The sequence below is a fragment of the Dendrobates tinctorius genome, unplaced genomic scaffold (genome assembly GCF_039654945.1).
Source record: "Dendrobates tinctorius isolate UK_male_01 unplaced genomic scaffold, ASM3965494v1 ptg000028l, whole genome shotgun sequence".
Taxonomy (NCBI): Eukaryota; Metazoa; Chordata; class Amphibia; order Anura; family Dendrobatidae; genus Dendrobates; species Dendrobates tinctorius.
This window is the reverse complement of record NW_027361696.1, coordinates 71114154-71258332: the sequence shown is the minus strand read 5'-3', so window position 1 is coordinate 71258332 and position 144179 is coordinate 71114154. Positions and strand designations below refer to the sequence as shown.

The 144179-nt window shown below is 45.6% G+C and overlaps 1 protein-coding gene across 4 annotated transcripts; it reads right to left on the bottom strand.

Annotated features, from left to right (window-relative positions):
- Positions 1-25175: 25175 nt before the first annotated feature.
- On the bottom strand, positions 25176-86504 carry KIF18B (kinesin family member 18B). 4 transcript variants are annotated; one of them, XM_073570959.1, is made up of 16 exons: positions 86281-86504; positions 81074-81417; positions 79157-79314; positions 75948-76052; positions 75059-75169; positions 74041-74238; positions 62725-62901; positions 62102-62176; positions 61904-62013; positions 42522-42648; positions 33215-33297; positions 31888-32120; positions 29591-30188; positions 29125-29223; positions 28840-28943; positions 25176-27611 (listed from the first exon to the last, which is right to left on the bottom strand). In XM_073570959.1, the coding sequence occupies exons 2-16, from the start codon at positions 81381-81383 to the stop codon at positions 27484-27486; spliced, it is 2616 nt and encodes an 871-aa protein (XP_073427060.1). In that variant the 5' UTR covers positions 81384-81417; positions 86281-86504; the 3' UTR covers positions 25176-27483. The 4 variants fall into 4 exon arrangements, with proteins under 4 accessions (XP_073427060.1, XP_073427059.1, XP_073427062.1 ...); XM_073570958.1 differs by lacking the exon at positions 86281-86504 and adding an exon at positions 83983-84140; XM_073570961.1 differs by lacking the exon at positions 86281-86504 and adding an exon at positions 83983-84140 and having other exon boundaries at positions 31915-32120.
- Between the last annotated feature and the right edge of the window lie 57675 nt (positions 86505-144179).

Genomic DNA, 144179 nt, shown 5'->3' with positions numbered 1-144179 from the left:
CCTAAGCTGATGTTATATCCTGTACTACTCTCCCCTGCCATCTTTTGGTCATTTCACGGTACTGCACTCCCTTTTCTGTCTTTCCCTGCTGTTACCTTTCTAACCTGTCAATCTCTGTCACTAGTGCACAAACCGTCCCCTCCTTCTACCAGTCACGTCTGTCCATCAGGTCACCTTCCCCACACTCCTCCACCCTTTGTCCTTTGTCGTCCCGACAATCGCACTCCCTACCTATGTCGTTCTGAAGCTTGTCCACAGTCTGTTGTCGGACCGGTCGTTGGGCCACACCCGCCATGGGGACCGAACTAAACCGGGAGCACTATGCTCCGAGCAGCCTACTGCTACCCGCCAGCGCGCACGCCACGTGACAGCTTCTTTCAGGTTGGCGAGGTCCACCTGGACTACTCTACGGCGTGTACCTCCCACTGCTCTCCCCTTCCACTACCTTCAACCATTTCTTCCTTTTTGGGGTGTCTGTGGTGTCGGGGTTCTGACTTGGGACCACTGTCTGGTTCGATATCTCTCATCTCCTCGTCCTTCATTAAAAGAGTCATGGTCGGCGTCTTCGTCACAACTACCTCGTACCCGGAACCTGTTACATACATTTTTTGTTAAACACACTACTTATTAAATCAACTTTAACATACCGTATATATGATTACCACTATTCTAATAACAATAGGAGTTACTCAACCGGAGTACCCCTTTTTCTCTTTCTCTCTTTTTTTCTTTAACTCCTTCGTTAAACACATTATTTTCAAACATAAAATGGAACTACTCCCCCTCCCTTTAACATTAGCATTTTTTCCCACATCCCCGCTGTATCAGGAGAAAACAATAAACCTTTTCCTCAACTTTGGATGCATAACTGTCCTCTATAGGCCTGCACAATGGTGCAACGAAATCCCAACAGTCCGGGCCATCTCCTGACGGCGGATGTTGCGCCAGTCCAGCAAGGGAACCCCACAGCCGTGAGGTTCTCGGGATGTCTCGACTGTTCCCGAGCCCTGAGTGTTCTTTTTGCCCAGGGCTCAGGGGTCATCTCCCTCCTGAGAGATGAGTCAAAAGGGATAGAAGGGGCCGAAAGTGGTTCCACGGCGCACGTTCCATGCCAGTTCTCTGCCTGGGAACCAGCAGTCCACCACCGGTGGCGGCGTGGACACACTCATCTCTGTCGATGTGGTGGCTTTGCTCCGTCCGGCCCCCAGCTCCTGCAGCTCCAACAGCAGGTGAGGGACCGGGGTCGTGGACCGATGAGAAGCGGAGCGGCGAAGCTGGGGCCTGCTAGCGTGATTAGCAGACGGCTCCGCAGAGGCGGCAGAGCCCGATGACCCGGCCGAAGCCGCAATCTGGAACAGGGCCGGAGCAGCCACGGACCTCGATGGGTAGGCCACAGCCGCGGTATGGCGCGTGGCAGAGGCGGTCGCGGACATCAGTGAGCAGGCCCCTGCTGGAACCATGAGCGAGGCAGAAGCGGCTGCGGGTGCTGCTGGGTAGGCCGCGGCCGGTGCCACAATCGAACCAGGGACGGCCGCGGAGCAGGCCGCAACCGGAGTTGCATATGGGGCCGGAGTAGCGGCCGGCTTCATGGACGGGGCCGCTGCTGAAAGAGGGAACGCAGCAGCCTCGGCCGCGGGCTGGCTCCGCACTGGCGACGCGGGCTGATGCGCCGCCAGGCGGGGTGGTTCGGGGACGTGGCAGTTCCGCACCAGCGACACCGGACATGGCACTGCCGGACAGGGTGGTTCGGGGACGTGAGCAGGGGCATCGATCAGCCCGGCGGAGGCCGCTGAGTCCTCCGCGGCCGAGCCTCCAGGAGCACAGGAGGCTGCGCGGTGCGGCCGGGTGGTGGGGGCCGCATGTGGAGCCGCCGGCAGAGCCGGGGAACTCTCACCTTCCCCAGCGCTGTGGCCTCCGACACGTCATCCCACGGCTCCTCCCGCAGCCTCCGTTCTTCACCCCGCTGTCCGGCGGGGCTAGCCTCCAGGCTGGGGGATCCCGCGGGGAGGCTCCCTGGCGATGTCTTCAGCGGCCGCTCCCGCGGCCCCGCAGTCGCTCCTCTTCTCCGCCCGTTGTCTGGCTTTCGTACTACCCCAGACCCTCCGATGACAAGCAAGGATCCGGAACACAGTCTCCAAATTATAAGCCACAGGTCAGCGATTTGTAATCCACAGGTGTTTGTAATCCACAGGCACTTGTAATCCACAGAGGAACAGTCCAAGTCCTTCTAGGTTTCTTCAAACGCAGGCCTGCCGCGGAAGGTGTCGTATTAGCGGCGGCGATCCTGCCGACTACGCCAAATGTAGTAGGGGGCCGGGCTAGGGGCGTGGGCCACTGATTACCAGACGAGGCAAAGATGAGACGGAGACAGCTTCCACTTGTAACAGTTCCGGATTTATTTGTCGTCCTCCTGACGACCACCAAACACGCACCGCAGCTTCTTTACACCACTGTATCGCCAGGCCCGGGTACCTATTCTTCAGCTCCAGTCGCAGTAACGCACCTCGTGGATCTTTCACTGGGGGCTGTCCTAGACCAATCTACCCCCAGCGCTTCACCTGCCCGAGGTCGTCTTCCAATCGGTACCCCCGGGGCCTTGTCTGTCTTGCGGTACGTCGAGTCAGGGTCTCCCCCCGGCTGCCTCTTCTCCTTGCCTGTCCTGCAGTCCATCGGGTCAGGGCCACCCCCCTGACTGTCTCTCCTTGGTCCATCCCCCCGGCCGTGCTCTTCTCACTTTCTCCGTCTTCTTCTGAGCTCCTCCCGGGACTAAAACTCTCCTGGAGCCCCGCCTTCTTCTATTTATCCCCTCTCTCACAGGGGAATTTCCCACCCGGGCTCCTATCTCCCCATGACTAAGCGGATTCCTAAGCCCTAAGCTGATGTTATGTCCTGTACTACTCTCCCCTGCCATCTTGTGGTCATTTCACGGTACTGCACTCCCTTTTCTGTCTTTCCCTGCTGTTACCTTTCTAACCTGTCAATCTCTGTCACTAGTGCACAAACCTTCCCCTCCTTCTACCAGTCACGTCTGTCCATCAAGTCACCTTCCCCACACCTGCATGGAGCTAGCACAGTATGGTAGTCAGAGCACAGGGTAGTAGATGCTCAGCAGGAACACCGGTTACAAGAGACTCAGAGTCACTGGGTGCGAGGCTCCAAACACAGAGGCATTCCAGAAACATAACAGCAGACACATTTCAGACATAGTCAGGTACGGGATAGGTACAGGATCAAGGATTCAAGCCTGGATACACTGCCTCCAGGCCAGGGTGAATTTAGACGGGGTCAGGTACAGGACAGGTACAGGATCAAGGATTCAGGCCCGGATATACCGCCTCCGGGGCAGGGCAAGGGAACAGGATAAAGCAGGAATCAAGGCAGGGACTTTGGTACCAAAACAGACAGACGAGGTCCAGGAACACAGACACGAGACACACATGGCAAGGTTCAGGAGGTTTGTGAGCTGTGAGTAGCTCTGGCCCCGCCCATAGGGCAGGGTAAGTTTATAAAGAAGCTGCCCCTCAGCAATTGGCTGGGGACAGCATTTCAAGTACACACTAACCCTGATAAAAGCAGGGGAGGTGTGGCCGCGCACACCCTAAGCACACACAGAAACCATTGCAGCACAATCAGTGCAGGAACTGCAGCTTAGGGCACCTGGCATCGTCTGCAAGCCTAGACACACGTGGAAAGTCATGCACCAGCTGCAAATGACCTCACAACCCACGGTCAGCTTCCACAGCAGCGACCAGGGACCGCATATGCGAATGGTCAAGCAGCAGAGCAAAGACCTAACACCACATGTGCAGCTACGCAGCAGAGCAGGGAACTGAGCAGGCTCCATACAGGTAACAGCCAGCAGTATCCCAGCTCAATTAGGGGGAAAGGAGGAAGGGGTTAAAGCAGACACATGCATTGTCACGTGACAAGCAGATACAGACAGAGCGGCGTGACACTGTCCCCTCCTAAAGCCCCCTCTTCTGAAGTCCCACCCCAAAAAAAATACACATAACTTTTTCTTGGGATGGACGGTAAGTCCCAGTTCACAAGCAGCAGAGTTAATTGCTCCAGAAATCCAAACTGCTTACCAAGCGAAGGGTTGAGCAATCTAGTCCACTCCCAGCTGGGATCCGAGCCATCTCATCCGCTGGCCAAGCGGGGCTCAGAAAAAGTCCTACCGTCCATATATGCTCAGCTGAGTCCAAGGCCAGAGCTTCTGTCAGGACTGCGACCGCAGACGCGGCCCAGCAGGCGCCTCCATGCCGACGGCGAATGGGCGGGCGTCCCCCGGGGACGCAATATGGACCCTCTATACCACAGAGGGGGACCCGGGCCTACCCGAACTAGGGAAGGGCAGCGACCGGGATACTGTGGCAGCTGAGCATGTGGACAAGGACACGTAGGACTTGATCACACCGCACAACTTCGCAGCAGAGCTGGGAAGTGAGCAGGCTCCATACAGGTAACAGCCAGCAGTATCCCAGCTCAATTAGGGGGAAAGGAGTAAGGGGTTAAAGCAGACACATGCATTGTCACGCCGACAAGCAGATACAGACAAAATGGCGTGACAGAGATGTTTTGCCTCTATAGGAGTGGAATATGAGTTTTTTTGTCAGCATTTGCCAGTTGATGGACCGCAGAGGGCTTATCTGTGGAGAGGAGGATGTCGCAAAGATGAAGAAGATACTAGACGAGGGGCTTTGGTGCAGTAATGTCAGTAAATTTAGAGACAATGCACCAAACTGATGACTAGAATTCAGCCGATTCCCCAAAAATGTGTAGGATGGTGCTTTGTTCTTTTTCGCATCTCTATAACAATGTGCAGGTGTTGGGTATGTCACCACGGAACAAACGGATCAACAGTTAAAGGGGGGGTTTATTTACAGGGATTAACACTGGCAATATAACAGTGCGAGTATTGGTAATTTGAAAACAAGTTCTAAAACAGGCAAACAGCATAAACAGTATTAAAAAGTATTTCCTGGAATGAACTTAACAGTCTGAAGAGGACTTGCTTGTGGGGTCAACCTTCTCCCACATAGGCACCGAACACAGCGGCACTTGTGGTCTCTAGACTCTGTGATTTTAAACAGTCCCCAGCCGGGGTCTCAGGGGTTACTGTTGGAGTCAGAGGGGACACGAGGCAAGCGGGGTCCCCTCTGCTCTAAGTCCTTCGCTGAAACACTACAGTCTCTCCTGCAGAAGCAAAGCTCTGTATACAATTGCGTCCCTTCGCCAGAATCAGGGGTTCTGCACTAACACTGCGGGATAGGGGCTTCGCACGGGGGTCACTGTCTCTGTACGGGTCACTGTCTCTGCACGAGGCACAGTCTCAACATGGGCCACAGTCTCTGCACGGGCCACAGTCTCTACACGGGCCTCAGAACACACCTTTACTGCAGACTCCAGCTCCATGTAGTTATGAGATGCAGTCATTCTGTGCAGTCCCCCGGTATTTGCCCTCAGAACGGGAGTTCTCTTTTCTCCCCGGTGCCCGGCTGCGTCTTGTCCTGACCACTGCCTTGGCTGCTCTGAAGACTGTGCGTGCACTTTTCCCGCTCTCTGCCCGGCTTCCTTCCTGTGCCAGGCCTTTTGTCTGTCCCCCAGGGAACCTGCTGTGCTGCTCAACGGTTCCAGGCACGGAGCAGAGGAGGTAACCACCCCGGCTCTTCCTGAGTTTCACCCCCTTACATTTTCCCTCTCTTTTAGCTCGCCATTCCACGGGCGAGAGTTTCTGGTGCTCCTGTTGGCAATCTTCCAGTCCTTGCACAATCTGTTGCCAGATGAACTCGTCCTGGTTATAGCGGATAGGGGGTACACCAGCCGTTGAACATTCAAAGCGTCTCAAATCAGCAGGGGCTGTGGTGTCAATCATTGAAGGAGGAGTGGGGGTCCAGGCCCCCTCTGATACGTCAGTAGTTTTAGGCACCAGCGGTTGAATGGTCCGTAACCGACGATGGTGTTATTGAACCCAGGAGTACACTCCCCATCCGTGGGTAGTCCTCCTCAGGCTCTAGCTCTGCCATCCCCTTCCCGGGTCGGTCGAAGAACAGCGAGTAGGGTGTGAATCCGGTTGTGCTGTGTTTACGGTTGTTGTATGCCCACATCAATTCAGGGATGGACTCAGTCCATCGTGCTTTCTGGTCCTCTTCCAGTGTCCTCAGCATTTGAATCAGGGTGCCGTGAAATCTTTCACAAGCCCCGTTTCCCTGTGGATGATAAGGGGTGGTCCGGGACTAATCGATTTTCTACAGCTGATGCAACTCCTCCATCACCTTCCTGAGGACACAGGCTCTTTGATTGGAATGGATGCATTTGGGACACCCATACACCTGGATGAAGTGTTTACAGATTGCATATGCCGCAGACTCGGCAGTCTGGTCCCACGTGGGCATCACTACGGCAAATTTAGTAAAGTGGTCTATCATCACTAGACAATTCTCGTAGCCTTGGTGCGCTGGTCCAATTGTCAAGTAGTCTATGGCCAGTAGGTCCATTGGGCCAGAAGATCTCACCATCTCTGTGGGAGCTCGCTGTACCGGCGACTTGACCAGCTCACAATTGTGGCACTGTTGACACACTTTCTCCACGATGTTTCTTAAGTGGAGGTGATAAAATAGGCGCTGCAACCACTGAAAAGTTTTTTCCGGCCCGAAGTGACCTCCTTTCTCATGTGCCTCCTTAGCCACCTGATCTACAAAGGACAAGGGGATAACCGTCTGCCAAACAAGATTAAGTTCGGATTGTAGGTACACCTTCCGATACAGGATACCATTCCGCAACTGGAGCCTTTCCCACTGATGTAACATCTTCAACACCTCAGGTGGTTTGGATCCCCTCTCGTGACGGTTGGGCATTTGTTCTGACGCGACCCACCGTCTCAGCGGAGCTAACTCCGGATCCTCCTGCTGCATTCGGACCCACTCATCACGAGCCTGCTCCAACAAATGCACACACGCCTCTTCTTTTTCAGTCTCCCGCGTAGCTGCCACCGTCCTGGCATTCTCTCCAAAACCAGGAACTTCTACATCCTCCCGTTCTTCATCCTGATTGGACGCTGGTTTGCGATAATTTACTCGAGAGAGGGCGTCCGCATGGACATTTTCAGCCCCTCTTTTGTATGAGATTCTGTACCGGAACTTGGCCATTCGGGCTACCCAGCGTTGTTCCAGGGCTCCTAACTTGGCGGTCTTGAGATGAGCCAACGGGTTGTTATCGGTGCGTACATGAACTTCTGAGCCTGCCACATATTCCGCAAACTTCTCTGTCATAGCCCATACCAGAGCCAACAGTTCCAGCTTGAATGAACTGTAGTTTTCTTGATTCTTTTCTGAATCATGCAAGGATCGACTGGCATATGCTATGACGCGTTCTTTCCTGTCCTGCATCTGCGAGAGTACTGCCCTGAGCCCCTGTAGGCTTACATCAGTGTGCAAGATGAACGGCTGTGTGAAGTCTGTGTAGGCCAGCACAGGGGCCTTCGTCAAAGCCTTCTTCAGCGCTAGGAATGCTTCTTCTTGATGCTTCCCTCACTGTATGCTCCTGTTTTTTTGTGCAGGAAGTGGATTTGCCAAGCGGGTAAAGTCTTTTACGAAGCGTCTGAAGTATCCTGTGAGTCCCAGGAATGCACGCACATATTTTACAGTTTTTGGAGTCGGCCACTCTTGTACTGCAGCGATCTTCTCCTGGGAAGGCCTCACCCCCTCGGCGGAGACAACGTGTCCCAAATATTCAATCTCAGTCCGGAAGAGGTGACACTTCTGGGGTTTTACCTTCAGGCCATACTTCTGTAGTCAACTCAGAACTTGCTCCAGTCTCTCTAGATGTTCCTCAAAGGTGAGGGCAAAGACGATAATATTGTCCAAATAGATCAAAGTGGCCTCAAAGTTCAGGTTGCCCAGACACCTTTCCATCAGTCGCTGAAACGTTCCTGGGGCATTTACTAGGCCAAAGGCATCCGGTAGAATTCGTACAGTCCCATTGGGAGGATTAAAGCAGTCTTGGCTCGATCTTGCTCGGACATGGGCACCTGCCAATAACCACTGGCCAAGTCTAACGTGGAGAAGAACCTGGCATTTCTAAGTGCCGATAGGGACTTTTCTATCCTGGGCAGTGGGTACTAGTCCCGCACGGTGCAAGCGTTGAGCCTGCGATAGTCCACACAGAACCGCAAGGACCCATCCTTCTTCCTCACCAAGACTATGGGAGCAGCCCATGGGCTCTGACTTTCATGAATAACTCCCTTCTTCAACATGTGTGACAGCATTCCCTTCACCTCCTGGTACATCTGTGGAGGTATCTGATGGTACCGTTCCCGGTTCGGCGCCGCATCTCCAGTGGGTTTCTCGTGGGTTATGGCCATGGTGCGTCCAAAGTCATCTTCATCTTTGGCGAACATCTCCTGATATTTCCCCAGTAAGGCTTCCACCTGAGGGACTTGCAGTGGGTTAAGTTCTGAGAATTCTGCCCGCATGCATCCCAATATCCGGTGCCCTTCCTGCAGTAACCTGGGATCCGGTGCTGCCTCCGCTTTTATGGTCATCAGCCAAGGGTCTTCTGGCCTTGCGATCAGCTGCACTGTCTTGGTTTGAACCAGCTCATCCGGGAGGCCCAGGACTTGAGTGACTTCGCTCCTAGGGGGTAAGATGGCATCTGTCTCCCCACATTTATGCAGCGCACAAGGACAGTTCCGTCCCGCACGGTGGCCAGGGACCGCGCGACCAATATTCCTGACGGCAGCTGGTCGGCTCTGCTAGGCTCAATTTGAACTTCCACCCCTTTGAGTGAGATACCAGTTCGTATAGACAGGGGAAGTACCTGGATCACCCCCAGGGCAAGTGGGGTAATAGTTCTCTCACTTACTCGGTACCGGGCCGATGTCTTAAAGGGGAAGTGTCGCTGTGGTGGTTACGTGGTCCATGGCCCTGGGCGTCCATGTAAAATAGGTGGAGTGAGGCTGAATAAAGTTTATATGTATATAGTTTGTGATGACACCTGTGGTATCTGGTCAGAAGGGGACCAGTGCTGCAGTGCAGATCCTCTGGGACAGATGGTGTGGTGCAGCAAAGATGTAATAGCTCTCCACAGGCAGAGCTGTAGTCCCAGGGCAGCGAGAGTAGATGTTGAGGTAGATGGTGTAGTGTTAGGCACAGAGATGTAGCAGTGCTGAGTAGGTTGGCGCAGGAAGAAGGCAATGACACAGCTGAATGCAGTCCCGATACTTTACTCATGTTTCTGGCACAGATAGGTGCCCGCTTCAGTGCCGTGCTCTCCAGGTCAAGGACTAAGCCAACTCCCAGGCAGATGGAATACACCCTTCAAGCACTCCCTTCGTGTGCTTTTTCTGATCGTCTGCTTTCTAGAGCTAATCTGAAGTACTTGTAGTTCTGAATTACACTCAAGTTCCTCGTTCTTGATGTTACTTATAACTCCACTCGCATGACAGGCAGCTGTAGCCTGCTTCGGGGACTCCATACAATCATGTCCCGGCTCACACACGTTGCTGCTGTGTCTTCGAGTCTTAGGTGGGAATAAATTGGTCACAACTTCTATTCCTCCCTCCAGTTTCTGGTGTAGGATCATTAGTATCACACATAGCCTCGGATACCGACGCCCGGCCTTGGCGCATTAAACTTAGGAATGGGCTCTAATCTAGCCCTAGTCCCCAGTCTCTTTCCTCCTCACGTTCCGTTCTTATCTATCTTGCTTCTGAACAACTGATCCTTCTTTCTTTCTCTTTCCTTGCTAGCAGCTCCAGCTCACAGGAGGCTGCTGCAAACACGTCCTTTCCCTCCTTCCCCCAGTGGGGAACTGTCTTTCTCCCCGTCTATGGGGATTCCATCTGCAGAGAGGTCCTATCTCTGCTTCCCCCTGTGGGAACTGACCTAACTTCTTGTCAGCTTTCCCCTCTAATGTTTCTAAGCTCCACCCACCACCCAGCACCCTTCATGAACCAAAGCAGCTGCAATAAAGGGTGCTCTGCTGTTCTAAGGTGTCTGTGCTGGATGTAGGTGCTGGAGTCTGGTCAGGTGTTAGCATCTTACCTGGGGAGTGGGATACTACACCTCAGGAGGAGGTGCAGTACCTCTGTGGCTACTGAACCTTCAGGGGCGCCACATACCGTCTGTCCAGGGGGCAACACTCGATTGACAGAGGCAGGTGCGATGACTTTGCCGAGTTCCTTTCCGTCACCACATGTCTCCCGGACCTGGGCCGTCCGTATCAATTGCTGAAAGACTCTTCTCTGGGGGGTGTAGGCTGTGTGCACACGCTGCGGATTATGTGCGGATTCATCCGCGCGGATTTTGTAAAATCTGCAGGTGAAACCGCAGGTCAAAAGACCTGCGGTTTTACCTGCGGATTGCTCTGCGGTTTTGCCCTGCGGTTTTTCATCTCCTCAATGGAGGAGATGGCAAACCGCAGGAGAATCCGCAGAAAGAATTGACATGTCAATTCTTTCTGCGGATTGAAAACCGCAGATAATCCGCGTGGAAAATTCCGCACCGTCTGCACTGCGGTTTTTGATTCCCATAGGGAATCATGGTACTGTACACCGCAGCAAAAACTGCTGCGGGTCCACAGCGGCCAAAACCGCTGCGGAACCGCAGCAAAATCCGCAGCGTGTGCACACAGCCTTAGTCTCTCCATTGTTGTAAGAATTATTCCGGGGACTCGTTGAAAATAAGGCTCCCGAGGTCTTTTAACACATTCATGCCCAGAGTCACGGTATGGTCTTTAGCGGCCTCTCCATCCACCAGTACTACTCCTTTTCTCCTGACATCTTTACCGCACACCTCGATGTTCATCCATACCACTCCTGCGACCGGGATGAGCAAGTGATTGGCCGCCATAAGTTTGATTACTGGGCCCCACTAGGGCCGTAGCGCCTCCGCAAAGTGTCGGCGGAAATACCCCTCCGGCATGGTGGTCACTTTTGAGCCGGTGTCTACCCAACACCGCACTGCTCTTCCACTGATTTCTGCCCAGACCAGGGGGCATGTGGGAACAAGGCTGGTGGGACTTTTACTACTCCTCCTCTGCTCTTCACGCTCCGGGCGGTGTCCCTCGTGCTCAGAGCCACCTAGTTTAACGGTGGGCATGGGGATGGTCGGCTCCGCCGGGGACACCACTGGACAATGTGGCCGGGTTCTCCACAGGTATAGCACGTAAGAGAGCTTCTCCTCCGGGTAACTTCAACTTCTCTTCGGGGGACAGCTCCTCTGTCTCGCACCAGAGAACCAGGCCACTCTGCCTGAGTTCTCCTTGAAGCCACCATTTCTTCACGGCACTGCCTGATCGCCATTCTCAGGTCCTCTGCCCATCGAGGGATATTGTCTGTGGTGGTGGTTGCCTCCCCACTCCGCATCTTCCCCACTGGCCCTGTCACGTCCTGCTCTTGCTCTCACGCCTCACTGCCAACTTCAGAGAAAGTCATATCTGGCTTTAACCGCAGGCGTTGTCGCATGGCCTGCTTCATCATCCCATTACGCAGCACCATCACCAGCTGATCCATGAGCACCACGTCAACTGACACTACGCCTACACCGACCTTCCGTCTAATAGCAGTATGGAGCTCTTGCAGGGCGTTCATGAACTGGGTCACGGTCTCCCCCTCGCTTTGCACCCGGTGAAACAGTCGCATGCGGAGTTCCCCTACGTCAGTGGGGTCCCCATGTGTCTCAAGTATGCGCAGCACCTTGTACAGGGTATCTCTCTCCCGGGGAGACCTATGCATAACAGAATCCCGTGCCTCCCCCTCTAAGGCCATCAATACAATCTCTGCCTCAGTCCCCGGATTCTCTCCATCCAGCTCCACAACATCACATTGTTCCCAGTAAACCTCAGCAAATTATTCAACATGGCTCCCAGTGAAATGCTAGTCCTGGGGCCTTCCCTAACTGCTTGGTCCGCCCCTTTCGTGCTACCGTGTGACATCCTGCTGACTACGCCAAATGTAACAATGTGTAGGTGTTGGATATGTCACCACAGAACAAACAGACCAACAGTTAAAGGGGGGGGGGGTTTATACAGGGATTAACACTGGCAATATGCGAGTATTGGTAATGTGAAAACAAGTTCTAAAACTGGCAAACAGCATAAACAGTAATAAACAGTATTTCCTGGAATGAACTTAACAGTCTGAAGAGGACTTGCTTGTAGGGTCAACCTTCTCCCACGTAGGCACCGAACAACAGAGGCACTTGTCGTCTCTAGTTTCTGTGAACTCTGTGATCCTTAACGGTCCCCAGCCGTGGTCTCAGGGATTACTGTGGGAGTCAGAGGGGACACGAGGCAAAGGGGTCCCCTCTGCTCTGAGTCCTTCGCTCCAACACTACAGTCTCTTCTGCAGAAGCAAAGCTCTGTATACAATTGCACCCTTTGATAGAATCAGGGGCCCTGCACTAACACTGTGGGTACCGGGGCTTCGCACGGGGGTCAATGTCTCTGTATGGGTCACTGTCTCTGCATGGGGCACAGTCTCAACATGGGCCACAGTCTCTGTTCGGGGCATTGTCTCTGCACGGGCCTCAGGACACACCTTTACTGTCACTGCAGACTCCGGCTCCATGTAGTCACGAGATGCGGTCTTTCTGTGCAGTCCCCCCGAATTTGCCCTCAGAACGGGAGTTCTCTTTCCTCCCTGCTGCACGGCTGTGTCTTGTCGTGACCGCTATCCTGGATGCTGAGGACTGCACGCGCACTTTTCCCGCTCTCTGCCCGGCTTCCTTCCTGTCCCAGGCCTTTTATCTGTCCCCCGGGGAACCTACTATGCTGCTCAATGGTTCCAGGCACGGAGTAGAGGCGGCAACCCCCCCCCCCCCCCCCCCGACTCTTCCTGTGTTTCACCTCCTTACATCTCCAACCCATCGGGAAGAGAGGACAACCAAATTATGATGAAGACAATGACACAAGTGTCTCCCTAATTCCCCATCACATACGAATTAGTATGAAAAGTAATTACGGCATTCCGTGACTTTTCAAGGGAAGATGGAAAATCTATGTACACATTCCTGAGCAAACGCTTGCTGAAATAGGGGAAAAATAAAAATAAAAAAATCTACTGGCAGCTAAGTAGTACTCTGTAAATAACACTTTGCAGGTAATCCCCTCGCTGCTGGAGGGGTTTATTACACATTGCTTAGCAAGTAGAAGCAAATTTGAGCTTAAGAGAGTGTGAGGTCTGCAGGGCAGTAATTTAATTCAATTAGTCCTCACCTTTCGAGAAAATCACACCCAGTATTCAGGAACACCTTGGCGCTCAAGCATGAGATCAGGCGATGGCAGAAAATGTCAAAATTTGAAAAAAGCACAATTTGCAACTCTTTGCGTAATCCTAACATTTTACACAAGCTGTTTAAGCGAATGTTGGCCCTTTTGTGACATTTTCATGTACATAAATGTGCAATTGGCAAAGGTTTCAATTCCCGTACCCCACTTATATCACCGTGATACATCAGAAGTGTTTTGAGGCAACTGTTCTACTTAAAAAAAATTACAAAGCACCTCCAAAAGAATTCAGCTTCCTCAGCACCTGCTCTGCTCAGCACATAAACAATGCCATCGAGTGTATATTATGCCAACGTTTTAGCTAGGTGAGAAAAAAATGCTTCAAAGTAAGAATGCTTTAAAACAGAGAAGTGATAATAGTCTATTTATCAGTTGAGAAAATGCAAAGTGAATGAACGAAAGAAAATCTAAATTACATCAATATATTTGGTGACCGTCCTTTGCATTCAAAACAACATCTATTCCTCTCGGTACTTGCACAGTTTTTTGTAGAGAGCTGGCAGTGAGGTTGTTCCAAACATCTTGGAGAACTAACCCCAGATCTTCTCTGGATTACTTGTGAAAATCCTTCTGTCTCTTCATGTGATCACAGACAGACTGGATGATGTGAGATCAGGGCTCTGTGGGGGCCGGATCATCACTTCCAAGACTCCTTGATCTTCTTTATGCCGAAAACAGTTCCTTATGTCATTGGCTCCAAATTTTTTCAGCACTAGGACAACGACCCCAAACATACGACACCTCCTTAATAGTATTGATTGAGGGATAAGTGTCTGCCTGTATTTTCAGCACTGATGACACATTAAAGAGTTTGTCCACTACTTTTTCATTGATGACTTATCCTTAGGATTGTCAATCAATGTCTGATCAGCTGGGGTGCAACACTTGGCACCCCTGCCAATCAGCTCATATCGGTGTTGGTGGCAGCGGTTGCCTTCTGGAAGTATTCACTTGCGGAGATGGCTGTCTACTGGTAGTGGCCACCACAGGGTACTATTCAAATCAACAGGAGACGGATGTGCAGTACCCTACGGCGGCCACTACCAGAAGATAGCCAGCTCCGCAAGTGAGTACCTCTGGCCCGCGACCACCGCCAACACTGATAACCGGCGGGGATGCCGGGTGTCAGACCCCCGGCCAATCAGACATTGATGACCTATCCTAGGGATAGGTCATCAATTATAAAGTAGTGGAAATCCTGAACAAATCTTCAACTCCATTTGCTAAAATGCAGCCCCAAACCTGCAAGGACCCTCCACTATGCTTCACTGTTTCTGCAGGCCCTCATTATTGTGCTGCTTTCAAGAGTTTTGATGATTAAACTGTCTCCTATTACAGCCAAATATTTTATAATTTGGCTGATCAGTTCCAGACACATGTTGCAATTTTTGTACACCCCAGTTCCTATGCTTTTATGTATAGATAAGTCGACTGGCCTTTTTTCCCTGTTGAAGGTCTAGTTTTTTGGCAGCAACCCTTCCATGAAGACCACTTCTTGCCAGACTTCTTCAAACAGTAGGTGGGTGTAGCTGAGACCCACTGGTTATTGATGGGTCTGAACTGATGGCACTGCTGGGCATCTTCCTATTTTTAAAGGAAGTAACATGATATGTTTTTCATCTGCTGCACTAAGTTTCCATGACTGACCAACTGTGTCTGCGGTCCTTAATGTTGCCCAATTCTTGGGGTTTCTTCAAAAGATCTTGAACAGAAACCCTTGAAACCCAAATGTTCTCTGAAATCTTTACCTGGGAGAGACCTTGCTGATTCAGTATAACTACCTTGAATTTTGTTGCAATGTTCAGTGTTGCCATGATGATGTGATCTGTGATCTTTCACAACCTCACCTTTGTGGCAGTTTCACTGTTCCTCACCCAGCCTCCTACACAACTGTTTTCATTTCAGTTAATGGCTGTGTTTCATCCTACATATGAAAATAATTATCACCTGTTTGGTACACTGTTAGTATGTGTTGCAAGACAAATACCCAGTGTGCAGTCAGTCACTGGGATTCTCAAACAAAGCGTCATCAAAAACTAAGCTGCACAAAAAAAGAAAAGGCAGTTCATGTAGTTAGGGAAGGATAAAGATATTTAAAGTAAATTAGAATATAAATTATGGCATTAAATAGATAGGGATTTAGGATGAAAACTAAGTTGCATTTTGGACCACCCGTTTACGGTATTTAGGCAGGGAAAAGTAAGCTCACCTATTAGAAGTGCACGGAAATCGTGGCTTTTAATATTTGATAATAAAAGTTTTTTTTTAAGAAGAGGACCTTGATGCTGAACTCACATTTTTCTTTATTCTCTTTAAGGAGCGACATACAATCAATATGGTGTGTACTAAAGATATGGAGCAAATTACGACATTTTAAAAAAAACGTGGACATTTTCTGTCTCATTCTTTAAATCTTATCCTTGAAGGAAACCTATAAAAAGAAAAAAAAATCTAGTACAGAAATGAGTGATAAGGAAAAGTCTTAAACAAGGGCCGTATAATTCGGGTAACGCTACATATGCTAGATTCTGACTTTTGAATTCAGGCAGAACATTCCCCAATAAAGGTAATAAGCGAGCGACAGGAATAAAGATACCGTACAAACAAGACCTGAAAAACCTCCAAACAATTTGATTTTGTTTTAAAACATTTTATAGCAAAAAAATAAAAAAAAATCATTCACATCTGTTTCGTGTAAGGGAGGAAGGAGCTAGATTTACGGATAAAGTACAGCAACACGTGCCGTCGTTTAACAGCCCCACACATGCCAGGTCCTTTCAGCATGGCTTTGATAAAGCAGAACTCACACTTGGGTTATGAATGGGTGGAAGTTCACAAGGTAGAAATTTGGTAGTCTCGGCGGCCCAGATGGCATCAGTTTTATGAGTGTGGCCATCATCGCACCCCTTGCGGCTGCAGAACCGAAGCACATGTGCGACTAATACTCTCCACCGCAGTCTCCTGATATCTGCAGTCAGAAAATCACATTTTCCAGCCCGAACATTAGCCTTAAATACAGGGAAATAAGTTTCATGTTCTCCCCTAACATCTAAAGGATTTCTACTCCATTATCTCCCGATTAATATCAGCATGCCCTATAATTAGCATAACACAAAACACAGACAAATTGGGATAGCATGAACAAATATGATAAAAATTATACGTTTCCTCTGTGCGCCAGGAGGCCTCATGTACCAAAACCATATTTACCGTACAAAATAATAATTGCAGGAAAAATATAAGGATGAATGCTAAATATGAGGTTTTTTTTTTTTTTTTTTTTAAAAAAAAGCATAATCTTTACCCCTCTCAAAGAGGATCTGTCACTTGCTCAAAAGTATCATTTTGCTCTTATTTTATTCCCACTGCTCCCTTGAGTATTTTTTTTTTCTAATATCAGCTATGCGGCTCCAGAGATATGGGTCTTTTTATTTATAGCTAATTTTTATGGTTTTTACCAATTAGAGTGACTCACAGGATCCTCGGGGGAGTGTCTTTATGATGCTCTCCATAAATACTCTGTGAGCCTTTTGCAAAGACCACAAAAATTAGCCTTAAATAAAAAAGGCCCATATTTCTGGAACCATATTGTGGACTTAAAAAAAAAAAAATTGACTAATCAAAGGAATAGCGGCAATAAAATAGGAGGAACGGCGACAGGGTCTCTTTTTAAATTCTCTGACCACATCCCCTCATAAAAAATGACTAGTTTAGAAAGTCGGAGAATGTAATACATGGTTTTCAGGACTCAAAATAGGAAATTTGTCCATCAGCAGGAGTGTATGATTACTTGCTACACTCGACTTTTTTTTGACTCAATTAAGCTAGTTTCACACTAGCATTCAGCAGGGCTGCGGATGGCAGCCACTTCCGTTCTTCCTCCGTGAAGCTCCAGCCTACGCTCGGCGACTTGATGTGTGCGGCGACCGCACGGAAAAGCAAAATTTTGCGTTTCCGTGCAGTCGCCGCACACATCAAGTCGCCACATGTGGACGCATCCACATACGAGTGTCTCTGCGTACCCAGTGTTAAAGATAGGTACGCAGGGAAATGCTGGACACATGCGGCAGTAGGCGGAGCTTCACGTAGGAATGAAGGAAGTAAGCTGCCATCCGCAGCCCTCCTGAACGCTACTGTGAAACTAGCCTTAATCAGAGGTTGTCGCCAACGAGCCAGTTCATGGAAAATCATACAAGGAATTGTGTGGGATACATGGCTATTCCCATCTCTGTCTTTAAAGAGGATGTGTCAGCATTAGAGTTGAGCGACTTTGGTCGGATTGGGTTTCGTGAAACCCGAATGAAACAAAATAAGTTTCAGATGAAACTCGTCCGACTAGAGCAAAAAAAGTCGGAGTTTCGTCCGACTTTTATTTCCCATTGACTTGCATTGGGGTCGGGTTTCGGACGAAACTCCGACTTTGTTTTGCTCTAGTCGGACGAGTTTCATCTGAAACTTATTTTGTTTCATTCGGGTTTCACGAAACCCGATCCGACCAAAGTCGCTCAACTCTAGTCAGCATGTTTTTGCTATGTAATCTGAGAGCAGCATAATGTAGGGGCAGAGACTCTGATTCCGATGCTGTGTTACTTACTGGGCTGATTGGTGCAGTTTTGATAGAATCTATTTTCTCTGCTGTTCTAGATGGAACAGTGATCAGAAGGCTGAGTGGTGTAAAACCGTGCCAACACCCCTGATTGGCAGCTTCCTGTATACATTGTCAAGAAGCTATCAGTCGAGGCGGGGTTATACAGATAAACCTGATTGGGCTGCATCTGAGACCTAGTCCTGCAGTGATACTCTCCTGCTGATAAATCACTGATTGTATTGAAACCAGAGCAAAAAACCTAATAAGAGACACATCCTTGTAATCAGGCTTCCTTGCCTTCTATTAAACTGCCCTCAGATTAAATAGCAAAAATAAGCTGATAGAATCCCTTGAATGGCTGAAATGGGACTTTTAGGTCCTGGCCAACAGAGGAGAAGTCCCAAAAACAGCCGCCCTATGATGGTTGAGTAACTCCCATAAAAATGAATTTGAGTTTCATAGTGTCACAAATTGAGCTATGCTGTTGGCATCACTCCAATTAGTGTCTGAGTTACACAAACAGCGTAAAGAGGCTACTCCCATATCTTAGCTGGAGAAAATTCCTAAGGTGAGTGCATAAGTATTCAGCGCATGCGCAAAGATAGGATGTCTACTGGCACTGATTTAATCTTCGCACTGCGCATGCGTCGTATATTGCTGGACTCTTACAGAGGATTCTATTATACTTTCTTTTTAGAGAAAATTTCATTTTGTGTCTTTGTGAACATTGGTGCACATTTGTGAGCATCAATCTCATAGACCAGTGATGTATATTAGAATTAAGGGGTTAATGTCTTCAGGCCTACCAAATTTCACCTGGAATGGTAGTTTACACAAGAGCATGTTGCAACAAAATTGTTCAGCTGGGTAGATTCAAGGAAGGTCTTACTGGTTTTGCAGTAAAGTTATGTACAAAACACCTCTATTTATGAAGGGTATAAAAGAAACAAACACTCTGGAAAATCCGGGAGATTATTCGAAATCCCAAGCTTGGTTATGTTTTCACAGGCTGTGAGCACAATCCTAGAAACATCTAAGCTGGAGTTAGGGGTTGTAGTAACATTCATTACTGCCATTATCCCTGTGATCTGTGGTCAGACTTCCAGCAATCATACATGTGATTCCTAATCCCAAAATACAACAATATCTACATCCGAAGATGTAGCAGTGACACGTTGGATGTGATATCTGAAGAGGTCAAAAGGCCATTCTAACACATAAGACTACATGGTAATTGGGGGTCCTGTTGGAAAGTGGCAGTGGAATCCAGGAGCTTCAGATTATGCTTCTCTATACATCCACCCCTGGAATAGTGTGTGTAGGATGTAGGGACATCATTGTATTTGGCGATTCTCCATGAAACTGCAATGGACAGGTATCAGGATGGGAAAAGTCAGCTCCAGAATCTCAGTTTCTTGGGCTGAGTAATTACTGTTCAGCACAAAATGTAATTTAAAAAAAAGCCTTCGACTTTGTTGATCACCAGAAACTTTGGAATATCTTGAAGGATGTGTGTGTGCCGAACCATCTGATCAGTCTCATTAGGGAACCTTTACATCGACCAAGAAGCAACACGGCATGGTTCACAGTAGAGGGAGCCGTCAGACAAGGCTGCACCCGGTCACCATTTTCATGAAGGCTGGACTTGCCAAAAAAGATTCAAGGAATCAAAGTTACTGAACAAATCACCAACAATCTTAAATACGAAGATGACACAACATTGATAGCAACAAGTGGAGATGGAATGAAGGACTTATTACAGAGCGTCCAGATAGAAAGCTCGAATGTGGGATTGCTACTCAACACAAAGAATTAAAAGATATTGACTGCTGCCAGATTTGAACGGGACACATTGGAGATGGACTGCGACAAACTGGAAGTTGTACAGGACTTCAACCTACTCGAATCAAGGATCACTGAAGATGCAGCAAAGTCAATAGAATAGCTTTGGGCAAATCAACAATGAAGTCACTGGACAAGGTCTTCAATTTGAGAAACATTTCAATGGCGGCTTGCAGAAAGTCTGGTTTTTACTGTGGTGACATATGGATGCGAAACCTGGACGAAAAAATAAACAAGACAGAAATAGAATTGATGCCTTTGAAATGTGGTGCTGGAGAAGGATGTTATCAATACCAAGGATGGCAAAAAGAGCAAACAAATCAATTTTGGAACAAATCAAGCCAGACATGTCACTCAAAACAAGGATCACCAAGCTAAGACTTGTCTACTTTGCTCTCTTCCCATGATGAGTCTAATCACTGAATGACATCATTGTCGGAAGAATAGAAGAAACAAGGTGAAGAGGAAGACCAGAATCCTTATGGCTTGATACAATCAAGTTAACAGTGGGAAGACCCTGGTGGAGATAGTGAGGAAAATAAGTATTTGATACACTGCCGTTTTTGCAGGTTTTCCCAACTATAAAGAATGGAGAGGTCTGTAATTTTTATCGTAAGTACACTTCAACCATGAGACAATCTAAAAATAAAAAAACTGAAAATCACATTGTATGATTTTTACATAATTAATTTGCATTTTATTGCATGAAATAAGTATTTGATCACCTACCAACCAGCAAGAATTCTGGCTCTCACAGACCTGTCAGTTTTTCTTTAAGAAGCTTCCTACTCTGCACTCATTACCTGAATTGAACTTGTTACCTATATAAAATACACCTGTCCACACACTCAATCAATCACATTCCAACCTCTCCACCACGGCCAAGACCAAAGAGCTTATCTAAGGACTCAAGTGACAAAATTTTAGATCTTCACAAGGCTGGGATCGGCTACAGGACAATAGGCAAGCAGCTTGGTGAGAAGGCAACATCTCTTGGCATAATAATTATAAAATGGAAGAAACACAAGATGACTGTCAGTCTTCCTCAGTCTGGGTGTTAGGAACGGCGGAACGCACTAAATAAAATTGATAATAAAGTGCGTTCGCCGCTCGGGGCCCACCGTGCAGTAGGTGTTACAACCGCTGCCGAGTGATGACAGGAGCAATATGGTGGTATAATGCGCATGGGTTCAACTTCACCCGTAGTGCGCAGAGTGGGCTCTGTTCACACACAGAGACGCCGCAACACAAAACACAAAGAACACTGAACCTGTTAGTGTCACAGAGTTCAGTCAAAATGCACACACGGTATATGGTCACAGGAGGAGGCCCTAAGACAGAGGAGCTGCGTCCTTCTAGCCCTACCGTGTGCGGCGTCGCTACTGCGAGCGCCAAGGGGGGCTGCAACTGCAGCGCGGCGTAGGACACTGCCGCTCGACAACAAGGCTGGAAGGCAAGCGCGATGTCGGAAGCTAGCGTAGCGGTGAGCACAGTGGCTTAAGGCTTGCCACTGACTGGCGCTGACTACTAAACTAATTCCCTATCACCATGCGTAATATCAGAGGGAAGGGGTTTCAAATGTGTCAGTCACCAGAGTCACACATCCGTCACCATTCACACATAGCAAGTATAGTCTATACTAGCGCATGGCGGAACGGCCATGCGCGCTTTTTATAGCCGTGTGGGACCTTCCAGATCTCCGAGATGGACCAATGAGATCTGGAACAGGACCTGGGCACATGACTCCCGATCTCCAATGGGAGATCGTCTCGTGAGCATGCCCAATAGGAGCACAGAGGGACTTAGTCTCTGGAGCGGTCAGCTGCAAAGTAATCTCCTCTGTAGTAGAAAGACAGCAGGAGACCGCAGAATGTGAGGCTCTAGATTCCTGCAGAGCAGACGCAGAAACCTGACGCCTAACACTGGGGCTCCATGCAAGATTTCACCTAGTGGGATAAGGATCATTCTGAGAAATGTCAGGAATCAGCCCAAAACTACATAGGAGGACCCGGTCAATGATCTGAAGGGAGCTGGGACCACAGTCTCCAACATTACAATTTGTAACACACTATGATGTAATGGATTAAAATCCTGCAGGGCACACAAGGTCCTCCTGCTCATCCTAGCACATGTCCAAGGCCTGTTTGAAGCTCACCAATGACCATCTGGATGATCCAGAGGAAGCATGGGAGAAGGTCATATGGTCAGATGAGACCAAAATAGAACTTTTAGGTATCAACTCCACTTGACGTGTTTGAAGAGTACAACTCCAAGAACACCGTCACAACCGTGAAGCATAATGTGGAGACATCATACTTTGGGTTTGCTTTTCTTCAAAGAGGACAGAACAACTACTCCGCATTGATGGGAGAATGGATGGGGTCATGTATTGCGAGATTTTGGATTACAACATCCTTCCCTCAGTAAGATGGGTCGTGGCTGGGTCTTCCAACATGACAATGACCTGAAACACACAGCCAGGCCAACAAAGGAGTGCATCCATGTGAGGAGCTGGCCTAGTTCTTAAGACCACTGGACGTAGAACAGAATCCATGACTAAGGGATGCTGACTTTTTCCAGCACTGAGCATCGGTTATGTCAAACTTATTGTTGTTTTCATTAGAGATTTGCTTGCTCATCAGTTTACTTGCACTAATTTCACCTGGAAAATGTTCAGCCTCTGGAATCAATGCTTCCATTCTGTGTCAGTAAGCAGAGTAAGACAAGCTGGTTGGATCTTATATATACATAAGATAAAAGTTAAAAGCAATTATTCCATTACTCTTGATAGTGCCTCAGAGGCCTCAATTGATCCAATGATAATATGAGACTACTGTATATTGACTTGTATATTAATTTGTAAATGCATCCTGATTACGCATTGCATCAGCCCATTGCAGTTTACTAACCTGCACAACTTAGGATAAATATGCAGATTATTTGAACAATAAAGGATCGCCTCTTCCTACCTTCCTCCAATCCTGTGGAAATGTCCTGAATGGGAGCTGTGGATATAAAAAGTCTCTGACACCCTCTGAAAAGAGACTATCTTCAACAACAGCCCAAGGAACCATGGCTCCATCTGGTGGAATTCAGATCTGCTCTTCTGCCCATCACTGAACCCACAAAGACGTTTGGAGAAGCCTGTTTGGGATTGTACTATATGTGGTTGTTGGCTGGAGCTTGATACATGTGCTACGGTCGTGATATTTATCGTCTGGATGTGAGGAACTATCTTAATTACCGTTATTGCTGGCTGGAGTGGGAGACATGTGCTATGGTCATGGTATGGTGCATGGACTTTGACTATAGTCTATACTGGCAGGAGATAAAACAGCTTTGGGCTAATTAAAAGCTAGGAGACTGTGGGTGTCACCTGGTGAGGGGCAGTGGATCTATCGGCCCCAGGATGGGACCTTGTGGACTAGAGACATTGCATTGTGACCATGTACCCGAAACTGCTGTAAGACTATAGCTGTAACGAATAAAAAAATAGTTGGATTGATAACTTGCCTAGGTGATTATTACAACCCGCAACATCAGATTTTTTCAATCCGTAAGAAGCATTTCAAGGTCCTATAGCCAGTCCCCAGACCTGAACTCAATAGAAGACCTTTGGAGGGATCTGAAACTCATTATCCAGCAGCCGCCCCAAAACCTGAAAGATCTGGAGAAGATCTGTATGGAGGAGGGGGTCAAAATCCCTGCCGCAGTGTGTGTAAACCTGGTCAAGAACGACAGGAAACGTCTGACCTCTGTAATTGCAAACAAAGTTTTCTGGACCAAATATTAAGTTCTGTTTTTCTAATGTATCACATACTTATTCCATGCAATAAAATGCAAATTAATTATGTAAAAACCATACAATGTGATTTTCTGGATTTTTTTTTTAACCCCTTTCCTACATTAGACGTACAATTCCATCCATGTGACCTGGGACCTAAGTCCCAAGGACGGAATAGTACGTCTAGCGCGATCAGCTGCGCTCACGGGGAGAGCGCAGCTGATCGCGGCCGGGTGTCAGCTGGTTATCACAGCTGACACCCGGCACTATGTGTCAGGGGCGGTCACGGACCGCCCCCCGACACATTAACCCCGGGCACACTGCGATCAAACACGATCGCAGTGTACCGGGGGTTTAAGGAAGCATCGGGAGGGGGCTCCCTCCGTGCTTCCCTGAGACCCCCACAGCAGCGCGATGTGCAGCGCTGCTGCGGGGGTCTCCTTCCCTGCAGGTCCCCGAATCCAAAATGGCGGCAGGACCTTCGGAGGCCTGCAGGGAGGCAGCTTCCACATGCCATCAAAGCGCCGGCATGAGGAAGCCTGCAGCACTGCCTATGACAGATCGCTGATCTGTCACAGCGATCTGTGATGTGACAGATCAGTGATCTGTCACATGACAGTTATGTCCCCCCTGGGACAATGTAATAAAGTTAAAAAAAAAAAAAAAAATTCTCTAATAAATTCATTTTTTGAAAAAACAAAACAATAAAAATACACATATTTGGTATCGCCGCGTCCGTAACGACCCGCCCTATAAAACTGTCCCACGGAACCCCTTAAAAAATAAAAAACGAAGCAAAAAATAAAGCTTTATCATCATACCGCCAAACAAAAAGTGCAATAACGCATGATCAAAAAGACGGATATAAATAACCATGGTACTGCTGAAAACGTCATCTTGTCCCGCAAAAACCGAGCCGCCACACAGCGTCATCAGCGAAAAAATAAAGTTATAGCTCGCAGAATAGAGTGATGCAAAATAATTATTTTTTATATAAAATTATAAAAAGACGCTCCTTCCCTTCCGAGCTCTGCCATGCGCCCAAACAGTGGTTCCCCCCAACATATCAGGTATCGGCGTACTCAGGAAAAATTGCACAATAACTTTTCCAGTCCAATTTCTCCTGTTACCCTTGGTAAAATAAAACCCTGAAGTAATTTTTTTGTGAAAAAAAGTTAAATGTTCATTTTTAAACATTCAAAAAATTCCTGTGAAGCACCTGAAGGGTTAATAAACTTCTTGAATGTGGATTTGAGCACCTTGAGGGTTGCAGTTTTTAGAATGGTGTCACTTTTGGGTATTTTCTATCATATAGACCCCTTAAAGTGACTTCAAATGTGATGTGGTCCGTAAAAATAAAATGGTGTTGTAAAAATGAGAAATCGCTGGTCAACTTTTAACCCTTATAACTTCCTAACAAAAAAAAATTTTGGTTCCCAAATTGTGCTGATGTAAAGTAAACATGTGGGAAATGTTACTTATTAAGTTTTTTGTGTGCCATATCGCTGTGATTTAAGGGCATAAAAATTCAAAGTTGGAAAATTGCAACATTTTCAAAGTTTTCAGAATTGTAAAAATTGGCCCGGTCATTACCATGTAAACCACCCTTGGGAGTAAAGGGGTTAAATATTCTGTCTCTATAAAAATAATCAAAAAGACAAAAAACACAGTAAATATTGTAAAATATGCATAAGATTTATCCAAGCAAATACTTGAAACATATGCACAAAACAGCGGTCAGATATACATGGAAAGCAACATTTGTAAACTGGCCATGAGGGATTTACAGTAAAATATTTACAAAACACAGGAAAAATTAAAAAGTTTACAAAAATTAGACGGATTACAAAATGGATTTAGAGGAAGCGAAACACGTGACTAATGCCCAGATAATATACACAGACATCTCTCCATGTCAGTCATGGAACAGCACACACCACAGACCGAGGACGTCCAGCGGAGTGGTTACACATGTAAACCTTTATTTATTTACTTTTTTTTGGTCGGGCCGTTGATGAGATACGGTTATAACATCTTACAAGACTCAAATTTCAGAATATTTATTAAAAAAAAATGTTATCCGCTGTATAAATCTGGAATTTCATTATGGTTACTTTGCCAATTTCTCAGTTTAGATCTTTATAGCTGCCAACTATACAGCAGTATAATGTCACAAGTGTGGCCGCCTGCAGCCACCATCAGGGGGAGCTCACCGTGTGCAATGTATACTTTGAACTCCATTATAAGACATACAGTGAGCTCCCTCTAGTGGTGGCTGCAGGCAGCCAGAAAAGTTATCACATGAAGAACAGCTTAGTATAAAGAAAACTGAGAATTAAAAAATTAAACTGCAAATGTTGGTCTTAAAAAAAAAAAAAAATCCTAAAGACATTAAATATAAATTATGTATTACGTGAACGGTTTCTTACTTACTATATATATAGGTTTAAAATGTAAAGGCATTAAAAAAAAAAAAAAAGAAAATATATGGAGAGTCCACTTTAAGATGCTGAGCAACGACAATAGCGGTCATATTAACAAACCTAGAAGTCCCCCTATGAATGTCGATAGTAGGAAAGCACCTATGGGATATAAGAATATCAATACCTATCATGATAAATATCAATTAATTAGTATTAAAATATAACTGAAAGGCAATCTGACACTCGGATTACGTCCTAATCTGAGGGCAGAGTCCCTGATTCCAGCGATGTGTCACTTACTCGGCTTTTTGTTTTAGTTTTGATAAAATCACTCTTCTCTGCTGCAGATCTGCTAGTCCTCTCAGTTCTGTATAACCCTGTTGCAACACTGATTGATAGCTTTCTGCACTGTGCATAGCTAGAAAAGTTGTCAAATCAGTGGTGAGAAATAGCAGGCACTCATGAATGTGGAGGACAACATAGCAGGAGTGGATCAAGGAGAAGACTAGCAGAGCTGCAGATATTAATTTCCTCTTTTGCACCAGTTTATACTTGGAAGAGCTCAGAAAGAGACTTCCATCATTGTGGACCCTGTTCGGATATGGTTGATTTTTGGAATGACTGTATAGGGCATCGTGTCTGATAGACATTATCATTTGCCCAGCGCTGATCTATGACCCTAAGAATTAAACAAATTCCCCTATGGATGCATCCCAGGACAAAGGGATGGGAATGGATCTCGAGCACTGCTTCCCCGCAGTGGAGATGAGTGGTCGATACATCATAATGTCCAATCAATACACATGAATTAAGAATTGAGGTTAGCAATCCGATTTTTTGCCGCCTTGGTCCGCTCTTTTGTGGTAGCAGATAGTCAGTTTTGTGGGTGTCATGACATAGTAAACAGCAGAGAATCCCAGACGCAGAAGTGTCAACGGGCAGCCATGAAGAACCAGACAGACTGCAATCGAATTGCTCATCTCTAGATGGGAGCAGATCTAGTTTTCCATTAGTTGTATAATGAAAAGTTCCCGATCACTGCACATGTGTATACATGGCAGTCACCGGCTGATCGCGTCGACAGCACATCTTCCCCTATAAGCAGTGACGCGCCACCGACAATCATATGGAGACGAACGATCCTGGTAACGATCATTGGTCCTCATACAGTTTGCACTTTCACAAGGATAGGATGCATAAAAACGAGCACTGGCTTCCACTAAACTGTGCAGTTTGCAGCAAAAAAAAAAAAAAAAAAAAAGTTTTCAAAAAGTTTACATTTTTTCTACAAATAAAGCTAAAATTGAACCTAGCCATGTATGACTGTAGAATTCAGGAATATATACATACAGAGTGCTGCCAACAATCTAAAAAGTATGGCGGCAGACATCTACCAAGAACATTTGGTGGCGGGGATTCCAAGTGAGGCATTGCTCCTGTTAAACCCGTTTAAGTGCAAGAAAGTCGGTATTGTAGAATAAAAGCGGAGAGGAGGCAAAGACGAGTGGCGAGACATCTGAGGTATGGGGGCTGGCGAGTATTCGGACAGCAAGAAATCTTCATGTCCTGGTTGCTGTCAGATGCATTAATCGAGTCATCGGGGCGCCTCCTAATGATCGGCCAAAGGCCACAGTCCCTTTTCCTGTCTTCTTGGTATTTTGCCTCCTGGGGCTGCAGGATATTTTCTCTGGGAGGAGAAGTTACAATTAGAAATATTGCAAAAACGAGAATCACAGTAAGAATACGAAATGCAAAAAAATGCATTAAAGTAGTCTGACGGAACCGTAAAAAGTGCAGCCCATCGGCGCCTGTTAATAGTTTATGTCACGTTAGTGCTGCAGCCCATCGGCGCCTGTTAATAGTTTATGTCACGTTAGTGCAGCAGCCCATCGGTGCCTGTTAGTAGTTTATGTTACGTTAGTGCTGCAGCCCATCGGCGCCTGTTAATAGTTTATGTCACGTTAGTGCAGCAGCCCATCGGTGCCTGTTAGTAGTTTATGTTACGTTAGTGCTGCAGCCCATCGGCGCCTGTTAATAGTTTATGTCACGTTAGTGCAGCAGCCCATCGGTGCCTGTTAGTAGTTTATGTTACGTTAGTGCTGCAGCCCATTGGCGCCTGTTAATAGTTTATGACACGTTAGTGCAGCAGCCCATCGGCACCTGTTAATAGTTTATGTTACGCTAGTGCTGCAGCCCATCGGCACCTGTTAATAGTTTATGTCACGTTAGTGCAGCAGCCCATCGGTGCCTGTTAATAGTTTATGTCATGTTAGTGCAGCAGCCCATCGGTGCCTGTTGATAGTTTATGTTACGTTAGCTCTGCAGCCCCATCGGCGCCTGTTAATAGTTTATGTTACGTTAGTGCTGCAGCACATCAGCGCCTTTTGATAGTTTGTTACGTTAGTGCTGCAGCCTATCGGCAACTGCTGATGGGCTGCAGCACGCACTGTTCGGTCAGGCAGCTGCAGTGATCACATGACATAAACAAGATTTTTTTTTATCTAGTACACTAAGGGCATTATCCAGTAGCGGCTAACATTAACCTGAAGGCCGCGGGAGTAAGAAGTGCCTGTGCCTTGCTGCGCACATTAAATAAAATCCAATCCACGCGGTAAATTATTGCAAATTTTTTTAGAGATTGTGTTCACTGTTTAGAAGAGTGAAATGAGCGACTGAAAAATAATAAAAAAAAAGTTGCCAACTGTGTACAAAAATGACGTGCAACATAATCTCACAAGAAGCAATGGAAGTGTTCTACGCTTACTGGGCGGGATGACATCCACAATTGGATGGTTTAATGTTGGCGCGTTTCCCTCTTCAGCGTACCACGCGGCAGAGCAATCACCAGTTCCGCTGCGAGGATTGTAGTCAGGAACAATATGTTGGCTTTAAAATCAGAAAACAAACCCACTCACCTGCAATGGTCGGCGGCCGTTGTAGCGGCTTTGTTGTGCTCAGCTGCAACCTGGCAATACGACTTTGGCTGATCGTCCCGCTGCCCACGCGGGCGGAAGAGGCGCTGGAGGAGAACAGACATTTGTGAGGCACGTGAGGAAGTGGACGACACATCGGAGAGTATTTGTGGTCTGGATCATTACTGAATACACCGGATCAGGTAGATGTTGAAAGTCAAAGTGAAAACACCCAAATACATTAGTGGCAGGCCCATGTAACGGGTTACTTACTCACTGAGCACTCACCTCATAGATCGCCTCCTTCTCTGAGAGTACGTCTTCATACTTGAAGCACATGAAGAAGACGACGTGGGGCCCTTTGTGCTAAACACAGGAATCTCCGAGCTGTAATTAACAGGAGACTTTCATTATTACCTCCCTTCTGTTCTCCAAAATGGAGGAATTTTTACATTTTATTGTGTACTGCTTGTTCCGGCCACCTCTGCAGTATATCAGCAGTGGCAAGTCTGCTGGGCAAGAAGCCAGCAATTACAAGCATTGTAGAACCGCAGTTCGGGCTAGCAAGCTTGACCATGTCGCTGATCTAACCTGTCAATCATTAGTAGCATACCGCCCCTAGCAAGGCAGGGAGACGGGAGCGGTGTACTCCTGAAGAAGGAAGATGGCCTAATTTTTTTTTTTTTTACCAAACATGACACCCAAAAGATTTTCTTTTATCCAGTATAAAATTAATTTCTGATTAATTACCAACCTTTTTACAAACGTGCAGTCAATCTGTGATAATCCAACGTTTTCCCAGTCAGGGAAATCAGAGGGTCCAGAAGTGACAGGTTTGCCCCTCTTGGATGTCATCCAGGCGTCTTCAGACAAGTCGAATGTGGTGTTCATGTCCCTGACATTGAGAGCTGCTGCAGGCAGCATGGCGCTGTTCTGGAGGGTAGACGTTCCCAGCGGTACTCGGCCCTTTGTGAGTGGCTGAGAGAGCACGCTCGGGGTGGTTTGAGAGAGCTGCTTTGGAGTGCAGAAGGACAGCTTAGACTGACTGGAGCCAGGGACGTCAGGGGCTTTATTGGAAAGCAGCTGGGCACTAGATCTCAGGTTTGGACGGCTGGGGATGGAGGATTTTCTTAGTATTTTGGCCTGAACCTCTGGGGTGCTGGGGAGGACTGGGCTGGATTTAGATGGGGTGTGGGTATCTTGTCTTCTCCTTTTCATTGGCACCACAGGGCTGCGAAGCGTGGGGCTGGTGTCTGGAAGAAGTGCCTGGCGGCTGCGTTTCGCTGGCTGCCTTTTTCTAGTAGCAGGTGCTTGGACAACTGGTTCCTCAATCTTAATATCTGGAAAAATATCTAAAATACAACGAAAAACAAAGTATATGTTAGGATTCTATTTAATGTGGGATTCATCTCCATTCCTGACATATCAGAAACATCTGATGACGTGCTCTTCTAGTCACCCGACCGCTGCAGTCAATCAGCGGTCCTGTGACTTCCAGTTGGAGACACACCGCTTCCATAGTCGGCGCAGAATCCACTTGATTATGTCCTTTTTTGTTTTTTTAAAAGCGTCCATGCCTAAAATACAAATTTCTGTCTTGCACAACAACTATAGAATAAAGTCCGAAGATAAACGTCCTAAAATATAACATGCAAGGCCCATAAAAAGTATAATAAACAAAGATAGAGCACTAATGTGCCTAGAGAAATAAACTCAGGATAATTTAAAAAAAAAAAAAAAAAAAAAGGAAAACTATATTAATCAATCAAATGTCCAAAGAAGAAAGCGAGTGGATATTCAAAATGAATACTTTAATGCCAAATGGACTAAATAGTGAAATAGAATTATTTGCTTTTAATGGTCAATATTCCTCTGTATGTGGGGCAGGTTTTTAAGCGCTATCTCTGAGACAAAGTCCATCCCTGACGAAGGAAGCTGTAGTCTTCTGAAACGCGTAGGAAATTTGGTCCTTCCAGCGCTCCTTAGCTGATCACGTGACCTATCACGTGATTGTGACGTCATGCAAGGTCCTGTTCCTTGCCGGCTTTCAGCTCCTACACAGCACTTCTGTCGCTGTGCAGCGGTGTGATTTTGCTAACAAGGTGGGCGATTGTCACCGGCCGGGGCATCGTCCTTTACCTGCCATCACATTAGGGGCACTTCATCATTTAACCCTCGATACTGATTTTGGATATATTTTTTACTTGGATTACAACGGGACATTTCTTCAGCACAAGGACCTTTGGCTCCCAGTGGAAGCAGCTACTCTGCGCATTTAGCCTTGCATTGGGACTACAGAGCACCGTCTGAACATGGCCCTATCCTGGTGTTGAAAGGTACTTGTCTGGTTAATATAATTGTGTACTCCTTTTTTTTTTTTTTTTTAAATTATCCTGAGTTTATTTCTCTAGGCACATTAGTGCTCTATCTTTATTATATTTTTTATGGGCCTTGCATGTTAAATTTTAGGACGTTTATCTTCGGACTTTAGGACACATTTTTTAGCGCAAATATTTATAATTATTATTTTATTGTTTAGACAAAGAGGTGGTATTGTCTTTTTATTTGCTGCTTGCAGCGCCCCAAGCTAAGTTATCAACTATAGAATAAAGCAGCAGAATATGAATATAAATAATCCTCATTTTCTTGTCAGATTCCCTCTGCTTCGGCTTGTGGCATGTTAATCTGCCGTAATAAATAATAATTCTACATGACCTAAAAGTCTCGGCTCATCTACACCCGGACTTATACGGGCCAGAGAGTTTGGTTTTGCTCCAGTGGGAAGGGAACATTTTATGGCTTTGCAGCCATCATTGCAAATGGAGCATTATAAATGAAAAGCAAATCCGAAAATAAAAGTGTCATCAGAAGCGAAGACAAACAACAAATACAAAAGTGAGCGCACGCAGAGCCGTGATCTATAGCTGCCGCGGGAACAGCTGCCACCAGCTTTGCAGAGCCCGGCAGAATCAGAGGTGACTTCCCCTCAGTTATCCTGGTGCATATGCATTTATTGCATTTCCCAGAATCCGCTTCCAACGCCAAGCTCACCCTTCATTGGTGGCATCCAACACTCGCCTTCTTTGAGGTTTTTACTGCTGTATTCTTCATACACATCTGCTTTTTGCTCTCTCTCTGTGGGTGTTGTATCTGTGACCCCTCGATCCCCCGCGATTAACAGCTCCAGTGCTTGCAGCTCTGCATCCATTTCCGTGGTCTGCAGGTTGGCATGTTTCAGGATGGTATGCTGCCTGCGCGCAACATTCAGGAGGGCAGTGACCAGTCTGGGAACAGATAAGAACTTTAAGGTTGCGATCACACCTTATGGTAAACATGCTTTTTAAACTGCACAAAATACATGGGAGTTAATTGGTTGCACATTATGCTCAATGTTGGAAAAAGTGCTGTAAATACAAACTTTTTTTTGTACTGCAACATAAATACATCCTAAATGCAAGTGCTGATTTTAGTGCATCTCCAACGTCAGGATGTAAACATGAATGTTTCTATTTGCTGACAGCAAGCGGAGGAAAAGTGAGGAAATCAAACACAAATATTCAAAAAATGGCAGAAGACTATATTATATGATTATTAAAGGAGCTCCAGTGTCTGGAAGCAATAATGTATCGCTAGGTTATGCCATCTCTTAGAATCAGCGGGGTCCTAGAGTTCAGACCTCCAACGATCATTGAGAATATAGCTGCGTTGCTTTCACATTGTTTCTGGCCACCTGGAAATATATATTAATTTATTAAAAAAAATAAAAATCCACCATACAGTTCCTGAGATATGGGCCTTTTAATTCTAATATTTATGTTCTTTAGGGGTGTGGCTCACAGGCTAATTATGCACAGCAGCCTAAAGACACACCCCAGAGGATCCGGTGAACAATTCCCCTTTGGTAAAAAGGCAGATAGCTTTGGAACAGTTTGAAAATTTAGAAAAAAAAAAAAAAAAAAAAAAAAAAAAAAAAAAAGAAGAATAGTGAGGGGAGCAGCAGGATTAAAAGAGCAAAAAAAATTAGCCACTACTGACAGGCTCACTTCAAGTGATGGCATATCATAGTGATAGGTATAGGAATAGCCCTCAAGGAATAAGTAAAAAGTTACATATATTACAGCAGTAAGGGCAGATATAAACTCATAACTTCGTCCAATGTAAACTGAGCACTGGATAAAGTTCTGGATCATATACATTAACCTGAGTTTACAGGAACGCACCCACCTGTTCACTTCTGTTCTGCATTTTCTGAAATTCAGCCCTGGCTAACAAAAGAAAACCAGTGGCTACCGATTTCAAGCTTTTATCGTGAGTGACTGACTGCAGAAAATATTATTACTGTATGAAAAGAACATGATGACTTTTCTAAGCCACTTACTTTTCTGTGTTCTGATGGTGGGGACCTAGCAGGAGACTATTGCTCTCTCCAGCTCCACTTTCAAAGCTCTCAGACCCAGAATCCTATAAAAAAAAAAAAAAAAAATACGGTAAATAAAAGAGGCAAAATACAGACTATTAAAAGAGATTTTCCAGAATTTTACAAAAACTGTCCCAGGTAAGGTAATGTTGAAAAATAAATAAATTGCAAATGTTTACCGCTGAATCTCCAGACACCTTGGGGGTCTTTAGGGTGATAGTGTCCCATCTATCAGCCAACTGACCACTACAGCCAATCAAGGGCTTCCACGTTGAATCTGTATGTATGGCACATGACCCCGGAGATCAGTGATCATCTGCAAAGGTCACATTACTGACAGATTGGAAGTAATCAGCGCAGAAATGGCAGGACACATACATAAAAACCATGCAATTCATGCCTTGGTTATGGGGTCATGCCTGAAGTCATGATCCCAGTGTGCCAGGGCATGAACATGCCAACTGTCGCCCTGTGCCAGATCCGATTATTATGGTTACCTATAGTCAGATTTTTCTAAAATTTTAGCACCCATATTCCAATTTCAATAGCCAGACTCCCTGACCGAGCTTAAAGGGATTGTCCACATCTGTTGAAAATTTTTTTATTTTTCACTTAAATGCACATATTTGGGGCTAAAAACAATTTGTGCAATTGGATTTCATTAAAAATTCTGCACCGTTTGTTTTTTACAGGCTCTTTGGTTTCCCTTCACAGTCAATATAATGCTGTCTGTGGTCATAAACCAGCTGAGAGTTGCACAAAAAAAGACAAATAAGTTACAAACTCCACGCCAGACCATGGAGGCGAGCTGACTGACGGATTCTCAGTTAATTCGATCTGCAGCCAGCAATAAACAGTGCAACACGGAGGCTGTAGAAGCCAAACGGAACAAAAATTTTAATGAAACCCACCTCCAAAAATGACTTTTTGCTCCAAATGCATGCATTTACGAATTTAAGAAAAAATGTGTCCAACCCCTTTAAATCATCATACAACCCTATAAACCAGGTTTGCAAGGGAGCTGCATACAAAAAAGAGCAGCAGGATATTTGTGAAGCTATGTATGATTGTAAAAGTGCACAGTGCCTGTAATTAGGACCATAAATGAACAAGGGAGGGGGCTGCAAATTAAATCCCCACCTATGTGGTGTCCCTTTGCGTTAGGCAGGGTTCACACACTAATAGAATGATGTGTAACAATACTGGTAAAAGTGTTTGTAGGAGCAGGAAAGGCGAGACAGTGCAGGAATGATAAATGTCTTCGGAGAACCGGAGTAATAGGAAACACGTTGGTAATGATGCCGGTCACTGGTACGCGGCACCATGTACCCAATTATTAGTCCCAGCTGCATCCCCAAACCCACCGGCGGTGCCGTCTGATTAACATGCAAATCTGTCAGAACAGCGGCCAATTATACATTTTAAGGCACATTCATTGCGTTCTCTCTCATTTATGAAGAATTGACAGAAAGGTTTTAATAATAATAATTATGAATATTTTGGTTAATAAATAACCAGCGTCACCCGATGCAGTGGTCTACTGTCAGACACGCGATATTTCGAAAGGGAGCGGGACAAGACTATAAGAAAGGCAATGTAGCCATGAGCATAGCGACAAGTGGACAAATTAGTCAGGTAAGTAGATGCCTTTCTCCTCCCCACACCGTCACAAGACTGGGGACAACAAGGGTCTGTATGTCTTGTAAGAGCGGCTCGGTTGCAAAAAGATGTAAGTGCAAGTTCAGCTAAGGTTATAATCAGAGACATTCCTTGTGATATTTGCTGATTGTCTGGAATTCATGTGATTTTCTTGTTTCAGAAAACTACCCCCTTTATAAAAAAAAAAAGTTTGCTCTACTCATCCTACCCAGGTCCAACACTGATTCTCCGTCATTGCTCCAGTATATGTTATTGTCAACACTTTGACACTGCTACAGTCAATTTTTAACCTCAGATGCTCAAATGGATTGGCTGCAGTGCTGTTGAAGGCAGCGCTGCAGACAATAACAGGCACAGGGTGCTATACCCCAGGTAGGGTGACTAAAGCAGTTTATTATTTAAAAACCTAACTGCAGCCGAGTGAGAGGAGTTTTCCGAAACTGGCTAACCGCCTTAAATTGAAGGCAGAAATGTGATGCAAAAAAGCAAAAAGAAATCTGTGTGAAAAGAGCAAACGCACTAGTTGCAAGTGAGGATTATTTTAATGAAATCCACAGCAGAACTAATATGCTATGGATTTAAAATTTGGTATTTAAGCAATAGGTGAATGAAATCTGGCAAAATCTTATTGTCTGGGTCCATGCATAAGTCTGCTGATCACAATATCGCTGCCACTACAGATCCCATTCAGAGCTTGGGCTTTATTTTATTTTACCAGGGTTTTATAACCTAACCCTGCTTTACTCTTCCCCACAACTTTATCCCTGACCTGTCTTGTGTGCTCCTTGCTTTTTATGATGCTATTTGATGTGTGCTACCACCCAGCTTTCCTAACCAAATCAATAGAAAACCTGCCACATTTCCTCCAACATTTGTCAATCATTTCCATTACCAGCCTCCTGCATAGATAAATATTAACTGAGCCTATCCATTTTGTGGCCACTATTTTTTAACACAAATACATGTATGTATTTAAGGGTAAAAACAATTTTTGCACTTGAGATGCCATAAAAATTTTAATCAGTTTTGGCTTTATTTCCCGGTACATTTAACTTTTATGTGATCTGTGGTAAAAACAAAAATCAGCTGCAAGGAGCTCAGAAAGAAGACAAAAGTTACAAACTCTTCCATTAGACTGTCATAGCAGTGCTCACTGAAGGTTTCTTGGTTAACCCATTCTGCAACCAGCAACCCAGAGGACATAGAAAGCAAACGGTGCACTTTATAATGAAACCTAATTACAAACATGATTTTTATCCAAAAATTCATCTATTTAAGACAAAAAAATGTCCCTGAAGGTGGAAAACTCCTTTAACTTTATTACAAACCAGTCTACGGAAGGGGGGGGGGCGACTATTTCCACCACCCTTAGGGTTGTTCTATTATCTCATATTGCTGCAAGGAGTGGTGATGGGAGTATTGATGGAAGTCAAACGAGACGACTCATCCATATTCTTCTGCAGAAGGAGTTAAAAAGGAGAAAAAAAATGTCTTTCCCAGACCAAGCACTTGCAGAGGATCCAGGCAGGAGTCACCCTATCGAGTGACCTTTTTCAACATACATGGTATAAAGAGGAGAGCTTTGGAAGCCGACTGCCTCGGAAAGCCAAAAACAACCGACATATGAGAAAGAGATCAGGAGTAGACCAGTGGTCAGGACATTATCTCTGAAGCCCCAACCTGATGAATTACTTCTGCAGCAAGGACTCCCTCACCAAGAATTTCTCTCCAATCGTTTTTGCATCCACAACGTGATGTATGACGGTCATGCAGACATCTGCTGGGGCTGACGACTACACGCGAGGACTTCATGTAGAGAAGCAATATATATATAGATCTGGAGAAGATCGTAGGAAGTTTTTAGGCTATGAGCACACGTCCGTAATTCCAGCGGATTTTATGCATTTTTGCCACTTTTTTCGCCGCGAAAACGCATAAAATAAGCAACCCATTGAGTTCAATGGCATTCCGCAATGCTGTGCTAATGCTGCGTATTTTTCGGCGGCGGAATCGCATTGCGGAAAAATACGCAGCAGGCTCATTCCTTTTGCAGAATTGCGGGAGTTCCGCACACATAGGAATGCATTGTTCCGCTTACTTTCCGCATGTGGCTATGCCCACCATGCACAAAGTAAGCAGAAAATGTGCGGATGGTACCCACGGTACCATATCCCAGTAAAAATAGAATTAAAATAAAAAATCTTGACATTCTCACCTTCTGGCGTCCCCCACAGTGTTCCCATGCCTCAGCGATGCTCCTGGCAAATCCCGTTCCCAGTGATGCCCTGCGACAATGACCTGTTATGACGTAGCGGTCTCGTGAGATGCTACGTCATCTGGGGTCATTGTCGCAGGGCATCACTGGGAACGGGACTTGCCGGGAGCATCGCTGAGGCCTGGGAACGCTGCGGGGGACCGCCGGAAGGTGAGAATATCACGATTTTTTATTTGTTTTATTATTTTTAACCTTATATCTTTTACTACTGCATAGGCAGCCTCAATACTAAAAAGTTGGTCACACTAGTCAAACAATATGTTTGACGAGTGTGACCAACCTGTCAATCAGTTTTCCAAGCGATGCTACAGATCGCTTGGAAAACACTAGCATTCTGAAAGCTAACTACGCTTGCAAAACGCTAGTGTTTCGTGGGAATTACGCATGCGGATTTCTCACGGATTTCCCGCGGCAGGGAGTTACGGAATTGCCGTGGAAAATTCCGCGAAAAAACTGCATGTGTGAACATAGCCTTAGAGTCTCTTTTTTATCCAAGGAGAACCCTATTCATAAATAATTGTCACTAAAACAGATCAAATTTCATCCAAATCTGCCGATTTTGAATTGATTGAAGGTGTACGGTTGTCCTCCAAACTCCCACCATTGAGGGACAGAAGGTTTTGCATTTTTGCATCTCTTTTGAGCCAACAGGAAACCATTGATTTCCAGGCGAAAGCTCATTTCCTTCTCCCCTATTGAAAAGTAACATGCACGCTCAGCCAAGCAGAGCAAGAATGCTCATGATGGAGTCAAGAGGAAAAAAAAAAACAAAAAAAAAGAAAAAAAACAAAACACACTACTCTTCTTTCCTTTCTCCATCCGATCCTGCGCAGATGCTCCAGTGCTCCGTCCGGAGCCAAGGTGTGACCACTGCAGCCAGTCACATGCCATACTAGACCCAAAGTCTAGGGGAACCCAAAAAGACCCATACTATTAAAACACCCATGATAGTTGGGTGCCATGTTGGATATTTTGCATTGGAGCCTGTTCCAGTTACGCCACTGACTACTAGCTAGCTCCACCGCTCAGCGCTGAGCCGTGATGCCAATATTTTGGCATCTAACAGCTGGGATCATTGACTAGTTGCAGCGGTTACAAGGAACCTGAATAGTTTGCACTAAATTGTCAAGGAGAGTAGAAGATGTACCGTAAGTTGTGTTTAGCTAAGTGCCCTCCGTGGTTTGAGGTGTATATTCCCGCAAAATATATGCCCGAAAGTGGCCAGTTTGGATGGTGGCCGTGCCATCCATCCTCCATAGTGACCCCCATTGCAAAAATATGTAATACTGCTATACCCTTTTTTATTTTATTTTTTTTTATTAAAGAATAATCACAAATTCTTTATCCCGTCTCGCTGAAATATTTAAGCCCCGTTAGAAGCCAAGAAGAATCCAGTCCAACACAAGCCGCATTTCTTTCGGCAGTAGATCTTTCAAGTGTCGCCCAGTCCGTAGTGATTTGTAATTCACCCATCATATGAAAAACATTACCTCCTGTCTGGAACGGTTGCTGTGCTTTAGACAGGTGATAAGTGGACTGGCACACGGAGAGAACAGAAGGGATTGCAGTGCCCTATAAATCAGGGTAGGATTTCAGTGCTGAGCAGGCCCACGACTCCCACACCCTCCATAAATGCATCTACACATTCAGGAGAAATTCCGACATGTCTGAAAGCACTGGCTAAAGCCTAGATATACGAATAACATACTACCACGGAAAAACAAGGCCGCCAAGTCTTCTCACGCGTCAGCCATATTGTACCTGTACTTCCTGTCCAGTCCCGAGCCATAAATAACAGATAAATCGGCACCAGGAATAAGGCTAAAAAAAGACTTCAGAAAGAGGGGTTGCAAGGTGCAAAAAAAAAAAGGTCTGTCTACTAGTTTAACTCATTATGGGTGCTGTTTTATTTTGCAAAATTTGCTGTAAAATATTAATTTTCTAAAATAAGTACATAGTTACTTACTGTTAAATCCCTCACCACATCAGTACTGCCACTAAGGTGGGCCTGCAGGTGACTGATGAATTGGCTCTACCAGAAGTATAAATGGGTGAGCAATTGGTATTCATTTATAGTCATGGCCAAAATTGTTGGCACCCATGAAATTGTTCCAGTATTTCTCCCAGAAAATTATTACATTTACACATGTTTTGTTATACACATGTTTATTTCCCTTGTGTGTATTGAAACACAAAAAAGGGAGAAACAAGTCAAATTGGACATAAACCCCCAAAATGGGCAGCACAAAATTGTTGGCACCCTCAATTTAATAGTTGGTTGCACCCTTTGCAATAAATAACTGCAATCAATTGTTTCCTATAACCATCAACAAAAGCTTCTTACACCTCTCAGCTGGAATTTTGTACCACTCGTCTTTTTTAAACTGATCCAGGTCTCTCATTTGAATGCATCTTCTCCTTACAGCAATTTTAAGACCTCTCCACAGGTGTTCAATAGGATTTAGAACAGACTCATTGCTGCCACTTTAGAACTCTCCAGCGCTTTGTTTCCATCCATTTTTGAGAACTTCCTGAAGTATGTTTGGGGTCATTGTCCTATTGGAATACCCATGACCTAGGAGGCAAACCCAGCTTTCTGACACATGACACTACACTGCAAATCAAAATCCTTTGGCAAACTTCAGATTTCATGATGCCTTGCACACAGTTAAGGCACCCAGTGCCAGAAACAGCAAAACAACCCCAAAACATCTTTGAACCTCCACCATATTTGACTGTAGGTACTGTGTTCTTTTCTTTGTAGGCCTCATTCTATTCTATCTTGGTCTCAACTGTCAACAATACTTTTTCCTCAGAAGGATTTTGGCTTACTCACGTACATTTTTGCAAAGTGCAGTCTAGCTTTTTATGTATGTGTCAGCAGTGGTGTCCTCCCGGGTCTCCTGCCAGTTTCATTTCATTCACATGTGGACGGATAGTTCGTGCTGACACTGATGCACCCTGAGCCTGCACGACAGCTTGAATTTCTTTGGAACTTGACTGGGGCTGCTTATCCACCATCCAGACTATACTGTGTTGCAACCTTTCATCGCCTTTTCTCTGTCATCCACGTCTAGGGAGTTTAGCAACAGTGAAATGGGTTGTAAATTTCTTGACTATGTTGCGCACCATGGACAAAAGGAACATCAAGATCTCTGGAGATGGACTTGTAATCTTGAGATTTTTTGATAATTTTCAAAAGTTTTGGTTCTTGAGTTCTCAGACAGTTCTCTTCGCTTTCTGTTCTCCATGCTTAGTTTGGCACACACAGTGCAAAGACTGAGTCAACTTGTTCCCTTTTATCTGGTTTCAACTGTGATTTTCATATTACCCACACCTCTCACATGTAACTGGAGAGTTTGAACAAGTATCACATGCTTGAAACAAAATTGTTTACCCACAATTTTGGAAAGGTGCCAACAATTTTTTGTGTGGCCCATTTTGGGGGTTTTATGTGAAATTGTGCCCAATCTGTCTTTTCTTCTGTTTATTTGTGATGTTCTAATACACACAAAGGAAATAAACACGAGTATAACAAAACGTGTAATTTCAATACATTTCTGGGAGAATTACCGTATATACTCGAGTATAAGCTGAGATTTTCAGCCCATTTTTTTGGGCTGAAAGTCCCCTCTCAGCTTATACTCGAGTCATATACTGGGGGTCGGCGGGGGAGAGGGGCTGTCAGAGATCATACTCACCCCCTCCTGGCACGGTCTCTGCAGCCCCTGCTAGTTCCATGGTCTCGGCGCCCCTGCTCTTCCTGCGTTCAGTGGTCACGTGGTACCGCTCATTAGACTCATGAATATGCACATATTCATGAGTCTAATGAGCGGTACCACGTGACCGCTGGAACCTGGAAGAGCTGCAGAGCCGACACCACGGAACAAGCAGGGGCTGCAGAGTATGACAGGGGGCAGAGCAATATTCACCTGTCCCCGTTCCACCGCCGTGCACCGCTCTGTCTCCGGGTCCTCTGGCTGTGACGTTCAGGTCAGAGGGCGCGTTGACGTAGTCAGTGCGCACCCTCTACTGAACGTCAATACAGAGACCAGGGAGATACAGCGGTGCTCAGCAATGGAACGGGGACCGGTAAATATCGCCAGTGCCGGGGGCCTGAGCAAGCGGCGACACCGCCACCTGGCCCCCAGCGACGGAGAGGTAAGTCATTTTTTTTTCTTCTTTGCAGCAGCAGCAATATATGGGGGTTATTTATGGAGCATCTTCTTGGGCCAGCATTAACCCTTGTGCAGCAGCATATGCGGGGTATTTATGGAGCATCTTCTTGGACCAGCATTAACCCTTGTGCAGCAGCATATGGGGGGGTTTTATCTATGGAGCATCTTGTTGGGCCACCATTAACCCTTGTGCAGCACCACCCTCGGCTTATACTTGAGTCAATGTTTTCCCAGTTTTTTGTGGCAAAATTAGTGGGTCTCGGCTTATACTCGGGTCGTCTTATACTCGGGTATATACGGTACTTCATTTTCTGGAAGGATTTCAAGGGTGCCAACATTTTCGGCCATGACTGTATATTAATCTATTTCCTATTTGTGGCAGAGTTTATAAAATCCTGACAAAACCCCATAAAAGGGATTATTTGGGAAGAATATATGTATGTGCTGCTCCTAGGACTATAAAGCAATCAGCTGTATTCAGCAGCAACTGGTCAATTTTCCTGCAGCGCCACCAGTGTTATAAAAAAAAATAATAATATTCGGACTGCCCCTACTCAATGCCCATGTTTTCCTCAAGTAAAATAATAACAGCTACACTTGCCTTTGGTGCAGGGACTGGCTTTCCTGGGGATTGTCTGACATAACATTGTTACGCAAGCCCTGGAAATCGGTGGCGATCTGCACCGGCACTGGAGGTGTGCATAAGTGCCATTATTTTACTTAGTGACCGAGTACGGGGTTGTCTGACCAGTGGACAACCGCCTTAGTAATTTTTTAGTGTAAGAAAACCCATATTCCCTGGCTTCAGTTTGCGTAAAAAAAGCAAACCTAAAAAAACAAACAAGATGCCCTTTACTCACTCTCCACGGGTCCAGTACAGAGTCTCCGCTGCTGCTCCTAATATCTGTTATTGTCTGTAGCGCCGACGTCTCATAGCCAATTATGTCCTTGTGGATTTAATGTCAGCGCTGCAAACAATAACAGACACCATGAGCAGCGGTCGATCCTCAGTGCTGGACCTGGGGAGAATAAGCAAGGAACTTTTAAGCAATGAACTTTTTTTCTTTTTTAATAAACGACAGCAGAGGAACAGAGCTTTTCTAAAATCAGAAAATCCATTTAATAAGAGGTCATCCGATATTTAATACCCCCTTACCCGATTTTCTTTTTTCTTCCTGTAATGCCGCTTGTAATGCAAGTGCTCTGAGGACAGATCGCTCAGGGATTGCAGTCTCTTCTTCCAACCTTGCTCTGGACTGGATGTATCTAAAGGCTCTTCCAAACTGTGGCAAAAAAAAGAAACATGGATTTTTGTGATAAACTCACCGTAAAATCCTTTTTCTCCGAGACGCTCATTGGGGGACACAGGTACTGTGGGTGTATGCTACTGCTGCCTGGAGGCTGACACTAAGTGAAAAAAAGAGGTTAGCTCCTCCGCCGTATACACCCTCGCCCCAGTTGTGGGCGGAATCAGTTTGGTGCAAAAGCTGTAGGAGACCAAACAAAAATCAGACAATATCAACCTTAATGCAGGTAACAACATGTCTAGAAAAGACACCCCCCTAATATCATTCAAAAAGGTATATTAATTAAACAAAACAGAAGCCAACTTGGCTAACAGGGTGGGTGCTGTGTCCCCCAATGAGCATCTCGGAGAAAAAGGATTTTACGGTGAGTTTATCACAAAAACCATGTTTCTCCTTCGCCTCATTGGGGGACACAGGTACTGTGGGACGTCCTAAAGCAGTCCCTGGGTGGGAAGTTGACTCACCGATCCAAGCTACATGCACCTCCTGTCTAAAGGTGCGCCACAGCTGCTTGGAGAATCCTTCTACCCAGACTCACATCTGACGAAGCCTGAGTATGGATATTGCAGTGGTTTGCGAATGTGTGCAAGCTGGACCAGGTTGCAGCCTTGCAAACCTGTTCCACCGATGCCTGGTGCCGAAGCGCCCAAGAGGCGCCCACTGCCCGAGTAGAGTGCGCTCTGATCCCTGCTGGAACTGGTGTGCCTCTGATGCGGTAAGACTCCTGAATAGTCAAACGAATCCATCTGGCTATGGACGATTTTGAGGCAGCGAGTCCCTTCCTGCGCCCCTCGGGAAGCACGAACAGCGTGTCCGTCTGATGAAACGGTGCTGTCCGCGACACGTACCTCCTGAGAGCTCTCACCAGGTCCAACGTATGAAGAGCCTTTTCCACACGGTGTACCGATGCTGGACAAAAAGAGGGCGGGACAATATCCTCAATGTGAAACGAGGAAACGACCTTCGGCAGAAAAGGAGGGGCTGGTCTGAGAACCACCTTATCCTTGTGGAAGACCAGAAACGGAGCTCGGCAGGATAGAGCTGCCAGCTCTGAGACCCGCCTGATTGACGTTATTTGCCACAAGAAATACTACCTTCCAAGAAAGGTAGGTTAAAGAGACCTCCTGTAACGGTTCAAATGGAGCCTCCTGTAGAACACTTAGGACCAGGTTAAGGTCCCAAGCGTCCAGGGGCACCCTATAAGGAGGTACCAAGTGGGAGACTCCCTGAATGAAAGTCTTCATCTGCAGATTGGTAGCAATCCTGCGCTGGAACAGAACGGATAAGGCCGATATTTGTCTCCTGAGGGAACTTGGGGCCAAGCCTGAGTCTAGGCCAGACTGGAGAAAAGCCAAGATGTCGGGAATAGAAAATCTCAGTGGAGAACCACCATGGTTCCGACACCATGTGAAGAAAACCTTCCAGGTGTTGTGATAAATACGTGCTGAGGCCGGCTTCCGGGCGCTAACCTTTGTAGGGACCACATTGCGGCCGAACCAAGCCTGGGTTAGAATCCAAGATTCAACGGCCAAGCCGTCAAACACAGGGCCCCTGAGTTCGGACCCTGGGACAGTAGGTCTGGGCGCTCTGGCAGGCGCCAAGGAACGTTGGCGAGTAGCTGTACTAAGTCTGCGTACCATGCCCGACGAGCCTAATCTGGGGCCAGCAGAATCACTGGCACTCCTTCCGCCTTGATCTTCTTGATGACCCTCGAAAGTAGTGGCAACGGGGAAAATAGGTATGGGAGGCGAAACTGGTTCCATGGCAGAACCAGCGCATCCACGGCAATTGCCTGCAGATCCCGGGATCGAGCGATAAACACTGGTACCTTGGCCATTAGGTCCACATACGGTGTCCCCCATCGTTGGCAAATCTACTGGAAGATCTCGGGGTGAAGTGACCATTCCCCGGATGCGAGACCCTGCCGGCTGAGGAAGTCTGCCGCCCAGTTATCCACGCCCGGGATGTGGACTGCCGATATCGCCGAGTGGTTTCTCTCGGCCCAATGAAGCACATGCCCTGCTGCGGGTGCCCCCCTGATGATTTACGTAAGCCACAGCCGTGGCGTTGTCTGACTGAATCCGAACGGGCCGGCCTGCTAGAAGGGGATGAAACTGTCGCAGAGGTAGCCGGATTGCCCGTATTTCCAACAAGTTGATTACGAGGGGTGCCTTCTGCAGCGACCACCATCCCTGGGTCGTGAAAAACGGCTCCCCAGCCGAGGAGGCTGGCGTCAGTTGTCACCACCAACCAATGGTCGGGGGAAAAGGCTTGCCCTGGAGAAGTGAGGCACTGGCTGTCCACCACCCGAGTGCCTGTGTGACCCGCGTGGGAAACCGGCACTGGCGATCGAGAGAAAATGGGTTTTTGTCCCAGGCTGACAAGAGGGTGTGCTGCAGGGGGCGAAGATGGAGCTGGGCAAACAGAATTGCCTCCATTGCTGCTCCCATCTTTCCTAGGATCCTCATGCAGAAGCGGATGGTATGAGGGACCGGTTGGCGCAGCTTCCGGACTCGCTGCCGGAGAGCTAAGGACTTGTCCCGAGGGAGAATTACCAACCCTCAGGAAGTGTTTAAGATCATCCCTAAGAAGGAGATCCCCTGAGCTGGCACAGGAAATGACTTTTTCAGATTGACCAACCATCCTAAGCGGGAAAGAGTATCTAGCGTGATGCTGACACTCTCCTCGCATGCCCGAAAAGAAGGGCCTTTGACCAAGACGTCGTCTAAATAAGGAAAGCTAACTATGCCCCGGGAGTGCAGGGTGGCCATGACGACTGCCATGACTTTTGTGAATACCCTGGGAGCAGTGGCCAACCCAAAGGGTAGTGCTGCGAACTGAAAGTGTAGGTCGTTGATGGCGAAGCACAGGAACCTTTGGTGCAGGGGAAAAATGGGGATGTGTAGGTAGGCGTCTTGGATGTCGATAGAGGCCAAGTATTCTCCCCGCCCCATGGCAGAAATGACTGAACGGAGAGACTCCATCCGGAAATGTCTGATCCTGATAAACTTGTTCAGGAGCTTTAGGTCCAGAATGGGCCTGACGGCCCCATCCTTTTTGGGCACCGTGAACAGGTTGGAGTAGGTTACAGGTTGGCATTTGCTACCCAGGTTGCCGCAAATGAGGGGGGAAGAGTGCTGAACCTGATGCCTCAAATACTGAGCGAGCTAGACTCTCTATGAGATGGTCAGTGGGATCCTTGATAGAGGACCCACTAGGTATGGATAACAGGGTCCTAGAGGCCAAGCGTGACACGGGTGGATCTACCGTTGGGGACTCTGCCCACTTCTTATGGAGATCAGGGACGAACGGATACCTCGCCTCGAGCGCCTTTTGCCCTGAGAACAGTTTGTCGGGCCGCTCCCTGTGTTGTTGTACTATGTCCTCAAACTCTGTGTGAGAACTAAACATTCTATGCGGCCGCTTTGCTCGCTTAAATGAGACCTTGTGACCTGAGGCCAAGGTGGAATCATCTTCGATCCCAAGGGTCTGGTTGACTGCCTCAATGAGACTGTCAATTGTTTCCCTGTATTCTGGAGTATCTGAATCAAGCGGCTCATCCGAGTCGTAATCTGAGCTCCCGTTAACGACCCTTGGTGAAGGTGAGCGAGAGGCCGAACTTATGGATGCCGAAGCACCAGATGGACTCGGAGACGCTGTGTGGGTTCGTTTCCCCCACGTCTGCCTGGAGTGAGAGCAGTCCCTGCAGGCCGGAGGCTCCTGTGAGGTGGAGGACCCCTCTAGCACAGGCGAGCCGCTATCCCTGCCCCTATCTGGGGCCCGAAGGGACTCGATTGCTCTCGTAAGCGATGCCATGGACTGCGACAGAGACAGAGCTCATTCCGAGGGGGCTCGGTACACTGGCCTCGGTCGCAGGGGAGGGCACGTTCGGAATCGCAGGCTTCGCAAATCTGCTTGGTTGGCGCCCATGGGAAGGCGGACTGACAGGAGGTGCACACAACATATAAGAATGTGTGTACCTTTGCTTTTCTGGACATTATGGTGCTAAGTGATATGCCAAGGTCCAAAAAGCTGCTTAGCCTCTGGAAAACACACAGAGGGTGGCCCTCCTCCAGGGGTAGCACTTACTCCAGTCCTGTGTCCCCCGTCCTGGACCTGTCAGACATCCAGCCCGCCGCCCAGCTGTACCTTCTTTTAAAAAACAGCGCTCTCCGGCGTGTGGGCGGGCCTACGGACGAAGAGGCGGCCCTGGGGACGTCGTGAGGCAGAACTTCCGTCTACGGCCTAGTCCCTGGCAGAAGCTGGGGACTAAATTTTGCTGTCCGCCCGAGGCCCCGATGGGCGGGTCCACCGGAAGTGGCCGCGTCATGGGGGGGTGGGACTTCCGCCTGCGGCCTAGCTCCGGGAAAAGCCGGGGACTAACTTTCCAGCATGCGCCCGGACTCGGGGCGGGACCGCTGGACACCGGGCCAGGAGCCTGCGCCGCCGGCTGCCACGCTCTGTGGCGCACCCAGGGAGCACGGGGATGCATAAGAACGGCGCCAGGAGCGCCGACCACGGGGGTCCGCAGGAGCCCTCCCAGCCCACCTCCTTCCATACCTCACCCCTCGACGTCCATCTTCATCCTCAGGTTAGGGAGGGGAAGAGGGGCCGAAAAAAAGTTTAAGGACGGTGCAGGCACCCTAGTTCCATCTTCCCTTAAAGGGGATGAGGAGAGGGACCGTCCGCCACCTTCCATCTGGCATTGGTGATGCAGTGGGGGCCGCACGGACCGTTCGCAGGCCTCTGTACAGCCTAGGGTTTCTCTACCTTAGGGTGGTCAGGGCTCAGTCCGGCATCATGTCCCACGTAGCGGGAAAGGATACGTGGAGTCGACATTTGCACGTGTTCGGCCGTTGTTGGTTTGGGGAAATCGGACCCTTTCAATAGGATCTGTTGACCCTGTCTTATCTTCATGGAAAAAATGACAGAGTCTGGAAAAAAAGACCAGACATGTGCCTCCAATGGACACTAAGCAAAAACTGATCCGCCCGCAACCGGGGCGAGGGTGTATACGGCGGAGGAGGAGCTAACCTCTTTTTTTCCACTTATTGTCAGCCTCCAGGCGGCAGTAGCATACACCCACAGTACCTGTGTCCCCCAAATGAGGAGAAAGAGAAAATAGAGTTATTAAATAGGTAAAATAATCACCCAAAAATTTCAGAAAAAAAAAATTCTACATAAAATAGCACAGGAGTCTGACAGCTGAACAGAAATAAACCTAAAGCATCTAATTATATCTATTAAATAAAGCAAGCTTACAAAATAGGCAATTTTTTATTTTTGCACTTTCATTTTCCCACTGATAAAGCCATGTGCAGAGCTTTGGGTTTTTTTCCTCGTGGGACTAGTTGAACTTTTTGAATGACACCATGAATGTTATCATATGGTTTTACTGGAAAATGGTTAAAAAAAAAAAATTCCAAGTGAAGTTGAGTTGCCGGAACCAAAAACCTGCAACTCTGGCATTTCCATTTTTTTTTTTTTTCATTTTCTCCTTTTACAAATTGGGTAAATAAATTTTTTCTTATATTTCTTTATTGCTAACTAGGAAAAGGGGGGATCAAGTTTTTATATTGCATTTATTTTATTTTTTTCATTCATTAGTCCCATTAGGGGACTTAAACCTGGGATGGTCTGATCACTTCTACTATAAACAGAAATACCACAATATTGCTTTATATAGCAAAAAAAAAAAAAAAAAAAAAAATCACTGACTTCTATGATGACCAGTCTGTGGAACTGATGACACGACAGGTATGGGGGGAGCCTTCAGCCAGCCCACAGGTGTCATCAAATCCATCGGCTCAAAACGATCACAGGGAAGCCGTTGGCCGCCCCTCCGGATTGATGCGCTTAATTGTCACTAACAGCGATTAACAGCAGTGATCAGTGGGGACAGAGATAGAATAGAGCCGGCATCTGCCCTCTGTGGAGTGGGCTCTTCTTCTGGGTCAACTCCAAAATCCCAGAAAAGCTCCATGACAGATATATTGGTCTAGAGGAGTTAAAGGGGTTGTCCACTACTCGGACAACCCCTTTCTTTCCCTCTTTTAAAATAAGAACAAATATACCTCCTCCGGTGTCATTCCAGGGGTATAAACTTGGCTGAGCGTTCATCTGGGTTCAATGGTGTAAGAGAAGGCTGGCGGCTCTCCTGAAAAATATTGGGCACTGAAATTCCAACGATGCTTCTCTCTTCAGACTTCATCTGTAGGAGGAAGGTTGGAAGACCGCCCATACACATCAGATGGTCGGCCAACTTTTATCTAATGAGTATGGGGGTCTTGCTCATCTATAGAAGGAAGGGAGCGTATGACGACTAAGAAGCAGTTTTTCCACGGCGCTCAAAATTATGGGTGCTGGGAAAGCAACCGCAGAACTTGGGAATGGCTCCCTGCACCAAAGATCAAAAAGAGGGCAGGTAAAGTAATGTATACAGAAATCCTGTGTCTGGGGAAGGACTGTCTCTTTAATCCCTTTCACAGATGTTTTTAACTAGTGAATAGGCATATTACAAGAACAACGTATATGGGGAACAGGGAGCAGACGCACACCTGATAAAAATGTCAGATTGCAAAAGTAAAAACATCCGGAGCTATGTGCATCATGTACCAAAACCTACAGGACAAATTATACAGTGGATTGAAAAAGTATTCATACTTTGTGAACTTTTCCACATTTTTCATGCTACACTCACAAACTTAAATGTATTTTAAATTTGGATTTTACACAAAGTAGCAAGTATTTGTGATGCGTCAAGTAAATGATACAGGCTTTTCTAATCATCTTAAAAATATAAGGCTGAGTTCACACGTTGCATTTTTTTCGCGTTTCCGCGGCGGTTTTAACCGCGCGATTTTGCAGCGAAAACGCGAAAAATAAGCATCCCATGCATTCCTATGGGATTCCGCAATGCTGTGCTAATGCTGCGGTTTTTACCGCGGCGGAATCGCTTTGCGGTAAAAACCGCAGCATGCTCATTAATTTGCAGAATCGCGGCGATCCCGCACCCATAGGAATGCATTGTTCCGCTTACTTCCCGCATGTGGCTGTGCACACCATGCGGAAAGTAAGCAGAACAATTGCGGATGGTACCCACGGTCCGGAGGAGAGGAGACTGTCCTCCGGGCTTTGGGTACCATATCCCTGTAAAAAATAGAATTTAAAATAAAAAATATTGTTATTCTCACCCTCCGACGTCCCGCGCAGCCTTCCCGCTTCTCTTCACGCTCCGGTCCCAGTAGTCCTTTGCGAAAATGCTCACGATGACGTCCGTTCTCGCGGTCATTCGCGCGACGTCATCGCGAATTACCGCGAGACGTCGCGATCCCGCGAGAACTGACGTCATCGCGGGCATTTTCGCAAAGGATTACTGGGAACGGATGCACGGGACGTCGGAGGGTGAGAATAACACCGGTTTTTTTTTTTGTTTTTTTTTACATTCTATCTTTTACTACTGATGCCGCATAGGCGGCCTCAGTAGTAAAAAGTTGGTCACACTCCTCAAACACTATGTTTGACGAGTGTGACCAACCTGTCAATCAGTTCTCCAAGCGATGCTACAGATCGCTTGGAAAACGCTAGCATTCTGCAAGCTAATTACGCTTGCAAAATGCTAGTTTTTCCGCGGGAAAATCGCGGGAATTTAAAATGCGATTTTCCCGCGGAATGGAATTCCGGAATTCTCGCGGTAATTTCCGCGAGAGTTCCGGTACGTGTGCACTTAGCCTAAATATGAAAATTGTGACATACATTTGTATTCAGCCCCCTGTAGTCCGATATCCCTAAATAAAATCCTTAGTGACCAATTGTCTCCAGAAGTCAAATAATTAGTAAACCGCGTCCACGTGTGTAGTTTCATGCCAGTATAACTACAGCTGTTCTGTAACGGCCTCAGAGATTTGTTTGAAAACATTAAGGATCAAACAGCATCATGAAAACAAAGGAACACACCGGACAGGTCAGGGATAAAGTTGTGGAGAAGAGTAAAGCAGGGTTAGATTATAAAAAAGGGTTATAAAGCAGGGTTAGGTTATAAAAAAAAAACCCCATTCTGTGAACACCTCACAGAGCACTGTTCAATCCATCATCCAAAAATGGAAGGAGTATGGGACTACTGAAAACCTACCAAGACATGGCCGTCCACCTACATTGACATCCCAAGCAAGGAGAGCACTAATTAGAGAAGCAGCCAAGATGTCCATGGTCAATGGAGGAGCTGCAGAGAACCTTAGCTCAGGTGGGAGAATCTGTCCACGGCAGGGGTGGGCGATTAATTTTCCCAAGGGGCCACATGAGAGACCATGACTGTTGAGGAGGGCAGAACCAATAGCTTGAAATTAATTCTACTCAATATTAATTAATATTAATTGTATCACTTAACCCCTTCACCCCAAGGGTGGTTTGCACGTTCATGATCGGGCCAATTTTTACAATTCTGACCACTGTACCTTTATGAGGTCATAACTCTCGAACGCTTCCATGGATCCCGGTGATTCTGACATTGTTTTCTCGTGACATATTGTACTTCATGTTAGTGGTAAAATTTCATTCAAATAACTTGCGTTTATTTGTGAGAAAAACGGAAGTTTGGCGAAAATTTTGAAAATTTCGCAATTTTCCAACTTTGAATTTTTATGCCCTTAAATCACAGAGATACGGCACACAAAAAACTTGATAACTAACATTTCCCACATGTTTACTTTACATCAGCACAATTTTGGAACCAAAATTTTTTTTTGTTAGGAAGTTATAAGGGTTAAAAGTTGACCAGCGATTTCTCATTTTTACAACACCATTTTATTTTTAGGACCACATCACATTTGAAGCCACTTTTAGGGGTGTATATGATAGAAAATACCCAAAAGTGACACCATTATAAAAACTGCACCCCTTAAGGTGCTCAAAACCACATTCAAGAAGTTTATTAACCCTTTAGGTGCGTCACAGGAATTTTTTTGAATATTTAAAAAAAAATGAACATCTAACTTTTTTTCATAAAAAAAATACTTCAGGTTCAATTTTTTTTATTTTACCAAGGGTAACAGGAGAAATTGAACTGCAAAAGTTATTGTGCAATTTGTCCTGAGTACGCAGATACCTGATATGTGGGGGGGAACGACTGTTTCGGCGCATGGCAGAGCTCAGAATGGAAGGAGCGCCGTTTGACTTTTTCAATGCAAAATTGGCTGGAATTCAGATTGGACGCCATGTCACGTTTGGAGAGTCCCTGATGTACCTAAACAGAGGAAACCCCCTACAAGTGACCCCATTTTGGAAACTAGACCCCCCAAGGAACTTATCTAGATATGTGGTGAGAACTTTGAACCCACAAGGGCTTTACAGAAGTTTATAACGTACAGCGGTACAATTAAAAAATCATATTTTTTCCACAAAAATGATCTTTTCACCCCAATTTTTATTTTCCCAAGGGTAACAGGACCCTAACAGTTATTGTGCAATTTGTCCTGAGTACGCTGATACCCCACATGTGGGGGTAAACCACTATTTGGGCGCATGGCAGAGCTCGGAAGGGAAGCAGCGCCATTTGACGTTTTTGGCTGGAATTGAGATCGGACACCATGTCGCGTTTGGAAAACCCCTGATGTACCAAAACAGTGGAAACCCCCAACAAATGACACCATTTTGGAAACTAGACCCCCTAAGGAACTTATCTAGATGTGTGGTGAGAACTTTGAACCCCCATGGGCTTCACAGAAGTTTATCACATAAAGCCATACAATTAAAAAATCATATTTTTTCCACAAAAATGATCTTTTCACCCTCAATTCTTATTTTTCCAAGGGTAACAGGACCCTAAAAGTTATTGTGCAATTTGTCCTGAGTACGCTGATACCCCACATGTGGGGGTAAACCACTATTTGGGGGCATGGCAGAGCTCGGAAGGGAAGCAGCGCCATTTGACGTTTTTGGCTGGAATTGAGATCGGACACCATGTCGCGTTTGGAAAACTCCTGATGTACCAAAACAGTGGAACCCCCCACAAATGACACCATTTTGGAAACTAGACCCCCTAAGGAACTTATCTAGATGTGTGGTGAGCACTTTGACCCCCCCAGTGCTTCACAGAAGTTTACAACGCCCGGGCGTGAAAATAAAAAATTCGTATTTTTTCCACAAACATGATCTTTTAGTCACCATTTTTTTTATTTTCCCAAGGGTACCAGGAGAAATTGGACCCCAAAAGTTGTTGTCCAATTTGTCCCGAGTACGCTGACACCCCATATGTGGGAGAAAACTACTGTATGGACACACGTCGGGGCTCGGAAGGGAAGCAGTGACGTTTTGGAATGCAGACTTTGATGGAATGGTCTGCGGGTGTCATGTGCGTTTGGAGAGCCCCTGATGTACCTAAACTATTGAAACTCCCCACAAGTGACCCCATTTTGGACACTAGACCCCCCACGGAGCTTATCTAGATGTGTGGTGAGCACTTTGAACCCCCAAGTGCTTCACAGAAGTTTATAACACTCGGACGTGAAAATAAAAAAATCATTTTTTTCCACAAAAATGATATTTTTGCCCCCAATTTTTTATTTTCCTAAGGGTAACAGGAGAAATTGGACCCCAAAAATTGTTTTGCAATTTGTCCTGAGTAGGCTGATACCCTACATGTGGGGGTAAAACACTGTTTGGGCGCATAGCAGAGCTTGGAAGGGAAGGAGCACCATTTGACTTTTTCAACTCAGAATTGGCTGGAATTGAGATCAGACGCCATGTTGCATTTGGAGAGCCCCTGATGTGCCCAAACAGTGGAAACCCCCAATTCTAACTCCAACCCGAACCCCAACCCCAACACGCCCCTAACCCTAGCCCTAACCCTAGCCCTAACCCTAGCCCTAACCCTACCCCAACACACCCCTAGCCCTAACCCTAGCCCTAACCCTAATGGAAAAATGGAAATAAATACATTTTTTTTATTTTATTATTTTTCCCTAACTAAAGGGGTGATAACGGGGGGTTTGATTTACTATTTATGGCGGTTTTTATGTTTGGCGGCTGTCGCACGCTAAAAGACGCTTTTTATTGTAAAAATAGTTTTTGCATCACCACATATTGAGAGCTATAATTTTTCCGTATTTTGACCCACCGAGTCATGTGAGGTCTTATTTTTTGCGGGACGAGTTGACGTTTTTATTGGTACCATTTTCGGGCACGTGAAATTTTTTGATCGCTTTTTATTCCGATTTTTGGGACGCAGAATGAACAAAAACCAGCGTTTCATAAATTTCTTTTGGGGGGGGTGCGTTTACACCGTTCCGCGTGCGGTAAAATTGATAAAGCGGTTTTATTCTTCGGGTCAGTACGGTTACAGCGATACCTCATCTCATTTAGGTCGTTTTTTTATGTTTTTGTCGGTTTTATGCAATGAAAACTATTTTATATAAAAAATAATTATTTTTGCATCGCTTTATTCTGCGAGTTATAACTTTTTTATTTTTTCGCTGATGATGCTGTTGCGGCTTGTTTTTTGCGGGACAAGATGACGTTTTCAGCGGTACCATGGATATTTATATGCGTCTTTTTGATCGCGCGTTATTGCACTTTTTGTTTGGTGGTATGATAATAAATCATTATTTTTTGCTTCGTTTTTTATTTTTATTTTTTAAGGGGTTCGCTAAAGGGGTTAACTAATGGGACAGTTTTATAGGGCAGGTCGTTACGGACGCGGCGATACCTAATATGTGTACATTTATTGTTTGTTTTTTTTATTATTTTAAAAAAATGAATTTATTGGGGAATATTTTTTTTTTTTTTACTATTTTATTTGGCGATTTTTTTAAATTTATTTTTACACTTTTTTTTTAATTTTTTTTTACTTTATTACATAGTCCCAGGTGGGACATCACTGTCCTGTGACAGATCGCTGATCTGTCACATCACAGATCACTGTGACAGATCAGCAATCTGTCACAGGCAGTGCACAAGGCTTCCTCATGCCTGCGCTTTGGAGGAAAGGAGCCCCCCGCAGCAGCGCTGCACATTGCGCTGCCGTGGGGGGCTCAGGGAAGCACGGAGGGAGCCCCCTCCCTGCCGATGCTTCCCTTTAACTCCTGGTACACCGCGATCGCGTTTGATCGCGGTGTGCAAGGGGTTAACGTGTCGGGGGCGGTCCGTGACCGCCCCTGACACATTGTGCCGGGTGTCAGCTGTGATAATCAGCTGACACCCGGCCGCGATCAGCGACGCTCACCACGTGGGCGCCGCTGATCGCGGTAGACGTACTATCCCGTCCCCGGTCATACGGGCCCGGGTACTGTGGACGGGATAGTACGTCTCATGTCAGGAAGGGGTTAATATTGAGCAGAATTAAGTATGCCGACACCCCTCTACATATCTTTAAACCCCCCCACAGCCCCTTATATACAGCATGAGCCTCACACAGACTACAGCATATGCAGCATGAGCCCCACATAGCCTCCCCCAAATGCGGCTTGAGCCCCACACAGCCTCCCTATACACGGTATGAGCCCCACACAGCCTCCCTATATAGGGCATTAGCCTCACACAGCCTACTGCATATGCGGCATGAGCCCCACACAGCCTCCCCATGTACGGCATGAGCCCCACACAGCCTCCCCATGTACGGCATGAGCCCCACACAGCCTCCCCATGTACGGCATGAGCCCCACACAGCCTCCCCATGTACGGCATGAGCCCCACACAGCCTCCCCATGTACGGCATGAGCCCCACACAGCCTCCCCATGTACGGCATGAGCCCCACACAGCCTCCCCATGTACGGCATGAGCCCCACACAGCCTCCTTATATACAGCATGAGCTCTATAGTTTCTCCACAACCTGAATGAGGCCCCACACAGCCTCCCTATATACTGGATTAGCCCCACACAGCCTTCCCATATACACTCCCTGACAGAAGTTATGTCGCTTATCCATGTTATCTAAATAAAAGCTTATAACCTGATGTTATATTCATCCATTGGTTGTATAAATTATTCTTTTGAAAGCTGAAACCCTCCGAAATGTGGTTTAGGTTAAGAAAATAAATTAACATCAATGCAGAAATATTGATCATTTATTGTACACAGAATGGTCAGATTTTGGCAAAACAAAAGTATTGTCGGCCACAGAAAGTAATGTGATATTCAAACAAATAATTAACTTAAAATACTTAAAGAGGAAGGCAGCCGCACAGGAAAATGCCAACCAGGAATAAATTATCTCCTGTACATTTCGTGTTACTTGTCTCTCTATGTTCCAAAATGAAAGAAATAAAACTAAAAAGTGTAAAACAAAGATCTGGAAATCAGTGTTGTATCTGCGGCCGCTGTATGCAGATAAGAGATTATAGACAATGAAGGCAACTGTTACCACCCAGCTTTCGTGTATATCTTTTATTTCCTCATAGATTGTAAGCCCTAATTCCTCTTAGTATCTGTTATGATCTATGTGATTATTGTTATGCTGTAATGTCTATCGTTTGTACGAGTCCCCTCTGAAATGTAAAGTGCTGCGGAATATGTTGGCGCTATAGAAATAAAATTATTATAATACAAATATATGTTGCATAACATTGGTGAATGAATTTGTGATGCTATTAGAGTCATATTTAATATTTTGGGTGACTTCCAAGAGCTTGAAGGACTGCATCCATGCGGTTCAACAATGATTCATACAATTTATTAAAGAAGTCATCAGGAATAGCAAAGAATGCAGTCTTACATGCCTCCCAGAGTTCATCTAGATTCTTTGGTTTTGTCTTCCAGGCTTCCCCTTTCATCCTACCCCAAACATGCTCAACGATGTTCATGTCTGGTGACTGGGCTGGCCAGTCCTTGAGCACCTTGATCTATTTTGCCTGGAGGAACTTTGTTGTAGAGATGGATGTATGAGATGGAGCACCATCCTGTGGCAGAATTTGACCCCTTTTATGATTTGGAGTATAAGAGGTAGCTAATACTTCTTGATATTTTAAGCTATTGATATTGCCTTCCACCTTGCAAATGTTTCACCCCCCCCCCCAATACTGAATGTAACCCCAGACCATGATCTTTCGACCACCAAATTTAACCGTTTTCTGGGTGTATTTTGGATCCATACGGGCTCCAGTAGGTCTCCTGCAGCATTTGCAGCGGCTGTGGTGTAATTCTACTGAAGATTCATCAGAGAAATCCACCTTCTGCCACTTTTCCAGTGTCCATCTGTTTAGCAGGCTGTGGGACTTTGCAAATGCCACACGGTTTTTTATTTGCCTTTTGTTTAGTGCTGGCTTCTGGGCACTGATTCGACCATGGAGACCATTTCGAGACAGAATCCTACAAACTGTTCTAGTTCACACAGGAACTTGAGGTGACCAGGCCTGTTGGAGCTCTGCTGCAGTGGAAGAGGGGCTTGCTTTGGATTTTCTAACCAACAAACGTTCTTCCTGAGCAGTTGTCTTGCCGGGTCTGGGCTTGTCAAACACATCTCCAGTCTCTTCAAATCTTTTTTTAATTCTTTGTACTTGACGCTGAGACACATTAAAGGTGCCAGCCACCTCTGCAGTGGATCTGGTCTTCAGCCTCTTGATAATTCAGGCTTTGGTCGCAGGGTGGATTTTTGGCATGTTGTCAGAGCTCAAGTTGCAGCTCAAGTGAAGGTCTGGGGTGCTGGGTTTCTTTTTATACACATCCACTAATTAACTGATCATTTACTGAGCACAGGTGAGGATGTAAACTAGGATTGGGTGCATTATATGACCAGGCGACAAAACTTTTGTCTTGCCAAAATCTGACCATTCTGTGTCCATTAAATGATCAATATTTTTGCATTGATGCAAATTTATTTTCTTAACCTAAACCACATTTCGGAGGGTTTCAGCTTTCAAAAGAATAATTTATACAACAGATGGATGAATTTAACGTCAGGTTATAAGCTTTTATTTACATAACATGGATAAGCGACATAACTTCTGTCAGGGAGTTACTGCATGACAGTATACAGCCTTCCCATGTGATGTATGTCACCCCCATAGAATCCCTGTGTGATGTACGTCACCCCCATAGAATCCCCATGTTCACCCCCATATTCATAAAAAAATACCACATACTCACCTCGGTCCCGTTCCCAGGTGCCCTGCTTCTGCCTCCAGGGCGCTGTCTCTCCGGCAGTACACAGCTGACGCGATGAGATGACGTCAACGCGTCAGCTGTTTCACACGCTGATTGGTGGAGGAAGGTGGCCGGAGGCCCCTCCTCCACCATTGCTGACCGTGGGAGACAGCGAGCGAGTGAGCGGGCGGGCACGGTGCGGCCCGCAGACATAAGGTTTCCAGCCCCACAGCTGTCTCGGTCCACGGGCCAGACTGAGACAGCCAGAGGGCCGGATGTGGCCCGCGGGCCGCACTTTACCCAGGTCTGGTCCACGGGATAACTGTTAGTCGTATACTCAACAAATCTAGCCTTTATGGAAGACTAGCAAGAAGAAAGACATTTTTCAAAGCAAGCCATAAGAAGTCCCATTTGAAAAAAAGCCATGTAGGGGGGCACAGGGAGCATGTGGAAGAAGGTGTTCTGGTCAGATGAGACCAAATGAGAACTTTTTGGGATAAATGCTATCTATGGCAGAAAACTAACATTGCGCATCACCCTGAAAACACCATCCCCACTGTCACACATGGTGGTGGCATCATGCTGTGAGGAGGCTTTTCTTCAGCAGGAGCAAAGAAGCTGCTCAGAGTTGATGGGAAGATGGATGGCGCTAAGTACAGGGCACTGTAGATACACAGAGCACAGTAAGTTAAACAAGACCAGACGCTGCTCTGTCAATCACTACAGTAGAAATAGGGAGTGTCCAAAGAGAAATATAGCGGCTGCGGGGAGTGGGGGGCTAAGTTGTGTAGTAATAGGCTGATCTTATTACAATATTAGGTAATTTTTCAATAATCGCACTGCCGTGATTATGAAAGCAGCTTCAAAAATGTTACCCCTTGACCACAAGCAGCGAAATGTCATATTACCCAGCTGAAAATCTACTTTCCATGAACTATTAAAAAATAAAAGAAAAGCCAATCTAAAATGATTTTTTCCTAAAAGAACAAAGCATAATTTCCCAGCGCCTCCTGCTTACCCTGGATTTTCATTTTATACATTTTTTCGCTTTTATTTTGTTGTTTTACTTGTTCCAGATTCTATGTTAATGGCCAGAGAAAAAAAAAATAGGGAGAGAACAGAACTTAAAGGAGAAATGTTTCCGAAGCCCTGCAGCTGATGCATATGTAACACATTTTCGGCTAAATAATCCCAGATCCCCGGGTGGAGGAACGTTCCTGTTGTAAAGAATAACAGTGGATGGGAGAGAGGAGCATCGCGTTGAGTACAAACATGTGAGTAGCAGACAAGATAAATGAAAATGTAATTACGGAGGACATATAGGAACGGGCCCGAGTGATGTATGGGACGCATCAGATTGCTGACTGTAAGTGAAAAGGGAGATAACTGCTCAGTTAATATTTAGGCTGGGGCTATATTGGAAATTTATCCCACAACTCTTGTTATTAACAAAAAAAAACAAAAAAACAATTAAGTTACACTGCAAACATCCCACAATCTTACCAAGATGAAACTTGCCAAGACCGTTTTATGACAAAAACTAGTGTTATTGCTGTATAGATCTCAGAACAATGAGAAAAATTACACCTGTCTTGTAGTAATCCGATGATTCAGCGCTGAGCAATCAAGCATTGAAGCTACATGTAAAATTGGCCGGGAAGTGCACCGACATGCCCCCAAAGCACTTCCTGGCTAATTTTACATGTAGCTTTCAAATCTTGATTTCTCAGCGCTGGCACATTGGATTACTACAAGAAAGGTGTCATTTTTATTGTGGAGCCAAAACCTATACAGCAGTACCTCTAGTTTTAGTAGTAAAAGCATCTCAACAGTTTCTGTTCAACCCAATCATGACTGGGTGATTTTTTTTGCTTACGTTTTTTATTTTTCTACTTCTTTATTTTTCTGTCTACATAAAGATATGAGGGCTTTTTTTTTGCAAGATGAATTGTAGCTTTGAATTACACCATTCACGTTACTATATAATGTACTGAGAAATGGGAAAAAAAATTCCAAGTGTGGTGAAACATTTTTTAAAATTTAGGTTTCACTTTTAGGCTGGGTCCACATTGCGTTAGGGGGGTGCATTTAACACATCCGTTACATAGCGGCATTAACGCTATGTGAAGGATGCGTTAACACACCCATAGACAGCCATAAGGTAGCGCATCGCTAATGCATGCCATAATGCGTTGAATGGACTGCATTAACCCTATGTGAACCTGGCCTTACAGTGTTCTGTGTGCAGTAGAAATTACAGAAACAAGATGTCAGTATGATTATGGTAAAGTTTTTTTTCATTTTTTAATTGGTTAAAAAATAATTCCGAAATTTGCAAGAACAAAAAAAGCCAACAATATTTTTTCATAGATGGAGCTTCACAAAGGTTTTTTTTTTATCGCTTCATTGGGGGACGACAGGTTACCATGGGTGTATGCTGCTGTCGCTAGGAGAATTACATCTGCAGAGGCACAAGAACTGATGAAGCATCGGCTGAACAGTGTTACAGTCCGCACGATGCAGAGTGGTGGGCGTAACTAAGAACGCCGGCCGGGATATAGAAAGTGACAATCTGATTGGCTGACACGCCCAGGGGGCGTGTCCAGCCAGGAAGATAAGCCGGCCGGCAAGAAAAGAAGGCGCCCCTACGATTGGTGCATCGCTGGGGGGGCGTGTACCGTCAGGGGAGGATGCTCCGTGATAGGAGCAAAAGAGTGCCGGGAATAGGCGAGCTGTGGAGTGGGGGCCGTGGCCAAGTTTGCCAGCAAGGCAAGCCCTTCTATTGGCTAAAAAAAGAGCGTGCGATTCGAAATCGCAGAGGTGAGTGGTCAGGGGGAGGCAGCAGGTGTGGCCAGGAGAAAGGAGGGGGGGGGGGGGGGGGGGAGTGGGCAACTGAGTGAGAGATTGGCCAGGGGAAAATTGCCGCCGCTATGCAGGATTACAAGGATAAAATGTGTCCTGAGTGACGCTATGGCCGCCGCAAAGTGGGGCCTTAAGAATTAAAACCGGCCTGCTACCTGGATCTGACGTTCTACGGTGGAGGGAAGCATACATACCTGTAAGGTGAACCCTGGTCCTCTTCGCAGATGAGGATGTCATCAGGAGCCCCCTGGTGGATTGGGGGGGGGGGGGGGTCGTCACTGGAATAGTAAATCCTCCTTCCCGCATCGGTGCAGAAGACATCAACCCCTTACCAGAAGGGGGGGGGGGCCACCGCTGGTGACCACTGTCTTCCTCTCAGCCCTTACCGAGGAGAGGGGTGAGGAGGGGAAAAGGCAAAGGACCGGCCACCAGAAATCACACCGAAGCACCCCTAAGGGTGACAGAGGATTAGGACCTGCCTGCGGGTCCGAGAGTGGGCGATGTGGGTGACACCACATTGCTCTCTCAGTCGCATAAGTGTGGGAAAACAGGGTGAGAATTTACCCTGAAGATGAAGAACCTGAAAGACAAAGGGAAACTATTAATAAAACACAACAGGATACCTGAAAAGGAAAAGACTGTGGATCTGGCAGCAGATCCAAGTCCGCCTCCTACAGACACTAAGCTTAAACTGAGGTACTTGGTTCCTGTCGGTAGGTGTATACTACTGGGGAGGAGCCATTTCCTTTTCTTTGCATAGTGTCAGCCTCCTAGCGATAACAGCATACACCCATGGTAACCTGTGTCCCCTAATGAAGGCTCCAAGAAAGAGATTTTGTGGTGAGTACCAAAAATTCTTCTTTTTGTGTGGCTAGCTCATATTTTTATTGATACCATTTTGAGATATATAGCCGGTTTAGACCTAATCTTTTTTTTTTTTTTTTTTGCATTTTTTGAGTGAAGAGCAAATTGCATACTTGTGGTGACATGACTGCTGGCTCCCGTTGAATCTTTGAAAGCGTGTACTGTGAAGATGCACACGTTTGTAGTCACAGAGTGACACTGCAGACTTGTTCCCCGAGCCTGGACAACCCCTTTAAATTAGGACAATAAGCCATTTTTCTTATTTTACATGCAATGGAGAAAAAAAAAATTGTTGCACAAGTTGACACACCCTTTGACCTTATTTGCTCCATTTCTTTTACTACAGACATTACGTATTGTATAATAATTTACATACATTTGCAAAGTAGTTTGCCTTGTATTACTCCCAGGCATGTATGTAATAAGATTACCTAGGGGATTTCCTCAGCACAGGGCTGTGGCAGAGAGACGACGATTCAGTAGTGTCTTGGTTGGATTCCTTCATTTCATAGGACCGCAGCTTGGCCTTTAGTTCAGCCACCTATTCATAGAAAAAGCAAAATGTCATGATGACCACAACCCTGTTACCTGCACCAAGGTTATATTCAGGCATCCCACCTCAAACCCACCTCAGCTTTCAGTTCCTCGCACACGGCGGCATATTTGCTGATATGACAGTCCAAATTGATGACATTGCTCTTCAGCTATAAACAAGAAAACAAACAAAATTAACAGTAAATGAAAATAACCGGTGATCTGGGATTTTATTACTTTTTTACATCCAAAAATTAAAAAATAACTTTCTCTCTTAATTTCCTCCTTATCTCTAATTTTATTTCATATTACAAGTAAAACTGAGAAATAAGTCTTCCATGTGTCTCAGAACCTCATTCATGTCTTCCCTGCTCCTCTTCCCTGTCTTGTAGGTGGCTGTAAAATAACTGACTGCAGCAGGAGCCTCCCCCCTTTGCAGTAGAGTACTATGAAATAGGGCAGAGTCACGCCCTTTGAGAGGGATGTAGCTACTGTACAGTCAGTCACCAACTGAAGATGGAATTGATTAGCAGAAAATTAAAGTAGCTGTCTACTATTAGGCTAGGTTCACATAGCGTTAATGCAGTCCATTCAACGCATCTGTTTAACGGACTACGTTAACGCTAGTCATATTCTGATCGCGTCATCGGGGATGAATTAAAAGAAATAAATGTTCACTTTTCACCTAGTGGCAGGTTTTCTTCTCTTCTGTACTCACCGACAATTTTATTTCCTTGGCCCGATTGGCATACTTTAGCGTGTTGTAGGTGTCATCATAACTTAGACACGAAGGGCTGATTGCTGCAATCATGACCGTCCTACAGTTTCCTCCAATGGAGTCTTTCAGGAGCCGGGTGAGTTTACTGTCCCTGTAAGGAACATGGGCCTTCTTATTCTACAACAGAAGACAATCTGAATTAGACAACGACAGGTCACTAAAGATGGACAGAGAAAAGGACACCAGCTGGGAGTGTGTCCCTACATAATCTGACATTGTCTAATCACAGATCAGTTACACTGCATAGACACACCCCCTAGGTATGGGTAGGATAACACCCAGTTGTGAATTTATGGACTACTAGAATACATTTCAAAATATGTTACCCCTTCCATAATTCATTTTGCATATCAGACATTTTTTTCTGATGGGGTGAGACAAGTAACAGCAGTTTAAACTGGCAGTGTTTTTTTTATTATTCACACATTGTATCCACAATAAGATGAAAATTGACCTTTGAGGGAGGGGTGGGGTATTTCAACATTTAAATACTTTTTTTTTTATCTGATATTCCCTGTAACTAGGGCTGGTATATTAGCCCATGTTACAGAGGAAATTCAGCCCCTTTCCTGTAAAGCAAAATGATCAGCTCTACTAGGATTCAACATCTCCTGCTCTCTCCCTACACACACGAGCCATCGGGTGATCTCTGGGTTCAGAAATAGAAGCGCTGTCAGTACTTCTTTACTGCATACAAGTGCGCTTCTTCAGCATTTTGTATACAGCAATTGGGAAAGCAGAGATAGTAATAAACCCTCTCTGCTCTTTTCATGGGGAGTCTGGATGTGTATGGCAGCTTGTTCCCCAATTTCACTCAGCTGATATACTATGAAGTAACGTTTTCGACTCTCACTGTGTAAGGAGGTGGTGGAGACCCTTATCTGCCTCCCCTCTTTCCTTCCCTGTATGTGGTCATTTGTGTGTATAATCTTGTAAAGTTCACCATATGTATTACTGTCTGTGCTTGACTTGTCCTAATGTTATGTCTGTAGTTTAGGGTTAGTGTAGGGTTAAGTTAGCAGGCTGAGTCAGCAGTCTCCAAGCAGACAGGAAGTTCCTGTCGGAAGTTCAGAGCCCAGGCAGGCGTGCCCGTGGCAGGACGTGCTCCCCTGTTGGGAGCTTGCCATACCTCTGGAGGGGACAGAGCTGCCAGAGGACTATTGGGCACAAGGACTGAGTGTGTGCCCCGCCAGACACTTTTAGCTCCAGAGAGCCTACTGGGATTAATTGCCTGGTCTTCTGCAGCTATTGCTGGACATAGGGATAGCTAAGGAATTTAACTTCTTACCTTTATCACCTTTTAATAAATACCAGTTGCCACTGTTGGGACTCACAACGTATGATGTATTGTGCATCCGGAGGACGCCGTTCCAACATTGAGAGCGGCCGTGATTCTGAGGTAACTCACTGTGACCTGGAGCTGGGACTAGAACTGCCCTTTCATGTGCAAGGAGCCAGGGTACTCACTGACTGTGACTTAGCGAACTCACCCATGACTACCACCCTGTGCCACATTGCTACATTTGGCGTAGTCGGCAGGAACGAACCCAGCAGCCCTGAAATCCTAAGACTGCCAGGGAAGGATCAGGGGTGTACGACCGGGGCAGGAACAGCAGAGATGGCGTTCCTAGAACCTTTCCCAACTAGAACAGGACAAGGGACTGACAGTGATTTTGAAATGCTGTTGGAGAATACTCCCGAGCCTTGTGAATTGTTGACCGCCGTGAAGGAATTGAAGATGGTGGCTGACAGTAATTTTGAGATGTTGACCGCCGAGAAAGAGTTAAAGATGGCGGCTGACAGTGACTTTAAAAGATGGATTTTTGGTTCTTACCGTAAAATCTCTTTCTTGGAGCCTTCATTGGGGGACACAGAATACCATGGGTGTATGCTGCTGCTGCTAGGAGGCTGACACTATGCAAAAACAATGAAATTAGCTCCTCCCCGGCAGTATACACCCACCGACAGGCACCAAGCACCTCAGTTGGTGAAAAAGCAGTAGGAGAAGCAACGAGAAAAAACTCGAACCATATGTACCAACCCAACAGGGGACTCTAAGACCCAACACGGTACAACTGAAAAAGGGAGGGTGCTGTGTCCCCCAATGAAGGCTCCAAGAAAGAGATTTTACGGTAAGAACCAAAAATCCATCTTTCTTTATCGCCTTATTGGGGGACACAGAATACCATGGGACGTCCCAAAGCAGTCCCAAGGGTGGGAACAGCAAAAAGGAACGAAAGTAACCGAAAGGCTCAGGTCGGCCGGTGAGCCACCGCCGCCTGCAGAACCTTCCTACCAACCACAGCATCAGACGAGGCCTGGGTATGAACCCTGTAGAACCTCGTGAAGGTGTGCAAAGATGACCAGGTTGCAGCCTTGCAAATTTGCATGGCCGAAGCCTGGTGACGAGCAGCCCACGAAGCTGCCACAGCCCGGGTGGAATGAGCTCTTACTCCCGGAGGGGGCCGCTTTTCCTGAAGACGATACGCTTCCAGAATGGTAGAACGAATCCAGCGAGCGATCGTGGATTTGGAAGCCGGAAGGCCCTTCTGGCGACCTTCAGAGATGATTAGCAAGGAATCGGACAGACGGAAGGAAGAGGTCCTGGCAAGATAGACACGCAGGGCTCTAACTACGTCCAGTTTGTGGAGAGACTTCTCAAGAGGATGAGATGGAGCCGGACAAAAAGAAGGAAGGACGATATCCTCATTGATATGGAAAGCGGAAACCACCTTTGGAAGAAAAGAAGGAACGGGCCTGAGGATGGCTTTTTCCTGATGGAGAATGAGGTAAGGGGAACGACATGACAAGGCCGCCAATTCAGAAACTCTTCTGATGGAGGAATTGGCGATCAAAAAGGTGACCTTCCAAGAGAGAAGGGAAAAAGGAATGTCCTGGAGAGGCTCGAACGGCGCCTTCTGGAGCGCGTTAAGAACGAGGTTGAGATCCCACGGGTCTATTGGCGAATGATGAGGGGGAGCCACGTGGGAAACCCCTTGTAGAAAGGTCTTGACCTGTGGTAGAGAAGCTAGCTCTCTTTGGAAGAGGATAGAGAGAGCGGAAACCTGGCCCTTGAGCGTACTGAGGGACAGACCCGCGTCTAACCCAGCTTGAAGAAACCCTAGGATAGACGGGATAGAAAACGACATTGGGAAGACTTTTCTATCATCGCACCAACGGAAAAAAGCCTTCCAGTACCTATAGTAAATGCGGGAAGAGGCTGGTTTCCTGGCTCTGATCATAGTTTGAATAACCTGACTGGACAGACCTGATTCCTTTAGAATTGCGGTCTCAATGGCCATGCCGTCAAACTCAGAGACTGAGAATTCTCGTGGTAAAGGGGGCCTTGCGAGAGAAGGTCTGGACGGTCCGGAAGCCTCCAGGGAACGTCCGCGAGCATGTTGACCAGCTCCGCGTACCAAGGCCGTCTTGGCCAATCTGGAGCAACTAGAATCACTGGTACGCCTTCCGATTTTATCTTTTTTACCACCCGAGGGATCAATGCCAGAGGCGGGAACAAATACGGAAGTTGAAACTGGGACCACGGAGTCACCAGTGCGTCGCATGCGACGGCTAGAGGGTCCCTGGACCTGGCTACGAACTGCGGTACCTTGTGGTTCATCCGAGATGCCATGAGATCGACATCCGGGGTGCCCCAACGGTCGCATATCTGAGAGAAAACCGCGGGGTGCAGGGACCATTCGCCGGACGCTAGGCCCTGGCGACTCAGAAAGTCGGCTGCCCAATTTTCCACCCCTGGAATATGGACGGCAGAGATTGTCGGAACGTAACGTTCTGCCCAGCGGAATATCTTTGCCACTTCTGACATTACCTGTTTGCTGCGCGTACCCCCCTGATGGTTTATGTACGCCACGGCCGTGGCGTTGTCCGACTGAATGCGGACCGGCTTGCCGGAAAGGAGGGGCTGCCAGTGAAGAAGGGCCAGGAAAATCGCCCTGATCTCCAAAAGATTGATTGGAAGGAGAGACTCCTGTGGCTTCCAGCGTCCTTGGGCCGCTTTCTGATGGAACACGGCTCCCCATCCTAGAAGGCTCGCATCGGTGGTGATGATTTGCCACTGAGGAGGAAGGAAGGACCTCCCTTGGAGAACTGACGCTGGCCGTAGCCACCAAGTGAGAGACTGCCTCACTCTGAGAGGAAGCCGAATAGGACGGTCCAAGGACATCGTGGTCTTGTCCCAGGCTGAAAGCAGAGACAGCTGGAGAGGACGAAGGTGGTACTGCGCAAAGGGCACTGCCTCCATGGAGGCCACCATCTTCCCCAGGACCTTCATGCCGAACCGAATGGGAATGGGAGCAGACCTCTTGAGAGATTTGATGCACTTGGACAGAGTTGTAAATTTTTCCTTTGGAAGAAAAACACGGGCTAGCTCCGTGTCGAATTCCATACCCAGAAAGGTCAGACGCTGGGTGGGGACCAGAATGGACTTCTCCTTGTTGACTAGCCAACCTAGGCGGCTGAGAGTGTCCAGGGTTATCTGAAGGCTCCGGAGACAGTCCTGGCGAGACGAACCCTTGATCAAAAGATCGTCCAGATAAGGGATGATGAGGATCCCTCTGGAGCGAAGGATGGCCATCACAGTCGCCATCACCTTCGTGAAAACCCGGGGCGCTGAAGCCAGGCCGAAAGGAAGAGCTGTGAACTGAAAGTGGTCTCCCTGAAACGCAAATCGAAGATACTTCTGATGTTGCACACATATTGGAATGTGGAGATAGGCATCCCGAATGTCCACCGAGCAGAGAAATTCCCCGGGCTCCATGGAAGCAATCACCGACCGAAGAGACTCCATCCTGAAATGGAGAATCTTCACGTGGCGATTGAGCAATTTGAGGTCCAGAATAGGACGAAGAGAGCCGTCTTTCTTCGGGACTACAAAGAGATTGGAGTAGAACCCGGAAAACCGTTCGTCTGAGGGAACGGGAACAATGACTCCGGCGGAAAGAAGGGAGGAAATGGCCTGCAGAAAACCCGGAATCTGGGCCCGCTGTCGCGGAGGCCGAGACCGGAAAAACCGTCTGTTCGGGAGTGAAGCAAATTCGATTTTGTAACCGGATGCGACGAGTTCTCTGACCCAAGCGTCGTCTACAACGGACAGCCAAGCATCCGCGAAAAAGGAAAGTCTGCCGCCCACCCTGGAAGAAATTCCAGGTGGGGGTGACCCGTCACTTAGACGAAAATCTGCCGGAATTGGCTCCTGCAGATCTGGAATATTGTCCTCTAGATCTCCAGCGAGGAGCGGGTTTGTAGGAAGGTTTCCTCTGATCCCGCTCCCTGGTGGCAGGCGGCCGATCCTGTTGAGTGGCCCTCTCCGTGGCAGAGAAGGGACGAAAAGGCCTGAATGGTCGAAACCCCCTTCTGTTGAAGGGACGTATTGGTCGAGACTGGGGAAGCGAAGTACTTTTGCCTCCAGTGGCATCGGAAATTATCTGATCCAGCTTTGCTCCAAAGAGCCTAGAGCCATGGAATGGCAGATTGGTAAGCGACTTTTTCGAAGTAGTGTCCGCATTCCATGACTTTAGCCAAAGGACTCGGCGTACAGCTACTATGTTGCTGTTAGCCCTTGCTACGCAGCCGGCCGCGTCCAAGGAGGCGGCCAAAAGGTATTTTCCCGCCTGGTTAATCTGATCTGCAAGATCTGCCAATTCGTCTTGAGGAGCTGACGCTAAGATGCCTCTGCGAAGGATTTTTGCCCAAGCGGAAATGACCTTCGCCACCCAGGCGGATGCGAAAATAGGGCAGAGAGAGGCGCCAGATGCCTCAAAGATAGACTTAGCCAGAGATTCAATCTGCCTGTCAGTAGGATCTTTGAGCGACGCCCCGTCTGGAAGAGAGAGCACCGTTTTAGAGGCTATCCGGGATACTGGAGGATCTACCTCTGGAGCCTTGGACCACTTTGAGAGCAGTTCTGCGTCAAAGGGGTACAGAACGTCCAAATACTTGCGGCCTGAGAAACGTTGTTCAGGGCGCTCCCAGTGTTTGGCTAAGGTAGTATTGAAATCGTTGTGATTGGGAAAGGTTCGGGACGGAGGTCTGGCTCGTCTAAGGACAACCGAGCTTTCCTGAGCTGGAGCCTCATCCTGTTTAAGTTTTAGTGTTTGGAAGATAGCTGCAAGCAGACTATCGACCATGTCCCGCGTTTTAGAAACGCTGTTCCCCTCAGAGCTAGCTTCCGAATGAGAATCATCGCCTGACTGAAGGCTGTCATCTGAGGAAGGAGAAGGAGGCCTGGGAGCAGAAGGGGCCTGCGAGCTCGAGGACGAAGTGGACCGAGCCCGCTTTCTAGAAGACCTTCCCCGTCTGTCTCTGTGAAGGTCGCGGTCAGGTACGGACGACTCACCCCGAGAGGTGGTCGGGGCAGAGGTGGCTGAGGATAGCTGAGGTAATCGTTCTAAAACCTGGACCAGCGACTGTGATACTTTTGTCAAGTCAGACACAGACTGTGACATTGTAACGGCCCACTCCGGGGGGAGAGAGGAGGGAAGAGCGCCCTCCGCCCGGGACTCTGTGCGCTCCTGAGATGCTGACATATTGGAAGGACTGCAGGGGGGGCAGAATGGAGACGACTGACCTGATGCCCACTTCTTTTTACAGCGCGCACAGGCGTAATAAATAGCGGTGGGCCTGAAGCAGAGATCCCCTGAAGGGTTGGGCATAAGTAGACTGCACTGAATGGCCGCAGGATTTAAGGAATAACTGCCGAGGAGAGCTAATCTTTGCCTCAGAGCAGAGCCTACCGAGATTCTGTGAGCAGCAGAAAACGCTGAAGTGTCCCCCAAACAGCGCAGGAAGGAGTGAGACAACCAGGAAATCCTTGTGCTGGAGGCTGGGGGCGGAGCTTAGCGGCCGCTCCATGACTGGTTAACAGCGAAGGAGAGGGCATGGCCGAAGGAGGAGGCTGGCATATGAAACGAAAAGGAGCCCTGTGATGGGCTAGTAAAGGCGCGCTGAGAAGAGCGCGCTCAGGAAGGGAGGAGGGAGCACAGCGATGAGGAGACTGTGAGGGAAAGTGAAAGTGAAAGTGAAGACGCCGCAGCTCCATGCCAGCGCCGACATAACGGAGCTGATCTGACAGTGGCCCTGGGAAGTCTGCCTCCCCTGCTTGTGACGCTGTTGGAGGAATCCCCAGTGTCTCCCTGGGAGTGAGAAACAAGCGGCTTGAGTGTGCGGCAGGCAGAGAGGGCGGGAAATTCAAAAGTTGTGGACCTGAAATCACAAAGGTACAACTTCTGCCATTCACGGAGCTTATGCGGGGCCGGAGGGAACGTACAGGCACTTACCTGACGTCCCTGAAGAGGATGACCACAGGGGCCCACGGGGAAACGGCAGGCCGCTGGGGGGAAGGGAGTCCTCTGTACCCGCATCCTGCAGAAGACGGCTTGAAATACCTGCGATCGCCGTCTTCCTCTCAGCCCTGTCCCGAGAGAGGGGTGAGGAGGGGGATTCGGCAAGGACTAGCCACCTGTCCACAACCCTTATCACCGGAAGGCGAAAGGGAAAGTCCTGCCTGCGGTACTGAGAGTTGCGATGTGGATGACACCACACTGCTCGCTCAGCCGCATGATATGGGAAATCAGGGTGACAACTACACCCTGTTTCCCGATGGAAAATAACCTAAAAGACAAAAGAGGGAAAAATTAAAAAGTTCAGACTAAACCTGAAAAGAAAAATGCGGATCTGGGGAGATCCCGGTCCGCCTCCTACAGACACTAAGCACAAACTGAGGTGCTTGGTGCCTGTCGGTGGGTGTATACTGCCGGGGAGGAGCTAATTTCATTGTTTTTGCATAGTGTCAGCCTCCTAGCAGCAGCAGCATACACCCATGGTATTCTGTGTCCCCCAATAAGGCGATAAAGAAATGGCAACGAACACTGGTAAGGAGACAGCCAGTGGCACAAAAAGAGAAGAAAGAAGGTGGCACCCCGCTATGATGGATGCTCGCTCAAAATGGATGTGGGCGAAGAGAGAGCTCCCGCCTATGTAGCAGGAGGGGACAGAGCTGTCAGGGGACACAAGGACTGAGGGTGTGCCTTGCCAGAGACTTTTAGCTTTGGAGAGCCTACTGGGGTTTATTGCCTGGTCTTCTGCAGCCGCTGCTGGACATAGAACAGCTTAGAAATTGTACCTTCTTTTCTTCATCACCTTTTATTAAATACAAGTTGCCACTGTTGGGCCCTACAACGTGTGACGTGTTGTACATAGAGAGGACGCCGTTCCAACATGGAGAGCAGCCGTGATTCTGAGGTAACCCACTGTGACCTGGGGCTGGGACTAAGGGCTGGGGTGCTCACTGACTGTGACTTAGTGAACTCGCCCAAGACTACCACCCCGTGCCACCTTGTTACAACAGCACAGTACAGTGGACTTTCTGGATATTTATAGTCTATGGGCGGACCGGAAGTAGCTAAAGTGTCATTTTCATCATGCTACAATAGATCTGTAAGAGGTCACCCTTTTAATGAGCCCCCAACGACTTGTAAGTAGTCAATTGGCGCTCATTAAAGATGCGTTAATGGGCTGAAATCAGCTCATTTAAATATGTAATTACGCATCTACTGTGGTGGGAAAACTCTTTAAAGAGGTTGTCCCATGAAAAACAAATACTCATCCACAAGATAGATGATAAATAGTTGGTACGAATCGATTGGCACAACCCAGTCCATCGACAACGACTAATCTGTGGCCACTTGAGCCCTGAAGCATCCGCTGCTCTTGATTAGTCGGCACCAAACCGGATAATCAACAGAAGAGCGGCGGATGTCATCAGGTAAAAGGTGGTTCTCACGTCACTGGCCAAAGGATTTGTATCAACTCTAATTATAAATGTATGATTGTTGGGGGTAAAGCTGCTGGTCCCAAAACCCAAGTGAATGCGCATGCGTGACAACCACTGTATTCATTTTTATAGGTCTGTGGGAGTGTAAATATAAGACAACTGCTCTCATAGACAATAAACAAGAGGTTGTCACATCAACTCCATTGAGGCGGGGAAAACGCGACCCTCAATCTCATCATTGATCGGGGGTCTCGGCACCAATGATACATTAATCACTAATCTTGTGGATAGATTTGATCCACATTACAGGAAGCACAACCCCTTTAAATGTGTAAAATAGAATACACTGGAGCAGACCCAGGCAAAGTGCGGCCACATCCGGGGGCCACATCCGGCCTTCTGGCTGTCTCAGTCTGGCACGTGGTCCGAGACAGCCGAGGGGCTGGAAATCAGAGGTCCACGGGCCTCACAATGCCCGCCTGGCCACTCGCTGTTTCCATGTGCGCCGCGGTTCTGTGCGGCGCTGCCGATTCCTTTGGTGGAGGAAGGGCATCTGACCACTTCATCCACCAATCAACGCGTGAAACAGCTGACGTGATGAAATAACGTCATTGCATCAGCTGTTTACTCCGGAGAGTCCGCGCACCGGAGGAAGGGAGAGAAGCACAGCGCCAGGGAACGGAATGAGGCGAGTATGTGGTGTTTTTTTTCCCCTTATGAGCATGGGCTATTTGGCTGGGCATGGGGAGGCTATGGGGGTGACAACATGGTGGTGCAGGACATGGGGGGGGGGGGGGTGACACGGTGCAGGACATGGGGGGGGGGGTGACGACACGGTGCAGGACATGGGGGGGGGGTGACAACACGGTGCAGGACATGGGGGGGGTGACAACACGGTGCAGGAGATGGGGGGGTGACAACACGGTGCAGGAGATGGGGGGGGTGACAACACGGTGCAGGACATGGGGGGGTGACAACACGGTGCAGGACATGGGGGGGTGACAACACGGTGCAGGACATGGGGGGGTGACAACACGGTGCAGGACATGGGGGGGGGTGACAACACGGTGCAGGACATGGGGGGGGTGACAACACGGTGCAGGACATGGGGGGGGTGACAACACGGTGCAGGACATGGGGGGGTGACAACACGGTGCTGCACATGAGGGGGTGACATGGTACTGCGCATGAGGGGGTGACATGGTACTGCGCATGAGGGGGTGACATGGTACTGCGCATGAGGGGGTGACATGGTACTGCGCATGAGGGGGTGACATGGTACTGCGCATGAGGGGGTGACATGGTACTGCGCATGAGGGGGTGACATGGTACTGCGCATGAGGGGGTGACATGGTACTGCGCATGAGGGGGTGACATGGTACTGCGCATGAGGGGGTGACATGGTACTGCGCATGAGGGGGTGACATGGTACTGCGCATGAGGGGGTGACATGGTACTGCGCATGAGGGGGTGACATGGTACTGCGCATGAGGGGGTGACATGGTACTGCGCATGAGGGGGTGACATGGTACTGCGCATGAGGGGGTGACATGGTACTGCGCATGAGGGGGTGACATGGTACTGCGCATGAGGGGGTGACATGGTGCTGCATATGGGGTTATATGATGCACATGGTGTTGCATGTGGGGCTCATGCAGTGTATATAGGGAGGCTGTGTGGGGCTCATGCAGTGTATATAGGGAGGCTGTATGGAGCTCATGCAGTGTATATAGGGAGGCTGTGTGGGGCTCATGTGGAAGGAATATGGGGGGGGAGGCTGTGTGGGGTTCATGCCGCATATGGAGGAGGCTGTGTGGGGCTCATAACGCATATAAGGGGCTTTTGAGGGGCTCATACAATACACAGAAGGGGCTGTGCTCGGGTTCAAACAATATATAGGGGGGGTCAGCATACTTAATTCTGCTCAATATACAATTCTGATACAATTAATAAAATTATCAATATAATAATTATAAAATATCAATCTCAATATTGAGTAGAATTAATTTAGGCCTATTGGTTCGGCCCTCCACAACAGTCATGGTCTTTCACGTGCCGACGCCTGCATTGGAGGAAGAAGAAACGATTCGTATTTATAGAATCACGGTCAATATGGGAAATCTCCAAACACAGTTCTTGGGAGTTCGACAGTCGTGAAGGAAAAAAAAAGTGACAAACAAGAACCATGTGTTACAGATGTGATGCTGTCCCTCTAGTCGTGGAACATCTCAACAAAAACAGAGATAATCTGCGCCAAGTGTCCGATCGGTCTATGCAAGGAAAAGATTACTCTGTGTTTGCTTTGTGCCCAGGAACTGCAGATTAAATTAATACACGGCAAACGCTCAAGGCTTTTTCATGAGGCTCTGAACACAACAAGATACTAATCAGTCATCATGCTCATATGAAAAGAATCAGCGCCGAGCACCAAAAGCATGCAAGATCAAAAGAAAGGCGGGTACCTTGGCATCAGCCAGAGCGTTAATGACATTTATAAGCGCCAACAGGGAACGATTGATGTTGGCGCCCTCTCTCTGCCGCTCGCCTTTAGCATTTGTGGTCGAGGCTCGTTCTGACCCAGCTAAATCAATTAGGCTCATTTTGGCCACGCGAATGTCCTGGTTGATGCTGGCTGTACGGTCTTTCTGCTTGACATAAATCTAGAAGAGAACAGACAAGATGAGGGTGTCACGGGTCAGGCATCATGTAAGTTGGAAATGTTGGAAGAAACTTTTTAAATCTATTGAGCCTTGTGACAAATCAATAACTGCATATCATAAGATATAGAATCTGACCAACTCCCCCGGCTTGTGAAAGGTTTCTTCCTGTCACTTTTTACAAGCAGTAGGCAGGGAAAGACAGGCTGAACCTGCGACTTAATATACTAGGGAATATGCATACAGCACTAAAAGATAACAGACAAATAGTGTATATCATGCTTGGCCGAACAAGTGCTCCTGTGTATGGAATCAAGGGCGGGGATAAGTGTTGGATAGATTATGTGACACTACACTGCATAGTTTCCATCTGCTTAAATGAGGATGTCAAAAGCAAACAAGTCATCACCTCTCCATATGATAGGTGATAGCTTGGTGATCGGTGGTGGTCTGACTGCTAGGACCTGCACCGATAAGCAGAACAGTGAATTTTTCATTTTTTATTCCAGTTACAAAATGGGGCAGCAGGTCGGACACCCCATTACCGCTCCATTTAATCTCAAAAATGCCGAATGCAGCCCCATACAGAATGAATTGCCGCTACTTTTGCGAAAAAAGTTTCCTGTTGAGCCAATCGGTGCAGGTCCCAGTAGTCAGACCCCCGCTGATCAATAACTTATTTTCAACGGAAGACACCTTGATCTGCATGTAAAACAAGAGGGCATTAAGCCTAATTTTCAGCAAAATTACACATGAAATTGGGCTACTAAGAAGTAGTACAACCAGGGAAAATTAAAATGAGTGAATTCAAAGGTAAACTTACCTGGAAAACAGCGTGTGAGCGGGATGATGTTGCATTAGCGTCTGTCGGATGCTGCGCCCGGTTCAGGTTTCCGTTAGCTAACATTTGCAGTAGCTGCTTTGCAGATTTGGGCTTTTGATATAGAGGAAACAAAACTATTAGAAAATCTGCTGATTTTTGGAAATATGTTGCATTACAAGACAATCTTTTAGTAGGAACTCAAGATGTGCCACATGTCGCCTCTAACATACAGAGCGATAGAGGGTAAGGCAAAAGGATAGACGTAGTTATTGAACTTGTGTGATTGCCTGCAATATAGACTGCTATACTTTTGCACCCGCTCTATACACAAACACATACCTGCGTACAAAGCTTAAAAAATCAAATAGGACCCATTAGGTCAGGTGATAACTTGCTGATTGGAGTGGGTACGATGGGTGGGACCCGCATCGATCAGCAGAATGGGGAATTATTAGCCTTGATGGGTAACTTTACCGCTGTTACAAAATGAAGCGGCAGGTCAAACACCCCGAGTGCTGCTCCATTCATTCTCTACAGGTCGGCCCCACAGGGAATGAATGGAGCGGAGGTCGAGTGTGTGCACTGCTGCTCCAGTCATTCTCTACAACCCCATAGGTAATGAATGGAGCAGAGGTCAAGCATGTGCACTGCTGCTCCATTCTAATGGGGATAACAGTGCCCTGTTCTGACAATCGTTGTTGGTCCCAAGGATCGGATACTCACCGATCAACAGGTTATCACCAGAGAACCCCTTTAATGAATATGTTTACTCACAAACAAGAGTCCTCAGTGTATAATGCAACACACAAGCCCGCTGCCAGCACTGTTGCTAATGAACGACATGATCCCGCCAGGCTTGTACTGTGGAGATGAACGTGTAATCACTTACCTGATGAAAGGAAAGGCCCTGGACCACAACCCCTTTCTGAGAATCCTCTCGGATTGCTAAAAATCCTTTGGGTTCCAGCAGGTCCTGGATCTGTTCATTGTAGACCTGAAAAAACATTGAGAAAAAGAATAAACTTCTGTTCTGGAATACTAAGGGTGACAAGACGAATTGTTGGGTTTAAAGGGAATCTGTCACCTCATTTTTCCCCTATGAGATGCGACCACCACCATCAGGGGCTTATCTACAGCCTTCTATAAAAGATAAGAAAAACGAGTTATATTATACTCACCCTGGGGGCGGTCCGGTCCGATGGGTGTCGCGGTCCGGGTCCTCCTATCTTCATGCGATGTTGTCCTCCTCCTTGTTTTTGTCGCGGCTCCGGCGCAGGCGTAATTCTCTGCCCTGTTGAGGGCAGAGTAAAGTACTGCAGTGCGTAGGCGCCGGACCTCTCTGACCTTTCCCGTCACCTGCGCACAGCAGTACTCTGCCCTCAACAGGGCATAGAATTACATCTGCGCAGGAGCCACGAAAAAAGAAAGGAGGACGTCATTGCTAGAAGATAGGAGGCTCCGGACCTGCGACACCCATCGGACTGGACCGCCCCCCCGGGTGAGTATCTACTCGTTTTTCTTATCTTTCAGGTTACATCAGGGGCTTATCTACAGCATTATAGAATGCTGTAGATAAGCCCCTGATGGAGGTGGCCGCATTTCATAGGGGAAAAATGAGGTGACAGATTCTCTTTAAAAAACATTATACAATATAGGGCATAACACAAAAGTGAGTACACCCCTGCGTTGCCCGGGCATAGTAACTGTGGTTAGTTATAACAAATAACAGCGTAAGTTAAGGGGCCTTAGGCTTCTTTTACATTTACCGTGTTTTTGCGGCCCCAATAGATTTCTATGGGGCCGCAAAAATGGGTCGCAATAATTCCACGGTGCGCCGTGTGCCCGTATTTGTGGCCGTGAAAAAAAAAAAAAAAAAAAAAAAAAGATTGAGCCTACTCAATCTTTTTCACGGCTTAGGGACACAGCCCCCATTGAAAATCTATGGGGCCACAAAAGCAACGGAAGTTTGTTTTTGTGGCGCACCGTGACTTCTGGTTTTGCGGAACACCGTTTTTTTCCCCCAATGCTTTTTCCATAGTATTGGAAACATGAAAAACGGCGATACGTAAGTTTTTTGAGGTCCGTTATTGCGGCAGACCATTAAAATTGCGGCAATACGGCCCGCAAAATTCCACCTGCGCCTCATGCTGATTCTTTTTACACAGCCTCCTCCTGCACCTCACCCTCCTCCTTTATACACACAAATTTTCTGCAGCACAGCTTTGATACACACACAGTGGCAGGCAGTGTCACCGGGCAGACAGTGCTGCCTCATCCCCTCCCCATGCCAGCCCTGCCCCGAGCTGCTGCTTTTTTTTCTCTCTTCCCTGCCTGAACTCTCGGCAGATGTGAGATCCTGGGCAGTTAAAGGACCTGTGATGATGTCATGACCATGTGACCAGTCACGTGCTTGGGAGGAGTCAGACACAGGGCTGTGCTGGTGCAGAAGTGTGAACTCGTGTCACAGAGTAGGGTCTTATATCACATCACAACATTGTGGGGGTGGGGAGTATAGTAACCCTGTATACATGGGATCAGAGGGACCCTGCAGCAGAGCTGTGTGTGCAATGTATGTGAGGCCAAGCTGTGTGTCACAACTGTTGTCGGGTGTCCCTGGACTGGGGGGGGGGGGATTTGAGGGAGAGGGAGAGCACAATTTGGCCATTTTCACTTATGGGTGTACTCACTTTTGTTGCAAGCGGTTTACACATTAATGGCTGTGTGTTATTTAGAGAGCACCAATTTACACTGTTATACAAACTGTACACCGACTACTTTACATTGTATCTAAGTGTCAGATCTTCAGTGTTGCCCCATGGAAAGATAAAATGAAATATTTACAAAAATGTGAGGGATGTACTCACTTTACATACTGTACATGCAAGCTGAGATAGAGATACATTATATATATATATATATACACACACACACACACACACACACACATACACACACACATATATCTACATACACAGTTTTTCAGTTGATGCTCACCCCCCCGAATACAATGAAATCAAAACATTTTAGCACCCAAAAATTGTAACACTAAAAATACAGGTTGCCAGACAACAAGAAAAACAAACACCTACATAAAATTACTAGTTTCAGAAAATTAAGTCAAACAGCAATTTTTCTTTTTTTACCCCAAAGTTGTAAGCGGTAACGTCTCACCTTGTGGAAAGAGATATGCCAGTGTGACGAGACTTACAGGCCATGCAACCCTTCTATGTGAAAATTAAACATACAAATTGCCTCTTCAGAGAGGACGAGGACTTGTTCTATAATGCCACCTATTGGAAGAAGCAATCCTAAAGGTCAGTATCGACCCTATAACGAGCTTTGCCAAATGACTTAGGATAAAGACCAAACCTGACGTGTTACTGGGTGTTTGCCCCTCCTCAGTGCAAAGCATGAGATCTGATTTGGCTGTATGAAAGGCATCTGACTGAGGTCTAAGGCGTAACGTCTCTTCTTGTGGAGACGGATATACCTGAAGTCTAATGGGTAAAATCTCTTATTGTGGACAGTGACATACCTGAGGTCTAAGAGGGTTAACGTCTCTCCTTATGGAGAGTGACATGCCTGAGGGCTAAGGGGTATTGTCTCTTCTTGTGGAGAATGACATACCTGAAGTCTCAGGGGTAACATCTCTTCTTGTGGCGAATTACATGCCTGATGTCTAAGGGATAACGTCTCTTCTTGTGTAGAGTGAAATGCCTGAGGTCTAAAGGATAACGTCTCTTCTTGAGGAGAGTGACATGCCTGAGGTCTAAGAGGTATCGTCTCTTCTTGTGGAGAGTGACATACTGGACGCGCCAGTGTAAGGAGACTTATATGCCATGCAGTGCTCTTCTAGGAAATGTAAATACGAACTTGCCCCTTCAGAGGGGAAGAGGAAATTTTGTGGCACACCACTGGAATTTTTTCCCCCAGGTTTTAGCAAATTGCATGGTAAACCCATCCCAGGGGAAAAAAAAAAAAAAAAAACAAATGTAAAAGGAGAGGGAAAAAAAAAAAAAAAAAGGGAAGATAGAGGAAGAAAAAGTTCACAAAACAATTTAACCAGATCATTTCCTGACGTGACCACACGGTTCTTACCTCCAGGTAGGAGATGAGGACCTCACATGACTTCTCCTCCTTGACGGCTTCTATCCGCTGATAGAGTTCAATCATGGTGAGATACATGACTCCGGGGTCGTCTTCGCTTCCCAGCATCGTATGAGTCTTCCCCGCTCCTGTGGCTCCATAAGCAAAAACTAGAAAATAAAAAGAAAAATGGGACATGCAACAAGTTGTTCACTTATATGTTTTCTCCATTAAAGGCAACAGGTAATTTTTGGGAATACTCCGTTATGGACAAAAAAACCGCATAATGGGTCTTCCTTAAAGGGATTTATCCCCATTTTCGTAAGTGGGTATTGTCTGATAGGCAGGGCTATCAAACCTCCGACTCCTCAATTTCCATCACACTGACTCCCTCATACTAGGGCTGTGGAGTCGGTAATCCAAACCTCCGACTCTTCAATTTCCATGACACCGACTTCACCAAAAAGGGCTCCGACTCAGACTCCACAGCCCTGCTAATAGGTCTTGTAAATACAAGAAATTTGCAGTTTACTGCTTTTTAAAACTTTCAACGATTCTTGAGATATTAACACTTTTCTTTTGTTTACAGCTTGTTACCTTGGAGACCGACCACCGCTGTTAGACATCAAAACAAATACAGACTTTTGTTTACTAAAAGCACTGTTTTGAAGCTGGTCAGGATCGTTGTTCTCTCCTAACCCCGGTCAGCACTTACAATTCAAACAGCAGCGGTGGTCAGTCTCCTAGGTAACAAGATATAAACAAAAGAAAAGTGTTAATATCTCAAGAACAGCTGCAAATTTTAATAAGCAGTAAAGTGCTTGTTTTTACTAGCACAATCCCATCTATGAAGATGGGAATGACCCTTTAATTAGGCTTGACTATATAAGTTCCCAGAAGCAGGTCTCTCCTTATTGAAAAAAGAACTGTCACAATGAGTTAAAGTCTTGAGATGTTCAATAACTTTGACTATGGGGCTTTGGGACCCCCATGCGTTTTTGAGGTATCCTTAGCGGACAATAAACTACAAACTTTCTATTGAGCAGTTGCACAGCTCTGCTTGGCCTCCTTCCTTTCAGCCATGGGTGAGGGTCTCAAGACCAATCCCCTTTTCCGATCAAGGTGGCTAAACAATGGATGCAGAAGTCTGGGGTACATCAGGGAAAAAGGAGAATTGGGCATGTTGGGGTTTTATTCTACCCAACGCCTACATACAGCAGAGCTGTGCCGACTACATCCGGCTGACTGGTGGTAGTGCTGGGTGGCCAACCATGACCGATCTGATATTTATGACAACCCAAGGGGATCAGAATTCACCTTTGTGGAGGTTTCCTAACTGAATTAAACCTTTTTACAGGGATTATTTTCCAGTAATCACTTACACGCCACTGTCATATCAATACCGGTGACTACATAGGGAACATTTTGTGCAGTGGCACAATGACAGGATCCGATAACCTGACACTGAAGACCGTGACTCTCTTGACAGGCTTATAAACAATCAGTCTCCGACCACTTTGTCTCCCAGCGGTTACAAAGCGTCTCGTTGTGCAGCAGACGTCGCCACCACCACGTACCACCGGACGAGATGCAATGAATAACAGACGGCCAGGATTACTGTCTATGGCGTTAATGAAGCGTAGCCGAGAACAAGCAGAGGCGATCGTTATACGGCAGGCGGCTCAAAATAAATCCATTGTTGGGGATTATTGCTCACATGAATTCAATACTGGTTCCTGCACGCCGAGCTGCAGTAAACGGCCCTAATAACAGGGACGAGGCGGCTCTGTGATGTACACAAGATTAGCAAACAACACATGGACACACATCATCTGGCAAGGAGAGAATGTCGCGAGCACTGCATTTTGCACCCGAGAACTCTGCATTTGCGATGTGCTGAATGTAAAACCACATACACTGATCTCTTACCTGAACAGTTGTAGCCATTCAGGACCCCGTCGAGGATCTTCTTGGTCGTGTGCTCAAACACGTCTCGTTGGTGGCTTTGTTCATCAAAAACCCGGTCAAATATGAATTTCAGGTCCTTTCCTTTGCGCCTCGTTCCTTCGTGACCTCGGATGTTGGAGAAGACGCTGGATGTGTCGGGCTCCTCGGGGTCAAATATCAGGATGTTGTGATCCACGACTTGCACTACGGAATTCTGGTTTCCTTCTTGTTCTCTGGAGTTTGTGGGGCGGACACGGACCACCACAGAGACGTTCCCCTCTTCGGTGGCCATATTAAAGTTATAAGGCAGCTGGAGTCAGACGGTCCTGATGGGGATGATAGAAATGGTCTTTGGTTATTGACCCCTACCTTATATCATGGTCCTTGGGTGAAGACCACATGCACACTGATGACGTCACATCAAGGCTAAGTGCACACGCGCCTTTTTCAGGGTTCCTTTTAAAGGGGTGGTTGTCTCCAGTTCATAAATGGGTAAAAGTACAAACAAGCAACTTTTTGCAATGCACCCCTAAGCTTTCACCCCTGCACTTCTCCCAAGCTGGACACGTAGCTGCTTCCGTCCTCAGCCCGGGACACCGTACCGCCTCCGCCCAGGACAGCACGCTGCCTCCACCTTCAGCCTCGCAAAGCCCCGCCGCGTCTGCCCAGGACAGCACGCTACTGCACCCTTCGACACCGCTCCACCTCAACCTGGAATAAAGTGCTGAATCCGCCCAGGACAGCATACTGCCTCAGCCCTCAACACCGCGCCACTGTGTCCATATACAGTTGAATGAACCGCGCAACAAAAATATTGGTGGGATTTCATTGTCATTCATTTTGCACCCCTAAAGTCGCTGTGTAGCCCTGGACTTGGGAATTATTATGTATATAGCACCATTGTTTCCAAGGTGCTGCACAAGAGATGGGTTTACATACAAAATACAGATATATTTGACAGTAAAGAAACCATCAATGATAGAACGGTACAGAGGGAAGAGGACCCTGCCCATGTGAGCTTACATTCTACAGGATGATAGGGAAGGAGACAGTAAGTTGGGGATTGCAGTAGCTCCGATGGTGTTGAGGTGGTAGCACGGTCATTGCAGGCTGTAAGCTTTCTTGAAGAGATGGGTTTTCAGGTTCCGTCTGAAGAATCCAAATGTGGTGGATAAATCGGAAGTGTTGGGGTACAGAATTCCAGATGATTGGGGATATTCGGGAGAAGTCTTGGAGGTGATTGGGTGAGGAACAAATAAGTGTGGAGAAGAGCCTTGGGAGGACCGGAAATTATGTGAAGGAAGATATCGGGAGATTAGTTCGGAGATGTATGGAGACGGCTATGAATGGCTTTGTAGGTCAGAGTTAGTAGTTTGAACTGGATACGCTGAGGGAATGGGAGCCAGTGAAGGGATTTGCAAAGGGGAGAAGTGGTGGAGTAGCGAGGAGAGTTGGATTAGTTGGACGGCAGAGTTGAGGACGGACTGGAGAGGCGCGAGAGTGTTACCAGGAAGGCCACAGAGAAGGATGTTGCAATAGTGGAGGCGGGAGATAATTAGGGTATGCAGAAGCAATTTGGTAGGGTAAGGGTTGAGGAAAGGACGGATTCTGGAAATGTTTTTGAGTTGAAGGCGACAGGAGGTGGCGAGCGCTTGGATGTGCGACTTAAAGGACAGGGCAGAGTCAAGGGTTACTCCGAAGCAGCGGACTTCCCATACAGGGGAAAGTGTGATGTCATTTATTGTGATAGATGGATCAGGTAAGGAAGATACATGAGATGGAAAATGATGAGTTCAGAGTTGTCCACACTGAGCTTGAGGAAGCGTGAGGAGAAGGATATGGCTGATAGACACTCTAGGATTCTGGACAGCAGAGTGGTGACGTCTGGCCCAGAGAGGTAGATCTGAGTATCATCAGCATAAAGATAGTACTGGAAGTCATGGGACTTTGAGTTGTCCCAGGCCAAGGGTATAGATGGAGAAGAGTAGGGGTCCTAGGGCAGAGCCTTGAGGGTCTCCAACAGAGAGAGGGTGGGATGAGGAGGTAATGTGGGAGTGAGAGATGCTGAATGTGCAGTTGGAAAGGTATGAGGAGATCCAGGACAGGATCTTTGACGCCAAAGGAAGAGAGGATGTGTAGCAGGAGGCAGTGGTCAATTGTGTTGGCTTTGGCTGTAAAAAAAAAAAAAAAAAAAAAGTTGTTGGACGTGCTGCTCAAGGAGTTTGGAAGTGAATGGGAGCCGCAATATGAGGCGATAGATGGACATAGCGGAGGGTCGAGGGTTGGCTCTTTGAGGAGAGGTGTGATTGTGGCAGGTTTGAAAGCAGAAGGGAAGGTGCTAGAAATAGTGACGAGATGGGTTAGGGATGGGATAAGTGTGGTTGTGAGGACTGGGGCTAATTGCTATATTTTAGAGGTTTGGCAAGTCAGAGAGGGGCGATTCTGCTGTACAGGTGTGGAGGAGTCTGGTTTTGTGGGGTCTTTATTGCAGATAATCACCAATCAGGTGCCAGAACAGAGATGATAGGTCCCCTCTTATTTTAACATTGATTTTCTACTAATTAATGTACAATATCCGTTTGAATAATGTTTTCCAGGCACAACTGACCACTATGGGAGGTTTCCAGACAGACAGGGAGGGAGGACACACACCCTGCTCCATAGAAACCAATGGCCATATTCCAATATTGAGCTCTTAAAGGCAGCGCTCCATAGAAGTCAATAGAAGCCTCTGGGAAATCCCGACGTGACCACTGACTTGTACACGGCGCAGAGTTGCAGCTGGAATCAGCTGGCACCGCCTGACACAGGCGCCATAGTCCTAGAGGTTAGAGTGACTGCAGTGCGGAGACTACAGCGTCATGTGACCACCTGCCCATGTGACCACTCACCTGGTATAAATACAGCGGGTAACACCGTCTACAATCTCCATCAATCCTCCGCTCTATCAGGAATGGTTTCCCAGCAGCAGCGCAGGCCACGCCCCCATCCTCCACACTTCCGGCATACTAAAGTTCAAATCAAGCGGGCTATTCCTTCCGCGGGTACTGATTGGACGATCAGTCCTCTGCTCTGATAGGCGAGGATGTGACGTAAAGAAAATCGCGGTGCCTACTGGGAGTTGTAGTACTAAATTTCATTTAGGTGCTGGTCATTGGGCTCGCTGCAGTATTTTTGATGAAAAACCAATGCAGTTGTTATTTTAATTGTAGGAAAACCTGATTTGGTTGCATTTTATTATACTTTGAATAAAACGAAAAATATTCCCCTCAATGGTGACACAAGGCTGTCAGTGTTAAATGATCGCTATGGCTCTTCTCTTGATGTCAAAACAAAAATTCTGCCTGGAAGTAACACATTATATGTACCCGCCAGTCAGAAACCGGCGAATCCTCGCAGCGCACAGTGACCTGAGACGTCATTTTAGACCGGACAGCCATTTTAATGAATTCGGCATACCCGCCACTCCCTCAAGACTGTCATGCTCCATATGCCCTCCTTGATTGAATTGGCTCTTAAACTGTAAAAACATCAATCACGGGAATGACATCCGCCTGCTGTCCATTTTTTTGTTTTATTAGGTGACCCGTAGTCCCACGTTCACACGTTCAGTATTTGGTCAGTATTTTACCTCAGAATTTGTAGCCAAAACCAGGAGCGGGTGATAAATCCAGATGTGGTTGATGTGTTTCTATTATACTTTCCCTCTGATCGTTCCTCTCCTGGTTTTGGCTTATAAATACTGATGTAAAATACTGACCGAATTCTGACCATCCATTTTGATCTGTGTTCACGATAAAATCCGCCAATGCAAGTCTAAGGGTCCTAGAAAAAAAAAACAAATCCGGACAGCAGGCGGATGGCGTTCCTGTGAGTGATATCCATTTGTTTTTACTGTTTAGGGCCATGTTCACACGTTTAGTGGAAAGGAAAAAGCTTGGGGAAAACATTTTCTTTTTTTATATACTGAGCACTGTCATGTCTTAAACATGTAAAATCTATACTATATGTATGATTAGTATTTCCCCTATATTCCTCTATGAGGCTGGGTTCAGATTGCGTCATGGCAGTCCGTCTAACAGACTGCGCTACACCGCAGCATTAACGCGATGTAACGCATCCGTTAACACTGCCATAGACTTCCATAACGCGGCGCATCACTAACACATGTCCTAAGCGGACCCTCGGACACGGGCTGCAGCATTCGAGGGTCCGTCACTGCTAGCGCAGAGGAAGCATCTGCGCTAGCGGGACCGCATAACGCAATCGCATTAGGGAATAGCGTTAACACTAGGAGTTAAACGGACTGCATTAACGCTATGTGAACCTAGCCTAAGGGGTTTAGTTTGCATTTTAGATTTTAGGTTCAGAAGTAATTTGTATGTTAGGATGGCACAACTTTTGGTACTTATTATTTTTTTTATGGGGGAGAAATGGGAAAAAAAATTTTGCCCCCTTTTGTTTGTGTGACCTTGACCATGCAGTATAAATGAGATTTTCACCTTATTCCATGGGTCAGTACAGCTATAGCAATACCAAACTTACATCGTTTTCCTACATTTTAATATTTTTTTTTAAGTCATTTACATATTAAAGGCCATAATTTTTTTATTACTACCGACTTCTTTGCTGATTTCAACCCCGTGTCATATATTTATTGTTCTTAAACAGGAGAAAATGGAGTAACGGATACAAAATATATGCAAAAGTATAAGTTTTATTAGTACTCACATCAAGTGCTGACAAGTATACAAGTTGACTAAAATAGGGGGGATAAGCCCCAATGATACAACAATCAGGACAGACAAGGACAGGGTAAATAAAATGATACCAGTGCTCGAAATCTACATGGCACAACGTTCAGTCAGCCCATGGGCATTGCACATAACAGACATATGTCTAATGGTAAAAGATAATCAAATATGGCATACTCAATTAAATGTGTATTGTACATAGTTGTACATGTCTAGAGCGCAAAAAAAAAAAAACATCCAGAGGGGTCAATGTGCAAGTCCAATGGACACTGAACATAAATGAATCAATGACATGTGAAAGGATTCTTAAATAGTAAATAACATATGTATCAACATATCAAAACTGCGCAATTGTGCCAGAGAGAACCCGGGAGACGACCCGCCCAGCGGTCCAAATGACCGAAGTGTGGAAACAAGTAAAGGCAGGCTGCTTACCGGGGAGCAGAGGAGGTGAAGGCCCATGCAATGACACCCGACGTACGTTTCGCGCCCGCCACAGGCGCTTTATCAAGGGAGTGTTGACTGAGGTGAACCACCATGTTTTTATGCAGAAAGACCTCCCACTTGAAAGCGGTCACATGGGGCAGGTCTACCAACCAAAGGCAGCGGACAGAGCATGCGCAGTGCAGCTCACTCAAACCAGGAAGTGATCAATAGTATGGTCACAAAAAAAAAAAAAAAAAAATGGCGGGACAAAACCGCACTCATATAAAAACTAGATAGCATCGTTACCCTAGACGCCTGCGCAGTGTATTGCGTTGACAAAAAGTGTCAGAGCTCAATGAATGATAAAGATGTAATCAGACCATAATAGCGGCGCATACTCAGTGCAACACCTCAGTCCTCCAGGAAATGGGGCAGGCGTCACGCGTCAGGGAAAACAGAGGGAATTTAACCCCGTGTATAACCTGAGGCGGGCTGACGCCCAAACCCATATCGGAGCAACGGGTGAGCGCAGGTATGCGCACTAAGGTTACAGCATAAAGAATCAGGAGAAGAAAATTAAAAATTAAAAAAAAACAAAAAAAAACAAAAACAAATAAAAAATAAATAATAAACCAAGGTCACGAAGACAGACCATGGAGGAAATACAGTAAAGATAGTGACATCAATCATAATTGGGGCAAACAATATAAACACATTATATGATAGTGTGTGCTACCAAAAATCCAGAGCACCAGTAAGGATTGTAAAGGCACACAATAAGATTGATGCAACAGTCCAGAGAAACTTTTTTTTTTTTTTTTTTTCCTTTCTTCCCCTTTTCTCCCTTTCTTCCCTCTTTTTTTCTCTTCTTTTTATATAGTAATAGACGAGTGACCCGAACACGATGGAGTGTCCGCATTCTCCATAATATCAATATGCCGTGAAACGATGATGAAGGTAGATATTCTTTCCAGATCCAACAGATAATAAAGAGTAGAGGGGTCCACACCACACAATGGTACCAGTGAGTCCACATGTAGCCAACACAGAAAACACAGGGAAACTAAAAAAATATATAAAAAGACAAAATGAGGAGAAACTCAGACTCCAAAGGACTTAACGAATCTCTGAGTTTCTCCTCATTTTTATAGCTTCTGCTGTCTCCGCTGCACTCACCATTGTTTTATTTTTTTAGGCCCTATCAACGTTCGGTTTGTATGATTTTAACTTTTTGTCTTTTTATATATTTTTTTTAGTTTCCCTGTGTTTTCTGTGTTGGCTACATGTGGACTCACTGGTACCATTGTGTGGTGTGGACCCCTCTACTCTGGATGTCCGTACCCACGCCTGCGTTTATTATCTGTTGGATCTGGAAAGAATATCTACCTTCATCATCGTTTCACGGCATATTGATATTATGGAGAATGCGGACACTCCATCGTGTTCGGGTCACTCGTCTATTACTATATAAAAAGAAGAGAAAAAAAGAGGGAAGAAAGGGAGAAAAGGGGAAGAAAGGAAAAAAAAAAAAAAAAAAAAAAAAAGTTTCTCTGGACTGTTGCATCAATCTTATTGTGTGCCTTTACAATCCTTACTGGTGTTCTGGATTTTTGGTAGCACACACTATCATATAATGTGTTTATATTGTTTGCCCCAATTATGATTGATGTCACTATCTTTACTGTATTTCCTCCATGGTCTGTCTTCGTGACCTTGGTTTATTATTTATTTTTTATTTGTTTTTTTTTTTTTTTTTTTTTTTTTTAAATTTTTAATTTTCTTCTCCTGATTCTTTATGCTGTAACCTTAGTGCGCATACCTGCGCTCACCCGTTGCTCCGATATGGGTTTGGGCGTCTGCCCGCCTCAGGTTATACACGGGGTTAAATTCCCTCTGTTTTCCCTGACGCGTGACGCCTGCCCCATTTCCTGGAGGACTGAGGTGTTGCACTGAGTATGCGCCGCTATTATGGTCTGATTACATCTTTATCATTCATTGAGCTCTGACACTTTTTGTCAACGCAATACACTGCGCAGGCGTCTAGGGTAACGATGCTATCTAGTTTTTATATGAGTGCGGTTTTGTCCCGCCATTTTTTTTTTTTTGTGACCATACTATTGATCACTTCCTGGTTTGAGTGAGCTGCACTGCGCATGCTCTGTCCGCTGCCTTTGGTTGGTAGACCTGCCCCATGTGACCGCTTTCAAGTGGGAGGTCTTTCTGCATAAAAACATGGTGGTTCACCTCAGTCAACACTCCCTTGATAAAGCGCCTGTGGCGGGCGCGAAACGTACATCGGGTGTCATTGCATGGGCCTTCACCTCCTCTGCTCCCCGGTAAGCAGCCTGCCTTTACTTGTTTCCACACTTCGGTCATTTGGACCGCTGGGCGGGTCGTCTCCCGGGTTCTCTCTGGCACAATTGCGCAGTTTTGATATGTTGATACATATGTTATTTACTATTTAAGAATCCTTTCACATGTCATTGATTCATTTATGTTCAGTGTCCATTGGACTTGCACATTGACCCCTCTGGATGGTTTTTTTTTTTTGCGCTCTAGACATGTACAACTATGTACAATACACATTTAATTGAGTATGCCATATTTGATTATCTTTTACCATTAGACATATGTCTGTTATGTGCAATGCCCATGGGCTGACTGAACGTTGTGCCATGTAGATTTCGAGCACTGGTATCATTTTATTTACCCTGTCCTTGTCTGTCCTGATTGTTGTATCATTGGGGCTTATCCCCCCTATTTTAGTCAACTTGTATACTTGTCAGCACTTGATGTGAGTACTAATAAAACTTATACTTTTGCATATATTTTGTATCCGTTACTCCGTTTTCTCCTTTTTAAGATTAGCATATGGAGTGGTAATCCATGCACAAGGTGTTTTTGGACCATGGTCACCGCCTTGTCTCGTTCTCTGATACTGGGCATTATCATATATGTATATATTTATTGTTGTTGCTTCTTGGTGCTAATTAAATACCTGCTCTGTATGTTAAGCACATGGGTTAATAAGCCACAATCACTGCTTAGACAACGTGTATTAAAGGGAACCTGTCAGCAGGATTGTGCATAGTAACCTACAGACAGTGTCAGGTCGACGCCTTTATACTGATTACCATGATACCTGGTGATGAAATCCATCTTGTGGTTGTTGCTTAATCTTTATTTTCAGTTTTGATTTAATGATATGCTCGTGCTCCAGGGTGGGGCTGTGGGTGACCTGTGGATGGGGTTTTATGTGGTGCTCTGATTAGGTATTCATACTGATTGCTTCTGCCCCCTAATTTACATATTGAATATATGTATTGGAAAAAAAACCCACAATCAGCAGGCAGATGGCGGCGCCGCCTGCTCTACAGCATGATTGCATGTGTAATGTTCATTATATTGTTTTAGTTAGTCATATACATTGATTATGGAAAAAAAAATCTTTCTCAAAATCGATCTGATAGCTGGTACTGCACTGGTGCCGCCTGCGCCATTTTGCTAGAGGACAAAAAAAATTGTCTCCAGCAAGACGCAGTTGCATCTGTCGGATCGCCTATGGATGCTAATGCGCAGGAGCGACTGGCGGCATTTTGAGAGATTTTTTTCCAGAATAAATGTATATCTCTAAATAAAACAATTTAATGCATATTATAGAGGCTATTATGCTGCAGCGCAGGCGCCGCTGCCTGTATTTTTTTTTCAATACATACAATATTCAGTATGTAAAATAGGGGGCAGGTCAGTGAGGGATCAGTGACCTGTCAGCAGTCTGCATTATGAATAGCTAAACAGAACACCACATAAAGCCCTGCTCACAGCCCCGCCCACAGGCCCACCACGAAGTACGAGAATCTCATTAACTAAAACTGAAAATAAAGATTAAACAACAACCACAAGACAGATTTCATCACTAGGTATCATTGAAATCAGTATAACGGTGCTGACCTGACTCTGTCTGTAGGTTACTCAGTACAATCCTGCTGACAAGTCCCCTTTAAAGGCTTGTTCTGAAAACTTTTAAGCAAGGGGATAACTTACTGATTGCTGGGGGTCCGACCGCTCGGTCTCCTGTGATCAGGGCTCAGGATCCCGGGAACTGGAGTCTACAGTTTTGTCTTGAATAAAGCAAAGGTGCACATGCTCAACCTCCATTCCATTCATTGTGTGTGAGACTGCTGGAGATAGTGGAGCGCTATACGGTATGTTTGCAGTGGAGGATAAGTTTTCGTGTCATAGGAGATGGGGCATCTGCTTGCCTGCTCCTGACCAACGTGCTGGGCAGGGGCAGCAAAACAAATGTACAGCACAATGCCACATGGCACAATGAACATTTCTTAACAGCATGAAAAAACAACTTTTTTGTGTGTGGATTCCAAGAGGTTAAACTACATTAAAAGGATTGTCCACTATTCAAGCAACCTATTCTGAAATCCCATGTTTCCTTTCAGTGAAATAATGACACCCATATTCACCTCCGATGCCGGCGCAGTTCCAGCGGTGTCATCACTGGCTTTCCCAGGGCTCTCGTGACATTGTCATGTGATCCCTGAGGCCAATCAGCGCTGTCTCACTCTCCTCTCCTTCAGACAAATCAAGACATCCGGAGAAAGTGAGAATTGCGTATGTCAGTTACGTCAGTAAGAGAGGCGAGTGAAGCCATAACTGATTTGCCACAGGGCTCACCTGACATAACAATGTCATGAGATCCCCGGGAGAGCCAATGCCATTGGAACGGCACCGGAGGTGAATATAGGTGTTATTATTTTAATAGGGGCTAAAAACATAGGGATTCCAAGTATTGGATAACCCCTGTAATATTTGCAAATTCAAATTGATTGAAGCCACAAAAAAGTTAACTCCAACTTTTCAGACTTGCGCATAGCCTATTTATTGCATTTACGGAGTGAACCGAACACATTTCCGGCGCGAGCAGACACGCGGAACGATGACCCATACTGGAAGGAAAGCATTTGTTATGTATTCAATTATCCTATGTGAGGTAGCGCTGTCATTCACATAGGGGAGTCTCGCTTAGCCGCCACAAAACCAGATCCGGCACGGGTTTTCCATAAAACAATCATAGTCCCTTCGGTTTATTCAGCATCATAAACCATCAAAGCAACAGGAAACAGCATATAGTCAGCATAGCGTCCATTACAGAGTACAGCTCTGTTATCCTGTAGTCATACAAGTTATGCACTGTTCAATGCGCAGGCTTTCTAGCCACCAAGTTATCTCACCCTGTCAGGGTTTCCTCATGCTGCTTCACCATGCTGCACACGTTCATCCCCTCCAGGAAACTAACAGGCACACGTCACCATTACTCACAGCCAGTTCACAGGCTGTTAGCCAGGAAGCCCCATCTCAGCAGGACCTTGCACACTGGACCAACCGGGTCACAGCATTCACCACATGTGACCTACCCTGGCCACCTTATATGGTCTGTAGCCACGCCCACCAGGTCACATGGCTATGACCTCATCACAGGTCCTTGAACCATTCACAGACACTTTGGAATAGCGTTCTTAAACACACCCCCTGGGTGGGTTTGTAGGTAACTGGTTCCGCCCGTCTCCCCAGTAACCTGGAGACTTCTCCCTGACACAACACGTCATCAGTATCACTGCTGATCAACACACACATCAGTCTCCATCTCAAGGCTACCAACTTTGAGATACATAATGGTCATTCATGACTCTGCCATTCATCCTCTCTCCTGGGACATCCACACAGCGACCCCTAGCGGACACAGTGGTCATTACACCACATACCTCCCCCCTCTGTTCAAACCTTTGGGGTTGAACACACAGCATAACCCCAGGATCTCGAGACCGGGCACTCACTACATCTTTCCCCACAAGTCGAGAGAACTGTCTCCATCTGCCATCCGTCCTCATCTCTACGTTAGGCCTCCCCAGCCCCCAGCGGTCAGAATATCGGCCCTGATCTTTGGCCCTCCAGTTACAGTCTGTCTGCGTCATCAGACACAGTTTAGTCATCCCATTCCTTTCTCTGTCTGTTCCGTTCCCCGACCAGCTCCCTCGGTTGGTACGGTCATAAGTCTTAATTAAGCCTACTGTCTGGCCTGAGTCTGACTCATTCAGCGTTTCACAGGAACTATTGTCTCTCAACGTCAGCCAGCCAGTCGAACTACCACCTGCTGACATTCTTCGGCCATCTGCCATGTCACTTCTTGGAGGAACCGTTCGGGTCCTTACATCTTGGATTGAAGGCGGCCGCCACCTGGTGTTCCGTACCTCTTTATTGATTCGCTGACGGTCCCGCCTCAAGTGCTCAATCTCTTGCAGGTACCCCACTTGATACTCCACGAGCTTCCGAAAGTCTCTCAGGCTCTCCACGGAGCCAACCACCATGATGGGAATCGTACCCACTTCACTGGATACCTGGTCTTCATCATTAGGAGGGATCCTCACCCTCACCACACCGGAGATATTCACAAGGTCTTGCATTACCTTCCCGGATCTTCCAATGATTCTCCCATCAGAGCTTTGGGTACCGGAACCACATCTTTCCGCAAACCCAGCCGATCCATAGCCTCCTTTGCTAACTCTAGGCGTCAAGCAGCCTTCATATTACTTCGCCTGACCAGCTGTTTGGCGGGGAGACATTGTAAATGCATCTCTTTCAGGACAGCTACCCGGTTTGCTTCCCTGGCTGATATTATCACCAACTGCTGAGTCTCAGGTGCCCAGTGCACCTTACACGCCTTGACTGCCTCTATGAAAGCCTCATGCACACCTTCCTCAGCACAGGCTTCTTGCATGTCTTCGGGTACCTCGATTACAGATTTGAAGGTCGTGGTCTTGCTCTCTTCCAGGACAGGAGGCTCTGGCTTTACCACGGACACTTCCCTCACTACAGTTGACCCGACCGGGTGACTGTCTTCTTCCGTTCATTGTTCACCAACTTCACAAGATTTTACCTCTTCACGACCCTTTGCCAAGATGGATACTGGCAGTTCCGTCTTGTTATCACTCGCGCTCACCCGCGGTAAGTCTTCGTCCAACTTCCTCTCCTGCCGAAGATCTCTTACAGTTTCTTTGAGTTCTTCCATCTCTTCCCTTAGGGTCTTGTTCACACTTTGCCAGGTGGACAGGTGACCTCTAAGCTCCAAGACTTCTTTCTCGAGCTCCTCGACCCTGTGCTCGGCCATTTGTGTCAGGACTCTTTCTCGTTTAACACGTTCATCCACCTCTTCTCTGAGGGCCTTATTCAGTCCTTGCCACGATACCATGTGACCTTTGAGCTCAGAGACTTCTTTCGCTAGCTCCTCTAGTCTGTGCTCCCTGTCTCTCTCAGAGCCACACTCACCCCCAGAGTCTGAGTCACCCCGACCTGCCGAGCAATCCCTCCAGTTACCCATTAACCGTGCGAACACTCCAGCTGTTTTATCAACCAGGTCAACGTCAGTCCTTGTCACGAGATGTCAGGTCCGTCCGTTGGGCCGACGTACCCCTTTTCCCGGTCACTTCTACCTCTGACCTCTCCACGTCAGGAGCCGTCACCGTCTTAATATTTGTTAGCCCAACAGTAGGAACATCTCCACCCTCCTGGCATATGTCATCAAACCTGACAAAGTCCCGGCCCCACTCCAAGGCATACACTAAGTCTGATGGTATACTGCCACCTTGGCATTCACTGCCTCCGAGCCCCTCAAACATTACTCTGTCTACCGCATAGTTCACCGTGACCCCATGTTTACAGCGAACCTGGACCATTTTCTCGGTCAGACAGACAGTGAGAGGAGTTCCTACCAGAGTCACCTGACTCTTTGGAGACCAACCGTCCCGAGATTCCTTCCCGGTGTAGCATCACGGTACACGCTTGCGGCCAGTCATCAGGCGGAAAGAATATCCCACATTCTGGAAACAACATACATGTACACTGCGGTTTCCCAGACATACCCACTGAGCCAACTAGTGCTGCCATTTCTTCAAACTCGGCCCCTTTCTGGACCACCACCCCAATTTGGGTCACTGCCCCCCTCTGGGACTCCACCTCTTTTTGGCTTACCACCCCAATTTGGGACTCCACCCCCTATTGGGCTACCACCCCGATATGGGCCACCGCCCCTTTTGGGATTTCCCCATGTCCGTTATACAGACACGTCAGACCACAGTTCACACCACACAGTTTATGTCTCATACGATACCACACAAGTCCTTGTTGGCACCACCACAGCTCCTGCTGTCACCAATCACCAACACTAACAGCTGCTGTTCACACACCGCTGCTGGTGTCCTCTTCATAACCCCGCCGAGTTACCGGAATCCGCTTGTCCCCTTCGTAACCCCGCCGAGTTACCGGAAGCTGCTTGTCACCTTGTTGACTCCCACTGAGCCACGGCAGGCGAGGTGAGAAAAGTATAAAAAAAAACACACCACACAAAACTCACGTGTCCTGTCTGTGTGCTATTCAGGACGTTCCATCTCCTCCTGAGACCGTCCAACACACAGGGCACACCGGGTGCGATTCAGGGAGCGACCCTCCTCCCAGGGTCTCCCCACACACTGGCCTCACCAGGTCCAGGGGCTCGGCGGGTGCTCTTCAGGACATCCGTCTCCGCCTGAGACTGCCCAACACTTGCGCCTCACCAGGTCCAAGGTCACACCACGTGCTCCTGGGATCCGATTCTTTCTCCTAGAATATCCCAACACTGACCCTCCAGGACCTCTCCTCACTGAACCCTCCAGGTACACAGTCTTACTCACTGACCAAGGTCAGTACCACACGAACACCAGTCCGTTACCTATGTCGGCCACACAGGTTTTCGGGTACCTCTTCACCGCAGAGGCACCCTATCAATCACCAGTCTCTGTCTCTGACTCCTGTCAGCACATCACACGGCTTTCCAGACTGTCAGCCCACCTGGCTCAGTGTTGCCAGCACTGCAACATGTGCTGTTGGAAGCCTTTGCCCTTAGCAACCAAACTTTGCAGTCCTCTTCCGTTGCTCCAACAACAAGGCTACAACATTGCCCATAGCCTTCTCCACCAATTGTGAGGTAGCGCTGTCATTCACATAGGGGATTCTCGCTTAGCCGCCACAAAACCAGATCCGGCACGGGTTTTCCATAAAACAATCATAGTCCCTTCGGTTTATTCAGCATCATAAACCATCAAAGCAATAGAAAACAGCATATAGTCAGCATAGCGTCCATTACAGAGTTCAGCTCTGTTATCCTGTAGTCTTACAAGTTATGCACTGTTCAATGCGCAGGCTTTCTAGCCACCAAGTTATCTCACCCTGTCAGGGTTTCCTCATGCTGCTTCACCATGCTGCACACGTTCATTCCCTCAAGGGAACTAACAGGCACATGTCGCCATTACTCACAGCCACTTCACAGGCTGTTAGCCAGGAAGCCCCATCTCAGCGGGACCTTCCACACTGGACCAACCAGGTCCCAGCATTCACCACATTACCTACCCTGGCCACCTTACATGATCCGTAGCCATGCCCACCGGGTCACATGGCTATGACCTCATCACAGGTCCTTGAACCATTCACAGACACTTTGGAATAGCGTTCTTAAACACGCTCCCTGGGTGGGTTTGTAGGTAACTGGTTCCGCCCATCTCCCCAGTTACCTGACTTCTCCCTGACACATTGACACAACACGTCAGCAGTATCACTGCTGATCAACACACACATCAGTCTCCATCTCAAGGCCACCCACCTTGAGATACATAATGGTCATTCATGACTCTGCCATTCATCCTCTCTCCTGGGACATCCACACAGCACCCCCTACCGGACACAGTGGTCATTACACCGCACCTATTACTAGTACTGTGACTTCATTTAATAGAGCAAATGATGGCAGTATTTATTAAGGCGACGCGTGTATTTTATCACCTGGAAGAGGCCACACTTATACTAGAACAATTAGAACAATCGGAGTCATGTTCTGCCAGAAGCACCCAAAATCATTGCCAAATTAATAGGTGGAGCTCAACTTTGATGTGAGTCCCTGCTGTCAAAGATGGAGGAAGATATTGGCATGTCCAGTCCAGATCTGCAGATGTTTATAATAGAAATAATGAGAACCGTGCACGTCTGTTTTCTGTTAATTTTGTAATATATTGCATACAGTATGTAACTATATAAATACTGCACATACAGTATTTATAAATACTGTATATACACATGTGTATAGTGGATCAGGCATCTTATAAAATTGATATTATAATACTTTGATTGTATTAAAAAAGACCCCAAATTCTAAGTTTGCGAATGTTTTTGGGCGAACACTCGTTCAGGCCTCAGCTATTCCCCAACCCTCTCATACACATGCACTCTGGCATTGGCCGAGCATCCATGTGTTCTTTATAGGAAGAGAGGAATAAGCTGCTGACAATCACCTCCTATGGCAGATTGTTTCCCCTGAGAAGAAAACAATTGGGCATATTAAAACTCAACATGCCTGATCCTGCTTATGAAGCACTTATTGGGTTAGAAGGGGACGTCCATTCTCCCGATACAGATTCCACTTCCAGGATTTGACATGACAGATATTTATGGCATATACCTTTAATATGCTATAATATAACCCCTTAGTGACGGTCACGGAGCCAATTTTGTACGTATTGACCAAGCCAATTTTTACAATTCTGACCACTGTCACTTTATGTGGTAATAGCTCTGTAAAACTTCAACGCATCTCACTGATTCTGAGAATTTTTTTTTTTGGAACATATTCTACTGCTTGTTATTGTTAAAATTTCTTCGACATGACTTGCGTTTATTTATGAAAAAAAACAGAAGTTTGCCAAAAATTTTGAAAATTTTGCCATTTTCAAACTTTAAATTCTTGTGCCCTTAAATCAGAGAGTCATATCGCACAAAATAGTTAATAAATAACATTTCCCACATATCTACTTTACATCAGCACAATTTTGGAAACATAATTTTTTTTTTTGTTATGATGTTATAAGGGTTAAGGCTGTGTTCACACATTGCGGATAGTATGTGTTTTTGCCCCGCCTTTCGCCGCGAAAATGCAGCGAAAACACATACAGAACGCACCCCATGCATTCCTATGGCATTCCGCACATGCTGTGCTAATGCTGCGTTTTTTTCCGCGTCGGAATCGCATCGCGGAAAAAAAGCAGCATGCTCATTCCGCACACATAGGAATGCATTGATCCACTTACTTTCCGCATGTGGCTATGCCCACCATGCGCAAAGTGAGCGGATCATGTGCGGAATGTACCCAGGGTCTGGAGGAGAGGAGATTTTCCTCCAGGCCCTGGGTACCATATCCCAGTAAAAAAAAGAATTAAAATAAATAAAAAAAATCGGGTTATATTCACCTTCCGGCGTCCCACGCAGCCTTACCGATGCTCCCGCCAACTCCCGTTCCCAGTAATGCTTTGCGGCAAGGACCTGTGATGTTTGACACGTGTGAACAACCTGTCAATCACATTCCAAGCGATGCTACAGATCCCTTGGAATGCGCTTGATTTCCGCACGCGAAAATCGTGTGAAAAATGCTTGTTTTTCGCGGGAAAACGTGTGCGAATTCGCATGCGTTTTCCTGTGGTGGGAGTTGCTCTCTGCAACGTGGGTACATAGCATAAAAGTTGACCAGCGATTTCTCACTTTTCCAACAAAATTTACAAAACCATTTTTTTAGGGACCACCTCACTTTTGAAGTGAGTTTGGGGGTCAATATAACAGAAAATACCCCAAAATGACACCATTCTAAAACCTGCACTCCTCAAGGTGTGCAAAACCAAATTCAAGAAGTTTATTAACCCTTCAGGTGCTTCATGATAACCAAAGCAATGTGGAAGGAAAAAAGGAATAAATAAACATTTTACTTTTTTCACAAAAAATTTATTTTAAACCCAAACTTTTTTATTTTCATAAGGGCAACAAGAGAAAATTTCTCCTGAGTACACCGATTCCCCATATGTGGGGGAAAGCCACTGTTTGGGCACATGGCAGGGCTCAGAAGGGAGGGAGCACAGTTTTACTTTTTGAACCCAAAATTGGCTGGAATCAATGGCGGGCATCATGTTGCATTTGGAGACACCCTGATGTACCTAAACAGTGGAAACCCCCAAATTCTAACTCTAGCACAGCCCTACCCCTGACCCTAATCTCAACTGTATCCCTAATCCCAACCCTAACCACAACCCTAATCCCAACTCCAACACCCCCTAACTCCAACGCCCCAACCCTAACCCTAGCCCCAACACTAACCCTAGCCCAACCCTATCCCTAGCCCTAGCTCTAACCCCAACCCTAGCCCTAACCCAACCCTAACCCCAAATCTAATGGAAAAAATACATTTATTTTATTTTATTATTTTTCCCTAACTAAGGGGGTGATAAAGAGGAGTTTGATTTACTATTTTTTATTTTGATCACTGTGATAGGGTCTATCACAGTGATCAAAATGAACCAATAGGAGAAATCTCCTATTGTTTCCGGGTGCTGGCTGGCAGATCTTAGTGGGCACACTGCGCATGTGCCCGCCATTTTCTTCCCAGAAGAAGACGCTGATGGCCAGGGGACAAAGCCATGGAGGACGCCATTGCTCTCTCCACTGATGTGTTAGATCATATCAGAGGAAAGATAAATAAATCGGAAATCAGATTATTTTTTTTTTGCAGTCACCATTATTCACCGATTGCAACACTGGGGACGGTAAAAACCGACCCAAATCATGTTCTCCGGGGTCTCAGCTACCCCAGATAGCCGAGACCCCGGAGATTTTCCGACGCTGAGGGGCGCTATAACCTTATTTCTCAGTGCCGTTGTTAAGGGGATAATCTGAAATGGCTATTTCCATCTTGCATAGTTACATAGGTTGAAAAAAAGACCTAGGTCCATCAAGTTCAACTTTTCTCCACCAATTAAACATTTTTTGTCACTATCTTCATAATTAGGGTATGGTTGGAAAGGGCTTGTAAGTAAAAGCAGTTTGGAAATTTACTACTTTTCAAAATTTTCAGCCGTTCTTGAGATATTAACACTTTTGTTTACAAAGAGCTGACTTGAGCCTTTTGATAATCTTAAACTGTTCGCTGATTTGTCTAAAGAAACCCTGGAGGGCAGGAGGGCTTTTAAAAAGATTACTGCCCCCTTGAGAGACATGGGAATCCTGTATAAATGGGGATTCCCGTTAAAGCTTCTGGTGCAATACAGGGGCAAAACAGTTCCCCTTAATACCCCTGATGAAGGGGAAAAGTTTCTAACCTCAATCACATAGGTCGAACCCGGGGAATAATGCCTAAAATTTTATTAATTGAAAGTACATTCTGAAAGAGGCTGTTCATAGGGTTTCGGGATTACTGTCTTAAAGTTTTGCTGGATTAAAAGTACAATATTATGGTAAATATGTTTATATGGTTAAAAGATAGCCTATAAGGTTTTATGTGTTACATATACTATATTCGTTAATATTTTTGTTTTCCTCTGAATACTACTTTTCTACTTTGGAGGATGCCTCAAATCTTGAGCTCATTCACGAACTTTCCCCCGATCAGTGAAGAATCCACAGGAGGGATTCTTCGGAGAGGATTTACATTGTTTACTTATACACTGTATTAGTGTAAATTGATCTGTTTTCAGTTTTTCAATAGTTCCACTTTTTGAGTAAAGCTTCCAACATCAGCTAATAACATATTGTTCTTCTTACACTAAACTTAGACATAGATTATTTTTTGAACGTAATCTCCAACCCCTAAACCGCTACTTAAAAATGTCTATCAAAATTATGACGTATAACGTGAGGGGCCTCAACAGTCCGAGGAAAATATTTACTGTTAAGGATGAATTGCGCAAATCCAAATCAGATATCGTTTGTATCCAGGAAACTAAGTTTAAGAATAATGACCACCCAAAATTTGAAGACAAAAAATTCCCATACATATTTGAATCAAGTAGTGATAGGAAAAAAGCGGGGGTCATGACATTGATTGGACATAATCTCACCTTTGAGCTTCTGGAAGAACACAGGGACGAAAAAAGGAAACTTCCACATTCTAGTTTGTAACATCAATAGTCATTTATACATGATTGTAAATGTTTATGTCCCGAACACAGGTCAGATTAAATTTTTGAATAAACTAATGAAGAAACTACTAGAAATTAAAAAAGGGGATCTAATAATGATGGGAGATTTTAATGTAGTACCTGATGGTCACCTTGATTCTTCAGCCAAAAACAGATACAAAGCCTTAACACTAAACAACTGGTTACACCAAAATGAGCTGTATGACGTGTTTAGTTGCCTCAATACTACATCCATAGAATATACCAACTTCTCCGATGTGCATCAATCTGCTTCCAGGATTGATCTGATGATTTAAGCAAATATCTATATTGCCCAAAACAGTATCTGATCATGCTCCTGTTATTGATGAATTGATTTCCGGCCCTTCCTCTAAGAAACATTTTTTATGGAAGTGTAATGCAAACATTATTAACAACCCATCTCATAAGAACACAATTATTTCAGCTATAAAGAATTATTTCCGAGAAAACGAGTCGGATACAGTTGACCCATTTATTCTCTGGAATGCCCATAAGGCTGTGATTAGAGGGGCTCTGATTCAAATTTCATCCAAGGAAAAGAAGCAAAATAGGGCTAAGATTAAAGAATTGCAATTTATGATAAAACTCAAAGAATCAGAACTAACTACTTCTTCCACCCATTCACCCACAATCCAATCCAAAATTATAAATCTGAGACAGGAATTGAGATCATTGATTTTTTCATTCTATGATTCAGTAATCAAATCATCCAAATTTAAACATTACGCCTCTTTAAATAAACCAACTCGATACATGATGAACAGGTTAAAAAGACAAAGAATACACAATAGAATTGCTAAAATTTCTTCCCCTGAGGGACAGTTGCTAACTCACCCACAAGACATTGTGGATGCGTTTGCATCCTTCTACTCCGAGTTATATTATCTTAACCGAAACCCACACCAAATCCAACCAAAAGAATTGGAAATTAATGCGTTTCTCTCAAATCTCACCTTGCCGAAACTTACGCTTGACAATCTAACTGACCTCACAGCTCCTTTTTCAATAGAAGAGATTATTGAAAACATAAAAGATTTAAAAGCATTCAAATCTCCAGGACCAGACGGCTTCATTAACGAATATTATAAGTCCTTCAGTGAAATTTTGGCGCCACACCTATCCAAAATTTTCAACACAGCTTCTTCGACTGGCAAATTCCCAAAAGAAATGCTGGAGGCTACAATCATTTTGATCCCAAAATCCAAAGGAGATACAGACCAACTAACAAATTATGGGCCAATATCATTAGTAAACACAGATATTAAACTATATTCAAAAATTCTTGCTAATAGAATCAATAACTTCTTACCTAAATTAATAAACAATGATCAAATAGGTTTTGTCAGGGGTAGACAATCTGTGGATGGAACAAGGATTATTGACTTAATGAAAATCATCAATTCTAAAAAAATCCCCTCAGTTATTGCTTCTTTGGATGCGGAAAAAGCATTTGACCGCTTAAATTGGACATATCTAAATTTAACTCTGCAAAAATTTGGCTTCAACCCACAGAGTCTTTCTGCAATAATGGCTCTGCACTTGAGTCCATCTGCGAAAATTTTTTCAAATATCCACCTTTCATCATCCTTTTTAATCTCGAATGGTACACGACAAGGTTGCCCTCTTTCTTCTTTGTTGTTTGCACTGGCTATTGAGCCCTTAGCTCAAGCAATAAGGGAGGAAAAAAATATTTCGGGAATTCAAACAAACTGTAGGGACTTTAAAATTGGCCTATTTGCCGATGATGTTGTTCTAACCCTAACAAATCCTTCAGTATAAATTTATGAAACCCAAAACATACTTGATTTGTTTTCTCGATTATCATACTTCAAAATTAATGAGGTCAAGTCTCAGGTATTACATTTTAATTTGGACCCTCCTCAGATTGATGAGATTAAGAAAGTGATTTCATGGAGCTGGGTGGAAAACGATTTCACCTATCTTGGGATTAAAATAACTAAAAATATGAACTCGCTTATCCCCACAAATATCGACATTCTAATTAGGAACATCTCACTTGATTTTAACTCTTTTGCAGGGAAAGACTTATCGTGGTGGGGGAAGAATATATCGGTCAAGACTTTCATAATCCCAAAAATTTTATACATTTTTCGATCTATCCCTATTCCAATTCCTACATCGTACTTAAATAATATTCAGTCGTTAATCAACACCTACCTGTGGAACAATAGAAGAGCGAGAGTTGCTACAGGAACACTTCACAAAAATAAACTCACGGGCGGAATGGGTTTACCTAATATTACGGCTCATTACTACACCAATTTAATTAAACAGAGTTTCCACTGGTGGTCCAAGGGGGAAACCGCTGCTTGGTTAGATCTTGAGACCACGCTAAATCTAGATAATGCACCTAAAGAACTCATTCTCAAACAATTAATGTACATTAAAAATGTTAGTACTAAATCACACCCAATATTTATAGCAGCTAGCAAGGCCTGGTCTAAATTGGCTAGGCCAAAGAGGGGATTGGATAGATTTGAATCTCTAGGTAATCTTGCTATCTCTTTCATTTTTGAATTATATAACAGAGTGGTCAACCCTCTATGGACAGAGTATAAAATCATAAAAATAAAGACATACTTGATGGGAAACATTTTTTACCCTTTAACACTCTAAAAAGTAGCTTTGGTGTTCCTTCTTCTGCTTTTTGCGAACACCAGATTGTAAAAGATCAAGTCCAAAAATTTCTCTCCAACAGACCTTTTTTTTCCGAAGCAGCACAAAATATCATTTGTAACCCTGATCATAAAATCTTTTGGAGCTACAAGTATGTATATGGATGGTTTAATCATAACATTGAATTTGCTAAGTCCCCGTTTATGTTAAAATGGGAAGAAGAGCTTCAACTAACAATTGACGCAGATGAGTGGGAAAAGGCTCTTGTCCGTACTTATTCCTCTACTATCTCAATGACCCTACTATTTTAAAATAGTTTCTCGGTGGTATCTAACTCCCGCAAGGCTGTCTTTGATTGTCAATCATAATTCCTCGGACTGTTGGAGAAATTGCGGTCATAGGGGTAGTTTGCTTCACATTTTCTGGAATTGCACTAAGATAAAACTGTTATGGACAAAGATTTCCGACATGATTAACGTCCTAGTAGGTGGAAATATTGTCCTCTCCCCTCAGATGGCATTGCTTTCTGTTGGTATAAATTTTATACATTTCTCTCTTAGGGCTATTGTTATTCATATCTTACTGGTAACAAAAAATGCATTGCATATAATTGGAAGAACACTACACCTCCTTCCGTCCAAGAGATAGTGGAGCATATTGCTCTTCATAAGACATATGAACAAAAGTTCTCCATTGCTAACGATAGTTTTAAAAAAATTTCTGATAAATGGTCCCGTTGGTCAGAGGTCTTCCCATAATACATCATATTTTGAACTATTGTTTCGATTTTCGGAGATTCGTCCATGTGGTATGTGGTACTTTGATGTAATTGTGATTACTTGTTTATGTATATCACAAATGTGTTTTCACTCCTTTTCTTTCCCTTTTCTTTCCTCCCCTCTCGCCCATTTCCCCTCCCCCTTTTCCTTAATTTCCTTTATCCTTTTTTTTTTTTTCCCATCATCCTCTTAAATTTAAAATTTCAATAAAATTGGTTTGAAACAAAGAGCTGACTTGGAGACCAACCACAGCTACTAGACCTCAGAACATGTGCAGTGCTTACAAATTCTTTTCTATTGAGCCAGTAAGCACAGTTTTGAAGCTGGAATGCACTTTTGTATGTAACTTACTAATGTTAATTTCTAATCCTGAACAGCTTATGTGCAGTGCTTATAAGTTAGACAGCAATGGTGGTTGGTCTCCAAGGTGACAAGCTGTAAGCAAAAGAAAAGTATTAACATATCAAGAATGGCTGCAAATTTTACTAAGCAGAGAATTGCAAAATTGCTTGTTTTTACAAGCCTTACCTGACAATATTCATCAGTGAAGATAGAAATTACTCTTTAAATTTTATTGTAAGTGGTTCACTGTGGCAAAAATGGCCTTGATCAAGAAAAGGTTGATGTACATGGCCATTTTTTAGAGGATACAATGCCTATATAAACCAATTTTTGTAGTAAAAAGAGAAGAAATAACTATGTTTTCTAATGTTCTTCTGCTTCAGGTCCTTCTCAGGATATCAAAAAGAGAGTGTCTCACCAAAGTAGGTACTCTCGGGAGGTATTGTGATGTGGACTTTGCTCAGACACAAACCATGAAGTCACCCCTTTGATGAACAATTAAATTTGCCAATTCTTAATTTTTACAGAGAATCTCATGGAAGACTTCCAAGTAGACATGATGGTGTCCTCATGTTAGATTTTGGCTTGCAGACATTAACATCAGAGTTTCACACATTGGATCCTGCTTAATCTATTCCACGTCTCCCCCAGAACACAGATTTAGTCACATTTTTAGATTCCCACATGTTAATAACATAATCTTTTAAAGGTGCCAGAGTCATCACAGTACGGCAGAGTTCTCCAGAAGAGAAGTCAAAATGCTCCTCTCAAATCTCTGAATTGTCCTCACTCTTCCTTTGCATTTGGGATTCTTGGAAAGAAAATATCCTGAAATAGTGAGAAATAGTGACGGTAATCTGGACTCCGAGCCCCCGGCTGTGAAGATGTGATACATTCCATGTTAAATGCAAAATTTTAAAGGGATATAACCAAGTTTGAAAGCTATTTCCTATCTATAGGACCCCCACCGATTATCAGAACTGGGGCTAAGAAGAAGAGTGGAGTTCTATCATGTGTATTGATTCTTAATGGAACCACTAGAGATGGCCAAACACTGCATTCAGCTGGTTTTTGGCACTCCCATAAGAATGAATGTACATGATTGGCTGCCGCTCTTCAAAGCCTCGGATCTCTGGAGTTGTGGGGGTCTGTGCAATTGGACCCCCAGCAATTGGGAAGTTATTTCATATCCCATGAATAGAGGATAACTTTTAAACCTGAGAGTACCCCTTTAATTACTTACTTATCCCTGACATCATTGATACTGTCGTATATAGGTGGTTGTCCAGGACATGTCATACTTTTCAGGTATGTTTTGTAAATATAAAAGGTTGTGCAGTAAAAAAAATCTTAAGGCTATGTGCCTACGTAGCGTTTTAAAACGCACAGTGAAAACTGGACTCCTTCCAAGAAATCGAGCGGTTTTTTTCCGCACGATTTCACAGCGATTCTGTTCGCGATTTTGCCGCGATTTTCTCAAGCACTTTCCAAGCGATTTGAAGCATCGCTTGGAAAGTGATTGACAGGTTGGTCACACTCGTCAAACATAGTGTTTGACAAGTGTGATCAGCTTTTTACTATTGAGGCCGCCTATGCAGCCTCAATAGTAAAAGATAAAATGTTAAAAATGATAAAAAAATAAAAAATCGGGGTATATTTACCTTCCGGCGTCACGCGCTGCATTCCCGGCCTCAGCGTTCCCAGTAATGCCTTGCGAGACCTGTGATGACGTTGGTCTCGCGTTACTACAGCGATCTCGCGAGACCGCTAGAGTCACGCGAGACTACGTCATCACAGGACCGAGCCGCAAGGCATTACTGGGAACGCTTAGGCCGGGAATGCAGCGCGGGACGTCGGAAGGTAACTATACCCCGATTTTTTATTTTTTATTCTTTTTTTTACAGGGGTATGGTACCCAGGGCCTGGAGGACAGTCTCCTCTCCTCCACACCGTGGGTACCAACCGCACATGAGACGCTTAACTTCCCGCATGGTGGGCATAGCCACATGTGGGAAGTAAGCGATTCTCATGCATTCCTATGGGTGCGGAATCGCGGCAATTCTTTGCGATTCCGCACAAAAGAATGATCATGCTGCGATTTTTTCCGCGATGCGATTCCGCCGCGGAAAAAAGCGCAGCATTAGCACAGCATGTGTGGAATGCCATAGGAATGCATGGGGGGCATTCTGTACACGATTTTTAAACGTTTTCGCGGCAAAAACGCTTAAAAATCGCATCTTGGGCACACAGCCTAAAGGTGCTTAAAAAGTAACTAAATAATTGTTATTAATTTTGTATATTATTGTTCTTTTAATTGCAAGCAGATCAGTGTGGTTCTGGGTCCTGAGACCCCCACCGATCATATAAGAATGCCCCAAGAATGTACATAATGTAAATGGTGGTGGGAATTATTTTATAGGTGGAAAACCTGGCAACACGTTCATTTTAAGAACCCAGACCTGCAACCAAGAGATTGGATTCTACGAACTATCAAGGCTCTTTCTATTAGGGAAGCAGTAGAGATCAATGTTCAAGGATCCACACCATTCTCTCTGTTATAGAGTAATATTTTAAAGGGTTATTTTTCATTTTCATATATTGATATATCCAGATAGGGTTTGTAAAAAACAAGCAATTTTGTAATTTATTCCTTGTTAAAATTTGCTGCCGTTCTTGAGATTTTAACATTTTTCTTTTGCTTACAGCTTGTTGTATAGGAGACCGACCACTATTGCTGCCAAGTTTGTAAGCACTCCACAGCAGCTGGCGAGGAGTAGTAAGTAACAGTGCGCTCTAGCTTCAAAAAGAGTGCTTACAAGCTCATTAGAAAAGTATTTGTGCATTTTTTGAGGTCAAACCTCGGTTGTCAGTTTCCAAGGCAACACGATGTAAACAATAGAAAAGTGTTAATATCTCAAGAACAGCTGAAATTTTCAACAAGGAGTACATTGGAAAATTGTTTGTATTTACAAGCACTATCCAACAATATTTATTTGTGAAATTGTAATTAATCCCTTTAAGTCCTTGTTTTATGCTTTTTTTTTAGATTTATTTTACAAATTTATACTCTCCATTCAAAGCAAAGTTTCACTTTTCCCAATCCTGGTAGCCAAACATCAAATTGTCGGCTAGTGATATCAGTGCGCGCTGAATGATGTCTGATCGCATTCTTGGCCACGATATTTGATTTCAATCTTGGTCTGGAGGTTTGTAGGGAGCAGCAGATAAGATGCTGTCTCTGTTACCTGGGAATTTGCTCATTAATGTTAATGGCCGCTTCGCCGATGACAATTTGTATCTCAAGCGCCAGGATTTAGATTACTCTTAAGTAGCCGTGATGAGAGCTATGATGAGCTTGATAAGAAGTCTCCTCTCATAGACAGTAACACAGAAAAAGAACAGGAATAAAAAGAGATGAATACGACTAAAAGGGCAGCTCTCCCAGCCAAAGTACACTGAAAGGTTTTCATTCGTCTACCTGTGAAAATCTGGGGCATTACATTCATCTGTGTTATACGAGGTTAAGTCCCGGCCACGTTAACCTTTTGATTGTTTTTTCTTTTGTTTATTTTTATATATTGTTTTTTAACTTTTGTGTTTTTTTTTAGCCTGGATCAGAATTTACTGTAAATCGAATTTCATCCTGATTAATATCACCATGCCAAATCAGATCTCACACCGATGAGGAGCAAAACGCCAAAACACTATGTCTGCAAATTGAGATTCTGATTTGGCTATTCTCCTAAGTCATATTGCAAGGCTCGTTAAAGGGTCAATATTGACTTGTAGGATTGCTACTTCCAATAGTCCTAGTTCTCTTCCTCTCTGAAGAGACAATTTACATATCTAATTCCCAAAAGGAGCGTGCAAGGCGTTTAAGGGCCCCGTCACACACATCGATCTCGCCAGCGAGATCGCTGATTTTGTGACACCACAGCGATGTCGCCAGCGAGATCGCTGTGTGTGACATACATCAGCGACCGCCCCCCCTGCCGGGTATCGTTGATCGCGCTCCATCGCCTGGGCCATTTTTTGATTGTTGGTCTCCCGCTGGCCAGCGCGCATCGCTGCGTGTGGCAGCGAGAGGCCAGCGATCAGCGACGCTGGACTCTGGTTTCCAATGTAAACAGCGGGTATCTAAGAGCCGCGCGGCTCTTAGTTACTCGCTGTTTACCTTGGAAACCAGCGTGCACTCTGGTTCCAGGGTAAACAGTGGGTATTCCAAGGGCCGCGCGGCTCTTAGATACCCTCTGTTTACCTTTGAAACCAGCTTGCTCGCTGGTCCTGGAGGGGTTTTCTATGTGACAGCTCACCAGCGATCAGCCTAACGATGTCCCAGCGATCCCATTCACGTCGGATCGTTGGTGGGATCGTTGGGACATCGTTATGTGTAACAGGCCCTTAAGTGTACTCATACTGGCACGCCAGACCTGGCATGTCACTCTCCACAAGGAAAAACCTTACCCCTTTGATCCTGATTAATAATAATGTAGACCATTTCATGGAACATGGAGGAAATATATTTCATAATGCAGCAATTTACGACAATGGTTTACATATACCACTTACACAAAGGAACAAGTGCAAGTGTTTATATTAACCACTTCCTGAAAGGGCGATTTTCCGTTGCTGTACTTTAGTTTTTCCCTCGACTTCTGTTATTTTTTCCATCTTGAAAAGTTTTCCCCCTCCCATATATTAATGTGCCACAAACATGAAATTGATATTACCAACCATTCCCATTTTATTTAGGTGTATCCATATACATGGCCCATCCTGTAGAGTACAATACTTCACATCATGATGTAAACAATTAAAGGACCAAGATTCCAAATAGGATAGATCTCAAAGAGGTGTGAAGGGCTATAAAGACAAAAAGTACAAAGATTACCTTGTGTGGGTGATGGTGCCTGCCCCTACGCACTGTAAGGTAGCGCTGTCATTCAGATAGGGGACACTCGCTTGGCAGCCAAAGTGGTCACACAGGTTGTGCCATTTCCAGCACACAGGCTCTCTTAGCCTCACAGTTATATCCCCTCTCTGGGTTTACCTCATGGCTGCTTCACCACGCTGCAGACGTCCATTCCCTCCAGGGAACTATCAGGCACGTTCAGCCATTAAACACAGCGTTCACTTGCTGTCAGGAAGACAGCCCCATCTCTCTCATACGAGACCTTCCAAAATGGACCAACCAGGTCCCAGCATTCACTCATGTGACCTACCATGACCACCTTATATGGTCCGTAGCCACGCCCACCGGGTCACATGGCTATGACCTCATCACAGGTCCTACAAGCATTCATACATTCTTTTAGTATGGCGTTCTAGACACACCCCTGGGTGGATTTGTAGGTAGCTCTCCCTAACCCATTGGCACAAAACCTCAGCAGTATCACTTGCTGATCAACACATAATGTACACAAGTCTTCATCTCAAGGCCACCCACCTTGAGATACATTACGATCATTCAGCATCCTACACGTATCAGGACACTGGAAATGCTTATACACCTGTCCTGGGACACCCACACAGTGCCCCCTAGCGGACGCAGTGGTCACTACACCACATACCTCCCACCTCTGTTCAAACTTGTGGGGTTGAACACACATTACCCCAGGATCTCGTGAACGGGCACTCATTCATTACACCTTGCCCCACAGGTCGAGAGAACTGTCTCCGTCCATGATATGGCCTCATCTCTACGTTAGGCCTCCCCCGCCCCCAGCGGTCAGAATATCGGCCCTAATCTTTGGCCCTCCAGTCACAGTCTGTCTGCGTCATCAGACACTGTTTAGTCTCACAGGGCCTAAGGTCTCTCAAACTTGTACTGCCCGTCGCACTGCCACTTGCTTTCTGTTCCGTTCCCCGACCAGCTACCTCAGTTGGTACGGTCATAAGTCTTAGTTAAGCCTACTGTCTGGCCTGAGTCTGACTCATTCAGCGTTTCACAGGAACTACCGTCTCTCAAAGTCATCCTGCCAGTCGAACTACCACCTGCTGACATTCTTCGGCCATCTGCCATGTCACTTCTTGGAGGAACCGTTCGGGTCCTTACATCTTGGATTGAAGGCGGCCGCCACCTGGTGTTCCGTACCTCATTATTGACTCTCTGACGGTCCCGCCTCAACTGCTCAATCTCTTGCAGGTACCCCACTTGATACTCCATGAGCATCCGAAAGTCTCTCAGGCTCTCCACAGAGCCAACCACCATGATGGGAATCCTACCCTCTTCACTGGATACCTGGTCTTCATCAACAGGAGGGATCCTCACCCTCACTACACCAGAGATATTCACAAGGTCTTGCATTACCTTCCCGAATCTTCCAATGATTCTCCCAATCAGACCTTTGGGTACCGGAGCTACATCTTTTCACAAACCCAGCAGATCCATAGCCTCCCTTGCTAACTCTAGGCGTCGAGCAGCTTTCTTTTTACTCCGCCTGACCAGCTGTTCGACGTGAAGACATTGCAGATGCATGTTTTTCAGGACAGCTACCTGCTTTGCTGTGTCTTCCCTGGCTGATACTATCACCAACTGCCGAGTCTCAGGTGTCCAGTGCACCTTACACGCCTCTTTAAAAGCCTCATGCACACCTTCATCAGCACAGGCTTCTTACATGTCCGTGGGCACGTCAATCACAGACTTGAAGGTCGTGGCCTTGCTCTCTTCCTGGCCAGGAGGCTCTGGCTTTACCACGGACACTTCCCTCACTACAGTTGACCCGACCGGGTGACTGTCTTCTTCAGTTCTTAGCTCCCCAACTTCACGAGATCTCATCTCTTCACGACCCTCTGCCATGACGGGCACTGGCAGCTCCGTCCCACCACCAGTCTCCGTCCAAGCTCTTCTCCCGCAGAAGACCTTTTACTACTCCTCTGAGTTCTTCCATCTCTTCCCTAAGGGTCTTGTTCACGTTTTGCCACGTTGACAGGTGACATTTGAGCTCAGAGACTTCTTTCTCTAGCTCTTATATTCCGTGCTCCCTTTCTCTTTCAGACCCACAGTCACCCCTGCCTGTCGAGTAATCCTTCCAGTTACCCAAAACCGTGTGAATACTTCAGCCGCCTTATCAATCAGGTCAACGTCAGTCCTGTCACGAGACGTCAGGTCCGTCCGTTGGGCAGACGTACCCCTTCTTCCGTTCACTTCTACCTCTGACCTGTCCACGTCAGGAGACGTCACGAAATAATATTTGTTAGCCCAACAGTAGAAACGTCTCCAACCTCCTGCCATATATCATCAAACACCATAAAGTCCCGGCCCCTCTCCAAGGCATACACTAAGTCAGGTGGTATCCCGTCACCTTGGCACTCACCACTTGTGGACCCCTCAAACATTACTCTGTCTACCGCATGGTTCACCGTGACCCTATGCTTACAGCGAACCTGGACCATTTTCTCGGCCAGACGGAAAGTGAGAGGAGTTCCTGTCAGAGTCACCTGACTCTTTGAGTCCAGCCGACCCGAGACTCCTTCTCGGTGCAGCATCACGGTACACACCTGTGGCCCGTCGTTATCTGGAAAATACATGCCGCACTCCTCAAAAGACATACACACACTGCGGTTCCCCAGACATGTCCACTGAGGTACCCAGTGCTGCTCCTTTTGAAAACTCGGCCCTTTTCTGGACCACCATCCCAATTTGGGCCACCGCCTCCCTCTGGGACTGCACCCCTATTTCGGTCAATCCGGCCCCTTTCTGGACCACCCCCGATTTGGGTCACCGCCCCCCTCTGGGACTCCATCCCCTTTTGGGCTACCACCCTGATTTGGGCCACTGCCCCCTTTCGGGATCTCCCCATGTCCGTTCTACAGGTCTTCTCAGACCACAGTTCACACAACACAGTTTATATCCTTTACGATACCACACAAGTCCTTGCTGGCACCACCACAGCTCCTGCTGTCACCGATCTCTGACACCACCGGCTGCTGTTCACACACAGCTGCTGGTGTCACCTTCGTAACCCCACCGAGTTACAGGAAGCCGCTTGTCCCCTTCGTAACCCCGCCGAGTTACAGCAAGCCGCTTGTCACCTTCTTGACTCCCACTGAGCCACCACAGCTGAGTTGAGACAAGAGAAAAAAAAACACACCACACAAAACTCACGTGTCCTGTCTGTGTGCTATTCAGGACGTTCCATCTCTGCCTGAGACCGTCCAACACACAGGGCGCACCGGGTGCTATTCAGGGAGCTGACCCTCCTCCCAGAGTTTCCCAACACTCTGGCCTCACCAGGTCCAGGAGCTCAGCGGGGCTCTTGAGGACATCCATATACTCCTGAGACTGCCCAATACTCACACCCTCACCAGGTCCAAGGTCATACCACATGCTCCAGGGATCCGATTCTTCTCCCAGAACCACCCAACACTGACCCTCCAGGACCTTGCTCACTGATCCCTCCACGTACACAGTTTTTCTCATTGACCCAGGTCAGTACAACACGAACACCTGTTCGTTACCTGTGCCTGCAACACAGGTCCTCGGGTACCTCTTATCCACAGAGGCACCCTATAGCATTCCACAGTCTTTCTCTGACCCTGGTCAGTACAACACGGCTTTCACGACCGTCACCTGCTGGCCGTGCAGGTTCTCGGACCTCTCTACCGCAGAGGTGTCCTATAAGTCTTTTCCACTGACCGGCTCTCCCGGCTCAGCGTTGCCAGCACTGCACCATGTGTCTTTGGAAACCGTTGCTCTTAGCAACCGAAATTTTGCAGTCCTCTTCCGTTGCTCCTAGCAACAAGGCTACAACACTGCCCATAGCATTTCTCCACCAATTGTAAGGTAGCGCTGTCATTCAGATAGGGGACACTCGCTTGGCAGCCAAATAATCAGATCCGGCACGGGTTTTCCATAAAACAATCTCAGTCCATGCAGTTTATTCATGCTTCATAAACCATCAAAGCAATAGAAAACAGCATAGCGTCCATGACAGAGCGAGCTTCACTCTGTTATCCCTGTAGTCACACAGGTTGTGCCATGTCCAGCACACAGGCTCTCTTAGCCTCACAGTTATATCCCCTCTCTGGGTCTACCTCATGGCTGCTTCACCACGCTGCAGACGTCCATTCCCTCTAGGGAACTATCAGGCACGTGCAGCCATTAAACACAGCGTTCACTTGCTGTCAGGAAGACAGCCCCATCTCTCTCAGATGGGACCTTCCAAAACAGACCAACCAGGTCCCAGCATTCACTCATGTGACCTACTTTGATGAGGAAGATGGATGGAGCCAAATACAGGACCATTCTTGAAGAAAACCTGTTGGAGTCTGGAAAAGACCTAAGACTGGGACGGAGATTTGTCTTCCCACAAGACAATGATCTTAAACATAAAGCAAAATCTACAATGGAAAGGTTCACAAATAAACGTATCCAGGTGTTAGAATGGCCATGTCAAAGTCCAGACCTGAATCCAATCGAGAATCTGTGGAAAGAGCTGAAAACTGCTGTTCACAAACAATCTCCATCAAACCTCACTGAGCTCGAGCTGTTTGCCAAGGAAGAATGGGCAAGAATTTCAGTCTCTCGATGTACAAAACTCATAGAGACATACCCCAAGCGACTTGCAGCTGTAATCGCAGCAAAAGGTGGTGCAACAAAGTATTAAGTTAAAGGGGCCGAATAATATTGCACGCCCCACTTTTCAGCTTTTGAATTTCCCCAAAAATTTCAAATAAACAATAAATTTCGTTCAACTTCACAATTGTGTCCCAGGGAGCTGAGTACTTTCGCAAGGCACTGAGTGTATATATATATATATATATATATATATATATATATATATATATATATATATATATATGTTCACTATACAGTAAAACTGACGTGGAAATTTGATTCTCCAGCTCAGTACGAGTACACAGATTCCAAACATGTAAAGGTTTTTTTTTATTATTTAATTGGTGCAAAAAATGTGGAAATTTGTAAAAAATACAAATTCACTTGTGGCACCATATTCCGAGAACCATAATGTTTTTGCCAATTGGGCTGTGTGATGGGTTTTATTTCTCGCCCTGAGCTGATGCTTTTACTGATACCATTTAGGGAAAGATACGATGTTTCGACCGTTATTGCATTTCATTGCATTGTTGGAGTGGCCAATAAAACATAATTTTTGTGTTTTAATCTTTGTTTTGTTACACCTTTTACTGATCTGGTTATTTTATATTTCATAGATCAGACTTTCATGAATGCAACAGTATCAAATATGTGTTTTTTTTCTTTAAATTTCTTTATCTTTAATGGGCGACAAAGAGGGTGATTTGGACTTTTATATATTTTTCATATTTTTACAAACTTATTTTTTTCGCTTTGTAATTTCATTTGTTAGTCCCTTTGGGGGACTTGAACCTGAGATTGTCTGATCGCTTCTGTTATAACATAACATAGTAACATAACATAGTTTTGAAGGCTGAAGGAAGACCTTATGTCCATCTAGTTCAGCCTATTTTTAATGCAGCTGTTCTGCATTGTTGATCCTGGGGAAGGCAAAAAACCCACAGAGTAGAAGCCAATTTTCTCCATAGGGAAAAAAATTCCTTACCCTAAGCTGGGTCAACCATCTACCTATAATATTCTGTTATTCGTAACCTTCTATACTGTTACTCACAAGAAAAGCATCCATTCCTTTCTTAAATTCATTCAGTGAGTTGGCCATCACCACTTCCTCAGGAAGAGAATTCCAGAGCCTCACTGCTCTTACTGTGAAGAACCCTCTTCTATGCTGGTGAAGAAATTGTCTTTCCTCCAAACGAAGAGAATGCCCCCATGTTCTTGTCACACTCCTTGGTACAAACAGTTCATTGGAGAGATCTCTGTATTGCCCTCTGATATACTTGTACATATATATTAAGTCTCCCCTAAGTCTTCTCTTTTCATAGAGTATATAGACTAATTTTGTTAACCTTTCTGGGTATTGTAGTGAACCAACTCCATTTATCATTTTAGTAGCCCGCCTTTGAACCCTTTCAAGTTCAGTAATGTCTTTCTTGAGCACCGGCGTCCAAAATTGCACACAATACTCCAAGTGTGGTCTGACGAGTGATTTGTACAGAGGGAGAATTATGTTTTCATCTCGTGTCCCCAGACCTCTTCTAATGCAAACCATGACCCTATTTGCTTTGGTGGCAGCTGCCTGACACTGGGCACTCCAATTTAGCTTATTGACTAAGATGCCTAAGTCTTTTTCCATGTCTGATTTCCCCAGCAGTTTCCCATTTAGTAAGTAATTGTAGCATCTGTTTCTCCTTCCCATGTGCATAACCTTACACTTATCTGTGTTAAACCTCATTTGCCATTTTTCAGCCCAATTCTCCAATTTACTCAAATCTGTCTGTAGTTGCAAACTGTCCTCCTTTGTGTTAACTACCTTACATAGTTTTGTATCATCTGCAAATACTGATATTTTACTGTGTAAGCCATCCACTAGATCATTAATAAATATATTAAATAGTAGGGGGCCCAATACAGAACCCTGTGGTACCCCACTAGTAACCCTGGCCCAATCTGAGTATGCCCCATTAATAACCACTCTTTGTTTTCTATCACTAAGCCAGCTACCTACCCATCTACACACATTTTCCCTTAGCCCAAGCTTTCTCATCTTACTTACCAATCTTTTATGTGGGACAGTGTCAAATGCTTTAGAGAAGTCGAGATAAATGACATCCAATGATTCTCCTTGGTCCATTTGAGAGCTTACATCCTCATAGAAGCTGATCAGCGCAGCATTATACACAGCAGTTCTGTCTATAATGGCTGGCTTTCTCAGAAGAATCGTCATTCTTCAGAAGACCCCTGACACACTGATGGTAAAAACAGACACATGGCCAAACAGTGATGATGACATACTGATCCAAAATACTGATGACACTGGTGCCATTTTTCACGTACGTGTTTAAACACGGACTTATGAATGAGGCCATATTTTGATAGGGATAAGTCATCAATGTTGGATTGATCCGACATCTATATAACTGCTTCCCGTCACAGCCAATTTTCGTTTTTACATGTTCATTTTTTGCCTCTGCTTCTTCCAAGAGTAGCAATTTTTTATTTTTCCATTAAAATACTCATAGGAGAGCTTGGTTTTTTTGAGAAACCATGTAGTTTGGATTGACACCAGTTATCTTGCTATATACTGTAATACCATGGCATTGCTGTGTATAGTGTAAATCACCTATGGAGAAGAGTACAAGATGGCAATGTCGGGGCCATCAGCTTTCATGATGACCTATCAATACCCCGTGATTGCAATGGAAGCCATGAACCCCCTCAAGTGCACCATTTAACAATAACTGAGCAGTTCTAGCGCAGGGAACAGCAGATCAGCGGGGGTGCCTGGAGTCGCACACCCACTGATCAGACACGGATGACCTAAGGTTAGACTATCAATGTTAACCCCTTAACCCCCCAGGGTGGTTTGCACGTTCATGACCGGGCCAATTTTTACAATTCTGACCACTGTCACTTTATGAGGTAATAACTCTGAAACGCTTTCATGGATCCCGGTGATTCTGACATTGTTTTCTCATGACATATTATACTTCATGCTAGTGGTAAAATTTCATTCATATAACTTGTGCTTATTTGTGAAAAAAATGGAAATTTGGAGAAAATTTTGAAAATTTAGCAATTTTCCAACTTTGAATTTTTATGCCCTTAAATCACAGATATATGGCACACAAAAAACTTAATAAGTAACATTTTCCACATGTTTACTTTACATCAGCACAATTTTGGAACCAAAATTTTTTTTTGTTAGGAAGTTATAAGGGTTTAGATTTGACCAGCGATTTCTCATTTTTGTAACACCATTTTATTTTTACAGACCACATCACATTTGAAGCCACTTTGAGGGGTCTATATGATAGAAAATACCCAAAAGTGACACCATTCTAAAAACTGCACCCCTTAAGGTGCTCAAAACCACATTCAAGAAGTTTATTAACCCTTCAGGTGCTTCACAGGAATTTTTTGAATATTTAAAAATAAATGAACATTTAACTTTTTTTCACAAAAAAAATACTTCAGGTTCAATTTTTTTTATTTTACCAAGGGTAACAGGAGAAATTGGACCCCAAAAGTTGTTGTCCAATTTGTCCTGAGTACGCTGATACCCCATATGCTGGAAAAAACTACTGTATGGGCACACCTCGGGGCTCGGAAGGGAAGTAGTGACGTTTTGGAATGCAGACTTTGATGGAATGCTCTGCGGGTGTCATGTTGCCTTTGGAGAGCCCCTAATGTACCTAAACAGTGGAAATCACCCACATCTGACACCATTTTGGAAACTAGACCCCCTAAGGAACTTATCTAGATGTGTGGTGAGAACTTTGAACCCCCAAGGGCTTCACAGAAGTTTATAATGCTCGGGCATGAAAATAAAAAAATCGTATTTTTTCCACAAACATGATTGTTTAGTCCCCAATTTTTTTATTTTCCCAAGGGTAACTGGAGAAATTGGACCCCAAAAGTTGTTGTCCAATTTGTCCTGAGTACGCTGATACCTCATATGTGGGAGAAAACTACTGTATGGGCACACGTCGGGACTCGGAAGGGAAGTAGTGATGTTTTGGAATGCAGACTTTGATGGAATGGTCTGCGGGTGTCATGTGCATTTGGAGAGCCCCTGATGTACCTAAACTATTGAAACTCCCCACAAGTGACCCCATTTTGTAAACTATACCCCCACAGAACTTATCTAGGTGTGTGGTGAGCATTTTGAACCCCCAAGTGCTTCGCAGAAGTTTATAACGCCCGGGCGTGAAAATAAAAAAATCATTTTTTTCCACAAAAATGAAATTTTTGCCCCTAATTTTTTATTTTCCTAAGGGTAACAGGAGAAATTGGACCCCAAAAGTTGTTTTGCAATTTGTCCTGAGTAGGCTGATACCCCAAATGTGGGGGTAAAACACTGTTTGGGCGCATGGCAGAGCTTGGAAGGGAAGGAGCACTATTTGACTTTTTCAACACAGAATTGGCTGGAATTGAGATCAGACGCCATGTTGCATTTGGAGAGCACCTGATGTGCCGAAACAGTGGAAACCTCCCCAATTATAACTCCAACCCTAACCACAACACACCCCTAACCCTAATCTCAGCCCTAACTCTAGCCCTAACTCTAGCCCTAACTCTAGCCCTAACCCTAGCCCTAACCCTAACCCTAACCCTAGCCCTAATCCTAACCCTAACCCTAATGGGAAAATGTAGATAAATACATTTTCTTTTAATTTTATTATTTTTCCCTAACTAAGGGGGTGATAACGGGGGGTTTGATTTACTATTTATAGAGGGTTTTTATTTTTGGCAGCTGTCGCACGCTAAAAGACGCTTTTTATTGTAAAAGTAGTTTTTGCATCACCACATATTGAGAGCTATAATTTTTCCATATTTTGATGCACAGAGTCACATGAGGTCTTATTTTTTGCGGGACCAGTTGACGTTTTAATTAGTATCATTTTCTGGCACGTGACATCTTTTGATCACTTTTTATTCTGATTTTTGGGACGCAGAATGAACAAAAACCAGCGTTTCATGAATTTCTTTTGGGGGGTGCGTTTACACCGTTCCGTCTGCGGGAAAATTGATAAAGTGCTTTTATTCTTCGGGTCAGTACGGTTACAGTGATACCTCATTTAGGTTGTTTTTTATGTTTTGGTGGTTTTATGCAATGAAAACAATTTTATATAAAAAATAATTATTTTTGCATCGCTTTATTCTGCGAGCTATAATTTTATATTTTTTTGCTGATGATGCTGTATGGTGGCTCGTTTTTTGCGGGACAAGATGACGTTTTCAGCGGTACCATGGATATTTATATGCGTCTTTTTGATCGCGCATTTTTGCACTTTTTGTTCGGCGGTATGATAATAAATCATTTTTTTTGCTTCGTTTTTTAATTTTATTTTTTAAGGGGCTCGCTAAAGGGGTTAACTAATGGGACAGTTTTATAGGGCGGGTCGTTACGGATGCGGCGATACCAAATATGTGTACTTTTATTGTTGTTTTTTTATTTCCAAAAAATGAATTTATTAGGGAATATATATATTTTTTTTAATTTATTTAGCGATTTTTTTTTAAAATTATTTTTACACTTTTTTCTTTTTTTTTTTTTTACTTTATTACATTGTCCCAGGGGGGACATCACTGTCCTGTGACAGATCGCTGATCTGTCACACCACAGATCACTGTGACAGATCAGCGATCTGTCACAGGCACTGTGCAAGGCTTCCTCCTTGCCTGTGCTTTGCAGGCATGAGGAAGCCAGCTCCCTGCAGGCCCCCAAAGGTCCCCGTCGCCATCTTTGATTCGGGGACCTGCAGGGATGGAGCCTCCCGCAGCAGCGCTGCACATTGCGTTGCTGTGGGGGGCTCAGGGAAGCACGGAGGGAGCCCCCTCCCTGCAGATGCTTCCCTTTAACCCCCGGTACACCGTGATTGTGTTTGATCGTGGTGTGCAAGGGGTTAACGTGTCGGGGGTGGTCCATGACCACTCCTGACACATTGTGCCAGGTGTTAGCTGTGATAATCAGCTGACACCCGGCCGCGATCAGCGGCGCTCACCACGTGGGCGCCGCTGATCGCGCTAGACGTACTATCCCGTCCTTGGGAATTAAGTCCCAGGGCACATGGACGGGATAGTACGTCACATGACAGAAAGGGGTTAAAGTCCCAGACAATATATTTGAAGGACCAAACAATGGGTCCATATATGGGGGAGGTTTTTTTTAATGATTTTTATTAAATATGCATTTATCCTTATTTATTGCAAATCTACCATTAATGCATGGAAAACACATATTAGTGATTAGTTTTTGTTTCCAGGGTTTCAATCTTCATAACAGAAGGCTTTTCCCCCTAAATAATTTCCTCTTATCTCATCTATCCTGAAATGTGAGTTTAATTGTCCATTCACCCAACTTCATCTGGATGCCCCCGAAAATTAAGACTGAGGAGGAAAATGTAACGGTAAATTGTTTCCAGAAGACCTAAGCGGCTTAACCTTCATGTGAATATTTTCCACTAGGACAAGTAATGCCTGGAGAATGGACTCCTGACAAATTTATTCACCCGAATGTAAAATCAGCATACATTACTATGTCTTGACTCGATCATTATCAATGTGGCGTTGCGCTTGAGAACACGGTAAACTAAAGCTTTACTGCGATTACCTAAAAGTCTAAAAGACCTCGATAATATTTTGTTTTTGTGGAAGCGACAATTTCTTGGCAGGGATACTACAGGGGAAATTTGGTATTACATAGTTCCAGGTTGTCCATGCAACGGAAGACCGGATACATCCTCCTGACCAAAGATGCAGTGGTGTTGTCACAGGGCAGGTGTGGGAAAACAGGGGACGAAGAACCCGGGCCCCTGAACTCCCCCTCAGGCTAAGGGGGTGCCCTGACTTTCCTTAACTTGGGGGTACACTTGATGGTAGTGAGGCCCAAGTCACCGGCCTGTCCCTATTTCCTGTTTAGCCCTGAGCTAAACCCCCAACCCCCTCCCCAGGAGGTGAGACAGGGAAAAAAGTGAACTGCACCAAAAACCAAACGAAAGATAAGACAGACACCTCATGGTTATATCAACTGAAAAACAAAACTTAACTTTCTCTGCTACTAAGCACCGAACATCAGAGTTAGGCACCAGAACAAGGAAATAGCTGGAGTTCCACTGCAACACAGCCTGCTCCAGACTCCAGCTTGGTTGGTCTCCAAAGAGGAATAATATCACCAACAGTTAGCTGGTGCACCTGGTGAGCTTATATAGGAAGGTGGGAGTGGTTTCCACCAGCCTCAACAGATAGACCAGCCATACAATTACACCAGCGGCCACCAGGGGAAAATGATATTAACCCCCAATGGCCTGAAAGGAAAAAAGGTTATATATGAGGATACAGATCTGACATCGATCCAAAAATGGATCGTGACAGGTGTTGTGCATTTCCGATAAATAGGCCAATGTACACGCCGAATCCTTCACTGGAAAACAGACTGTACTATTGGGTAATTTACCAAACTTCAGGTTCCAGCAACAAGCAGTTTGGAGCAAAAGTGGAGAAACACAAGATACACCGCCGATGCAAAAAATAAAGGAAAGAATGATGAAAAGTCTGCAGAAATTGATGTAAAAATGAACATAGTGGAAAAACTGCATGGCGACATGTTCTGAAATTACATCACCCTGAGCCGCCAAGTGTTATTGGTGCAAAAATTAATAAAAGTGTGTGACTAGAGTTGAGCGATACCGTCCGATACTTCAAAGTATCGGATCGGAATGGATCGGCCGATCTTTAAAAAAAGTATCGGTATCGCCGATTCCGATACCGGAAGTCCCATTCAAGTCTATGGGACTTCCGGTATCGGAATAAGAAAAACCCTGTTTTTGCCTTGTACAGCCTCTCTGGGGTCTGTACGGGCCTTTCGGGGGGCTGTGCCGGCCTGCCAGGGGGTCTGTGCAGGCTCCGGTGGTCTGTGCCGGCCTGCCGGGGGGCTGTGCAGGCTCCGGGGGGCTGTGCAGGCTCCGGGGGGCTGTGCCGGCCTGCCGGGGGGCTGTGCCGGCCTGCCGGTGGTCTGTGCAGGCTCCGGGGGGCTGTGCCGGCCTGCCGGTGGTCTGTGCAGGCTTCGGGGGTCTGTGCAGGCATCGTCCGATGGGACTACAAGTCCCATCGGGCGATGCCTGCTACCATGACAGTGATTGACACATTAGCCAATGATGGGACAGTAGTAGTCCCATCATCCGCCTAATGTGTTGAATGTAAAAAAAAAATTAAAAAAAAAAAATTACATGCTACATACATGCTACATACATACAACATGCATACTACATATATACTACATGCTACATACATACCACATACATACTACATACATACTACATGCAACATACATACTACATATATACTACATGCATGCTACATACATACTACATGCTACATACATACCACATACATACTACATGCATGCTACATACATACTACATGCATGCTACATACATACTACATGCTACATACTACATATATACTACATGCATGCTACATACATACTACATGCTACATACATACTACATATATACTACATGCATGCTACATACATACTACATGCTACATACATACTACATATATACTACATGCATGCTACATACATACTACATGCTACATACATACTACATATATACTACATGCATGCTACATACATACTACATGCTACATACATACTACATATATACTACATGCATGCTACATACTACATGCTACATGCATACTACATATATACTACATGCATGCTACATACATACTACATATATACTACATGCATGCTACATACATACTACATGCTACATACATACCACATACATACTACATATATACTACATGCATGCTACATACATACTGCATGCTACATGCATGCTACATACATACTACATACATACTACATGCTACATACATACCACATATATACTACATACATACAATACATTCATACAATACATACATAGACATACAGTACATATAACATAGAGTAACATACTTACCAATACTTGTCACATTGTTCCCCGAAGCCATTGTCTTTTCCGGAATAAATATTAACATAACAAACCACAAAAATACTCACCCACGATCCGAAGCAGTCCACGAGTGTGTCCCACGACGATCTTGGGTAGAGAACTGCAGCATCAGCTGTTGCTGCCGTTCTCTACGGGCTGCAGGAATCCAATGACGGAAGGTAGGTATCCTTCCGCACTGTATTCCTCCGCCACTTAAAAAAAAAAAAAGTCCCTAGTCTCACTTTATGCCATTGCTGTGTGGGAATTTCCCACGCAGCAATGGCATAAAGTGAGACTAGGGACTTTTTTTTTTTTAAGTGGCGGAGGAATACAGTGCGGAAGGATACCTACCTTCCGTCATTGGATTCCTGCAGCCCATAGAGAACGGCAGCATCAGCTGATGCTGCAGTTCTCTACCCAAGATCGTCGTGGGACACACTCGTGGACTGCTTCGGATCGTGGGTGAGTATTTTTGTGGTTTGTTATGTTAATATTTATTCCGGAAAAGACAATGGCTTCGGGGAACAATGTGACAAGTATTGGTAAGTATGTTACTCTATGTTATATGTATTGTATGAATGTATTGTATGAATGTATGTGGCATGTATGTGGCATGTATGTGGCATGTATGTGGCATGTATGTGGCATGTATGTGGCATGTATGTGGCATGTATGTGGCATGTATGTGGCATGTATGTGGCATGTATGTGGCATGTATGTGGCATGTATGTGGCATGTATGTGGCATGTATGTGGCATGTATGTGGCATGTATGTGGCATGTATGTGGCATGTATGTGGCATGTATGTGGCATGTATGTAGTATATATGTATGTGGCATGTAGCATTTTTTTTTTTTTTTTTTTTTTAAAGATTTAACACATTAGCCGGATGATGGGACTACTACTGTCCCATCATTGGCTAATGTGTCAATCACTGTCATGGTAGCAGGCATCGCCAGATGGGACTTGTAGTCCCATCGGACGATGCTTGCACAGACCCCCGGACATCAGCACAGCCCCCCGGCAGGCCGGCACAGCCCCCCCCCCGGCAGGCCGGTACAGACCCCCACAGGGTGCACAGACCACCGGCAGGCCGGCACAGCCCCCCGGCAGGCCGGTACAGACCCCCACAGGGTGCACAGACCACCGGCAGGCCGGCACAGCCCCCCGGCAGGCCGGTACAGACCCCCACAGGGTGCACAGACCACCGGCAGGCCGGCACAGCCCCCCGGCAGGCCGGTACAGACCCCGGGCAGTCCACACAGCCCCCCGGCAGGCCGGCAGAGACCCCCGGAAGGCCCGAAATGACGGCGCATCATGATGCGCACACACCGCGCATCATGATGACGTCAGGCTGTCAATCAACTTTGAACTTCCGATTCCGATGCCGAATTCCGATATTGAAAAAATATCGGAAGTCGATATCGGAATTCCGATACAGCAAGTATCGGCCGATACCCGATACTTGCGGTATCGGAATGCTCAACACTATGTGTGACATATTGCAATTGGCTACAGGTTAAGATCATAAAAACCATTTGGATGCGTAGTAATATGTCTTGGGTGACAAAGTGCGGTTCCAAAAATCAGCGTTTGGGGTATGGCTATGGGTGCGTAGATTGTGGGTCCAGTTTACTTTGGTGAAGATGAGAACACTGTTGGGTTCATAAGCGTTATCCAGTTATTGTTTACTCATTATGAGAATATGGCCAAATTCAGACGTTCATACATCATGGTCTGAGTAAGAATCGCGATACACAAACTTCCCTTGAGTCTCCTACCTCACATACTGATGGCTCAAGACACTCATGGCCAGTTCATGCATCACAGTCCATACTAGAACCATGGAAGTCTAAATTTGACCTTAGTATTGAATTTTTTCAGCAACCTTTCTATTCTTAGGGTATGTGCACACGTTGCTTTTTTATGTGTTTCCGCGGCGTTTTTGGATACGTGGAATTGCCTCAAATCCACAGTGAATTGTGCACAATGTTAGTCAATGGGAAAATCAAAAACGCTGTGCATACACTGCAGAAAAAAATGCGCGGATTCTCAGTGTTTTATTTTCCACAGCATGTCAATTCTTTGTGCGGCTCTGCAGCGTTTCTGCACCCAATAACTTGCATTGAATTTGGGCACTTCGCAGGAAAACTGCAGGTCTAAAAAAGATCTGCGGTTTTGCTGCGGATGAAACACTGCAGATGGGGAGGAGGGAAGAGTGTGGGTGGAGATATGTGCGTGTATAGTGTGTGGGCGGTGTCTGTGTGCGTGTATGGTGTGTGCGGGCAATGTGTGTGGGGGTGTGTGGTGGTCTGATGGGGCAGTGTGGGCTGTCTGCGGGGCTGTGCGGGGGTCTGGCGGGGCTTGCAGGGGTCGTGCGGGGCCATGCGGGGGTCTGGCGGGGTTGTGCGGGGATCTGGCGGGGCTGTGCAGAGGTCATGCTGGGGGTCTGGCGGGGCTGTGCGGGGGTCTGGCGAGGCTATGCGGGGGTCTGGCGGGACTGTGCAGGGGTCTCGTGGGCTGTGCGGGGGTCATGCGAAGGGTCTGGCGGGGCTGTGCGGGGGTCTGGTGGGGCTATGCGGGGGTCTGGCGGGGCTGGGTGGGGTATCTGCGGGGCTTTGCGGTAGTCTGGCGGGGCTTGCAGGGCTGTGCGGGGGTCTGGCGGGGCTGTGCGGGGGTCTGCAGGGCTGTCCCACAACGTCCCACAACGATCACCCGTGGAGAGCTGTCACATTAGCTGATGTGACTGCTCTCCAGAGGCTCAAGTGATACAATGACAAAGATAATCCTCCCCATTGTATCATATCACTCTGCCACCGACAGGTCACCGGAGTTCACCTGTCACTTTGCGGCACTATAGCATGAGAATTTTTTCACGCTGTAGTGCCATAAAGTGAGAGGCTTATCTCAGATGACACACTGCCGGAGGGTTATCTCTGGTCAGTGTGTCATCCGAGGCCTATAGAGCGATCACATCTGCTGATGTGACAGCTCTATAGGGGAGATCGTCATGGGACAATTGTTATTAATGGAATTATGTCAGACAGGGAGTATACTGTTGGCTTGTTTTTTTAATTTTTTTACAGGAGACGATGACTTCCAATGGATTTAGGTGGACAATAAAAATAATGAAAAACTGTCGTGTTTTATTTCATTAAAATACTTTATTCTTATGTGTGTGTTTTTAACCCTTTCTTACTATAAGATTAATAATGGATAGGCCTCTTATTGACACCTCTCCATTATTAACCGGGCTTAATGTCACCTTACAATAGCTAGGTGCCATTAACCCCTTATTACCCCATATGCCACAGTTACACGGCAGTGGGAAGAGAGGGGCTAAGTGCCAGAATTGGCACATCGAACAGATGCGCCATTTCTGGGGCGGCTGCCAGATGGTATTTGTAGCCGGGGGGGGGGCAATATCCATGGCCCCTTCCTAGGCTATGAATATCAGCCCGCAGCTGTCTGTGTAGCCTTTCTGGCTATAAAATATAGGTGGACCACATGTCATTTTTTGTGTGTCCCCCTATTTTAATAGTAAAGGCTATACAGACAGCTGCGGGCTGATATTCATAGCCTAGGAAGGGGCCATGGATATTGGCCCCCCCTGGCTACAAATACCAGCCCGCATCTATGGATATATATATATGGATAAATCTATAGATATGTCTATGGATATGTCTATATCTATTGATATGTCTATGGATATGTCTATGGTTATATCTATGGATATATCTATAGATATCTCTATGGATATGTCTATGGTTATATCTATGGATATATCTATAGATATCTCTATGGATATGTCTATGAATATATCTATGGATATGTCTATGGATATATCTATCTATCTATCTATCTATCTATCTATCCCATATCTATCTATCTATCTATCTATCTATAGATCTATCTATCTATCTATAGATCTATCTATCTATCTATCTATCTATCTATCTATCTATCTATCTATCTATCTATCTATCTAATACAAAATATAACAGCACAATACTTATCTTCAGGAGCAAAGCCCCCAGGCAGTCAGTCCATTGATTGCCCCAAATTTCAAAAATGAAGGCAGCACTCCATAGTCTTGACAATCCTTAATTGCAGCCAATTATATTATAGAGTACAACCAATCACATAATATATTCATACAGTGCATTACATAATATTCTAGAGCTCATAACATCATATTTTCAATACTTATATAGGTGCATTTCTGTTCAAAAACATCCATATGTCTTATTCAGTGCATATCATAGAAAGTGCTCGGTGCTTATATAAAAACAAGATTGTTAAGACACTATAAATATACACTTTGTTGTAACACCCACTGCTTGAGAAAGGCTCAGACAGAGCCGAAACGTCGCCCAGCCCAGACATGTGGGTTGAATAAATTTTGCACACTTTTTCTACCAAGACTATGGAGTGCTGCCTTCGTTTTTTCTATCTATCTATCTATCTATCTATCTATCTATCTGTCTGTCTGTCTGTCTGTCTGTCTGTCTGTGTAAGGCCGGTTTCACATTAGCGCATTTTCAGCGCGCGCACGGCCGGGGGTAGGCCGTGCGCTAGTTGCGCTTTGACCTGTGCTGCGCACTTTTGACGGTGCGCCGTGCGCGCCAAAATCAAACTTTTCGGATTTTGGCGCGCACGGCGCACCGTCAAAAGTGCGCAGCGCAGGTCAAAGCGCAACTAGCGCACGGCCTGCGCACGATCGGCGCACCCTATGCTAAAGATAGGGTGCGCCGATCGCAGGCGCCGCTGTCCGCTAGGAGGCGGCGCTACAAGGAAGGGGCGGGCACGCCGGGCAGAGAGCCGGATCGGGGGCGGAGCTACCCCCGGCCGTGCGAGCGCTGAAAATGCGCTAATGTGAAACCGGCCTTATGGAGTGTGGGATGGACAAATGTAAAAGAGGAGGTTGGACAGAAATGACATCACAAATCTTTTTTTTGTTAAATAACATATGTTTATTTAATAGCTTACAAAAACGCATACAATCATCAAGAAAAAAACGCATGAAAATCCGCATCAAAAAGGCATGAAAAAACGCACAGATTTTTACCTGTGTTTTCTGTCAAGAGGTGCAGATTCTGTGCAGAAAATTCTGCAGGCAAATCTGCAACGTGTGCACATACCCTTAGATTCTCCCTCTTCATCTTGGTGGAACTCTTCTGGTCACTGGAAGCTACGTTCTCAGATTGGTGTAAAGCCTTTTATTTCCAGATCACATATAATGGTGGAGAATGGAGATATCACTGCCATTAAGAAGAAAACTCCTCTTAAAATAAATCCATAAACTTTTGGGACTGTAACATCCTATAGTTGGCACTAAAGTTCCCATCCTCTAATGGGCTAAATAATTTGCTATTCCATTTCCATATTTGGAATACGGATAAGTCTTTTAAATGGAAGACTTTCATTGTTTTGGATCTAACCACATGTGTAGAGTTGAACAAAAAGATTTGCGTTGCCGTGTTATGACATCACAGGGCCTAGTAATTGCCATAGGCGCCCAGAATTCCAGCCATAGAAGTCTGCCTTCTCCTCAGCTTTTCTTGACTTCCATGTGTGAGGCAGCACTTACTGAATGTATTGGGGGACACTCAGCTGCGGGATATAAGGCACACAGGAACATTTTTCCACTTAAACAGTCTATCTAGTTTATTATGACACTCATAAATCACTGTAGGCCATGTTTACACATCACAGACCTCACATAGTCCATAGCATTTCATAGTATATCCAACACACAGGCCTGACCTCTGGCAAGACCTTACAACCTAGAACATATGACCCAAACCATGGTGAAATTATGTACCTGAAACCACCCCCAAAGGTGGGAGGTGTGTGGTTAGCCAGTCCCACCCAGCTCTCCGGCTAACCCTGTAAGCACCCCTAGTATAAACAAAAACAAGGCTCGTGGAACTACAGGTCACAGAGCAACATTTTCAGGCTTACAGCGCAGTGGACTTCCTCCACTGCGACACATACTGGCCATTTACAACAATGACGGTCACTGTCTCACACATGATATATTCAAAATGTTTCCAAGCTCAGTCCAAATTACCCAGGTGTTGTCCAAACCAACCTCTCAGCAAGTTGTCAACTTCTCATAACTGTTTCACACTTGACCCCTCCACACAAAGTAACACGTCTTTAAGTGAATCACCATTTTTCATATATTTTGTTGCGTTCCCGTGATTCATCATTGACTTTTTGAAAAATACCAGACTGCATTTGCTACTGTGTAAAATTCCTGCTATTAAATATTGCCTTGCTGGACGATGCCAGACAGTATTTCCTGTGATTAGCTGCTTCCTTGCCAGAGGACACTAGTGTCCTATACTGCTCACGTGTGTATCCATACACCTGTCTCTGCTTAATCTGTGCTACTTTCTACACCTTTTTGTCTGCCACTCTGCATACCCTGCTGTCCTATTCCTTAGTGTTCCATGTATCTTCATTCAAGACCCACTCTTCTGCAGTGTTACCTCTTACTCATGTGATTAATCATTGTCTTGCTGAAAGATACCAGGTTGCATGTACTTCTTTGAAACATCACTGCTTCCAACCATTGCATTACTGAAATATATCAGACTGCATTTACTTCTCTAGATACTAAACTGCATTTACGTCTTTGTTTCATTGCTGCTATTAACCATTGCCTTGCTGGAATATGCCAGACTGCATTTTCTTTTCAACTACATTGCTGCTATTAACCACTGCCATGCTGGAAGATACCAGACTGCATTTACTTCTTGGTTATTGTTGTGTTTAATCATTTTCCTACTGGAGTATACCAGACTGAACTGTGTCATTGATTAAATCTGAAGCAGTAGATACACACAAATGGCAGCAGTAAAGAAACTGGAATCTCCACACACCTGTTTTTGCTACATTTATGCTACTTTATCAGCTTGTTTGAACGCTGTCCTCCTTACCCTGCTGTCCTGGTCGGCACTGATCCATGTGTCAAGTACCAAGACACACTCTGCAACACTATCGCCTCTGGTTCATGTCGCTCACCAGAAAATCCACCTCACCAGGTGAGCCCAAAACAGTTTTAGACCATATTATGCTAAACAACACAAAACATAATACCCAATAGCCAATAGTCCCATGCATAACCACGGGCCCTATAGCCTGGGAGCCCACAAGATCCCTTTAGTTCATATAAGAAGACCAATACTAATAAAGACCTGTGATTGTTGGAGATTTTGCATTGGGTTCCACAAGCTCCAAGCTAGCCCTGATATATTTTCAGCTGAACTTGAAGGCTGAGCATCACGTCAGCATTATCTAAGTGTCTAAATGAAACTTGTCAAGGACTTGATGCATTAAGAGATTCTACGCATGTAGAGATTTTCCTAACAATGGAAGAAAACCCAGTGAAGGATGATAGTTGGGTACTCTTCGAATTAAGTGACCTTTCTGATACTTTACAGACCTTGGGAACATTGGATAGAAGTGATCTGTTATCGGTGTGACGTCAAGAAAAGAAAGGTTACATAACAGGATAATCTCTCTAAACTGGTCCGAATCTCGGGCAGGTGCAAACATAAAAAGCTTCCTGAAATTAACAGGTCTATGGAATAGAAGAAGACAATGTCCTTGCCATAGCTTCTTGTTTACAGGTAATCACATTAGAACATGCATTATTCATGAAGTTCCAGGGTTAGAATCAAACTATTTGTAAAGGCAAAAAAGAAAACCCACAACCAAAAGGCTGAAGTTTTTTTTTGTTAAACATGACAAAAAAGCTATAGAGGACTTTAAGAGAGGAGAAAACTAAGACACAGGGGCTGATGTACTGTCTAAAATTCTCATATAGGTTTGATACCTGATGGATGACCCATCATATGACCAATAGCTACCTCCCTCGACTCCCGAATACACAAGAATGCTTGGCTGAGCATTGCGGTCCTATGGCATATTACAGGGAGAATAAAAAGCTTGGCCTTTGTAAATCCAACAAGGTAAATCCTTCTCATCCATTGGGGAAAAGTCAGGAGGCTGTCATGCACATCCGATCCAGCCAATATCGGCCAATGGCCTTAATGTTTAGACATGCAAATATAGACTAGACAGACTTAAGATGTGCCAAAGTCTAAGTTTACTCCTTTTATTAGATGCCTAACTTACCCTATAAGTTCTGTCAAATTTTTGCACAATTTTCACACATGAGATTGCAATTTTTGCACTGTCCCTTTTCTCATCAATCTTGCCACCTAAATAGTGATGGCTGAGCAGGTCTGCCACTAGGAATTTCGGGGCCCCATACTGGCAAAATTTATGGGGCCCCCCTTGAGACTCCGCCCAGGCTCCACCCCAATTCCGCCTCCACCCTAGCTCCTCCTCCACCATGCGAACCTTCCAAAATCCCACTGCCCTTTCTTGGAAAAACGGCTGAGCTGCAGGTGGAGACAGTCAACATGCTGGTACTGTGCAACACAGTCTGTGCTGGCTAAAAGGATAGGACAACAGCTGAGCTGCAGGTGGACACAGTCAGCATGCTGGTACTGTGCAGCACAGTCTGTGCTGGCTAAAAGGATAGGACAACAGCTCAGCTGCAGATGGAGACAGTCAACATGCTGGTACTGTGCAGCACAGTCTGCTGGCTAAAAGGATAGGACAACAGCAGAGCTGCAGATGGAGACAGTCAACATGCTGGTAATATGCAGAACAGTCTGCTGGCTAAAAGGATAGGACAACGGCTGAGCTTCAGGTGGAGACAGTCAACATACTAATACTGTGCAGCACACTCTGTGCAGGCTAAAAGGATAGGACAACAGCTGAGCTGCAGGTGGAGACAGTCAGCATGCTGCCACTGTGCAGCACAGTCTGTGCTGGCTAAATGGATAGGACAACGGCTGAGCTGCAGGTGGAGAAAGTCTGTCCAGCCTGGCCTATACAGAGAGGGCTCTGCAGCTGCTACCTGACAAACACAGCTCTGCTACATGCCTGTTCCATTATGGAGAGGGCTCTGCAGCTGCTACCTGACACACACAGCACTGCTACATGCCTGACCTGGCCTATACAGAGAGGGCTCTGCAGCTGCTACCTGACACACACAACTCTGCTACATGCCTGGCCTAGTCTATACAGAGAGGGCTCTGCAGCTGCTACCTGACAAACACAGCTCTACTACATGCCTGTCCAATTATGGAGAGGGCTCTGTAGCTGCTACCTGACACACACAACTCAGCTACATGCCTGGCCTGGTCTATACAGAAAGGGCTCTGCAGCTGCTACCTGACAAACACAACTCTACTACATGCCTGTCCCATTATGGAGAGGGCTCTGCAGCTGCTACTTGACACACACAGCTCTGCTACATGCCTGGCAGGCATGTAGCAGAGCTGTGTGTCAGGTAGCAGGTGCAGAGCCCTCGCCTGTGTCTGTACCAGGCATGCATGTAGGACTCAGTCAACATGCGGCATGCCTATGGACGCTGGAGATTTGTGCCCCACAGCCCCATCCATTATGAACCCGGGCCCACACACACCACCGGAGACGTCAGAGAGAGAGACAGAATGAGACACAGACAGACTACTTACACTGCCGTCGCCTCATGGCTCTGCCTGCCGTTGGTCTGCGCCTCGCCGTCCACCATCTTCTGCAAGACCAACTGCTCCCACAGCCTCCAAGTCCCAAATGGTGGTACACTGCAGCTCCTCTGCTCTGGAAATGAGGAAGTGGAGCAGACGCAGAGCAGTGTGTGATGTCAGGTGAGGGCGGCGCTGTGGCTGGCCTGGACCATTGTGAAGGGGGGAGATTGCGGTGCTGGCTGGACTATGGTGCGGGGGGTTGATTATAAATAAAGCTGGAGAAGCCTGAACAAAATTTAGGGGGACCCTAGCGCGAACCAGGCTGCCAGCGTGCTCGGGCCCCCCTAATCACTGGGCCCCATACACATGTAAGGGCTGTCATGCCCTGATGGCGGCCCTGTGGCCGAGCATTGAAATGCTCGGGTGCTCGACCCGAGCAACGAGCCCAATGTAAGTTTATGGGAAACCCGAGCAGTTTTGCCGCGGCCCTCCCAGGGGTAGTTAGAGGGTCTATAAACTGCAGAAATTGATGGGAACAGTGCTCAATTGACATGGGAACATCATGGGGAAGACCCCTGGAAGCATTTCTGACTCCTAGGTCACTGCTGTGAACAATGTTGTCAGAGACTTACGTTACTTTTACAGACTCACAATAAAACATACAAAAACTAAACCAAAATGGTTTTCCTGGGAAATATGTTAAGGCACATTCTTCCCAGTGTAATGATAATAATAATCTTTATTTTATATAGCGCTAACATATTCTGCAGTGGTTCACAGTTTGCACACGTTATCATCGCTGTCCCTGATGGGGCTCACAATCTAAATTCCCTATCATTATGTCTTTGGAATGTGGGAGGAAACCAGAGTGCCCAGAGGAAACCCACCAAACATGAGAGAACATACAAACTCCTTGCAGATGTTGTCCTTGGTGGGATTTGAACCCAGGATTCCAGCGCTGCAAGGCTAACCACTGAGCCACCGTGCTAATGATTTGTATATAAGGCAAAATAAATGACCCAAAACAAAAATGCTCCTCCACCACTTGGGCTATGTTCACACTTAGCGTTTTTGATGTGTTTTTCAAATTTAGCATTGCTTTCAAGCAAGGCCTGCCCCAAATTAGGACGTACCCCAATACCCCTTTGAAGCCACGTACAGGATGGCCAAGTGAAAGCAATGTTCCCATTATTAGGAAGTTGGTACTCCCATACTGTTTCCCTATGCACTGAATTGCAGTGTTGAGGCTGAAGAACCTCTTTTGGCAAATTGCAGTGTTGAGGCTGAAGACCTGGCAGTGGTGAATTGCAGTTTTGAGGCTGAAGAACCTCCATTGGCGAATTGCAATGTTGAGGTTGAAGACTCGGCAGTGGCGAATTGCAGTGTGGAGGCTGAAAAACATCCATTGGTTAATTGCAGTGGTGAGCCTGAAGAAGCTGCAGTGGCGAATTGCAGTGTTGAAGCTGAATAACGTGCAGTGGAGAACTACAGTGTTGAGGCTGAAGTATCTACAATGGAGAATTGCAATGTTGGATGGAAGGTTCTGCGTGAAAGCAGCCCACTCCATACTGGGGGTCCCAACTGGGGGCAAAGGCCCAAAAGGGGGTGGGTCACCCATACTGTTTGCCTATGCAGTGAATTCCAGAGCTGCCACAGTTTTTGGCGCACCCAAACACCCCTTAGGAGAGAAGGGGAGGAGGGCATCATAAAACAATTTTCTCAATATTAGGAAGTGGGTCTTCCATACTGTTTGCCTATGCAGTGAATGTAATGGCTGAAAAAAAATTGTACGAACCCCAATACCCCTTTGATGAGACATGGAGGAGGGCCTCATAAAAAAATGTTCCTATTATAAAGGAGCGGGTCTCCTATACTTGTAATGCCCAGAGGAATCGCATAGGACGTTGGTACGGTCAGCAAGGTACTCCCTCAGCATCTTCCAAAACTTTGCATTCCATGTGAGAGTACCCCACGCCTCAGGGCCAAGTGGGATGGGAGGGTCTGAGAAAACTGTCCCAGAACTTTGCCTCTGCTCGATTGGAGTTGTGTCTCTGTACTCCTTGGTTTTCCAAGGAATTGTGACCTCTTCCACCAGTGTTTTCAGATGGGAATTTTTTTAATAATTCCACAAGAGGTCTCTGGTACTGCACCATTTTAGTAGACATTTCTATGTTGGCAGCGGATTACTCATTATACTCTCCAAGTGTGTAACAGCAGAACTTGTTTATTCAGGAACAATCAGGAACAATATATGATAAACTTAATAGATCAGGAATGAATCATTTGTGTGTCTCTATTTGCAGCATCTACAGCAGGCTACTTCTCTCATACACAGACACAGGAAAAACAGGAAATACAGTCACATGCTATCCCTGCGTGAGCCTCTGGGAGTTTTTTGTTTGTTCTAACTTTATAAACAGCTTATAAATCTAGCAACTGAACACTCATAGACAGGAATGGAGTTTTTGCACCAAATATATTCCAACAGTCTGCCTCTGGAATAAGAGATATAAAGTTCTCCTTGCAGCGTGGGTCTAGAAGTGTCACCAACCAGTAATGACTGTCACCTAAAATTTTTAGAATGCGAGGGTCACTGGAAAGGCAGCGTAACCTAAAATCAGCCATGCGTGTCAGACTGCTAACAGGAAAGACTTCCGTGTTCTCACTGATATAGAAGGGTTAATGGTTTGCCTTTATATCCCTTTTAACTCCCTTTATTTCTTCAATTGCCTTTTGCCTTTCATTGCTATGTTTTTTTTATTCTGATGACACTGCAGACTATTAGTCTCTGCTTCAAGGAGACTATACTTGTTATCATATATGTTCTCATTAGTCAGTAACAACGTGCTCTGGGTACATTATAAACAAGGTATGACCCTGAGGTGATGGTGGGTGATGGTGGGGGCCACATGAGCTCCATAGAATTACATATTGTTGTAAATGGTATAAAAGATTGCCTTGTATTTCATTACGTCAGATAAAGTGATTTGCCCACGACCAGCTTGTGTGTGTGTGTGCAGTCTCTTTTGTCTCCAAGAGCTTGTAAATTAAGGGCATAAACTCCTAAGGCCTGTTTCACACATCAGTTTTTTCAAATCAGTCAAAATCTGCCAAAATTTGAAAATGGCGGATCCGCTAAAAATGTGTAAAAACGGATGCCAGCTGATGGTACGGATCCGTTTTTTGACGGATCCGCTATACGGATTTCTGTACGGATCCATCAAAAAGCTTCGGAGTACTGGGTCAGTGGCAAGAATGAGGGACACATTTGCAGATTATTTTCTGACACCAGAGGGAAAACTTGACTAGCAAGATGACATGGTATAATTTTTTTTTTAAATTTTTTTTATACCAATTGTGGGTAATAACAGTGTTGTGTTTTCACCATTACACCAACGGTGTACTTTGAAAAGTTGCCAAGTGTTGTTTTTTTTTTTTTTTACCTTTTACACCACCGATGTACTTTGAAATGTTACCAAGTGTTGTTTTTTTTTTACCTTTTACACCACCGGTGTACTTTTGAAATTTTACCAAGTGTTGTGTTTTTTTTTACCTTTTACACCACCGGTGTACTTTGAAATGTTACCAAGTGTGTTTTTTTTACCTTTTACACCACCGGTGTACTTTTGAAATGTTCCCAAGTGTTGTGTGTATTTTTACCTTTTACACCACCGGTGTACTTTTGAAATGTTACCAAGTGTTGTTTTTTTTACCTTTTACACCACTGGTGTACTTTGAAATGCTACCAAGTGTTGTTTTTTTTTTACCTTTTACACCACCGGTGTACTTTGAAATGTTACCAAGTGTTGTTTTTTTTTACCTTTTACACCACCGGTGTACTTTGGAAATGTTACCAAGTGTTGTTTTCTTTACCTTTTACACCACTGGTGTACTTTGCAGTGTTACCAAGTGTTGTTTTTTTTAACCATTTACACCACCGGTGTACTTTGAAATGTTACCAGGTGTTGTGTTTTTTTTTACCTTTTACACCACCGGTGTACTTTGAAATGTTACCAGGTGTTGTGTTTTTTTTTTACCTTTTACACCACCGGTGTACTTTGAAATGTTACCAAGTGTTGTTTTTTTTACCTTTTACACCACCGGTGTACTTTTGAAATGTTACCAAGTGTGTGTTTTTTTACCTTTTACATCACCGGTGTACTTTGAAATGTTACCAAGTGTTGTTTTTTTACCGTTTACACCACCGGTGTACTTTGAAATGTTACCAAGTGTTGTTTTTTTACCTTTTACACCACCGGTGTACTTTTGAAATGTTACTAAGTGTTGTTTTTTTTACCTTTTACACCACCGGTGTACTTTTGAAATGTTACCAAATGTTGTTTTTTTACCTTTTACACCACCGGTGTACTTTGAAATGTTAACAAGTGGGGTTTTTCTTACCTTTTACACCACCGGTGTACTTTGAAATGTTACCAAGTATTGTGTGTATTTTTACCTTTTACACCACCGGTGTACTTTTGAAATGTTACCAAGTGTTGTTTTTTTTTTTTACCTATTACACCACCGGTGTACTTTGAAATGTTACCAAGTGTTGTTTTTTTTTTTTACCTATTACACCACCGGTGTACTTTGAAATGTTACCAAGTGTGTTTTTTTTACCTTTTACACCACCGGTGTACTTTTGAAATGTTACCAAGTGTTGTTTTTTTTTTACCTTTTACACCACACCGGTGTACTTTGAAATGTTACCAAGTGTTGTGTTTTTTTACCTTTTACACCACCGGTGTACTTTTGAAATGTTACCAAGCGTTGTGTTTTTTTTTAACTTTTACAGCACCAGTGTACTTTTGAAATGTTACCAAGTGTTGTTTTTTTTTACCTTTTACACCACCGGTGTACTTTGAAATGTTACCAAGTGTTGTGTTTTTTTTACCTTTTACACCACCAGTGTACTTTTGAAATGTTACCAAGTGTTGTTTTTTTTTACCTTTTACACCACCGGTGTACTTTGAAGTGTTGCCAAGTGTTGTTTTTTTTTACCATTTAAACCACCGATGTACTTTGAAATGTTACCAAGTGTTGTGTTTTTTTTACCTTTTACACCACCGGTGTACTTTGAAATGTTACCAAGTGTGTTTTTTTTACCTTTTACACCACCGGTGTACTTTGAAATGTTACCAAGTGTTGTTTTTTTTACCTTTTACACCACCGATGTACTTTGAAATGTTCCCAAGTGTTGTGTGTATTTTTACCTTTTACACCACCGGTGTACTTTTGAAATGTTACCAAGTGTTGTTTTTTTTACCTTTTACACCACCGGTGTACTTTGAAATGTTACCAAGTGTTGTGTTTTTTTTTTACCTTTTACACCACCGGTGTCTTTGAAATGTTACCAAGTGTTGTTTTTTTACCTTTTACACCACCGGTGTACTTTTGAAATGTTACCAAGTGTGTGTTTTTTTACCTTTTACATCACCGGTGTACTTTGAAATGTTACCAAGTGTTGTTTTTTTTACCGTTTACACCACCGGTGTACTTTTGAAATGTTACCAAGTGTTGTTTTTTTACCTTTTACACCACCGGTGTACTTTTGAAATGTTACCAAGTGTGTGTTTTTTTACCTTTTACATCACAAATCTTTTTTTTGTTAAATAACATATGTTTATTTAATAGCTTACAAAAACGCATACAATCATCAAGAAAAAAACGCATGAAAATCCGCATCAAAAAGGCATGAAAAAACGCACAGATTTTTACCTGTGTTTTCTGTCAAGAGGTGCAGATTCTGTGCAGAAAATTCTGCAGGCAAATCTGCAACGTGTGCACATACCCTTAGATTCTCCCTCTTCATCTTGGTGGAACTCTTCTGGTCACTGGAAGCTACGTTCTCAGATTGGTGTAAAGCCTTTTATTTCCAGATCACATATAATGGTGGAGAATGGAGATATCACTGCCATTAAGAAGAAAACTCCTCTTAAAATAAATCCATAAACTTTTGGGACTGTAACATCCTATAGTTGGCACTAAAGTTCCCATCCTCTAATGGGCTAAATAATTTGCTATTCCATTTCCATATTTGGAATACGGATAAGTCTTTTAAATGGAAGACTTTCATTGTTTCGGATCTAACCACATGTGTAGAGTTGAACAAAAAGATTTGCGTTGCCGTGTTATGACATCACAGGGCCTAGTAATTGCCATAGGCGCCCAGAATTCCAGCCATAGAAGTCTGCCTTCTCCTCAGCTTTTCTTGACTTCCATGTGTGAGGCAGCACTTACTGAATGTATTGGGGGACACTCAGCTGCGGGATATAAGGCACACAGGAACATTTTTCCACTTAAACAGTCTATCTAGTTTATTATGACACTCATAAATCACTGTAGGCCATGTTTACACATCACAGACCTCACATAGTCCATAGCATTTCATAGTATATCCAACACACAGGCCTGACCTCTGGCAAGACCTTACAACCTAGAACATATGACCCAAACCATGGTGACATTATGTACCTGAAACCACCCCCAAAGGTGGGATGTGTGTGGTTAGCCAGTCCCACCCAGCTCTCCGGCTAACCCTGTAAGCACCCCTAGTATAAACAAAAACAAGGCTCGTGGAACTACAGGTCACAGAGCAACATTTTCAGGCTTACAGCGCAGTGGACTTCCTCCACTGCGACACATACTGGCCATTTACAACAATGACGGTCACTGTCTCACACATGATATATTCAAAATGTTTCCAAGCTCAGTCCAAATTACCCAGGTGTTGTCCAAACCAACCTCTCAGCAAGTTGTCAACTTCTCATAACTGTTTCACACTTGACCCCTCCACACAAAGTAACACGTCTTTAAGTGAATCACCATTTTTCATATATTTTGTTGCGTTCCCGTGATTCATCATTGACTTTTTGAAAAATACCAGACTGCATTTGCTACTGTGTAAAATTCCTGCTATTAAATATTGCCTTGCTGGACGATGCCAGACAGTATTTCCTGTGATTAGCTGCTTCCTTGCCAGAGGACACTAGTGTCCTATACTGCTCACGTGTGTATCCATACACCTGTCTCTGCTTAATCTGTGCTACTTTCTACACCTTTTTGTCTGCCACTCTGCATACCCTGCTGTCCTATTCCTTAGTGTTCCATGTATCTTCATTCAAGACCCACTCTTCTGCAGTGTTACCTCTTACTCATGTGATTAATCATTGTCTTGCTGAAAGATACCAGGTTGCATGTACTTCTTTGAAACATCACTGCTTCCAACCATTGCATTACTGAAATATATCAGACTGCATTTACTTCTCTAGATACTAAACTGCATTTACGTCTTTGTTTCATTGCTGCTATTAACCATTGCCTTGCTGGAATATGCCAGACTGCATTTTCTTTTCAACTACATTGCTGCTATTAACCACTGCCATGCTGGAAGATACCAGACTGCATTTACTTCTTGGTTATTGTTGTGTTTAATCATTTTCCTACTGGAGTATACCAGACTGAACTGTGTCATTGATTAAATCTGAAGCAGTAGATACACACAAATGGCAGCAGTAAAGAAACTGGAATCTCCACACACCTGTTTTTGCTACATTTATGCTACTTTATCAGCTTGTTTGAACGCTGTCCTCCTTACCCTGCTGTCCTGGTCAGCACTGATCCATGTGTCAAGTACCAAGACACACTCTGCAACACTATCGCCTCTGGTTCATGTCGCTCACCAGAAAATCCACCTCACCAGGTGAGCCCAAAACAGTTTTAGACCATATTATGCTAAACAACACAAAACATAATACCCAATAGCCAATAGTCCCATGCATAACCACGGGCCCTATAGCCTGGGAGCCCACAAGATCCCTTTAGTTCATATAAGAAGACCAATACTAATAAAGACCTGTGATTGTTGGAGATTTTGCATTGGGTTCCACAAGCTCCAAGCTAGCCCTGATATATTTTCAGCTGAACTTGAAGGCTGAGCATCACGTCAGCATTATCTAAGTGTCTAAATGAAACTTGTCAAGGACTTGATGCATTAAGAGATTCTACGCATGTAGAGATTTTCCTAACAATGGAAGAAAACCCAGTGAAGGATGATAGTTGGGTACTCTTCGAATTAAGTGACCTTTCTGATACTTTACAGACCTTGGGAACATTGGATAGAAGTGATCTGTTATCGGTGTGACGTCAAGAAAAGAAAGGTTACATAACAGGATAATCTCTCTAAACTGGTCCGAATCTCGGGCAGGTGCAAACATAAAAAGCTTCCTGAAATTAACAGGTCTATGGAATAGAAGAAGACAATGTCCTTGCCATAGCTTCTTGTTTACAGGTAATCACATTAGAACATGCATTATTCATGAAGTTCCAGGGTTAGAATCAAACTATTTGTAAAGGCAAAAAAGAAAACCCACAACCAAAAGGCTGAAGTTTTTTTTTGTTAAACATGACAAAAAAGCTATAGAGGACTTTAAGAGAGGAGAAAACTAAGACACAGGGGCTGATGTACTGTCTAAAATTCTCATATAGGTTTGATACCTGATGGATGACCCATCATATGACCAATAGCTACCTCCCTCGACTCCCGAATACACAAGAATGCTTGGCTGAGCATTGCGGTCCTATGGCATATTACAGGGAGAATAAAAAGCTTGGCCTTTGTAAATCCAACAAGATAAATCCTTCTCATCCATTGGGGAAAAGTCAGGAGGCTGTCATGCACATCCGATCCAGCCAATATCGGCCAATGGCCTTAATGTTTAGACATGCAAATATAGACTAGACAGACTTAAGATGTGCCAAAGTCTAAGTTTACTCCTTTTATTAGATGCCTAACTTACCCTATAAGTTCTGTCAAATTTTTGCACAATTTTCACACATGAGATTGCAATTTTTGCACTGTCCCTTTTCTCATCAATCTTGCCACCTAAATAGTGATGGCTGAGCAGGTCTGCCACTAGGAATTTCGGGGCCCCATACTGGCAAAATTTATGGGGCCCCCCTTGAGACTCCGCCCAGGCTCCACCCCAATTCCGCCTCCACCCTAGCTCCTCCTCCACCATGCGAACCTTCCAAAATCCCACTGCCCTTTCTTGGAAAAACGGCTGAGCTGCAGGTGGAGACAGTCAACATGCTGGTACTGTGCAACACAGTCTGTGCTGGCTAAAAGGATAGGACAACAGCTGAGCTGCAGGTGGACACAGTCAGCATGCTGGTACTGTGCAGCACAGTCTGTGCTGGCTAAAAGGATAGGACAACAGCTCAGCTGCAGATGGAGACAGTCAACATGCTGGTACTGTGCAGCACAGTCTGCTGGCTAAAAGGATAGGACAACAGCAGAGCTGCAGATGGAGACAGTCAACATGCTGGTAATATGCAGAACAGTCTGCTGGCTAAAAGGATAGGACAACGGCTGAGCTTCAGGTGGAGACAGTCAACATACTGATACTGTGCAGCACACTCTGTGCAGGCTAAAAGGATAGGACAACAGCTGAGCTGCAGGTGGAGACAGTCAGCATGCTGCCACTGTGCAGCACAGTCTGTGCTGGCTAAATGGATAGGACAACGGCTGAGCTGCAGGTGGAGAAAGTCTGTCCAGCCTGGCCTATACAGAGAGGGCTCTGCAGCTGCTACCTGACAAACACAGCTCTGCTACATGCCTGTTCCATTATGGAGAGGGCTCTGCAGCTGCTACCTGACACACACAGCACTGCTACATGCCTGACCTGGCCTATACAGAGAGGGCTCTGCAGCTGCTACCTGACACACACAACTCTGCTACATGCCTGGCCTAGTCTATACAGAGAGGGCTCTGCAGCTGCTACCTGACAAACACAGCTCTACTACATGCCTGTCCAATTATGGAGAGGGCTCTGTAGCTGCTACCTGACACACACAACTCAGCTACATGCCTGGCCTGGTCTATACAGAAAGGGCTCTGCAGCTGCTACCTGACAAACACAACTCTACTACATGCCTGTCCCATTATGGAGAGGGCTCTGCAGCTGCTACTTGACACACACAGCTCTGCTACATGCCTGGCAGGCATGTAGCAGAGCTGTGTGTCAGGTAGCAGGTGCAGAGCCCTCGCCTGTGTCTGTACCAGGCATGCATGTAGGACTCAGTCAACATGCGGCATGCCTATGGACGCTGGAGATTTGTGCCCCACAGCCCCATCCATTATGAACCCGGGCCCACACACACCACCGGAGACGTCAGAGAGAGAGACAGAATGAGACACAGACAGACTACTTACACTGCCGTCGCCTCATGGCTCTGCCTGCCGTTGGTCTGCGCCTCGCCGTCCACCATCTTCTGCAAGACCAACTGCTCCCACAGCCTCCAAGTCCCAAATGGTGGTACACTGCAGCTCCTCTGCTCTGGAAATGAGGAAGTGGAGCAGACGCAGAGCAGTGTGTGATGTCAGGTGAGGGCGGCGCTGTGGCTGGCCTGGACCATTGTGAAGGGGGGAGATTGCGGTGCTGGCTGGACTATGGTGCGGGGGGTTGATTATAAATAAAGCTGGAGAAGCCTGAACAAAATTTAGGGGGACCCTAGCGCGAACCAGGCTGCCAGCGTGCTCGGGCCCCCCTAATCACTGGGCCCCATACACATGTAAGGGCTGTCATGCCCTGATGGCGGCCCTGTGGCCGAGCATTGAAATGCTCGGGTGCTCGACCCGAGCAACGAGCCCAATGTAAGTTTATGGGAAACCCGAGCAGTTTTGCCGCGGCCCTCCCAGGGGTAGTTAGAGGGTCTATAAACTGCAGAAATTGATGGGAACAGTGCTCAATTGACATGGGAACATCATGGGGAAGACCCCTGGAAGCATTTCTGACTCCTAGGTCACTGCTGTGAACAATGTTGTCAGAGACTTACGTTACTTTTACAGACTCACAATAAAACATACAAAAACTAAACCAAAATGGTTTTCCTGGGAAATATGTTAAGGCACATTCTTCCCAGTGTAATGATAATAATAATCTTTATTTTATATAGCGCTAACATATTCTGCAGTGGTTCACAGTTTGCACACGTTATCATCGCTGTCCCTGATGGGGCTCACAATCTAAATTCCCTATCATTATGTCTTTGGAATGTGGGAGGAAACCAGAGTGCCCAGAGGAAACCCACCAAACATGAGAGAACATACAAACTCCTTGCAGATGTTGTCCTTGGTGGGATTTGAACCCAGGATTCCAGCGCTGCAAGGCTAACCACTGAGCCACCGTGCTAATGATTTGTATATAAGGCAAAATAAATGACCCAAAACAAAAATGCTCCTCCACCACTTGGGCTATGTTCACACTTAGCGTTTTTGATGTGTTTTTCAAATTTAGCATTGCTTTCAAGCAAGGCCTGCCCCAAATTAGGACGTACCCCAATACCCCTTTGAAGCCACGTACAGGATGGCCAAGTGAAAGCAATGTTCCCATTATTAGGAAGTTGGTACTCCCATACTGTTTCCCTATGCACTGAATTGCAGTGTTGAGGCTGAAGAACCTCTTTTGGCAAATTGCAGTGTTGAGGCTGAAGACCTGGCAGTGGTGAATTGCAGTTTTGAGGCTGAAGAACCTCCATTGGCGAATTGCAATGTTGAGGTTGAAGACTCGGCAGTGGCGAATTGCAGTGTGGAGGCTGAAAAACATCCATTGGTTAATTGCAGTGGTGAGCCTGAAGAAGCTGCAGTGGCGAATTGCAGTGTTGAAGCTGAATAACGTGCAGTGGAGAACTACAGTGTTGAGGCTGAAGTATCTACAATGGAGAATTGCAATGTTGGATGGAAGGTTCTGCGTGAAAGCAGCCCACTCCATACTGGGGGTCCCAACTGGGGGCAAAGGCCCAAAAGGGGGTGGGTCACCCATACTGTTTGCCTATGCAGTGAATTCCAGAGCTGCCACAGTTTTTGGCGCACCCAAACACCCCTTAGGAGAGAAGGGGAGGAGGGCATCATAAAACAATTTTCTCAATATTAGGAAGTGGGTCTTCCATACTGTTTGCCTATGCAGTGAATGTAATGG

Coding starts and splice junctions, on each gene's coding strand:
- KIF18B (XM_073570959.1), bottom strand. CDS start 81,383: ATGGCCACCGAAGAGGGGAACGTCTCTGTGGTGGTCCGTGTCCGCCCC. Junction 42,649..61,903: donor GTGCTGAGGAAATCCCCTAG/GTAATCTTATTA, acceptor TTTTTGCCACAG/TTTGGAAGAGCCTTTAGATA. Junction 32,121..33,214: donor CACCATCAGAACACAGAAAA/GTAAGTGGCTTA, acceptor ATCTGTTCCCAG/ACTGGTCACTGCCCTCCTGA.